The following is a 144,179-nucleotide window of genomic DNA, read 5'->3' as shown; positions in this document are numbered from 1 at the left end:
AGCATTCCTGTTAAAAATTATAATTATTTTTAAGATTACAGAAGTCATGTAACATTCGTACATTTGGTCTTTGTTTTTCCTTCTGAATCAGTCTTTATGTGGCTCTCGATGAAGTGACATTACTATTTAGATTTGGGGTTTGAAAACCTAACACGAGACCAGTGTGCTAGAACCAGTGCGGAAGTCGTGGCGGAACTTCTCATGCTTTGTACCATGTGTGGAGAGCTTGTTCATACATCCCAGTGTCAGAGGCCATTTCCTCCTTTTTACGGGAGTTTAGGGAGAAAGGCGGGTGGCAACAGTGTCTCATTGATGACTCATGCTCCTGTGTCTGTGAGCACCAGGGAATGGCAGATGCCTGGAACAGTGTCCTCAGGGTGAACAGCCCTACTTAGTGGTCTGATTACGTCTAGTTTTTATATGGATAGGTTTATATAGCACCATAGCCTTAGTGAGGAAATAGGAAATGAGATCAGGACTTAGGTATAGCAAACTGGGTGGGGATGTGGGGGAGGAGATCTGTTGAAGAAATGTAATTGGTGGGAAAGAAAGAAGGAAGGAAGGAAGGAAGGAAGAGGGAGAATGAAAGCGAGGAAAAGAAATAAGGCAAGGGAACAGAAGGTGAAGGTGATTGCAGGTAGAGAACTGAATGAGATGTATAGAAATAGCACTGGGACAAATGTGAAGCATGTGGATGACTGGCATTTACAAAGTCCCTTCTGTGATTATTCCTGCTTTTGTGCTGATGGAGAGGAAATGGGTTGGTGTTCATCTCCACTCTCCCTATGCACTGTGGGCTCACACTTGCTGTATAGAGGAGGTGTCAATCACCTGTTGACTGATCCTTGCATCTTGGCAGTTGTCTCATAGACCCTGTGCAGTGGGGTCGGTGATGGTTTGGAAGAGGAGGGGAAGGAAAGCAAGAAGGCTGGGGAGCCCAGAGAAGGCAGAGGAGCTCTGTGAGTCTTGCCTCTGGGGAAGCCAGCAGCCTGGTGAGTCAGCAGAGACCAGCTCAGGGTCTGGGTGTAGGAGGATGGTCCTGGGTAGCTGGAACAGGATACGGTGATAGAAGAGATCTCTGGAGTCATGGGAAAGAGATAGTTATATGGCTCAGTTTCCTGTGGGTTGTACTTTATTTAACCAGACATCCAGGTGAAAATGAGCAAATATTCCCATGCTGGTTTTTTCCCTGTGACATGATTAACATTGGGTATAATTATTGTGACTGGCTGTAAACTAACCACCTCTTCTTATAAGAAGATATTTGTTTTCTGCCCTTATCTAATATGAATATACTCTGTTAGAGTCAACTGTAACCTAACTTTAAGTATTTACCTTGGAAGCCAGTAAAGTCAGAGATCAAGACTGAAACTGGGTTCACATGTACTCCTGGTTTCACTATCTGCAAAAATATCAGAATGAATAGTGATGTTAATTCAGTCTTGCTCCAGATCACTTCCAGAAACTTCCATTTTTCTCAGCGTTTGTGCCCAGCACTTTGGTCAGTGCTAGAGATACCAATACTTCCTCCATGCTACAAGGCACTTCATGTCATGGTACTCATGTTTTACAAATGAACAATGGAGACCAGAAAGGTTAAAGCAGGCCAAGATTTCTCTTTCTCTCTCTCTGTCTCTCTTCCTCTCCCTCCCTCCCTCTTTCACTCTGTCTGTCTGTCTCTCTGTCTCTGTCTCTCTCTCTCTCTCTCACACATACAATTAAGTAGTAGAGTGAAGATACAAGGTTGGAGGAATACTGACTAGTAAGATTTAGTCCTTGCCTTGCCGTAGTGGATTTGCTCATATTTAGATACTGTGAAACTCTGTTGTGTTTAAACTAGAGGCAGAGAGATCTGATATGGGAAGAAACTCTTTAATAATGGGATTGAGAAGCTTTGGCTTCTTGGACTAAGGCAGTGGTGTTGAGAATGGAGAGAAAATGGTCATTAAGGCTAATGATGAGGCAGGGCTAACAGGTTTGATGATGATTCCAGTCAAGGGCTTGGGCCTGGATAACTGGGTTGGTAATGAGAGGGTCTGGTTAGCTCCTCACATGGTGGACATCACTACCCTTTCCCCTGTGGCCTTCTGTCCTGTGTTCATATGTGGAAATGTGGCAGAAGACAAGTGTGGCCAATGGAGATAGAAGACTGGTAAGCTTTTGTAATATACCTTGGAACCCAGGAGTTGCACCTGCACTGTGGGTGATGTGGGTGCCTAACCCACCCTCCTTTTATGGGGATACCTGTCCCCCAGCTGCTGGAGCACCTGAGTGGCATGCATCCATGGGGTCCTCTCTGAAAAATGCTCTTGATGCACAGGAGCTACCCAACTTGGACATATCTCGGGATATATCCTGATACCCCAGGATCTCCTATCCCCTGCCACATACTTACTGGGGTGACTGATGAATTAACAGACAAGGGATTAGAAAGGCTTCCTTCCAGGTGGTTTGATTGATGGTACAGAGGCCTCTTTATCCCTGCTGGGTGGACTAGCTAAGTTTGGCCTTTCCTAGAGACCACATCCTGCCTCCCTCCTTCCTTGCCCCCCTTCTCTTACTCCCTGCTATGGGTTGAACTGTTTCCTCTCCAATTTGTATGTTGAAGCCCTGATCTTTAGTGCCTTAAAATGTGACGTTGTTTAAAGAAGTGGTTAAGTTACAGGGAGGTGGTTAGGGGGACCTATTCCAATCTGACCAGAGTCTTTATAAGAAGAGAAGATTAGGACACACAGAGAGACACTAGGGGCATAGAGGAAAGATGAAGGGTCAATGCAAAATGAAGGTGTCCATCTGCCAGCCAAGGAAAGAGGCCTCAAGAGAAACCAACCCACTGATAGCCTGATCTCAGCTTTCCAGCCTCTATATCTGTAAGAAAATAGATTTCTGTTCTTTAAGCCCTGAGTGTGTGCAATTTTGTCCTGGAAACCCCAGCAGACAAACAGCCTCCCTCGATAACCCACATGCACTGCTGTCCTGGGCTCAGACTCTGCCTCCAGGAAAGTTGATCAGAGACCCAGAGGCACTAAGGAAGAAATATTTGGCCTGTATTCCAAACATGCCAGCCTTCTGCTGATGATCTCATTTAACTTGCTGGTCCAGAGTCAATACCCAAGCCAAGGGTTCCCAAGGATGGTTTGTCCTGCAGCCAACCCAGGCTTTAGGGAAGGGGGGTCCTCAAGTTTCACCTGAAAACAGAGCTTTCCTTTCTCCCAGTTGTTTATCTTTCTACATCATAACGAAGTCTAAATTAAAAGAAGCTCCAATGTACACATCAGCTAATTTGTTTCTGATTAAAATCAAAGAAATTCAGACATGATTAAAAAAACTAATTTCAGACTATTAGAACATAAATATTTTTTTTCCTCGATGCCAAATGCTTTGCATTTAATGCCACCCCATGGTTGTACATAGAAGGGATGGTGTCGGTAAGAAAACACACAGGACTGGGGAGTGAGAGACCCAGGATCAAGTTCTGGTTGAACCAGTTGTGATTTTTAGACCCTTTCCTACATTTGGCTTCAGGTTTCTTTTTTATTTCTTTTTCTTTCTTTTTTTTTTTTTTAAACAACCCCCCAACAAGAACAAAACAGAAAAAAGGATAAAGGAGTCCAAATGGTAGGCCTATCTTCTCTAAGGTTCTAGCAGACCTGCCTATTTCAGACAAAGGTATGTTTTCATTCAAAATCTCACCTCTTTCCAGTGTGCATGTGAATCACAATTCAACAGCTTTTGCTTGTGAACTTCCACTCCCTTTACCTTTCTGTCTTCAATTCCCCCAGCAGGCTCTGTGTGTCAAATAAACCTCTCCAAATAGACTTGGAGTCTGGCTCAGCAGCATTTATTGAAAACCCATTATAGCTTGTTTACTTATTCTGCAATCACAGCCAGTACACGGCTGATACCCTAATGGGGACGTGTTGGCCAAAGAGGACTCTATTGTTTTGACTGTTCTGTCCCATGGTCTCAAACATTCATCTGTGGAATGTGTCTGAAACCTTTTGTCCTCCAGTAGTCACAGTGCTTAACTCTGAGAAAGAGCCAGGGAGAGTGTGTGTCACTGTGTTTGTTGGGAGGGGCAGGTGTTAATTTTATTAGCTTGGAACATGTTAATCTGTGTTTTGGAAGAACTGTCAACCGACCTCCCCCCCTCCCTCCTTCCCTCCCTCCCTCCTTCCCTCCCTCCCTTTCTTCCTTCTTTCCTTCCTTTTTGTGCTGGGGATTGAGCTCAGGGACTTGAACATGCCAGGTAAGTGTGCTCTACCACTGACCTACATCTCCAACCTTGTAGCTTATTTTCTTAAGCCTCTGCTGAGAGTGAACTGACTGAGAGACCGTGACGTGCCTGAACTATTGCAGCGAAGAAAAATCTTCTTTCCTTTGCCTGGCAGAGCCGGTTCTTTTAGCTTTTTCTTAGGAACTGCCCAGTGACACCTATGCAAAGCATGGAAAGGCATGGAAGTGTGGATTAGATGGAAAAGATATACTGATTGTTTTCAACCCACGGTGGCACTGGAGAAGGCAGGGAGGAACTTTTGCCAGAGAGCAGTAACTAACTCCTAGAGGGGAGCTCTTTGAGGAGCACATCCATGAGTCATTTATTTTTGTATTGTCGCAGTATTGAGTTGTGCCTGGCATGGAGTAGGCTGTGAATAAATAATGGGGTGAGTAATGAAATGTGGCTCTGAGGCTCAAATTCTGGTCCATGCTTCAGCCAACAGAGCAAGGCTAATTTTGTCTCTTTCAACTGGCAGAGGATTGTCTCTTCAACAAAGAATATGAACCCCGGAGTCACAGCTCTGTGTATCTTCCTTATAACCAGGACCTAGACAGTCCGAGGCACATAGTCAGAGGATAATAAATTTTTATTGAGCAAATAATTAATGAGTTTATGTATTATATAAATGTAGAGGATATGAAAGTATCACCTAATTGTATAAATATTAACAGAGAAAGTAGTATATACACTCTGTGATTAGAGCCTACAAAGAAACCAGATGCTATTTGTGAGGAATTTGTAAGTTTCCTAGAGAGAAGAAACAAATCTGACATCCCATTGGTCCCTCATTCTGCCTTCTAGAGGACCTTGAACCCTGGACTCCAGAGTCAATGAAGAGATAATTTGCCATCTGTATCCTGGAAACATCTGTGTTCCTCTAGCTTTGAAAATAGATTTATAGATATTTCACATACATGGGTTTCTAGAACAGGCGAAATAAATGCATGTGACAGAAACCAGAACAGTAGTTGGCTCCCTGGATAGGGAGATAGGTAGAATTGACTGAAATGGGTCATGAAGAACTTTCTGGGGTGATGAAAAGTTTTTAAACTTGATTTGGGTGGTGGTAAACATAGGTGCAGATAGCCATCAAACCCCACCAAACCATAAAGATTGATGCATTTCATGATATTTAAATGAGGGCTCAATGAATATTCAGACTAACTCCCTCACTCCTCCTTATGTCTTAAACCAACTTTCTCTTCATCATAGTACATGGAGAAGAGAGAAGTCTTTCCTTGTACCCTTCCCTAGGTTCACCCATGGTCTAGCACATATTACCTGCATGAACTCAAACTACCGACTGTCTCCACGCCTCAATTTCATGTGTATAAAATGGTTCAGTGTGTACCTATGGTAGAAACTAAATGAAATAATATCTGTCAGCACTAAGTGCTTAATAACTGTCAGGGCCTCCTCTTTCCGGTCTTTTTTATTACTAATTCTTCATACTCCTCCCTATACTCTGGCTCTTTGCATGTTTATTCACAAGGTTATAATATAATGAATCAACTCTTTAAATAAATATTTCTCTTTGTGAGAATTAAGAACCCTAACTGTTTAAGTAGAGCTTTAAAAATTCCCTAAAGCTCTTTTTCCATCCTAGCAAACTTTTGATCCAATAAGAAAATAAATCTTATAAATATGACAAACTGCAGTGTCTTGCAACGAAACTAGACACTATTTTTTAAAGAAAATAGATAAACAGATAAAAATGATTCAAGAATTTCTATCATCTTTGGCAAATCCTTTCACTTTGTTGTGTCTACTTAAGAATTTCTTAAAATAAAAATGGCTGTGTCTTTTGCAAAGTTGTGAGTCCTGTGAAGAGAGTATTACTTTCTCTATGTATATAACTTTTAGAAAAATTTTGAGGTCCTAAGATAGAAGTCTGGTGTGGTCCCTCAGTTGCCCTTGAGGACACTGCAAAACTGAGAGTGTAATAGTTAAAAGGGTTACATGCAGGCCCCCCTGCTTGACCCAGCGGGGTATTTACTTTGGTGCCTCTTCCCATCAGAAGTCCTTTCTCATTTTCCTGCATGGTTATGTCCCTGCTTCCCAAGTCACTGGTTGCAGCCTAGGCAACAGTTTCTGAGAGGGTTGACCAGGCAACTATAGGCAAAATGACAAAGATAAAAGAAAAGAAAAGGAAAAAAAAATAGAAAGGCATGTAGACTTTTAGTAGAAAAAAGCAAACCTTCCAGAATAAGGTGATGGATATATCCAGTTCTTGCTTCCCATTGGACTGTGCCCAGTAAAGAAAGTCACACAGCGCAATCTCCAGCATCCTCCCTCTGTCCATGATGGCCATCAGTCCATCCTATAATGACCTAATTTCATGCATCAAATTGTAGCTCAGGGGGTGTCAGTATTCTTGCTGCAAGCATTTTAATGGCTGCCTTTTTATTCCATGGTAGAGCCAAGAGGCTCCACGAAACCAACACACTGTACACAGGAACACACAAAGCAAACACACTCATCAAATCCCCACTGAAGTCAGGCCAAGCTGAAAAACAAACTCCAACCTTTCTCACTTAGGCGGGACTGAACTTGACTGAAACACTTGAATGTTTCCTTGGAAATATCAAACACCAAAACTCCATTCTTTCTTGTTCCATCTCTCAAAACCATGTGCCTCCAGGGAAGACCTCCTGTATTCAAGCTAGTTATCCAATTATGCTAAAAAAAAAAAATCACTTCCTGTAGACTCTAGCTGGGGCTTTCAGTTTAGTCTTGAGCACAAACTATTCTTGTTAATCACATGGGAAGAGAATTTGGCTTAAGGGCTCTCATTGTTTTTTCCAGAAAAACCCAATAATTGTTGGGCTGTGCATAGCACAAACTGAGTTCTAGTATTAACTGAGATAATATGAAATATTTTAGATATTTGCTGCATTTCACATAGCAAAGAATGGTATTAGGCAAGGAGTTCAGGTCACAGAGGTAGACTGGAGCCTCAAAGCAGGAGCCCTTGTTTCCAGTGTGGTGTCTTTGCACAGGTCCTAGATACTGTGTTTTTAGCAGTTGTTCCTATTCATCTGACCATGCTTTCCCAAAGCATATCTTGGTCCTGTTTCCTAAACTTCCACTTGACTGCATTAACTCATGCATAAGGTGTGGGCAGTGTTGGGAGGCAGCAAACAACACCCCCACCCCCATCAGCAACTCCCTGCTCAGTCCATCCTCTCCTGATGTCTTCTCTGCCTTTCTGCTCTAGGGCAGGAAGCAGGGCAAGGCTAGGACGGGGAAGGCACATGCAAGTGCATTTGCTACAGTTTTCTTACAAAGGTGATTATGGGGCAAGGACAGCTAATCCTGGTCCCCTTCTAATGAAGATATAGGCCAACAACATCCACGGAGTTCTTTCTCAGTTGTGTTTTCTCAATTAGAAAAGAGAATTTGATGAGAACTTCTTTCCTTAGAGTTCATTGGAAAACTTTGGGATTAATGACCAGCAAAAAATAGGTTTGGTTTCATTTACATAAGCTTTGTAAAACTTTAGTAGAAGTTAGAGAGTCCTACAAATTGGGTGATGGATCAAAAAATAATGGCAGCTTCTGGCTTGCTATGGTATTGCTTTTAGTTCCACTAGCTATCATTTACAGTCAAATAATAGAGGAATGAGACCTACATTTGAGAGGCATGTGTAGAGCTAAGAGAACCCTAAGCAGATTGATGACCAAGAAGGCAAATCATGAAAAGAAGAGTATGTTCTAAAGTCTACGTGTCTTTTGAGTACTTCCTCTCCCAGCATTCCAGTCTTCTGACTTCTAAACTTTCTTCTCCTAAAACTTCAGGCTACATCCTAGGAAGAATATTAATCTCTCTCTCTAACAACTTGCTTTACAATCAAATGGACCAAAACCAATAACCAGGGGTTGGTGTGGTTAGGAAAATTCACTTTCTAGCAGGACAGAATTGTCTTCAATAATGAATAAGGAGCCATTGTCTATAGAGTCTTATTGAACAACAGCAAAACACTGAGCCATATGTGTTAATAACAAAACCAACAGAAATAAAGATGGTGATTGGCCCTGCTTCCTCCAACTGGGAAGTAATATCAGGAGCTTACTTTTTAAGGGGTGACTACTTTCCATCAGGAGGAATGCCAAACATAAAAATAGGAAATGAAATTTTGAAGTATATATCACAATAAATTTCACATTTTACAAACTTTACAGTTGGAGAATCTTGATGTTAGCAAGGGTGTTTGGTTTTCAGCTCATTTTCCCTTGTAAAATGTTGATAGATTCCAAATGAAAAACTACTGAGTTTTACTAGAGCAAATGAAAGAAGACCCCCTAGTGGCCAGTTCAAACAATGCAAACTTTATTTGGTCACTCCAAGTTTCAGGGTTTAGTGTTAACTAGGCTAACATTTTAAGCCTCAACACCAATTTCTACCAATGTTTTACCATTAGGAAAAGGATAGCACATAAAAGTAATATTTTAACATATACTTTGAAAGAATTCATTGTGTAAAAGAAACAGATTAATTATAAGTTATAATTTTAGTGAAGCCAATCAATAATCATATTGTATAGGTTTTCTAAACTGTCCAATTTCTGTGGGTTTTTGAAATTAGGAGTTGCACTGTCCTGTGATCAGTGTACAGCTTGGCTCATTAAGGCTATAAAGCATACTTTTGTGCATTTGGAAGGCAATAAAGTCTGTAGCTGGAGCAGAGGGGTCTGTGATTAGAACTGGTTTGGTTTGCACAAAGTCAATCATCTCTCCTCTTGTACCCCGTGTTTATTCTCAATTTATGAAATGGATGATGGGCTACCTCCCTTCTTCACTGGACGTCTGAGAAACTTGTTCTTGGTTTCTTATTGGAACTGCTTTTCATAAGCAGCTCTACTTTGCCTAAAGTTCCTTTTTTTTTTTGTGGATGTACTTTTTCTTACCTAAGTGAAATAATTATAGTTTTATAGGTTACAAAAAAAAGAGAAAAATATGGTCAGAGAGGTCCCAAGGACCCTTCAATGGTCACATCTTACATAATCATAGTTCATGATCAAAGTCAGGAGACTGATGGTACAACCATACAACTTTATGCAGCTTTTGCCAGTCTTACGAACATTCTTGTGTGTATATGTGTGACAGTCTGTGCACTTTCTTCACATGGATGTATTCATGTAACACAACCACAGTCAGGATACATAGTTGTGCCCCTACCACCAGACTTTCTTGTGCCACTGCTATCTATCATACCCAACTTCTCCACTGACCCAGCCACGTGGCAATCACTGATCTGTTCTTTAGCTCTACGATTTTGTCATTTTGAAAATGTCATATAAATGTAATCCTAACTTTTGAAATGGACTTCACTCACTCAGTATAATTCCCTGGAGACCTATCCAGGTTGTTGCATATCTCAATAACTCACCCTGTTTTACTGCTGAGTTAGAGTTCGTGGTAGGGATTCTCCATAGTTTGTTTAAGCAATCATCCACTGACGGACATTCCAGTGGTTGGTTGTTACGAATAAGAGCTGCTATGAACGTTCTTGTACAGATTTTTGCCAAATAGCAAAGTGACAGTAAAAGAAATAAAAGAATGCCTAAAACTTTCTTTTTTAAAAAAGGGAACCAATTCAGTTTCTTTAATGTGAGTCACATAGCTCAGTCTAATATTCAGCTTGCCACATGTGGCAGTGTACCTGTCACACAGTGTGTGCTGAAATGTAAAATATATACCCGACTTGAGGTCTTACTGTACAAAAAGAATGTAATGAAAGAAAAATGTAAACTATGCCAATATATTTTTATATTTATCACATGTTGAAATGATTATGCTGTGTATTTATTGTGTTAAATAAAGTATATTATTGAAATAAATTGTATACACTTCTTTTTACTTTTTTTAACGTAAAGAAAACACAAAATTAAGTATGTGGCTAATATTATTTGTCTTAGATGTGATAATGTCTAGTGAGGCACTAAAAGTCCAGGGCAGCTGAGTGACTTGCTCAAAGTCACACTTTAAACCTGTTCTTTGATGTGGACGGCTTATGCTTGCTTTCATTCCAATGATAATTGGCTATGCATCAATGTAATTGTCTTAGCCTGTTATAGGCTGCTATCACAGAATACTTGAGGATGAGTAATTTATTGGAAACAGAAATTTATTCTCACACAGTTGTGGAGGCTGGGAAGTTCCAAGATCAAGATGCCTTGCTAGGGCCTGGTTTCTCTGCTTCCAAGATGGCACCTTGAATACTGTATTCTCCAAAGGGGAGGGACATGATGTTCTCTCATGGCATGAGACCAAACCTGCCCCCACAAGCTCTTTTATATTATCATTAATCCATTATAAAGTGGATTATGAAATAATTCTACTCGCATACCTAACCACCTCCCATTAAGCCCTACATCCCAATACTGGTGCATTGGAGCTTAAGTTTCAACATGAGTTCCGGAAAGGACAAAGACATGCAAACCACTGCAGTAGTCATGATTTTGTGTTCCATGTGAAGGAAATCCTTGTGCTTTTCAGGATGGAGCAGTCAGGGACTGTGCAGTCACTTCAGGATGATGGGGTCCACTTCAGAGTGCCAGGGATGCTTTCCATTTGGGTCTTCTTAACGCCATTGCCATTGGCAACAAGGACAACTTGTGTTAGTTTTTTCTCTCTGTATATTCCACCTGGAAAAGATATTCTTAAACTACCCTCTATCCCCTACTTTTCTCCCATATTTTTTGTCTTCTTGAAAGCAGTACTGTCCTGAAAGCTGTGCTTTTAAACCCATTTCAGAATTTGTATTATGTCTTAAACATGTCCAGCTAATAATGGCTAATATTGACTCAGTATTATGCTAAATATGTCCCATGAGTAATAACATTCAATTTTCACAACAACCCAATGAGGTCCATATGAACATGGCTCCATTTCTCACACGAGGAAACAGGCTTAGAGGGGTTACATAAACTGCCCACGATGCCCAAGGAGAAAGGATGCAATCCAGTATTATAGTCCTTACCATCTGACTTGACCACAATTTTGTTCTTCTCTTTTGGTAAGTTATTGCTTATTGAGTACTCTGTTCACACTAGAAATTTTATTCAACGATTTAGTACCTATCTTCTAAAACATCAGAAAATCCACAGAGCAGAACATTTGCAAACTGTGTTAGAATCTTTGTTTGGAGACCATGGGTTTTCCTTCAATTCAATTCAAGGTGTATTCCCAAGGGCAAGATGTGTGTGCTCACATCTGCCCAGAAAAATAGCAAAGGGTTTTCTGAGGTTTCTTCAATCTTACATAATTTACATGCATACTGAAAACAATTGATATGTGTGGATGACTGAGGTTCATGATCCACCATTGGTCCCAAAGTCTTGAATATCTTAGCTATATCCTGGGATGATCAAATATTAAAGTTGAAGGAGACTGATTTTCTTCTTCAGTAAATATCTTTTGCAAAGCTCCACACACTAAATATTCAGACTTTTCAGATCGTACAGTCTTTTGCATCTGCTGGACTTAGTCATTACAGAATAAAAGCAGCCATAGACTCTCTGTGAATGAATGGGCATTTCCAATAAAACTTTATTCACAAAAACAGGGACATAGTTTGTGGACCCCTGTTCTTGCACAACCCTTTTTTTGTATAGCTGAAGAAAGAAGTCTTGATCAATAGTGTGCTCAATTTAAATCAAGACCTTGTTGTACAGCAAGGTTTAGAAAGCAGACTCCTTATGATTAGCATCCCCCCTGCTATATTATAGTAATTCATATTAATATCATTCCCTTACCTCTTCTTAAAACATTATTAGGTAAAGGATATAAGGATGTGTATTGAAAGCTGTTGAAAAACGGGGGATGGGTGGGAAGGAAAGGAGCAAGGGAAAGTAATAAAAAGGATTGAACGAATTAAACTAAAGCAAACCTACAGTGGCGATATATTGAGACACCCCTTTGAACATCAACTTAAGAACAAAAGACAGGACTGTAAAATAGGTGCAGTGTGTGGGGGAATATAGTGGGAAGGGGGGAGGGGGAATGAAGGAGATTAAGGTGAGAGAATATGGTAGACGGACTTCATATACCTATATGAAATAGAACAAAGAAACTTGCAATTGCTTTAAGTGGGGTGGGGAAGGGGTTGAGTGGGAAAGAGGATGAGGGCGATGTAACTAATGTACAATATAAGCCTAATCGGAATTGTCACTAAGAATCCCCCCCTTTATAGTGAATATATCTTAATAAAAAATTTCTTATGCCAGGCACCTGTGGCTCACACCTATAATCCTAGCTACTCAGGAGGCAGAGATCGAAGCCAGCCTGGGAAAATAGTTCTGCGAGACCCTATCTCGAAAAAAACCTTCCACAAGAAAAGGGCTGGTGGAGTGGCTCAAGGTGTAGGCCCTGACTTCAAACCCCAGTACTGCAAAAAAATTTTTTTTTGAATTAAAAATTATTAAAATTTCAAACATTCAAAAAATACAAAGAACAATATAAAATTTAGCTACATATAACCATCACCAAACCTATGGCGGGGGGGGGGGGACCTAAAAATAAGATTGACGCTTTCTATCTCTTCCCCATCATGGCCCCACACTTCCCCACATAGCCATTATCTTGGCTTTGATGGATGTGATGAATTTGTTCATGTTCATCTTTTCAACATGTGTTTCCTGAGACAATGGCTAACATTGTTTCATGCACATTAAAACATGCAAATGGTATCTTACTGTGTTCATCATTTTCTCACAATGAGAAGTTAGAGACCTAACTTGCTATTGTCAGAAAGAGGGATAAATAACATTAGGAATATGACCTGCTTTTTTCCCCCTAAAATCCCTGATTTGAAAGGGATCATTCATGTAAAAGAAAGTTGGCAACAAGATATGCCTAGAACATATTTTCAATCTAAGGCTACTCGTACACACGAGGGCCCCCACTTCCAACTGTATGACCTACTGGAATTTACACACCCTCTCGGAACTTCAATCTGTAACATTGAAAGGAACACTAGTACCCGCTGCTATGGCTGTAGAGAGAGGTAAAAGAATTAAGGTAGTGGACTGAAGGTGTGGTAGAGTGCCTGGTTAGCAACTGTAATGCCCTGAGTTCAAACCCTGGTACTGCCAAATAAATAAATAGGAGTTAAGGTACATAACATGCTCACATCAGTGTCTAGAATTCAGTATTGTTTGTTAACTTCCATAAGTTAAAATTCAAACTTTTAGGCTTCCTTATAAAGAATGAAGATAATGATAATATATTGACTGAAGTTGCAGGTGTTCCCTAATTGGATGGAGTTTCCTATTACATAGACTAAGAGCCAGTAAAAATTTGAAAATGACCTTGGTAAATTGGGAAAGCATTACTGAAGGAAGTATTTGCTGAGTAACCTAAATTCAGTAAAGAGATGAATTTACTGAATTCATCTGCCGTGTATTTTCTGCCTCATAATTCGTATGTTGAAATTTGACTCCCCATTGTGGTGGCTTCATTGGGAGGTACTGTAATTAGGGTTAGATGAAGTCATAAGGTGGAGCCTTCAAGATAAAATTAGTGTCTCTGTAAACGGAGGCAAAGAATTTGTTTCTTCTTTCTGTGCTCTTGGCCATGTGAGAATAGGGAGGGCAAGGCGATTGTCTATAAACCAGACAGAGCACCCTCATCAGATAGGGTATCTACTAGCACCTTGACCTTGAACTTAGCCTCCGGAACGTTTAAAAATAAATGTCTGCTTTTAAGCTACCTGTCCATGGTATTTTTGTTATAGTGGCCTGAACCAACTAATACAGAGGACGTTAATAACAATCCTTAGATAGATAAGGAGAAAGGATCCACCTGTGGATTACAACCTAGGATCCACCATTCCCACACAGGAACACATCAGGCAAGTTCTTGAACCTCTCCAAACCCACATTCTTCACTGTAAAATGCAGAAAATGATAGACAAACCATGTAGGGCAGTTGTTAGTTGTGGGCGCAGGGTAAGAAAGTTAGATCTGCATTACTGTGGCTGTTCTTTAGATTACAAGGTACAAGCTTAGGGACAAAATAGTTGCACAGAGTGGACTCTGTTTACGAAATGGATACTCCTCAGGGATATGGTTCTATGGGAAAAAGTCATCATGAACCTGAGGAGCAGGAACACTGTAGGGCTGTCTTCCTCTCTACATTTTTCCTGTAACTCCTCCTTAACCCAGGCTTCCTCACAAGCACATTTTTTGGTTTATTTGTTTCTGCTGTTAAGATGAAGAGAAGGAAGCAGAGAACATAAGTGTTTCAGGGGACCACAGCTGTGTGAAGAAAGGTCTCAGGCCTGGGAGGTTTAATGACCATCTTTAGGTAAATGAGAGGTTTAATGTGGTCAGTGTGTGCCAGTTTTTCCTTGGTTTTGTGAAGACCAAATTAGTGGACATGGACTTAAATTACAGAGGAACGAGAATTAATTCACTTTCATGAAGAATTCTCAAAAATCATTGCAACAAACTGGTACAGTAGGCTGCCAAGGGAGAAGGGAATTGGCATTGGGGGGGGTTGAAGAAAAACAAAACCAAAAATATGTCAGTAAGATCCTTTTTCTTAAATCTCTTCTGTAACAGCTCAGTTATTCTTTGGACTTAGGCATGAATGTAAAAGAATGGAAACTCAAGTGGGACAATTTTCTTATTTTCAGTGTACGTGAAACAAAATGGTCTTTCTCACTATCTCTGGGGTGTTAATCGGGCTTCTTTCTGCTGGGGGCTTCCCCTGGCCTGTGGCTTCCTAGAACCATGACAGGACTGGGCTTCCTAACTCTTCAGTCTGCCCTGGATGTTGATAACTGACAGTTTATTTTCCCCCAACTCCGCTCTGCCCTCCTGGGACTCACCTTCTTGTCTTCACTCAAAGTCACTTGCTTCCTTCCTTCCCTCTCTAAATTTTCTAAGTAGAACAATTTGTTTCTTCTTTTATTATTCCTATTTATAGGACTTAGAATCAAGTGATGCCTAGAAAGGGTCTGTGGTCACCTGCTGTCACATCCAACCTTGCTGCAACAAGGTTTGGAGCTTTCTGCATTTTGTAACCCTGATGCATCTTTGTGTGAGAATCACTTCCGAGGTCGATTTTCTACCAGTGAAAGTGTCTATACTCAGCCCTTGGGAGAAATGTAATTGAAATTCACTGTAAAATTAGAATAAATTTAAGTACAGCATAATATAGATATAGTATGGGATACTGTGGATTTGCATCTGTGTTTGTACATCTCATGAGCTGTACAAATGGTGTTCACATTTTAAATAATTGAAAAATCTTAGGCAGTGAGCAGCTCTTTCAGGTGATAACTTCAGTTCTCCTGTTCCTTTAAGCCATGGGATAACCAAATCCACACAAAAAAAGCTGAAAAAAGTATATAAAGATGTGCAAGGAGAAAACCCTGTCTTGATTCTGGCAAGACATTAATATGTCTAGAAGTGGAAATTCACATTCAGGAGAATTAAGCAGTCCTCATGCCAAGTTCACCAAATACTGCTGAGTACTTCCCCGAGACTCACATTCTGTGGGTATGCATTTGTGCATATGCATGTGTGTGTTGTGTAAGTAATATCATGATATGAGGTACCATATCATTTGGTTTTTTAAAAAGAATGTGGCTTAGAGAACTATACAAAGGACCAGGATCCAAGACACAAGGTCACGATCTCTGCTGTCATCCCACACATGGTGATGCACAGTAATCTATGCCCAGACCATAGTTCTATTGGACTCAACACACATTCCTTGACCACCCATTACCTGCCAGACATAGTGCTAGGAGCCAGGGATGCCAAGAAGGTTTCGTGGTCCCTCGCTATAGAACCATGCAGTTGAATGAGTTAGTTGGGTACCATACTCTCTAAGGCATGCTGTTCTGCTATCCAAACGGTAGGCATATGACCCACAATTCTATACTATGTGGAACTCCCTCAATTGAAATCATACACTCAAATACTCGTGCATAAGTGTTCATAGCAATACTATTTACATCAGCCAAAAATGGAAACAACTTTATCCATCAATGGATGTAATGATAAACAAAATGTGGCATACAAATACCACTTGAGGTTATTCAATCATAAAAAGGAATGAAATGTTAGACATCCTATGATGTGGATGTAGCTTGGAAATTTGTTTAGTAAAAGAAAGCAGACACCAAAAGTTACATATTATGTGATTCCATTTATATGAAATATCCAGAATAGATAAATCCATGGAGACTGAAAGAAAATTGGTGGTTGCCAAGGATTATGGGGAGGAGAAAAGCAGAGTGGCTGCTTAATTGGTACAGGGCTTTCTCTTGACATCATGATAACATTTTAGAGCTAGATAGAGGCACTGGCTACACAGTATCGTGAATGTACCAAATGTGCCTGTTGGAATTCACATCATGACCCATGTGATGCTGAGCTCTGGTTTTGTCTTGCTTTGGTTCCATGCTTCCGCTTCCATTTTGTGCCCTCATTCCCCCTTTTAGAATGGGACTGTTTTTCAGCAATGCCACTGTATCTTGGAAGTATATAAGCTTTTGATTTTACAGGGGTTCGCAGCCTCTGTTACAAGGACTCACAGAGTTTGCCTTGAGTCTCAAAGCAAACTTTGGACTTGTATTTGAACAATGTTGGAACTATTAAGAGTATGGGAATGTATGTAGATAAAATATATTTTGCTTTATGAGATAGATGTGAGCCTTTGCGGGCCTGGAGTATTGTGTTTACTTGTCAAGTTGGCAAGAGGTAGACTAGTGATAGTTAACCTTCATTGTGAACTTGACAGGTGCCTAGGAGATTAGTAAAGCACACCTCTGGGTGTATCTGGGTTGGCATTTTCAAAGACAATTAGATCATGAGGGCTCCGAAGTAATGAATGGACTAATCCCTTGATTAATTAATATAATGGTATTATTGGGAGGTGACGAAAGGTAGGAGGTGAGCCTAGTTAAGGGAAGTAGGTCACTGGGGTAGTGTCTTTGGAGGCTGTAGCTGTCCTGTCTTGTATTTTCGTCTGCTTCCTGCCTGCCATGATGTGAACTGCCTGACTGCCACTTCCTCCTCACCATGATGGACTCACCCTTTTGAAATCATGACTTAAAACAATTCCTTCCCTTAAGTTATTCTTGTCATGTATGTGGTCACAGAGATGCAGACATAGCTAACATATCCCCTTAGGAGCAGCAGTGCCTCTCTAGCCAGTGCCTTTGCTCTCATTTCCATCTGGATGAATCCTCCGTGCTCCGATGTCCCCTTGCATGCAAGAGACCTCCTTCTCTCATCTGCCATGGATATGCTCTATGGAGATGATTCTCCTTTTATCTGGTACTTATCAGTTTTCTCTCTACAAGCTGATAGCTACTGGCACATTTGCACCTCATTCACCTGACAAATTGTCTTCCGTTTTGTATTTTTTTATAGAAAAAATGATTGCCTTTCCTCTGTCTTTAATTCGTCTCCCTCTCTGCTTTCTAGCACATTCTCTATACTCAGGTCTTTGCCCCAGCCTCTCCCACAACTTTCATGGACCTCTGCTTTTCCTATCCTATGGCTTGTACTCAGTTTTTACTTCACTTCACCTTTCAATAGTGTTTGATTCCATGTCGTCCCCTTCTTCTTCATACTTTCTTCCTTTGGCTTCTAGAATGCCTACTTTCTTTGTTTTCCTCCTTTGCTAGTTTCACATGTTCTCTCTCACCTATCAGACTAGACATGCCCAGACCCACGACTTTGAACTTCTCTCTCTTTCTGCACCACTCTTGATGATTTTCTCTAGCCTCATGACCCCACATGGCTAATCTCCTCAACTCTGAATTTACATATTCAAGGATCTGACTGACAGCCTCGTGTTGCTCAGTTGATGAAGCTAATAGATATCTCTTTTAATAGAGATCTTAAATTCAAGTATTTGTACTAGTTATTCTTCTGTCTCTGTGACAAGATACTTGAGATAAATCAAACTAAATGGGGAAAAATTTATCTTGGCTTACAGTCTCAGAGGTGTCAGTCCATAGTCATTTGGCCCTGTTGCTTTTGGATCTGCAGTAGGAGGGTACATAATGGTGGAAGTGCAGGGTGGAAGAAACTTCTCACTTGTGGTGGGAAGTAAAAGGAGGAAAGGGAGAGAGAGAGAGAGAGAGAGAGAGAGAGATTCCGGTATCTCCTTCAAGGCACACTCCGCTCATGGTCCTTTGGGAGACATTCAAGAACCAAACCATAAAAGTATTTAAAGCTGAATTTCTAGATGTCCTTCATATGTTTACCCACTGTCCTCCCTCCCTGTCTCAGTTGATAACAATGTCAGCCTTCCTGTCATTTAGACTAAAAACCCTTAGAGTAATTCTAACTCCTCTCTTTCTCTTACTCCCATCCAATCTTTCAGGAAGGCAAATTTGCCTGTATCCAACAGAACAAGGGCATGGTTTTCTGCATGCTTTGTCTGCAGGCTTTGTCTGCTGAACTGCAGAGAGGAAGTTTGTCTGTGGAGAAGCCATGAAAGTAGGCAGCAAAACTACCTCTACTTAGGAAGAAGAATTACAGCAAAGATGTATTTGTTACCTCGCCTAAAATCAAGTGCAAATTAAGTTTCAAGCACAGCTTTTAAATATTTTAGGCCTTGTTGCTTCTTGATTTCAAAACAAGTATCATTACTTTGGTAGATTATAAAATGACCACAAATTCTGTCCCTTCTGCATCTATGCCCTTGCAATGCGTTAGTGAAGATCTTCCCACTGGATGGAGTTTATTTCTCCTTCCTTGAATCTAGGATTTGTGTCAGTACTGAGAGTGAGCCTCAAAAGATTTTGTGACTTTTCTCTCTTCCCCTCCCCTCCCCTCGTCTCCCCTCTCCCCTTTTCTCTCTTCTTCTCCTGCTCCTTTTGTTTCCTTCTTCTCTCTCTCATTCTCATTGTCACTTTTGCTCTCTCCTCCATCCTGGACTAGCCTCATGCAAAGTGAGATACTATTTAGAAGCTAAATGAGATACACCATCAATAGCCAGCCTCCTGCCAGTCATGTGACTGAGACTGATAGAAATCAGCAATCCCCAGAGTACTCACTACTGGCCACACAACTGGTAGCTGATTAAGTATGCTTGAGTGATTGTAGCAGAGAACAGCACAAGAATCACTCAGCTGAACCCAACCCAATTTACTGACCTGCACAATTAAACACTAAATAAGGAATTATGGTTTGACACCCTATATATTGAGATAATTTGATATGCAGCAAAAACTAATGAGAGATAACTGTCTTTGATCTACTTTATAATTTTTAATTTGCCTAATTAGAAAAATTAAAAATATTTCAATGCAATTGTGTGCATGCAAATGTGTTGTTTTATAATTTGAATCTTAAGTCATTTCACTTTTTAAATATTTTTAGTCACAGATGGGGCAGATTTTGTTGTTATTTTACTACATTTCTCTTAGGAACAATATCTAGCTACAAAAAAAGCCTTAGTTTTAAGAGCCCAAAGCAAAAGAACTACAAAAGCTAACCTGAAAATTTCAAACCCTTGAAGAGGCGTTATGACTGCTGGTTTCTTGGTATCTTTTAATCTAGATAGGTTTCAAATGCAGAGGAAAAAAATCAAAGTCACAAGAAAAAAGAAATATACTGTAGCCCACAGGGCCTTACCTACTACCTGTCTCAACATGTCACCTAAGAAATGCTTAAGTAGTTTAAAATAAAAGTAGCTCTCTCTCAATCATTTAAAGAGAAAATTTTCTAAACATTGCCAGTGCTATATGGGACGTTATCCTGTGCCAGCATAGGAAGGTTAGAGTCTTCTTTGTGTCAGGTAAGATGGGCATGAGAACCTCACTTAGATTATGAACTTTGTAATAAATGAATAATTTACCCATTTGTTCCAAGAAGTAATATTACAAGAAGTTAGAAGTACATTTTATAAACAAGATGTACAAAACCCATTATGAGTGCCAGGAAAAATTTTTTTAGGAACTACACACACACACACACACACACACACACACACACCCCAGCTGTTTTAAAATACCTCACGTACAGAAAAACTAATTCTGCTCTAATCACAGTTTTGCAAAGTGCCAACAGCTTTCCACAGGTTCTTTACAATGTAAAAATCTCCTCCTTATGAAATCACAGTATCTGCTTATAAAGTCTGCTTTTCATTCTCATTAAACCTGGAAGCAAAAGTGAAAAATATGTCATTCTTTTCTTTTGAACTTTAAAATAATATATTTTGGCCAATGTAGAGAATATTTTCACACAGTCAGTATTAATCTAATTATAGAACAGCATGAAATGAAATGCATTCTGAAATGCCAACTCAAAAAGCCAGTTTCACAAGAAATCCATGAGATGCCCATGCTTGATCCATTTGGTATTAATGTACGGGACAATAATAACTGTGTGTGTGCGTGCGTGTGCATGTGTGTGTGTTCATGTGTGTGCATGCACTCAGGCACACACATCACCTTGTAATAACTACACTCAAACCTTCCATTGGAGAAATTTATGCTCATGCTCAGGACATTTTCATGAGGAAGCTAAGCAAAATCTTACAGTGAATGAGGGATGAAGTCAGTGAAACCAACTGTCTGATTAGCAAACTTCATGCTTTTCCTTATTTTTGATCTTTGGGTGAATGTTCTACTAATCTCTATTTTCTCTTACTGTTTTGAATATGTGAGTTGTGACGAATGACTAATTAATAAACATGACATTGAGAGAATTCAATAGCTGTCTAAGTACCTCTTGAGAGTAACAGTGCTTTAACAAACAATGATAGAAAAAAAAAAACCCACAGGTTGAATTACATATCTGAGTAGAAATAAAAGAGAATTATTTCAGTTCATATGTGCTGTGTTCTTTTGGATAATGGTTGATTTCCAAATGCAAATGGTTAGTACACTTATTCAAAGTAGTAAGCTTCTCTTGTTGACCTAAATGCTAATTTCTCACTGCTTGAAGAAAGTAGCATAAGCAGAAGAAAGTAGGATTGTAACAGGATCTGTGTCATTCCCCATTGCACACTTTCCTTAATGTTCCCCCAAATTCATAATGCAGAATGATGCCTTCTCCATGTTAGGCCTCAGAAAGCAATCCTCCAGAGTGAAGGCCTCCAAGGCAAATCTCTTTCCAACCTACTCCTGCTCCCCTGGCTCTTACCTCTTATGCTCCCCCAAGGCAAGCCAGAGAAACTGGAATTCTTCCCCAAGGCAAGCCATAAGAACCAGAACCTTTTTCCCCAAAGCCAGCCATCAAAGCTAGAATTATTATTATAATTATCTCTGTCTCATCTTTTGTCTTGGAGCTGGTCATAAAGAAATTCTCTGACCGACTTGGTTTGATAGTGGATCATAAGACTTCCACTTCAGAAGGGGTCTTACACAAAACCAAGGAGGAAGGAGGAATCTGAACAAACAGGTCTTGCTGGATTTCCCCACTTGGGCCGTTACCCTTTGTGTCCAGTCACAGCTCTGCACTGCTGTATGCTTCATCAAATCTACACATAAAAACGGACATCTCACCTTGGGTCTTTGGTAGGAGGACCTGGTGTCATGTGAAACCATGATCTAATACATTTGTTGTGGTCTTCTCTTGCCAGCCTGTCTTTTGGTATGTGGGGGGTTGGCTGGGACCCTTTACAATGTGCAGGAAAGGGATCATCATCTTTTCTGCCCCTATATCCTCCTAGGGAAAAAGTTCCATGAAAAAGAGAGTAAAAGTCCTTCCCCCACTATGATTCACAGAGACTCAGATCTCTGTGGGAATAAGCTACGGGTAACAGAATCTTGTACATTTGAAGGCTTTGAGAAACAAGAAAATGACTTTAGGTGGTACACTTTTGAAAAAGTAGATTGTTGAGTTGGCAAGGGCTCAGTACTGCTGATATAATGATTCATGTGGGGACATTTTCACCAAGGCTTTCCTCTGGGCTCTTGGGACCTCCATGACCACAAGAGGATTTCCGTTTTGGCAGGAAGACAGGATTTGTCAACCCAACACTCCTTTTTGATCTGTCTGCATTTTCTCTGTTTTAATCTGTTTTTGGTTGCTTGCCATAAGATCATATGAAAATCTATGAAGTCATCCATTGCTGCAAGCCCATGAAGCAAGATGTAGTTGTGTTCATTTAGGAAAACTTTGGGTACCCACTGTGTGAAAGGCATCACCCTGGCTCCTGAATGTAAATGGTGGGTTTGCATTTTCTGCAGTGAGACCGTTCCCCTTGAGACTGGGTGTGCTTGCATGTACACACACACACACACACACACACACACACTACATGTAGGAAGCCTCTGCACTTTCAACTTGGCTCTAAATAAAAATGCCACAGGCCTTTGATTCACAACATTGCCACACTGAGTTAAAAATCCTCTACTTGAGGGTGCAAAATGCTAATTGAGGAACCGCAAATGTGCAGTCCTTTCTCTATATCCTCAGGGGATTGGTTCCAGGATCTCCCCCTATAGATACCCAAATTTGTGGATGCTCAAGTCCTTTTTATAAAATGTCACACAGTATGTACATGTAACCTACACACTCCTTCCTATATACTTTAAATCATATCTAGATTTTGTACCATCCCTACTGCATTGTAAATGTTATTAAGTAGTTGTTATGCTGCATGGTTTAGGGAAAAATGACAAGAAAAAAGTCTGTACCTGTTCGGTACGGAGGCAATTATTTTTTGCACATTCTCAGATGCACAGATTCAGTTGGTTGAATCTGTGGATGTGGAATACATAGAAAGGCACCCACTCTCTGATCACAGCCTGGCAAGTTGCTCCAAGTCACAGTTAGGCATTGCTAAAGAGAAGTAAGGGTTATCTGTGAGTCAGTTAAGAACAGCTATTACCTTCTTTGCTCTTTTACTCTGTTCCAGATGTGCTAACCATCATAGTAGCTATCAGTTAGCTACAGAAATAAATGAATTATACTGGGGTTCTTGTGATTTAACACTGACTTCTGACCCTAGCAATCTTCTTTCAGAGTTTTAGGTAGGTCAAAAGATTTATTAAGCCTCAGATTACCTGCAGGAAAAGCATGGATTTCCTTCTGATATGGACTCTAATGAGTATATAGTATAGTACTAATGTACTATAAAACAGAGCAGTAACAGGCCCACCACAACCAAGTCTACTTTAGGGGTGCTTAATCATATGTCCAGTGGCCAGTGGGGAGAGGGCAGCATGAGGGGGTGGAGAAGATTCTAGTCCCTCTTTGCCCATATGGGGCAAACATTTGTTTTTCAATTCTAAGTCTCCCTAATTACTGACTATATCAGTCAGACGTTTCATTGCTGTGACAATACCTGAGATAGCTTAAAATGAGGAAATACTTACTTTGGCTCACAGTTTCATAGGTTTTGGGCCACAGTCAACTAGTTCATTGCTGTGGGCTTGAGGTGAGGTTGAATATCCTGGCGAGGAGCATATGGTGCAGCAAAGCAGCTCACCTCATGGTAGACAGGAAGCAGAGAGGAAAAGAAGGGGCAGAAGACAAGATACATCTTTCCAGGGCTTGTCCCCAGTGTTTTACTTCTTCCAACTAGGCTCCATGTTTATTCTTTGTCACCTCCCAATAATGCCATCATGCTATGACTCCATCAAGGTATAGATCCATTGATTAGGTCAGAGCCCTCTGGATCCAATTATTCCCCCAAAGCCCATCAGCTGGCAACCAACTTTCCAATACATCAGACTTGGGGAACATTTCATAATCAAACCGTAACACTGACCTAGAGCAGCATTTCCACCTTAGGCTCAGGACTTCTTCAAGTAAGGAGACTCATTGTCTTGGTTTGCCCAGCATTTCCTGGTATTGTAGCATTGAAAGTCCCACATTCCAGGGACACCCTCAGTCCTGGGAAAATCAGGATGGTTTCCTGATCATATCTTCAAGAGAAACTCTGATCATAAAAATGCCTATAGTCAAAGAAGTTCAGAAACTGCTTCCTGCACTTGTCACCTTAAAAACCTGTGGTAAAGTCACATAACTTAGAATTTACCTTCTTCACTATTTTTAAGTGCTTTATTGAGTTTTTACCTTTCAGAGGTAAAAAAGGCAAAAGAGCATATTGAGGCATTTAATAAGTTCTTCCACAAAGAAAACTGTTAAAACTTACTGTTTTGCAACCTCATCTGACCGTGGAAACCTTGGGCAATACTGCTTAACACTGTTGAATGTACTTGGAAAATGGTCTTCCAGTTTTGTACTTTTTTGTCTTGTGTGGTGATAAATGCACTGGACACTGTTTTCTACAGAGCCAGTTTCTGCTTTCTAGAAGCACCTATATACCTTCCCCAATTCACTCAAGAGTTGGGAGAAGATGTGTTTCCTACATCCAAAGGTGTCAGGGGAAGTATGTTCCCTTTGTAGGAACAAGCACACAATACTTACACACAATACTTGGAAGTACTGGAGTCTTACATGGGTTGAAGATGCTTTTGTGCTTTGTCCCAGGAAGCTTTCCACGGTAAAAGGTTTAGCACTTGAGAAACAATATCTGGTACCCATGGGTCTGCCCAATGATGGCTACACAGTGGGCTTTCAATGAGTTTTTACTGACCAGAACTAAGAACTAACTTCTACTTCCACTCTTGCTTCCATTAAGATAGTGGATTTTTAGTTGTACATGCTTATGGTATACTTTGTTTAACATTGAAGACTACTTATATATCTACCTATTATCTATCATCTATCTATTTCTATCATCTACCTATCTATCTATGTATCTATCATCTCTCTATCTATTATCTATTTATCTATCTTGCAATGCTAGTGATCAAACACAGGGTCTTGTGTCACTGAGCTACCTCCCCAGCCCACCCCCCACTATTTATTTTTGAAGGTTGTTGTGATAAACAATTTTTAAAGTAGATTTTATCATTTAAAACATCTCATTAAATTCCTCAAATATCTCCATTTGAATGCTGGTTCAATCTTCAGAGAAAGAGCAAGAACAACCTCCTTGATGTTCAGGATGTCAGACATGGGTTAGGTGATCAGTTAGAAGTTACCTTGGAAACCATCTACCTAGATGAACAAGTTGAGGCCCATGAAGATAAAGTTGTTTATTCCAGCAAACATCGGGATAGAGTCCAAAACCCCTGTCACCTGGATTTAGTGCAATGAACTCTTATCATACTCTACCTCGGTATTCTTCAGAGTATTTCTTCCCCTGAGAAAATAGGAGGTGAGCATTGAATTCCAAGTCCAAATGAGTAAGCACAACCATTTTCCCACTCTCTTTTGATACCTAGCAAGTGGCATTTAGTCTGTTTTCTATAAACCAATGTGGCAGTATCAGATCAGGTTTCCTGAAGAGTCACTCACTCAGGAGCCATGTCATTTGCAGAACCTCACAACTCTGCAACGGAGATTAAATGTAAGGTATTTATCAGTGTCTTAGCCCATTTTCTGCTGTATAATAAAATATCTGAAAGCAAACGATGTATAAAGAGTAGAGGTTCACTTAGTTCATGGTTTGAGGCTGGGAGTCCAAGAGCCTGGTGTTGGTATTTGCTTGGCACTTGGCGAGAGCCTCCTTGCTGCCCTGTAACATGGTGGAAGAAATCTCATGACAACACAGAGAAAGCTTGAATCTCTCTGCTTTTTCTCAAAAGTCCCCTAATGCCATCATGGGAGTCTCACCCTCATGCCCCCATCTCATCCCAATCACCTCCCAGAGGACCCACCTCCAAATTCTATCAACATAATGAATTTGGAGAACAGATTTCCCACACATGAATTTGGGGCACACATTCACACCATAGCAAATAGGGAGTATTTGGGGGCTTGACATCTGTGAAAAGGATGAGAAGGAAGCAGGATTAAGTGGGGAGAAACTAAGCTGTGATGTAGCAGAAGCATTCTGAACTGCACCTTCAGCTCATCATGGCTCTTGTACTTCCGTGCAGAACAATCCCTGGGTGTGTGCATCCTGGGATGGGCTGTGACTTTGAGTGAAGAAGCTTCTTTTGACCCTCATGGGGACAGACACAGGAAAGTTTGGAACCTGCCCACTATTAGCAGGGAGCCTTTGTTCCTGAGAGGGATCCTGTGTAGAACTTCACAGGCCCATCTCACCAGGACACTCAGTTCCTTCGGAGTGATATTTGGATAAAATTCATTAACTTCTTAATGTCTCAGAGAACACAGACTGAACCCAACTTGGAAGCTGCTACATAGCAGATTCCTTTTCAAAATGACCCCTGGTCAGATACTAATCCTTCTAAATGCCATCCTGCTGGATGCTAATTCTGTTAACTGATAGAAACTGGAAGTTGGAAGTAAAAAAAAAGAGGCCTGAATTTGAAAATTTAAAAGCACTGATAGACTATCATTGTTTTGTTACGTTGTATGCTTCCACATGATCTTATGTTGTACATCAAACTTCTTTTAAGGTTTAAGTATTGTGTGACATAAATACAAACTTACCCCTGCCTTTGAGAAAGTTGCTAACCTCAGAGGCAGCACAGAGCCCTGGGTAACATTTCTCCCCCAGCTCATCCACTTCTTTATACCAATTGTTCTGATTTATCTGCAAACTCCTGTAAGGATTTCCCCTGTATCTTCAACCCTAGGTAGATTGATCTAACTTCAAAAAAGCACATTAAGCTTTCTTTCTTTTTTTTTTTTCTGGGTGGTACTGGTGTTTAAACTCAGGACATCACACTTCCTAGGCAGGCGCTCCACCATTGAGCCACTCAGCCAGTTTGTGTTATACTTTCTTGATTAGGTCCTTTCTGGTGGGGACTGCTCTTTCTGCTACACGTGCTGAATTTGGGGGTGGAGTGTCATAAACATTGTCCTTAATTTCCTTTCCCATGTCTAGAAACCACTCCATTCCCTTGTAAAAATCCTCTTGGTTTTGAGTCGTGCCATGTACCTACCCCACCCTACTTCGCAGGAATCACTGTCATCTGCTGATCTTCTGATCTCTCTCCCACATTATGGAAAACATTTGTACTTGGTTCATGGTTTCCTTCTCTAGGTCACCATCAAAAACATCCAGGATCAATTTGAGATCCATGTAAAAATCCCAAGCAAGGTGGCCTCTAAACCTTCTTCAGCTCAGAGTCAGTAGCCAATAGCGTCCATTTCCACTGTGCTTTATCTTCAGGACTCTTTATAGCCCTGAGTTAGTCAGCTTTGGGTCATTGGGACAAAACACCTGAGATAAACAGTTTAAAGGAGACAAGGCTGATTTCAGTCCATAGTCACACAGCCGGGCTGCTTTTAGGTTTGTGGTGAGATAGTATACTACGGTAGAGAGCCGCTTCCATCTCCTGTTGGCTAGGAAGCAGAGAGAGGGAGAGAGGGAGAGGAAGGGACAGGAAGAGAGCCCAACTTCTAAAGTTTTTCCCACCTTCCAATAGCCCATTTTGTTATGAATTACTAAATAAATTAATCTATTGGTGAGGTCAGAGCCACCATGATCCAATCACTTCCCGAAGATCCCACCTCTGAACACTGTTGCCGCAGAGACCAAGCCTTCAACACATGAGCTTTTGAGGGACATTTACGATCCAAGCCATGACAAGCCCCTCCCTCAACTTACCTTTGCAAACTTTAGCAGCAATAAGCTATATCCTGTGTGCGTCTCCCTCAAAAGCAGACCCTGTAAATACAGGTAGTTTGTGTGGGAGCAAATTCCCACGCAGCGGGGTAGAGAACTGAGACACAGAAGGGAAATAAGCTAGTAAGAGTAGAAGGTGACTCAAGTTCACACTGTGGGTGCTGGAATTTGCTCAGAGAGGCAGAGAACTGAGGAACTCTGGGAGGCACTGGAAAACATCCTACCTGCAGAGGGTGAGCCAGGGTAGGTATCTATTCACCAGCTCCAATAGGTGTTGGCTGCCCATGTGTCTGAGGGGCCTTAAGTGCCCAGTGCTCCTGGCCTGAAAGGGAGTTGAGACAAAAGCAGATGATAGTCTGACCTCAGGAGAGGGTGAAGAAACAGGGGCTGTGGTGGATACTGGGGCACGCTGAAGGCATTGGCTTCACTTACCATTCCTGCCTCTCAAACGCGCATTTCCTCAATCAAGCAGCTCATCTTTAGTGAGGAGGCCTCTGATCCCTTGACTCACCCATTTTTAGCCAACAACTGGCCTCTTGGGTGCCAAATTCCTTCCATATGGACCCTGGATCCTAAGTAAGATTAGAACTTTTTCTCTTAAGTGGCTCAATTTCATTGTCTTCTTCTTCTTTTTTTTTTTTTAATCCACAATTTAGAATTTCCCAACTAAGCTCAGACTGTCATGGCTAGAAAGAATTGCCCACCCAGGGAAACTGGTGCTACTACAAATTAGTAGAAGTCTGCCTCCTGTTTATTTACTTATTTTTCCTTTTTCTTTAATAGCTCTCCCTTTACTAGCTCTTAGCTACACATCTAAACATTCCTTCTCTCTCCTCAAGACAACTTGGCTTGCACTCCTTTTATTTACTGTTGTTGGAGAGAATTGACTACTCTCTCCTTTCTTTCCTGTCCTACTTACTCCTCAACCCATCCCTGTAAGACTTCTGGCTTCATTATCCTCCTGGACCTCCATGTCAACCTAGTGGGCCTTTCTACCCTCACCTTTCCTCTTAGCAATATCCTCGGATATCCTTCTTTTTCACCTCTATTTTCCATGCTACAAGGATCCATTAATTTTTTACCTTTCTGGCCACTTCTTCTCTTTTTTGTAGTTTTGTCATCCTCTATCTAGCCAATAAATCTTTGAGCTCCTCAAGAATCTGTCTTGGGTCTCCTCTCTTCTATATTTTGTCCCAGACAGTTTTATCCTTTCCACGCCTAACCTTTAAGTATATCTTGAACTTCCTTGAGATCCAGGCTCATACGGTTTGACACCTTTTTTTTTTTTTGGCAGTTCTGGTGTTTGAATTTAAAAGGGTCTTCCACGACCCCAATCCTTTTTAATTTAGTTTTTTTTTCAGATAGGATCTTGTGTTTCTGCTTTCATGTCAGCCTCAGACCAAGGTCCTCCTATCTTTGCCTCCCATGCAGATGGGATTATAGGCATGCACCACTACACCTGGCATTGACATTTACTCTTGCATGACTCAAAGACACTTTAAAATCAATATATTCTGAAGTAAATACATGATATTTTTCCCAAATCCAACCCACATCTAGTGTACTTCATCTTGGTAATTCTCTAACTTGGCACAGATCCAACATCACCTACTAAGTGTCTTTTGTTTCATTTTGTTTTGGTTTTGGTAGTACTGTGGTTTGAACTCATGGCCTCATGCTTGCAAGGCAGGCACTTTACCATTTGAGCCACAAACTCAGTTCTCCTAAGTGTCTTTCAAAATCATCTCTTTCAGATTTCACCACTGCCCCCTCCTCTAAGCCATGGTCATCTCTTCCCCAGGATCACAGAATTGGTCTCTCTGGGCTCCTCTAACCCACCTTCAAACTGCAGCTAAAATCAACTTTATGAAATTTATAAAATACGAAGGTGATCATGGAACTCAGCTACCTACTACCTTTAACACTCTCCACTGGCTTCCTGGTATTGTAAGGACTTGAGATGAGCTCTTCTGGGATGTCTTGCAAGGTCCTATCTGGCCTGATCTTACTTATGTCTCTAGGTTCATCTTTTGCCACATTCCACCTCACTTCTGCTCCAGCCTCACTGACTGTCTTTTGATCCTGGGATTTCCAATATTGCTCCTTTATAGGGTTTTTGCACTTATTGGGCCTTCCTCCTGACTTTCACCTTTGGTTGACCCTAACTTGTTGATGTGAGTTGTGTATGTCACTTTATCAAGTGACATGTTCTACTTTTGTTGACACAGCTTGACTTGGGTACAGTAGTGGTTTATCAGTATAAGGAATTAACCTGCTCAGCAAGGAAGGCTTTGCTGACACCTGCATGGGTAGATTGCTTGCCCTATAAGCTCTTATTGGACCATAGAGTTCTTTATAGCTACCATGACAGTTGCAGTTTTGCATATATTTGTGGATGCCTGCTCCCCTACCAGATTTTAAGCTCCAAGAAGAGGATGATGATGAAAATACTTATTGTGCTAGGGTACTTAGCAGGTGCTTGGAAAATAGTGATTGAAATAATGTCTTAATGACTGGGTGACTTATTTCCTAGGGAACATCAGGTTTCTAAGTGTGAAGTCTTCTTTTTCCAACCTAGACCTTACTAAGCATAAGTTCTGGGATCTCTGATCTAGATGAAGCCCTCAGCTGTACTCTTAGCCATATGCCCTTCCTAATCTCATCCTGATTATTCCATCTTTGTGATAGTTCAGTCATTTCTTCTTTTTTTTTTTTATTGTTTTATTATTCATATGTGCATACAAGGCTTGGGTCATTTCTCCCCCCTGCCCCCACCCCTTCCCTTACCACCCACTCCACCCCCTCCCGCTCCCCCCCACCCCCTTGATACCCGGCAGAAACTGTTTTGCCCTTATCTCTAATTTTGTTGAAGAGAGAGTATAAGCAATAATAGGAAGGAACAAGGGTTTTTGCTGGTTGAGATAAGGATAGCTATACAGGGAGTTGACTCACATTAATTTCCTGTGCGTGTGTGTTACCTTCTAGGTTAATTCTTCTTGATCTAACCTTTTCTCTTGTTCCTGGTCCCCTTTTCCTATTGGCCTCAGTTGCTTTTAAGGTATCTGCTTTAGTTTCTCTGCGTTAAGGGCAACAAATGCTAACTAATTTTTTAGGTGTCTTAGCTACCCTCATATCTCCCTTGTGTAGTCACTTCTTCTTGTCTTAGTCTTTCTTGCATCCATTAATGTTTCAGGTTCCATTATGACAACTATCCTCCTTGTGTCCTCTCTCTTTTCCTTTACAATCTCCCCCAAACAGCTTAATTCTTAATTCATTGTGCTGTAGTGGCTTTGATCTTAAGAGCAAATCTTTCTCTTAAGCTCCAGACCCAAGAGAACAACTGATTCCTATATATATTTATCTGTATTTCTCAAGGGCTCTTTGAATTCAACCTGTCCCCCTCAACCCTGCTTCTACTCCTTTAGAACTGGTAGAGTACTATCTATCTCTTACTCAGTTACAAAGCTAGGACTCTGAAAATTGTCCTAGTCTTCTTCAACTTCCTCCCCATCCTAATTAGTCATCTTGACTTGGCTACTAAAAAATTCTTCTCAAATCTCCACACTAGAGATGAGTATAAGACCTCATCTCTAGTTCTTAGAGTAAGCTTCTTAGTGACATCCCAGGTCAACCTGGACCTGGTGTAGTATTTGCACTGCTAAAAAAATCTTTCTTAAGCACAAATCTGATCATATATAGCCCATTCCCCTCAGGCTCCAGACTCGTCATAGGCTCCCACACTCTCCAATGCACTGATCTAGCGTGCATGCCTCCACATGGCTTTATCTTCACCTTCACCTCCGGCTTCTCCTTCCTATACTCCCTGGGATCTATACATTCTCCGCTGCTTGCTCTCCTTGCAGTGTCAGGATGCCACATGTGTCATGCTCCTATGTTTTTAACACACAGCTTTTTTCACCTGTAGCACTTTCCCCAGATCTTGGGAAGAATGCAGACCTTATTCAAGACCCAGGACAATGACTACTTGATTTGTACAGTTGTCCTTGATCTTCCCAAATAGAGTTGACAGCTCCCAGAGTATCAGGCACAGAGTTGTTCATGGGGTTGTTCAAATTGTGGACTGTATAACTATAAGAACTTTGCTGACCAAATGGTGCACAATCAATACCATCAAATGCCATGGTCCTGCTTTTTGTACTGTTTTGCTTTGCTTTGCTCTTAAGGGTCATGGCAATGGGGAAGAAGTCATGAGAAGATTAAGATTGTAGCATGTGAAGTGTATGCTAAGTAAGACCATGGTACATGTTGAGTCAGGGGCTTGACAGGTAAGCTTTGTTGTGCTTTGATGTTCCTTGCTTACGTGACAAACTGCACACTAGGTATGGCAAGAAGGGGTATCCCACGGCAGAGCAGGAAGAGAAGAGAGAACATAACCAGACTATTTAAACTATTTAAAACACACTTGTCCTTTGGAAATGGAGCCAGGGCCCCTCTATATCTTCATGGGCTGGAAGACATGTAATGACAGTTTGGATCTCTTCAGTGAATCGCCCAGGGCTGAGCTCCCTGACATGTGTGTATTGAGGTAATTTCCACTACTGTTTGCATGGATCATTCATTTAATGCTTGCCCAGTACCTACAGGATTGAGAGCTTCATTAGGCCAGGGACTGAGTCTTTTGCCTTAAATCATCAGTGTCTTACTTGGTATCTGACCCACATCCTTCCTAGCCAGTAACTGAAAAGAAAAGGGAAGTTTACAGACTTTGACAATGACAGTGATGGTAATAGTGAAGGTAAATGTGGTGCCTGCCATGTGCCTGGCACTTCCTATGGCTTTACATATGTCAGATAATCTTATCCTTGTATGTAGGTATATGAGAGAGTCCATTTCACAGACAAGGACACTGATGCCGGTGATGCTAAGTGACCTGCCCCAGATTACATGGTGCAGAAGGAGTTGGCTGCAGGTAGCCTGGCTACCTGAGCTGTCCTTTCTAAGGCTCTTCTGTCCCCCAACTATTGAGACAGGAATTTTAATCTGGAGAGAGATGGAGAATTTTAAACTAGTTTTATGTGCTCATGCCTTGAACCCACACAACCTCCGTGGCTTTTACCTTATTTATTTTTTCTTCTGAGAATGTCTGTTTATTTTCGTTCTGTGGAAAACCCTATTTACTCATCTCTGGGTTTTCACGCACATTCTTTTCCCTGAGTCAGTAGAGAGTTGGAGTAAAATTCTATTCCAGGGAGACATTCCATTTCATTTCCCCTGGGAAGCTTTCCTATCCTCTCTGGTATCTTCCCTTCAAACTGGGGAGAAATTAAGCAGATTTTCTCCTAATTTTTTTTTTAATCCACTCATTAGGGAGACTTTTTATCCACTCATCTTTTTGTTTTGGTATTGCTTCTGGGGAGACAATGTCAGGAACTACTTACCCATCTTTAAGAACCACTGGTTTTTCTGGATAACACTCTTAAAAAATTTGAAATTTGCTTAAGAACAGCTGATGTAATTTAGTTTTCTCTGGCTATGCTTATATTCTTCATTGCCTTTTGTGAATTAGGCAGTTTTATAATTTGGTTCCATTTTGTCCTTTTACCCCAGAGTTGAATACTTGTATTTCATCCAGAAACATTCAAAATTTAATTTTTCCTTTTTCCTTACTTGTAGTTCTTTGGCCTGTGGTGAGAATTGAAAGGCAGAGCTATAACATAAAGTCTATGGGTCTAAAGTTTTCAGGCAAAAGATAAAAAAATTCACACCTGATTTGCTTTTTATGAGGATTTTATGTTTTGACATTTTGTTTGGATCCCCAACAGACTTTAAAACATATATTAATATATATACATTAATATATATAGCATATATAAATATAATATATTTGTAGTATATTTTGATAAATCAGAGCTTTGATTTTTTTTTTTTTAATTCTAGATCTGAGGAAGAAAATAAACATTGTGTTAATATGTGCTGTGTCAACAGCCATGGCCAGGTTGCAATTCATTCTTTGATTTATATCTTAAAGAATTTACAATAATTCCTTTCCAGCCACCCCCGAATTTTTTCTAATTATATAGATGGTTGGCTTCAGAGTCTACGAAAGCTGGTCTTTCAGGATTTGTCTTTATGAAGGCATACAGGATTCTTAGATTTCCTCTCTTTTCTAAAAATAGAACAGTGTGCTCTTACAGTTGATTTAGCCTACGCTTATATGTGAAGGATGAAATGCCCGTGGATTTCTGCCCTTAATTCTCTCTAAATTATATTTGGTTTGGTTTTAAAATGGCCTCAAAAGGATGTGTGGTGGTGAAACTTCAGAACTGGAATTCGGTTTATTTCCAATGGTGGTAATTGAACCTCCTTTTCTAAGATTTTATAAAGAATTGAGTAAAAGGATTTTCCTAGGATAAAGTTTGAAATAAGGCTGTGGATTAGGGATGGCTGGGTGTCTAATCTAAACTATTTTAGTCTCTTGGGTCTATAAATCATTTGTGCTTGTCAGGCCACATGCCCTACTTTTTAGTTTGGAAAATATGGTTCCTGTATTAGATTGCCAGAGTTACAATAACAAAATGCCACAAACTAGAGGCTTAAAAAATGGAAATTTATTTTCTGAAAGTTCTAGAGGTTGAAAATTCAAGGTCAAAGTGTCATCAGGCTTGGTTTCTTCTAAGGTCTCTCTTTGATTTCTTCCCATGTCCACATATGGTCTTCTGAGCTGTACTCTAGCTCCTGGTATGTACTTGGGACTTGGACTTGAGGTCATCCTGACTGTGTTAGTTAGTTCTGGCTCTTGTCCTCGAGAAGTTCCTAGACTAGGATGTCAGCTAGGTTGAGATCCAGACATGGTGGCGTGGATGGCATGGAAGAGTGAGACAGGTGACAGCTGGGCTGCCCACTATCCCCTTCTGAGATCTACCTCAGATCTGCTCAAACTCCCTGGCCACCAGACAGCGGAAGTCAATGCTTTTGCCAAAATTTTTATACATTCCTGTTGCACCCTCAGTCACCTCTGCTTTCAGCATCCAGCTTCTGCTAATTTTTACTCTCCACTCTCTGCCTTGCAGCTAGCTGTTCCTCTACGTCTTGCTTGGAGTCAACATGAACTTCAGACACAGCCCTGATTATCTGTTGCTTCTTTTATTTTGTCTTTTCTTTTTTGGTGGGATTGAACCTAGGACCTTGTGCACGCTAGGCAAGCACTATTTGTTCCTTCTTGTTCTTCACATGTATGTTATTACATGTGAAGCAGCTGCACGTGGTGGATTTTTGCTGGCAATTTGATGACAAGGAAGATTACATTGGATAGCCATAGAACAATTAATCTAAAATTCTTCAAAATGTTCCTTGGCCTATTTTCATCTCCCCACTATTTTGGTGAGAACTCTTTCTGTCCTCTCTCTTCCTTCTCCTTTTATTCTCTCCTCTTCTTCCTCTTTTCTCTGTTTTTCCCTTCCTGCTCACTCCATGCATCCAGTTCTCCTTCATGAAATTAGCAGAGCCCTTTAACACCCATCCTCTACTCCTTACATGTGTAGTTCTATTCTCAAAGTGCAGTGCCAGACCTAACTGGGAATAGCGAGCTTCCTTAACTCCGTATTCATGCAAAGAGATGAAGTGTTGGCCTCTAAGCAGGACAGAGTTGCACAAATTCAGTGCGTGTTTGAGCCTTGTTACAGGAGGAAGTGACTAACAGGGTATCAAAGGACAAAAAGAGACAGAGTAGCATGAAGTAAAGCACTCCGGGGTTGGGAGGGGTGAGAAGGTAGTAAGGATCATGGCTTGTTACCCCTGTAACAATAGACAGATTGACAAGAGAAAAGCCTAACAAATTTATTTAACAAAGATTTGCATAACACGAGAGCCTAAAGACCCAAGGAAGACTGAGTATTTTTATGCTAAGTTTGATGAAAGAAGAGGATATTAGTGGAGGAAACAAGATTAAACCAAGATGGATGTGATGTAATGTAACAAACCGGGCGGGGACACGTCAGCAAAGATGAATTGTTCAGATTCTTTTTTGTGTCTCTGTATGACATTCCTTTCTCCCCGTTATGGGATCAAGAGACCTCACTCGTGAGCACTTTCAGGTGGTGGATGATGAAGTGATTTTTAGACAGTGGACTTGCTAGATTTTATGGCTTATTTTGGAAGAGATGAATTCTAGTTTCTATGACCAACTTAGGTGGAGAAGAAAGGAGGGCAAGAAAAGGTCAGCGAGTACTTCTTGCTTCTGAGGCTTTTGTAGTCTTCAGTTCAAAGCGTTCAACATGCCATATTTTGGGGTCTTGTGTTCTGAGTTCCAGAGGGCTGGATCACAGGTTCTACAGGCAGAAGGGGAGGAGAGAGGCTGAGTGCACATACCCAATGGTATGTTTCAAAGCTTCCAGTTTTCATTTGTTTCACCTTTAACAGAATTTTCTGCAAAGGATTCTAAAGATTGGAGAACAAAAGCCAGGGGCAATTGATTCTTTCAAAGGGAAGTTTAAATCCCTCCAGTGATGTGAGGATTTTTTTGCTACTTTATCTTATCTCCAATCAATTTGAGTTTTTATGGATTATAGTTCTCTGGATTTTAACACACATCTATAGATACTTGTATCTGTCACTATAACCAAAATATAGTGTAAGAAAAATGATCTTTTCTATCAAAGTATTTGTTACCCTCTTAGATTACTTAAAAATTCCTCAGTTTGCCATCTTAGGTGACATGCATGTTTAAAGAGTCCTTGCTTCTTCTTCTGGATTCCTGTACAACTCCATTGCCCACGAAACTGCATGCCCTAATCCATCCCCTAAGCCTTTTATCCAATCGGGAAAGTCTGTGAACCTTTGACCTGGACAAATCCCAGGTGAGGGGCAGGTACGACTGCATCAGGGATATACGGAGGAGCCACTGTCATCCATTTTGTGCTTGGCTTGCATGTTTGCTTAGCAGGAGTGAGCACATGCTTGCATTGTCTTGATCAAGAGAAATTGCCCTGTCAAGATTTTCTGTCTCTTGTGTGTCTGTTTTCCGCACTGGAGGGTTATCAATTCCAACAATAGGACAGTTGCTTTACCCCAAAATAATGAGAGGAGATAATTTCATATTTTTAAATTTATATTTTCAAGTGCATATTATTTTATATTTAAAACATATTAGTACAGTAATACATGTTCATAATTTTGGGAAAAAAAGCATATTTTAGAGGTCTGTGCTTAAAGTTTTTTTACTGATGAAGGCTTAAGACCAAAAATGCTTGGGCACGGCCTGAATAATAGTATATTGTGAAAGTTGGTAATTGGAAAAAATGAAGTAAGTTGAGCTTTTAAAATGATGGTGAGTGGGCAGCTGAGCCAAAACTATTATCAGTGAACACAGAGGCTGGTGGACCAAGGAGATAATTGTACTCAAGCAAGAAATGCTGTGGGTTAATTAGCAGCAGAGGAGGAGAGAAGGATTTAGGAAAGGTCTCTGAGTCAGAGTGGGGGAGGTGTTGTTAGGGATATGGGCATGGACGAGGGGGACAAACTGCACATCAATGGCAGCTGTCCTTCAGGGGAGGCAGGGCCAATGGTGGTTCCACAGATGGAAAATGAGAATACTGCAGGCAAGCAGGGCTGTAGGGTGAGGAGAAAGTGATGAAGTCATATAATGACATGAGATGGTATGGGTGTTGGGGTGCATAGTGGGATTTCCTTTGGGATTTATAGGAAATAGTTCCAACCACTGGGAGCCAGTTCCTGTCTATCATATAACAAGACTCACCCATAACTCCTGGAAGTGTGCTTTCAAAGCACACTTCATCTTAATCTTAAAATTAATTTCTTAATCTTCCTGAAAAATTATTGTTCAGAATTTTGGGTAATTAAAGAGCAGGGGTGCTCTCAAATGGAAAACAACTTAGCATCTGAAAGCCAATACTTGGTATTGTCTAACCTCTTTGTGTGAGAGCTAGTTTTTAGTTTCCACATAGAAGCGAACATATGTGGTATTTGTTCTGTGTCTGGTTTATTGCACCTGACATGATGTTTTCCAGTTCTATCCATCTTAATTCAAATAACAGATTTTCTTCTATTTTTTGTGGTACTGGGGTTTGAACTTAGGGCATCCCACTTGCTAGGCAGGTGCTCTACCACTTGACCCATACTTCTAGCCCGGTTATTATTCTTTTTATGGCGGAATAGTATTCCATTGTGCATATATAGCACATTTTTATTGATTATTCATCCTTTGTTGGACATCTTGGTTGGTCTATATCTTAGCTGTTATGAGCATGGCTGCAGTAAACACAGGAGTGCAGGGTCTCTTTGATATGATTTCCTTTCCTTTGGCTATATATCCAATAATGGAATTGACAAGACACCAAAATACAGATAGATCAGAGAACTTAGTTGTGGTATTCTGTAGACTAGTAGGTAACTACAGTTTATAATAATCAATAAAATATTTCAAAATAACTAGAAGAGTCAGAGTTTCCCCCTCACATGGAAATGATTGATGTTTGAGGAAATGAAAATGCTAATTATCCAGATTTGGTTATTTCACATTATAAGCATGTACTGAATTATTATACGGTAACCCTAAAAATGCAAAAATATTATATCAATAAAAAAGCTTATAAAAGAAAAGAATCACCATTTATACTCGGCACTTTTTCTGTCTTAACTCCTTTGCTGTCAAAAGTTCAGTAGGACTAAAGCAAAGGAGTGGGAGGAAGGGGACAAAGGATAAAGGTGAGGATGGGGACATGGGTGTTTTTGTCTGAGAAGATACCTGTTTATCTTTGCAGCCACGTCTGGGGTTGTAATGGACAAAAATGGAAATGGTGAAGGGCCTGGGGTTTATTTTAGAGTACGCGCTAGAGATCATTATCATTACAGGACATTTATACCGAGTCTTAGTTATAATCTGCTATTATTTCAGACATTTTACTGTGGTGACTGTTTTGAACAGGAATCTCCCATGTTGCAGGGGAGCCTGTACCCCAAAAGTATGTGAGAAGTTATTAGGGGAAAGTTGGATGCAAATTTATTCTTTCATCTGTAAAAAACCAGGAATGAGGTTAAGCTTTCCTGATTTTTGATACATCTTGAGAGTATGAGGTACAAGTGAGTCACTTAGAAACAAATGTCACATCGGAAATGCCTGCTCAGAAATATTTTGCTGATAGGAACACAAGGCCCCAAAAGCTTTGGACCTTATTTGTGCATGAGAAAGATGAGAAGCGGGAAGGTTAGGTAGAAGCACATGGGTTTTACAGTAAGGGGAGTGGAGAAGAGGGGGAGAGTGGGCAGTTCGGATGAAGAGGAAGAGGCTGGTGTGGATGGTGTTGAGGAGGCAGGCTCTCCATGATGTGATGATTGCTGGATTGGAAGGGAATCTTTGATAAGACCCTAACCCTCGGAGGAAAGCTGATCAGTGCCTGCCTAGTGCTTCCATGAAACTGCCATCATTTCTGTTGGCAATGTACTCTACCTAGATATTTATTGGCTTTTTTTTCCTCTCAGTCATCTGGAGGTATAACCCCAGTAATTCAGTGGGTACTAAATAAATGTTACAATGTGAACATTAACACTAAATATTTTAATGGCTCTAAAATGGAAGAGAGGCATGTATGTAATTAAGAGAATGTTACTAGAATTTTGCTTCAAGAATAAAATAATGCATTGTGATATGCTATGGAATCAGGGTTCTTAAGCATCACAGTTTTGAAATTACTGGTGTCATTTATTGATGACTTTTATTTGAAGCTTATATGATATTAAGGCCACAAATTTATAAAATAATTAAGGATACTCATATGTAGCAAACTCTAAGTATAAGAGTCAGAATTAAACATAAAAGCTATTTTTCTCCTTACAAAAAATGTGAATCAAAATTAGCCATAAAGGTTATTTTAAAAGCGTTTCCTTTCAGACACATAAGGAATGCTGACTATTCAACAGTAGCTGTATAAAGAAGGTTTTTGGTCCCATGATCTGGCTGAGCCTTTGCAGAAACAGCTGCTTATCTCACGAATGGAATTTCCTGTTAATATTCTTTCAGGCTAATTGTTCATCAAAAGTATAACAAATGTCAACAAATATCACAAACGTGTTGCCTCTTAAAATTTAAGAGACAGCAGAAATCGTTCAGATGTTTAACTTGGTTGTACTTAAAAGCAGCAGCATGGTCTCTAGCTTTTATCACAAACTACTCTTAATGAGATTCATGCTATTCAGTGCAACCCATTTGATTTCAATGACTTCTTTCCTTTTAATTTACAGCAGATGCCTTAAGATAGGCTAAGGGAAGAAACAAAACTGTAACTTCAAACAAGGTAAAGCACCTTTGTTTTGGAAGGATTTCTCAGCCTTTTCATCCCAACTACATATTCTAAGAAATAAATTTTCTTAGAATAAAAAATCCTTCAAACAGACTCGTAAATTTTTTGGCAGCAACCACAAAGACATCTCTTTTAATGTCAGATGTGAGATGCTTTGGATGGGAGGGTCCCAGTGGTAGGAAGTAACATCACCAGGACACCAGGTTGAGGTCAGAGGTGGAAATGAGTGTCAGTAGAAACTTTCTGGAACACAGACAGCAGATTTTTTTTCTAAATTTTATTAAGACTATAGCTCTTTAAATTAAGGAAATTTGGTGAACACCCAAAAGAACAAACACAGCAAAACCATACAAAACCAGTCACTATATTGTTTAGGAATAGATAAATACATGATAAACACAAATAGCAATGTCCAGATTTACCCAAATTCACACTATGTCTGGGGAGTAGGAGGACAAGCTTCCAATGTATTAGTAAATTCTTTTCTTCAAGTGACCTAAAGAGTAAATAAGTATGTATTATTCTTTAAGTTGTGCACATATGGTAGATATCACAATAGACAGAATATTAATGAAATCCATCTTTTTTGTGTGTGGTTCTGGGGAAGGAACCCAGAGCCTTGCACATGCTTGGCAAGTGCTCTCCCACTGAGCTGCATCTCCAGCCCCTCATTCTTCTTCTGTTACTTATAAGAAGAGAAGCCATTTCTAATTACACTTACTCTTTGTTTAAAAAAATCTTGGGCTGGCAGAGTGGCTTAAACAGTAAGAGCACCTGCCCAGCAAGCATAAGGCCTTGAGTTCAAATCCCAGTGCCACCAAAAAAAAAAAAATCTGTGTTTCAAGTTAAGAAGTACTGACATTAAAATTCAGACAACAGATTTTTAAAAAAGCATTTCCAGTTTTTTTAAATCCCAGTAAAATTAGCATTTTGCCCTAAGGTGTAAACTGAGGAGCTGTTTTAGGAAGGTGTTCAGGGAAGAAATTGTAGCACAACACTCTGTCCTTCGCAGTATTCATTACACCCTACTTTTTTTTGCTAACAGATTCAGGTGCCTAAGCACCTGCCCTCTTTTCCAGGTGGTGTCCATCTTGTTCCTCTTTTAGACATGGATGAAAATGGAGTCAGGCTTCTAGAAACCAAAGCTCCGTTCTCCTCATGTCATCACCTTTCCCTAAAGAGGGAGGAATACAGGATGAGCATCATTAATCCAAAAATCCAAAATCTGAAATGTTCCAAAGCCAAAGCTCTTTGAATCCACAAGTGGAAAATTCACCTACGACCTTATGTGATGGGTCACAGTAAAAAGGCAGGCACACTGAAAGTATTGCATAAAGTTACCATTAGTCATATGTATAAGGTGTATATGAAACATAAACAAATTTTATGTTTAGAATTGGGTCCCATTCCTAAGCTACCTCATTGTGCATATGCAAATATTCCAAAATCTGAATAAAAAATTCAAACTCTGAAATATTTCCCATCCTACACATTTTGGAGAAATGTTATTCTACCTGTATCTTCATGGATACTGGAAGCCACTTTTTGGGTTACAAGGAAGGAATTTCTCTTACTTCTAGTTCTGCTGCTTTATCTGTTCCTATACATTTTTAGCCATGAACTTCCTCTCTCTTGGATGCTTATATTTAGTCCCCAAAACACTCCCAAGTCTGTGGTCAGCTTCCACACATCACTGCCACCTTCTTCATCCCCTGCACAAAACTCACTCTGCTGAGCAAAAGGGCTGGTATTACGTACAGGTCACTGTCTGTAACTTACTCTCTGTGTTTATGCACAGTGCTGTTAGAGTTTTGTACAGTTCAATTTTCTGGAATAAAAACAAAGTGTTGTAAGTATGCTGTACAAGATAACAGTACATATTCATGAGTTCATTAAACACTTAGTGAGCACCCTTTCCCATGTGTAAACATCTGTAAATAGGCTCCCTGGGATTAAAAAGAGATTTTTCCTGTACCAATATACTTGAATTAGATGACATAGGGAAGGCACTGACAAACTATGACCCAGGGATGATATCTCAGGATATCACCTGTTTTTGTAGGCCTGGCTATCGAAGAATATAAAGGATTGTCCAAAAAGGAAGAGTATATAGCAGAGATGTGTGTGACCTGTAAGCCTAAAGTATTTACCATCTGGCTCTTTAGAGCAACAGTTTACCAGTAGGACTGTAATGGAAGGAAGAATATTTCAAGATTCCTATTAGGAAGAGGGCTAGTGGAGTTCAGAGAAGGGAATTGCTACTCTTGGTGCATGGCATCAAAGAAAGGTGTATTGATGGAGGAGGTGAGCTACAAAGAAGAGAGAAACAGAAGATAGGGAAAGGGAGAGAACAGAGAACCACCTTCTGCTCACCCCTAACTACACACTGTAATCTCTACAGTCATGCCAAACCCTAAAGTTGAAAATATATGGAAACAAACATACCTACTGTCTACCAAGTTGCAAACATAATCACACAGAGAAAGAATTATTTCAGTAACTTTTGAACTTAGCACTTCAACTAGAACTTCCTGATGGGAAACTGTGTAAGAGTGAAAAGGACAGGAAGTACCTTAGCAGGACTGGCAGTACAATTGTGAAATTAATTTACTGTATCAGGACACAAAGCAAATCAGTCAATATGTTAACTGTATTTAGAATAAAAATTTCTGGCGTAAAGGAAAAGTGATAGAAACAAAACTCAAAGGTGTTTTTAAAACTCTGAAGGTTAGATTTAATTGGAAATATTGTTCTGAATCATGATTTAAATGCATGTCTACATCCTAGTTTTTTTATTTCAATTGTGTGTGTTTGTGTGTGTGTATGTGTGTATTCTACTGAAAGAATCTAGAAATGATGAAGCCTCAGTAGCCATGAGACCCCTGCAACCCAGACTTGTTTCTAAGCACTGTAAAAGGAGCCAGGCGTCTGGGAGAAACGGCTGACTCTGGGCTGGGTTCAGAGAAAGTTCAAGGTGTGATTGGGAATCTTACTGTTCCAGAAATCAAAAAGTGTCCAAGACTGGTGAAACCACGTCAAAAGCTCACAGAACTAAATACAATCTTTCCAAAAGGCAAATTTAGGATAGTTTGAGCATTAAAGAGAATGCTATTATTGATTATAAAATATGGAATAAAAAATTCTAAATCCATAAGTTTGAAAAAATAAGTTAAAAGGAAGTTGTTGCCACTCCTGGAGGTAACTACTGTGAAACTCATTTCTCTAGAAGTTAGTAGTAAGGTAGAAAGAACTAGCATTCACTCTGCCTTTACAAACAGAACCATGGTGTACCTCTGCTTGATGAGAACATGCTTTCTTTCATGAGAGAATGGCAGCTACGAAATAGAAAAGATGATACCATTTAAAAAACAACAGAACTATTCCATTGCAGGTAAGAATACAGACAGTATAACCACTGACACTAATCCTGTTTCCAAGTAATTTCCCAAAGGAGATGAAAACATACATTTACACAAAGATCTGGATGAGAATGTTTTTTATGACTTTATTCAGACTTACCCCAAACCATAAACAACTCAAATGTCCCTCAGTAAATAAACAAATGAATGTACCCATATAATGGGATACCATTCATTAAGGCAAAGGAATTACTGACACAAGCAACAATGTAGATGGATCTTAATGAAGCACAATCTGAGAAGTGTAAAAAGCCAGACTAAAAAGTTTTTCTTTAAAATTTTTTTCAAACATAGTGTTTAATTCCAGCTATATGTCATCTGGAAAATACAAAGCTAAAGGGACAGAGAACAGATTAGTGGCTGCCAGGGGCTGGGGTTAGAGGAGGGGTTGACAGTAATGGGACATGGGAGAATTTTGGGGTAGGGGGTGGGACTAAACTATATCTTAATGGTTGTGGTGCGTACACAAACATACATGTTAAGACTTGCAAAATTGTACAGAAAAAAGTTGGATTTTTACTGCATGTAAATAATAGAGAAAAAAATCAGGAAAACAATCTCCTTTACAATGGCCTCTAAAAAATATAGTACCTATGAATAAATTTAAGTAAGGAGGTGAAAGACCTCTACAGGGAAAACTATAATACAATGAAGAAAGGAATCACTAGAAAATGGAAACACCTCCTGTATTCATGGATCAGCAGAACCAGTGTTATGAAAATGCCTGTATCACTAAAAGCAATCCGTATAGTCAATGCAAACTCTACCACAGTTCCACTTGATTTATCTTCACAGAGGGAGAGAAATCAATCCTAATATTTATATGGAAGCACAAAAGACTTTGAATAGCTAAAGCAACCTTAAGCAAAAAGAACAATTCTGGAGGCATCACAATACCTGATTTCAAACAATACTACAGAGCCATGGTAACAAAGACAGCATGGTACAGGCATAAAACCGTCAGGTCAAGCAATAGAATAGAAGATCCAAAAATAAGCCCACAATGTAACAGGCAGTTGATTTTTGACAAAGGTGCTAAAACATACATTAGAGAATAGGTAGCCTCTTTAACAAACGTGTTGGGAAAACTGGATTTCCACAGGCAGAAAGCTGAACCTAGATCCTTATCTCTCGCTTTTTACTAAAATCTATTTAAAATGGGTCAAAGAGCTTAATGAAAGATCTAAAACTTTGAAACTACTACAGGAAAACATAGGGAAAACACTGGAAGATATAGACCAGGCAACGACTTCCTGAATAGGACTCCAATAGCTCAGCAAATAAGAGCACGAATTGACAAATGGGACTGCATCAAACTCAAAAGCCTTTGCGTAGCAAATCCAGTCACTAGGATGAGGAGATAGCCTACAGAATGGGAGAAAATCTTTGCCAGCTATACATCTGACAAATCTGACAAATAACTAGAATACACAAGGTGCTCAAATCTAAACTACTGAAGAACCAACAATCCAAATAGTAAATGGGCAAATTCATTTAAGAGATAATTCTTGAAATAGCCAATGAATACATGAAGAAATGCTCAACATCTCAGTCATAAGGGAAATGTGAATGAAAGCAACATTAAGATTTCCTCTCACCCCAGGCAAAATGGCTGTCATGAAGAACACAAGCAACAACAATGCTGGTGGAGATGTAGGATGGGGTTGAGGGAAGGAACCCTTATCCATTGTTGGTGGGAATATAAATTAGTGGAGCCACTATAGAAATCGGTGTGAAGGTTCTCTAAAAAACTAAAAGTGGAATTACAATATGATCTGGGGGTTACCATGCTTGGACATATATCCAGAGTAATGTAAGTCTTTGCATACAATAGAGACACCTGCACACTCATGTTTATTGCAGCACTACTCATGATAGCCAAGCTATTGGAATCAATTGATGAATGAACAAAGAAAATGTGGTATATATGCACAATGGATCATTACTCAGTCATAAAGAAAATTGAAATTATGTCATTTGCAAGAAAATGGATGGAACTGGATATCATCATAGGAAGTGAAATAAGCCAGGTTCAAAAGGACAAAGGCCATGTTTTCTCTCATATGCAGAGGAATCTAGACCTAAAATGTATGTATATATAAATAAATAAATATATAACATGATTACAATTGTGGGAAGGTTTGGAGGGACAAGGGGGAGAGAGAAGAAGGAAAGAGATGATGGGGTGAATGATATTGAAGTACATTGTATCTAAATATGAAGATGGCGTAAGGAAACCTATTGAAATCAAGGAGGAGATAGGGAAGAGAGAGCAATAGAGAGGATTAATCTAGTCAAAGTACCACACATACCTATGCGAAATACCATGGTGAAACCCCTTTGTACAATGAATATATACTAATTTAAAACAATGACTTAATAAAAAAATAAAACTAATATACATTTTGCAACAATTCTTTTAGGTATGTGTTATCAATGGAGGCTAAAAATACTAGGTGAAATTTTGTTGAGGAAACAGTACATTCATGGATCTCACATATTGCCTCACAGATTCTTTGCTAATTGCAAATAGTTAAGAAAATACATTTTAATGGAGAGGTAGAATGGCCATCCCATTAATCAAGGGATCAAATTCACTCAGCATGACCACTTGACATTATATGCCACCTAGCCTGATGCGAAGTACGTATTTCCTGTGAATTATACTTTCCCCAAATGCTTGATCTCTTTATTGTTTCCTTCCCTTCCCTCCCCTCTCCTCCTCTCCTGTCCTTTCCCCTCCTCTTCTTTAGTTTCCTTCATTTCCTCTCTCCCTCCCTCTTTTTCTCCCTCCCCCCCTCTCTTTCTGTCTCTCTTTCTTGTGTGGTACTGTAGTTTGAACTCAGGGCCTTGAGTTTGTTGGCTACTGCTCTACTATTTGGGCCACATCCCTATCCCCCAATTTCTCTTTGGATTCAAGTTTAATTTATAGGACCTACCGGGAAATGATGTACAACTTAAATGACACCGTAAAGAGACAATCTGACCAATATAAATCATAGACTATTCTATGTGGCCTGGTTGCTTTAAAAAGTCAGTGTAGTACAAGTAAGGGGTGAGGATAGGTAAGACACCTAAAAAACTAGCTAGCATTTGTTGCCCTTAACACAGAGAAACTAAAGCAGATACCTTAAAAGCAACTGAGGCCAATAGGAAAAGGGGACCAGGAACTAGAGAAAAGATTAGATCAAAAAGAATTAACCTAGAAGGTAACACCCACGCACAGGAAATTAATGAGTCAACTCCCTGTATAGCTATCCTTATCTCAACCAGCAAAAACCCTTGTTCCTTCTTATTATTGCTTATACTCTCTCTACAACAAAATTAGAGATAAGGGCAAAATAGTTTCTGCTGGGTATTGGGGGGGAGAGGGAGGGGGCGGAGTGGGTGGTAAGGGAGGGGGTGGGGGCAGGGGGGAGAAATGAACCAAGCCTTGTATGCACATATGAATAATAAAAGAAAAATGAAAAAAAAAAGTCAGTGTAGTAGAAAAAAATAGACAAAAGGGAGGGCAACAGACTGAATGACCTCAACAAACAAACGCAATATGTTAAATTTGATTCAATCCTGGTTGTGGAAATATGGCATGGACCAGACATTAAGAAGGAATGAGACTCAAGTTATAACAGAGGAACCTGCACACCCATGTTTACTGCAGCACTATTCACAATAGCCAAGCTACGGAAACAGTCAAGATGTCCCACTACTGATAAATGGCTCACGAAAACGTGGTATTTATACACAATGGAATTTTACTCAGCCACAAAGAAGAATGAAATATTATCATTTGCAAGTAAATGGATGGAACTGGAGAACATCATCTTAAGTGAAGTTAGCCAGGCTCAGAAGGCCAAAAATCTCATGTTCTCCTTCATATGCAGATTATAGACCTAAAACAAATGCAGTAATATTATTGGACATGGGTCACACGCTAAGGGGAGACTGCACACAGGAGGGATAAGGAAAGGGAAGGAAACCTAAAACTTGAATGTGGTTGATGTGCTCCCTGTTGAGGAGCAAATAAAGTAATCTTAAATTAGGAGAGGCCACTATGGGAAAGGGACCAAGAAGTAGCGAAGAGGTCTGGTAGAGATGAACCAATGTGGGTTGTAATACACATGTGCACGGAAGCAATGCTAGGAATCTCTCTGTATGGCTATCTTCATCCCAAACTAGCAAAACAATATGTCTTTCTTATTATCTCTTAAGTTTTCTCTTCAATAAAATCAGAGAAGAGGGTGGCACAGGTTCTGGCTGGAAGTGAGGGTAAGGGGGGGGCTAGGTGGCACAATGTATACACAGATAAGTAAATGTAAAAATGATAAAATAAAAGGAGAAAAAAGAAATCATTGATAGTATTTTCTTACATGTGATACTCGGGTTGTGGTTATTTAGGACAGCACTATTATTTTTGGATTAGTTATCTGCTGAAGTATTGGGAATCAAATGTTATATCAGTAAATTACTATCAGATAATTCATCTCTGCCTATCTGTCTATTACATTGCAAATATTCACAATTATGATGGGTCTCTAGATTTTCACATATTATTCTCTCAATTTTTCTTGATGTTTAAAGTTTTTATAACAGAAAAGGAGGGAAAAAAATTAATACCAGATTCTACTCTAGACTTAATAAGTCAGGATGTCTTGGGGATAAGACCTAAGCTACAGCATTTTAAAAACGATTCCCAGGTGCTTTTGTAATAATACATAAAACAACCATGCCATTGAGCTCCTGGATTCTGTTGGTAAGGAATTCAGGAAGGGCAAAGAGGATGATTCGTCTCAGCTCCATGATGTCCAGGACCTCAGCTGGGTTGCCTTGGTGAGCAGGGTTTGGGGTCGTCTGGAAGCATTTTCACACATGTTTAGCAGTCAAGCTTGGCTGTTTGCCAAAACCTTGGATGGGCAGTCAGCCAGAACACTTCCGTGTGGCTTCTCCATGTGATCTCTGTGCATGGCCTCCAGGTGATTTTAATGTGAAGACAGCATTTTCCCAAATATGAACAATCATAAGTAAGCATTTATTAAAATTCAGAGTCCTTGGCCCCTTTCTTGGGTCTGGGGTGAGTTTGTTAATGTTACAGTTAAAAGTCACTCAAGTGATTCTAATGAAAAGGCAAATTTGGAAAGCTTTGACCCAGGGCATCAACTCTATTTTTTTGTAGATTAACTCATTTTATTTTTTTTATTATTGTGCTGGGTGGGGGGGTACATTGTGGCATTTATGAAAGTTCTTACAATATATCAAATACATCACACTTGAATTCACCCCCTCCACCACTCTTCTTTCTCTCTCCCTCCTCCCATTCCTGGAACAGTTTTAACAGGTATCGTTTTTTCCATATACATACATATGTCTGTTGTTCTTTTAAGTTCCAGAGTCATTCGGATGTCAGACACCACAGAGGAAGAGAAATGCTGTGCTCTATTGCCCTACTTATTAAGCTTTGTCACACTGTTCCTTTGATTTCTAGACTATCTTGTTGCCTATGGCTTTGTTTTGCCTTGGCTATGAATTCCCCTAGTATAGCAGTATGGTTTTTGCTGCTTCAGTGAAAACACCTGTTTCCTTTGAATAAACTGTTGGAACTTCCTTTCTGAAGACACGAGAGAAATAAAGATAGGTATAATCATCACTTGAATGCCAGGCTGGAGAGTTTGGCATGAAAGGACTGATCATGAGTTCGAAAGGATCAGGGATGTGCGTTTGGAAAATTAAACAGGAGCAGTGAGAGTCTGGAGGCAGAGAGAACAGGAAAGGGCCTGGGAGAAAAGTTGTGAGGTGTTTACCAAGATGGTGGCAACCTTGAGGGAGGAGATGGTCTGAGACACACTGGTTTTGAATGCCTTACAGTGCATCATCGCACCCTTGGACATCATGTTGGTTTATAAAATGTAACGAACAAATATTTTATCTTTTAAGAAGATGACAGTGATGATTTTAAATCCATACTTTAGATTGTTTCTAGACTAGTCAATATATATTTCAGGTGATCCAATGAAATCATAATTTCCTGTCTATCTCATTCCATTCTTGGACAAAGCTAGGCTAAGCTTTGGATTTATGAACCTTTACCTTAGTAGCATGATTCCATAGCCAACTGGGTCTACTATTTGTAAACAAAATCCAAGAAAGAACTTCTATACCCAAATTAGGACCAGAGAAATCAATTCTCTTCTGAGGATGTTCCCATTGGTATCTGTTAAGTGATTATCCTGGTATACTGGTGTTTTGGTTTATTTTGTAAAGTTCTGTTGTATAGTGTATGTAAGTTATTTAGGAATAAAGAGTAACTTCTAGATGAATCCAGGACAGACCATCAGATTATAGCCTACAACTAAATAGGGCCCAATGTCTATTTTTGTAAACAAAGTTTTACGGAGACATAGACTGTTCTCATTCTCACATATAGCCCATGGCTGTTTGCAGCCTACCAACACAGAGCTGAAAGTTGCAACAGAGACTGTAGGGCCTGCAAAGTCTAAATGTTCACTGTTGCCTTTACAGATAAATTTTGCTGCCTCCAGATCTAGGGAAATATGTCTTCATTGATTGGTGATGTGGTCTTCTGCACATTCATGTTGTTGGAAGAAGGACAATAAAAGGAATGAAAACTTCTCTATTCATTTTCCTGGAAGGCATGGAAGTCAAAGTCTTTTTTGGGTATTTTTTGACTTCTTTTTAAAGAATTGTTGCTAGACTTACATTTAGCAGAACTGAAGTTGTGTCTCATCTGTGATTTGCCATATGGAAGTTTAACTCATGGGCTCTCGACCTAGCATGCCCATGTTCACATCTTTCTGTACAAACTTGGGCTGGTCCCTTGGCTGCTCTGAGATGCTGCTTCAATAATATCTGGTAATAGAACCCACAACCTAGGCTGTGTGGGAAGAATAAACAAGTTAATGCACAGAATGACAGTAGCCAGCCTGTGGTCAATGCTCTATAATTATCTCCTAGTAATATCAATTTGATATAAGATGTTACTTAGCCAGCATTCTTTGATGATACCACCAGCATTCTTCTTGTCAATGATGATCTACAATTTACTCAAATCTACTGCTTGAATCAAGGTGCTCTAACAAATCTTCCAAGCAAGTTTCCAAGTGTGTTACCTAAACAGGCAAAGTTAGCATCACCCGGGAACTTGGTAGAACTGAACATCTCAGGCACCATCCAAGGTGTACCGAATCAGAGACTCTGAAGATGGGGGACTAGCCCATGATATTCTGATAAAAACTGAACAACCAGTGTGGGAAGAGATGTTTGCTTTACAGTGCCAATTCCTGTGACTTAAATTCTCTTGCTGGACTGATTTTGAGCTGTCAGCATGATGCTGAATGTAGAGTTGGGAAGGGGTGGGCACAAACAGCTCTCTTGATTGGTAGGAAGAGACTATATGGATACAAATAATAGCACTGGTCATCCCTCCTATTCCTCTTTCGTTGTTGATTCTCAGCCCCAAAACAATGTCCACTTCTTCTCTGTGAACAGTCCTCATTTTGTTAAAGCACCATAAAAAAGTGTGCGAAGGGATATTCACTACTCACCCAGTCCCAGGGTGAATACTGACTCTAGCCTTGACCAATAGAACTTTCTCTGATGGTGGGAGTGGTCTGTATTTCCACTGTCCATTATAAAAACTGCCATCCTTCTATGGCTATTGGGACTTTAAAATGTAAATTTTGTGACTGGATTTTTAACTTTATAGAATTTTAATTTAAATCTGAATTGTTTCATGTTATTAGTGGCTACCTTGTTGAATAGCATGAGACTCTAAACCATGGTATTTCCATTCCCCTTGGCCAAAGATTGGCTTGGATATCACCACGTGGTCCAGTCTTGACCTATGGAATTCAAAAGAAAGGAATGCAGATCTGGGAAAGATTTTTCCTGCTAAAGGACAGGGATGCGTAGAAGCTAGTGCTATTCTCATCTCTTGCCCTATCCCCTTCTGCACTTCCAAAATCAATCCTGCAAGAGAATTTAAGCCACAGCAATCAGCACGGTAGAGTACCTCCTCATGGATGTGGCCATTTTGTGTTGCAACACTGGAGTCCTGTATAGCATGAAAATGTACAGCGTAAAAGTTTGTTACCTTGGAAACAATCTTGTGACCATGAACAGATGGTATAAATAAATAAATACAATAAGAACTAGCACATAATGCTTATTATGAGCTGGGCCCTGGCTAAGCAGTTTACAGGTGTTAGCTAATTTATTGCTAACAATGACCTTGGGAGAGAGATACTATTATTCTCTCTAATTTATAGAGGAGGGAACTGAGGCTGCAGAGGTTAGACAACTTGTGGGAAGCCCTACAACTAAGAAGCACCAAATCTGGAACTTGAACTCAGGGAGTCATAGCAGAGACTGTTCCTTGTTGACTCATTACTTCCTCTCTAGAACAGAAAGAATTGCAGAGAAGCTGCATGACCCCAGAGTCTCCTGTCTTGTGATGTCAGATAAGTACATGCTGTTGTTTTAAAGCCAGTTTAGATCAGGCCTCCTGTACTTGCAGCCTCAGACATCCTCAGTGGCAGCAATATTTCTGAATGTGTCTCCTTCATCCTGAGTAAATGAGTATCTCACTCCTCTAGCAAGGACTGTCTTGCTGCAGACATGGATCAGGAAACCATCTCAAAATCACAGAAGCACAAGCTATCTAAGCCCTTGGGCTCCAGTGTCACACACCCACGAAGGACCCCACTGGTGACCCCAGAGGGCACCCTCAGCACCTTCCCATTTTCTCTGATTCTGAAAAACAAAGTATGTCCAAAGGTGTTGTAGAAATGAGAATCTCAAAGGTACATGGAAACTTTACAAACATTTCAAAAAGATGGCTGTTCAGTCTTACAGTTTCCTCTCTTGTTATTCATTATGTTCTCATAATGTGAGTCAGTGTCTGGATTTCTCCAGTGTCCTGAATCCTCTTTCGTGACTAAGAATTTAGGATGACTTAGTCGTATTTCACTGTTAAGTTGGATGTTTGATTCATCCAGTTGGAGGCAAACATGAAATTGAGGGAATAATGGTGAGAACACTTGTCCAAGAAAGCATGGGCACATTGAGACAGCACAGCAAGACTCCCATTTGATGCAGTGGCAGGGAATCTTCTTCCATCCTCATTGCTGTCCTTTCTTCTTTGCTGCAGGGTAGCTCTTTCTCTTTCCTTCCCTTCCTCATTGCCCTGCTCTCTCCCTGACCTTAGTAGTTCCTTGTTACTGAATCCCAGGATCAAGTAGAGCCAGGGCTGCAAGGTTACCATGAACCGGGTGATTCAAGAGAAGGGAAGAGCAAATATAAGTGGCAGAGAGTCCTTGGCCCAACCTTTACCACAGTCTTCATTTTCCCCTTCACTTATTCTGCAAAGAATTATGGAGTTCCTACAGCACACTAAGCATTGGAGATACAACAGTAGGAAAACTCTTCCTGGGAGAAAAAGCAAGCTTTCAGAGGATCCTTCTTGAGTTTTGTTTCTTAATCTTATTTCTAGCATTACCTTTTTATCAAAGCAATGTGATTGATAGGTAAGGTATTACTGTCCCATTTCTCATGGGAGAACATGAAGACTGAGGTTAGGAGACTTTCTTGAGGGATCTGAGTAACAGCAGAATTAACCCCCAAACCCACATCTTCTGACTCATTTATTTTCCTGAGACTCTTCATACCAGAGTCTGGCCTGGGCAGGCCAACCATGGCAGGCATTCACTCTTCTCTTAAATAGGCTCTCTGACATCCTCACCCTCCTTTTACCAGGAGCCCCCTCGTTGTCAGGAAAGGAGGGATCTCCCAGCAGTCGCCTGCACGATCCTGCTGGCTCCTCTTTGAAGTACAGAACCTTGAGATCAAAGGAAGTGTTTCGTTGAACTCAGCTATTTGTCCTTGATTTGCTAGAAATCTTCACTTTCCCAACTTGATTTAACTGATGCTATTTCCTTTATTTTTAAGCAACTTGGAACAGATAAGGAAAAAAAAGATATCTAAAACATCTCATATAAAACGTAGACTATGCAATACTCTATTTTAGGATTATTTTTTGGTGGTACTGATCCAAATTTGTATGCTTGTCATGCTCCAATGAGTAATAAGTTATGGTGGGAAATATTTGGGACTAAATGATCTAGTTGTGTTTCAGAAAGGCAAACTTCCCAGATTCTTTGATGTTTGAGATCATAGCATTTTTGTAAAGAGTATTTGAGCATTGTGACACAGGCCTTACGTCAGTGCTTTACACATACTTAAAGAATCCAATCCTTACAAGAATCTGTGACATAGGTAGTCCTCTCTCTAGTTCAGAGGAGGTATCAAGTGGACTTCCATGCTCACACACAGCCTATGATTTAACTCATGAGGACAGATACAAAGCCCTACTGTGCCTGCAGCTCACTAGGCCTGCAGCTGCCTTCAGACCTTCAGAAATCACCTGAGCTCCTTCTTCTCCTTATTTGAGAACTGTAGAAAAGATACCATGGAACTTAAAAGTACCTGCCTATCCCTGATGAATCTCAGAAAAAACCAAAGCCATTATCTCTTGGGAGGGTGGTCTTTTCCCTGGCACTTTTGCAGATGTCAAGAAAGGAAAGTTTTGTTCCAGGTGATGCAGGCCACCTGTGGAGTCCTTGAAGAAACTCTTCCTTCCCAAGATGTCTGACTTGCCTGGGAGGGTCAGGTGATGAAGCACTTGCTGGTGAGGTACCTGCCAGGGGATTGATCTCCAAGAGACCGGCTTACCTCACTTCCATTTGTGCATGGTGTGTGTGTGTGTGTGTGTGTGTGTGTGTGTGTGTGTGAGAGAGAGAGAGAGAGAGAGAGAGAGAGAGAGAGAGAGAGAGAGAGAGTTATGTGGTTATGTATACACCCTCTTTGTTGGACTTGAATTCATTGCAGATATATCTGCTGAAAGCATTTGATTTGGGGATGATTCCACGTAGAAGTGGAGATGTGCTGGCCAAGATCTAAGGCCCTGACCAATGTCTTGCCAAACCTACGTTCGCTATCATGCAGACGTGGGCAGTATTTTTAGGTGGTCATTTGAGTTCACCAAATCCCACAATGGGAGGTTTCAAATGACTCTGATAAAATTGGTGTCCACTGCTCAGATTTTTCCCTTTCACCTGCTAACAGAAAAGAAGACTTTTGCAAGGGACTGTTAACATTAATGATATATATTCATTTTTCCTCAATCAGAGAGAGAGAAGAGAGAGAGAGAGAAATGGAGACAGAGAGAGAGAGAGAGAGAGAACAGGAGGGGAGGAAGGAGAGGGAGGGGAGGGGAGAAACCACACGTTGCATCTAACAGGCAGTATCTCCTCTCTACCCAATGGTGGCCAGTTCTGACTCCCTGCAGAATCATCTCTATTGGCTCACTCTAAAATGATCTTTCATAGGGCCTTTTTCTTTAAACATTCTGCAATGTAAAATTCCATGACATAGCTTGAGTTTTCCAAAATCAAATGTTATTTGTACCTCCCTTCCCTCTGCTGCCTATCACTCCCACCACTACCAGCATTTCTTTAGCTGGGAAAATTTTAAGCTTCTTACTGGAATTTGCTGCATGAGGTTAAAACCCCAACAAATAAAATGTGAACTTGGCATAAACCATCAGTTTTGTATTAGAGTCACATTGAAAATAGTAAGTTACAATGGATAGATTCCTTTTTAACAATGTTCCTAATGATTTCTCTGAAATCTTAATTGAAATTCAGAATCTAGGAAAGTTTTGCCAAACCAATTGTATGCAGTTTGAACTAAGAACTACTTCAATGTGAGTTAACAAATGAGAGAAATATGGAAGGATTTGGGAACATGCTCAAAATTTTGTGCAATCCATTTTAATTTCTTCTTTTTCCCCTCCCTTCCTCCCCCTCTCTGTCCTTCCCTCCCTTCCTTCTTCCCATCATGTACCGAATATTGTGGCCACAATGAGTTGGTAATTGCTGAATATTGAAGTTGGGTGATGGGTAGGTACATAGATTGTCTTTCCTCCATACTGTTGTGCTTGTTTCAAACTTTCCATAATAAAAAGAAAAAGGAAACAGTGGCCAAGAGAAATGATCATAGCTCTAGCACTGGGCTGTTCTCAGTCTCAATGAACCACCATGGAGAGCTAAACAGAAGCAGGCATTATATCTAATTCAAGCTCATTTTCCTGGGAGGATTTTTTAAAAAGTGTTTTCCTGGAACTTTAAAAACATCTTCACAAACTGTTTTAACATGATCCAGCCCAGCAGGGGCCAGAGAAGGAGGGAGAATTAAGCAAGTTTATGACATACAGTTAGTGGCTGGTTAAGACAGTTCCCAAATAGAAAATCTGACCAAAGAGATAGTCATGAGATTAGAAAAGAGGACTGAAAGCAGTGATCCTGACATTACTCACAGGCTGCCATATATTTCTTACTTACCCAGGGGCCATGAGTATAGTCAGGGGTTTTTAAACCTTGTAATTACTACAACTCTTGCTCTTTGGGGAACTTCTTGCCCCATCTCTTCCAAACAAGCATAATGTACACTCATGCTTCCAGCAAATTGTTCTGTTTCAGATTTTCCAGGGGAAAACAGGAATGTACATTAGGCAGATTACTTACCTCCCCTTGTCGTGCCAGGATAAGCTTCCTAGACAAACTAATTCTCTTGCAAGGTCTGGGAGCTCCCAACCACCAACAGTGTGGGGCTGTGGCCTTCCCCTCTACCACATTTGTGGTCTCCAAGTTTCCTCTTCCACCTGAGGCACAGACCGAGTGCTCCAGGGCCCTGGCAACTCAGGGGACAGGGAAACAACAGTTACTTGAGGGCTCCTGTTGCTTGGTGAGTTCCATCTGGCTTGTCATGCTATCTTCTGCAAGGGTCACCCAAACTCTGGTGATCTGTGCCTCGGCAGTTGCCTGTACCACTGCTGCTCCATGGGTCTCCTGACACTGGCTCCTGTGCCTTCCTTTCCTTCTCTGTCCTCACCTCACTGAAATCCTGCTCTTTCTGGACTCTCCGGGTTTTCCCTTCTTTGTATTTCATCCACTGGTTTGTGGCCTTGGCATTAGACCAACAGTCCATGATCACCTGAGGTCACTACTCTTTGATCTTTGAGTCCTTGAAATTTATGATGCCCCCCACTTCCCCTTCATACTTGTCCTCTATGTGATTTTCTCGTGACTGTTCCATTCCACTATGCGGTTCAATTAAGATGTGTGTGTGTGTACAAAGTATTAAGTACTCTGGATGCCGTACTGATGAGTTGGGTTCTAATTTTGGTTTTGCACTTGCTAGTCTGGGCACCTGTGGTGAAGTCATTTAACATTTTCAGGCTTGTTAGCTCGTCTCTGAAATGTGGTTAACAGTCCTTCCTTCCTGTTGCCCAGTGTTATTTTGAGGATTACTTGAGTAGAGCAATGTAAGGTGGTTAGCACATTTCTGGCTTGACTCAATCAAGTTTAACTATTATCATATTTGGCTGCTTGCTTCCCTTCCCTAATTCACCATCATCTGGGGAAACTTCCATGATCTTTGGAATGTCAAAACCCGTTTCCAGCAAGACTTCCTGTCTTCCTAGGCAGGCACTCTACCACTGAATCAACCCTCCAGGTCTTTTTACTTTAATTAGTTTTGAAATAGGGTCTTGCGTTTATGCCAGGCTAGCCTGGACCTTGGAGCCTTCTATTTATGCTTTCCACGTAGCTGGGATGACAGGCTCAGGTTTTACTGGTTGAGATGGGGTCTCTTAAACTTTTTGCTGGGGTTGACTTTGAACCTCAGTCCTCCCCATCTCTGCTTCCTGAGTAGCTAGGATTACAGAAGTGAGCCACTGCACCCGGCTGCTTATCTCACATTCTAACGGTCATCTCCTGATCCTCATGCCCGTCCTCCCTGCCAATGTCACTTTCCTTCCTGCCCACATATCCTTGTCTTTCTGTAGCCTTATCCTGGAACCCTCAGCCTTGGCCAGGTGGTTTCCCTTTACTGAGATCAACCCAGCTGTGATGTTAGGTGTGGCTGATTCATCTTTCCTGAGTGTCATGTCTATTCTGTGGTTATATTTGCTACAATTCTGCCATTAAAAGGATATGTATGTGACTAAACCACTCCCTAGGGCCTGCAGTGAGGCTGACGGCATTGAGGAATGTGGTCATAGGCTGGTAGTGCCCTTGATCCCTGGGAATGAGTTGTCTTGGCCAGCGTCAGGGGAAGGGTGATGGCACCTTCCACTACGTGGCAAGGACTCAGTGGCTGGAAAATAAGGAAGCTACAAGGTGGCCTTTGACATCTGGATTGAGTGTTGAGCCTAGATGAGTCATGGCAGAGGACCTAGGAACTATGGGACAAACTCAGCATGTTTTTGTACTTCCATGATTTTCTTTGGTTTCTCTTTAATTTTGTGTGTGTGTGTGTGTGTGTGTGTGTTTTAGAAATTTTGGTCTGTTTGAACTCTGCAAGGATAGGGATTTTGTTATCCAAGGAAATTGCTGTTATGGATGCTGCCCTAGAATGGGTCTGATCTCTAAGATGGCAGGTGTCTTTGGGAAGCAAGTGGCAGAGGGAGTCAGACTGAGGGGCCGCTCAAGGAATTCTGAATGACAGTGGTGCCCTGAGAATGCCAGGCAAGCAAGCTAGTGACTTTCCCATTTCAGGGACACATGGAACCAGGAAATTAGGAGAGAAGAGTTAGCTCTGCTTATACCTAATTTTTTCTTTAATTCTGAAAGGTGGAGTGGTTCTTTCACAGAATGAAGTAGGAGGAAGGGAAAAATTCTTGTAGGTTCTGGAAAATGTGCCTGCACCATTTTGTTTGAAGTTTTATGAATTCTTAGAACAGCAGGCACATTCTCTACCAAAATATGTATCAAAGTATGTTTTGAGAAATACTTTGTTAGGTAGATGAATTTGTCCTTGTGTGAACATTATAGAGTCATAATCACAAGCCTACTGCACTTTGGGCTATACGGTGTAGCTTGTTGCCTCTAGCTACACATTTGTGGAGCATTTACTGTGCTGAATACCATGGGCAATTGTAATACAATGGCATTTGTGTATCTAAACATACAAAAGGTATGTACTAAAAATACTAGGCCATAGGAATTTTTCATCCACTATAGTCTCATGAGACCACCATCATACAATACAAGCCATCTGTCATTGACCTAAGTGCATTATGGTACCCAAAATGTCCCCAAAAGGCAACTACTGACTGTCTATCACTTTGGAGCACTTACTCGTTCTCTTATAGGTGGGTAATAGAATTGTGTGATACTTAATATGAGATATAAGGAGATTAGAAAAATCTGTCTCTGAAGCACTTGTTCACACACCAGAAGGCTGGGTGACTTTGCAAAGGAGGCTTAACTCTGCTCTGTATTCCCCAAAGTTTAAAAACTTTCTTATCTTTTCCTTTAAGTTGTCATAAAGAGTTTGAGAACATTTACATCAAATACTTTGAGTGACTCGAGGGAGTACAGGGCTTTAAGAATGCTCAATAGACTGTGAAGTTTTTAGGTATTTGAGGAGACATACAAGATGGCCTGGAAAAACAATAGATATGATTCCAGAAGTCACCAGAAGCTATACATTTAGAGAGAAAGAAAAATAATGAATATATTAAAAAAAGGAATATTGGAATTGAGTAGGCAGGAGAAAAGGGGGGAAAACAGAGAAAGACTTCTTGAAACCTTGGCACTTTGTCAGTTATCATTGGCGCATTGTCATCTTCAAATTCTTTTCCCTTTTCTGAATTTGGCCATAAATGTCCTAGGGTTGCCTTATTTGTGGATTTATTACGTACAGTTTTGACCAAGCATGGCCAGAAAATAAAAATAAATCAAAAGAAGTTTCAACAACAAACCCCCAAAATTTAAATTCTCACACGTGGATCACCCAGGTCAGTTGATGTAGAGAAGTTCTCAGTCTCCCTCGTGATCATCAGCTGTGTTTATATTGTTGTGTGATCTGCTGAGTGGTTCCCTGTCCTTAATTTTGTGAAAATCTGCCTCCCCAAAAGCAAATGTTGCCCCCAAGGCAAGGTAAAAGTTAGTGTGCTCTACTGAAGTCATAAAGTGAAAATCTGCGATTTGTTGAAAGGCATGATGGAAAAAAATGAACCAAGCATCTGCAGTACAGACCTGAATCTGTGCAGCCTGAGCATGCCGGGCTCTTCCTCCAAGGAGGTCTCTTTGGAACCAGTGATGTACCGATATCAAGGGTCTACTGGCCACACACCAGGGTGGCTTCATATAAGAGAAATTAATTTTTCTGCAATTCTAGAGGCTAGGAGTCTGAAATCAAGCAGTAAGCAGGTCTGGTTCCTCCTGGAGCTTCCATTGAATGTTCAGTCCATGCTTCTCTCCTGCCTGCTGGTGAGTGTGCAAAGGCCTTGGTGTTTCCTGGCTTGTAGACGCATCATCCCAGTCTCTGGTTCTGTCTTTCCCCAGCATCTCTTCCTGCATCTTTCTGTCACATTTCCTCTCCTCACAGACAAGTCACATTGGATTAAGGTCCACCCTAGTGACCTCCTTTTAACTGGATTTCATCTGTAAAAACCCTCTTTCCAAATATGATTTCAACATATTTTGGAATGTTGGCCAAGCTACAGCACTAATCAAGTGGAAAGAAACCTTTTCTTGGTCTGCTGCCCCAAGCACTGTCCAATTTTCTGTGTGGATAAGACCTCCAGTGGCCTGCCAGGAAGCTCCTGCCAGGAGGCTCAGGTCAGGGGCAAGGCTGCAGGGGCCTTGGTTGTGTGGTGAGCACCTTGACCTGATTGTAACTTTGCTGGGGTTTCTTTCTCTAGTCCGTGGGTATTCTTCAGCACTCAGTCCAAGAAGTTTACTTTTAGTTTACTAAATAAGTGAAATGCTTTAAAAAATGGGTAGTTTAGTTGGGGGAGGCAGGCTGTTTTTTAACGGTTCAGGGCAAGTTCCTGCCTCTCCCACACCCCTTCATTTTTCCTCCCCTTGGTCTGCTAGGACACAAGGAGAGTGCTCACCTGGACTTCTCAGCACAAGGACCCATTCCAGGAGTCGCACCCACCTCCGCCGGAGTCAGCTGGTGACACCGGAGGCATCGTGAAATAAAACAACTAAATCTTACTTTAAAACTTCTATCCTTTGTGAATATCAGCAGGGATGGGGGAGGGCGGCTAAGAGAGTAGGGTGTTTGCAGCTGCAAGCCAGAGGTTTGACATTCGCAAGCCGCTTGTTATCTCTGGCCTGACTAATGCTCACATTCTCTTTCGGGTTCAGGTTTCCTGAGCACACAAACCTTGACCTTAGTTCAGGCCAGTTCTGGATGCTTGGGTCAGCTACTTTTTAGCTACTGCAGCCAGAATTTTGAGCAAAAATTGCCTTGTGCAATTTTTTGTCGTATGATATATGAAAAACAGTGGCCTTTCATTTTGCAAAAACAATTCGCTTTTTGACAATATTAATAAAGTGACCCGCTTAAGCAAATTAAGGGTTTTGTGTCCGTTCTGGTGCTCTTTGATTACAGTGCCCCCTAGTGGACACTTCATGATATACGCGGTTCTTATGGCTCGTCAATTTCCATGGAAACGTTTAAGAGTGCATTCTAATAAAATTAACTTTTCTTTTTTTTTGATAGGTACCTTTTTATTTCTACCAATTGAAAAAATACATGATGACACAAAGTTAACTTTAAAATTTTTTAAAAATTGTCATTTTTTTTTTGGTAAAAAATAGTGCTGTACTGGGAATACATTGTGACATTTACCAAAATTCTTACAATATTTATACTTGAATTCACCCCTTCCATCAGTCTCCTTTATCTCCCCTCTTCCCACTCCTGGAATAGTTTCAGCAGGTCTCATTTTTCCATTTTCATAAGTGAGTACACAGTATTTCCACCATATTCACCCTCTTACAACCTACCTTTCCCTATCCCCTCTTCTACTGGTGCCAACCACCCAGACAGGACCTGATTTACCTTCTTTTTCTCTGACAGTTTTTCTATTGTGGGTCCCTATTTTGTTTCTTGGGTTTTTTCATTTCAACACAGGACGAAACTGGATAAACATATAATCCTTTAATTTTTCCCAGGAATTTTTTTTTTTACATATTTCCTTTTCCTCAACTCAGGAAAAAAAAGGAAAAATAATAAAATGATCACAGGAGGGGATCACCATAAGGACGTTTGAATTGTGGCTCGTAACATGATACAAACATCACACTATACACACACACATATCTCCAGAAAATTAAAATGCTTAAAATACACTATGGTGAAGCTTTAAAACTAAGATTATTATAATTAAAAAATTTAAAGGCAGGGACATGAATTCATTCAATGTGAGTTTGGCATCTACTTTGTGCTTTAGGGCTTTGACCAGTGGGTGGCCAGGTGAAGGCCACTTCCTTTTGGCTTGGCATAAAGGTGCTAAGCCTGTGACTTCATCCCCTGTGGGGTCAGCCAGGAATGGGCTCTCCATCTCCCTGGGCTGGGTTGGGTGGAGGTGAAGGTCCTGGTCATTGCCCTGCAATGCAGATTTCAGGCAAGCACAGGACAGCATAAATTACTCCAGACACGGTGGGATGTGCCCAGCGTTCAAGACCTCAGAGAAAGGGATTTTACCCACACCCTCCCTGGATGCTGCATTCTCACAGAGAAAATGCACAGACCCTTAAATTTAGTGACTTAAAGCTGGAAGGGGCCTAAAAACACTTGGTCAAATTTTCCCATATTATGCAGTTTCCATTGGCCTCAAAGAGGCAAAGGACATGTAGGAATTCAGGAAGACTGTGTCCACAGTATTTTGTATGAGCCACAGAGCCCAACGCTGTGACCTTGAACAAGGACACACATCTCAGACGGTGCTGGGATTGGCTGAGGCTCCTGATGCATGTCACACCTAATTCTTAAGATACAGCAATGCATAATGTTATGACGTCCCCTCACGCCCCCCCAAACTGACTGTATTAGCACCTTACTTCTGCCTTGAGCTGAACAGAACTCAACACTTCCTTTATTGAGGGACTCATTATTTTATATTCCAGGCTTTCTCTTATTCATGCTCAAAGTCTTCACCTTTTAATTGTTTTTTTATTTTTGGCAGCACCAGCATTTGAACTCAGGGCCTCATACTTGCTGGGCAGGCACTTTACCATTTGAGCCACTCCACCAGCCATTTTTTTGTGTTGGGTATTTTTGAGACAGGGTCTTGAGAACTATTTGCCCAGGCTGGCTTTAAACTACGATCCTCCTGATCTCTGCCTCCAAAGTAGCTAGGATTACAGGTGTGAGTCAATAGTGTCAAACTTTAAAGTTTTATTTTACAAATATTTAATTGTTTCCAAAATTTACTCCCTTTCATATGTTATTCCAAACAGGCCATAATATTCCAATACCTAACAGACAGTGAACACGGGATTTATGCTTTCTTCTCTTCTGTGCATTTGAAGAGCCTAAACATTGAGTCCTCTTACTGGTATATTTATTTGCTAGCTATGTTTCAATTTGCTGGGTTTTATCTTCCTAGCCTTTGAATTAGCAGTACATTTTGAATAGTTCAGTTTGTGTGTTTTGGATAATGGCTCTGTAGTGGGTTGAATGAAGCCCCCTCCCCTCAAAGATATGTTTAGAGCCTAATACCCAGAAGATGTGAACATTACCTTATTTGCAGATATGATTAATTAAGGATCTTGAGATGGGTCCTAAATCCAATGACAAGTGTGCTCACAAAGTACACACATGGAACAGACACACCAAAAAGAGGGTGATATGATGATGGGGCAGGTATGGGGTGGATGTGGCCACAAGCCAAGGAATGCTGACAGCTATCAGGAGGTAGTAAGTGACAAGGAAAGATTCTCCCCTAAAACCTCTAGGGGTGGTGCTACCCTACTCAAATTAATTTTTGACTTCTGGACCCCAGACTTGGGAGAGAGTTGTTTTAAGCCATTACCAAATTCCTAAGTTTGTGGTCATTTGGTATGCCAGCCAAAGAAAGCTACTTTAGTCTTCAATATTCTGAGCTCATGCTCAACACACTTCCTGTTAGGGGTAGTCAGTCGTTATTGTATCATACGGTGTTAGTTCCCATCTGCCAACTTTTTACTCCATCTCTGGGTTAATGAGCTCATTTTGTATATTCCATGCACTACATTTTATTTATCAATTTGTGGCCCACATCTAGAGCTGCAGACTTGTGTGTTTTTACCAATCAACAGAAAAAAACATTGGTTCTTTGCTGCTTCACAAATTTTGGAGTAAAAGCCCAGAAAATGTATAGAATGGAAAAGTTTGACATCTTAAAAGGAAATATGAGTCATGTGAAGGTGTTTTGAGCAGCTACCTAATTATGCTCTTGCAACAGAGTGTGGTTTGGGGCTAGAATTTCTGGGTTAGCCCAGCTTTACCAGTGGGTAGTGGGCAAGTTATTTATCTTCTCTTGGGCTCACTTTCAGCACCTATGAAATGGGTATAATAATTGTATCAACTAATGAAGTTTTTTAATGAGGATTAAGGGAGATAGTATTTATAAAGTTCTTAGAATGACACCTGGGGTCGGGGGAGCATGATAGAAGTGTCAATTATTACTGATGTGTTTATGCCTTAAACATCTAATTAGTGCAATATCTTCTTAAAAATGAGATTGATCAAACTTTTATAACCTTACATTATTTCCTTGGGTTAAGAACATCAAGACTGTAGGTACACACTACACCCTATGCAACCCTAAAAATAGGGTTTTAAGCAGAATTCTATACATTCATCTAGGAATGCGGCAGGACTGAAAGACTCAGAGGTCTGGTATAAATTATTATGCTTGATGCTTTGATTGTTTTATTTAGCAGGCTATAGTGACACATTGCCCTTCCTAATCAAACCAGCCACCATGACTCAGTCTTTGATCCCTTATAGTATTTCTCATATTTATTACATCATTTCAGTTCAGATGCTAATTGACCCACCTCATTTAGCTCATTATTGCTTCATGCTTCACTATTGTAATATTCGAGAACTCATGCTTATAACTAAGTCTTTTCTCCCCACCTGAATTTTGAACACAGCATTCTGCCATCCCCCAAACTTGTGAGCCTCCCAAGACCTCTTTTGATTCTGCATATGGTCATTGAAACAAAAACAGCATATTCTATAAAAGTACCTAAAACTATTACACTAATAAAACCCATCAAAGAAAGTTGTTTAAAAAATTATTTTAAGTTGAAGTAGGAAGCATTTGCAAATGTCTTGTTAACAATGATACTTGGCCCTGTCATTGGTTACAATCTAAAGGGACATTACAGTCAGGGGAAGATGGTTCTCTTCCTCCTCTTGGTCCCCCTCCTCCTCTTCCTGATCTTCCTCCTCCTCCTTCTCCCTTCCCCTCCCTTTTCTCCCCTTCTCCTCCTCCTTTTGTGGTCCTGGGGATTTGAACTCAGTGCCTCATGTTTGCTACTTGAGACATACCCCCCAATCCTTTTGCTTTTAGCTTGTTTTTCAGATGGATCTTATGCTAAGTTTCCCCAGGATGCCTCAGACTATGATCCTCCTACTTCTGAGGCATCCCTAGCAGCTGGAATTACAGTCATGTGCCTCTACGCCTGGCTCAAGGTTCTTCATTAGTAATAGTGGATGCAAACCCTTCTTAGAATGCATCTTCCTGGAATTTAAATGCTTTACTCCAGTTTATAGTTTTACTTCATGCTGAGGTAGTGAAGGTGGCTGGGTCTGCTCTGCCTCTCTTATTGCTTATCAGTTCTTGCTTTGTTAGTACTGTGTTGAATCTACCATTTCTTCCAGGACTTTTTCTAAGATACTTGTCCATTTTTTTTTGAGTGTTAAGTGATAAAAGAAGACATTACATGGAAAGTGAAGAGCTAAGGAGAGGCCACCACTTTGGGGGCCAATTCCCATGGTCCTTCACCGTGGAACAAGGTTGGGTATGGACTTAGCGTCAATCTCTGTATGTAATGCTGGGATCACATTCCTGTTGCTGCCCACTTTGTGCATCTTCAGAGTGGATGTGCATTTCTTTGGAGACCACTGTCTGCAAATAAATTTCCAGCTTTTCAGCCTGGCTTCTAAGACCTTCCAGAGCTTGGACTCTTGGCCCTTTGAGGGTCGGGTGGTCTGACAGCTCCTATACCACAATGTAGACATTAGCAGCTGGACTTCTGTCTAAATGGATCGCCCACTGTACTCCCACATCCAGCATGTCTTATTTTGCTTCTTCTAAATTCCTTAGCTTTCCTCTCCCTGTTCAAATAGACAAGCCCCTCTTTCCAAGGAAAGCCAGGCCAGATGTCAACTCTTCCTTGGTCTTCCTTTTCAACCTCAAGGCAGTTGTGAGCGCTTCTCTCTCTGACTCTGCAAATGTTCTTTTTGGCAATTAGTCAATGTTCCTGGTGCGTTTTCACCTATGATTGTCTTTAACTGTTATTTAAACTTCTACCATTCCCATTCTATTTTTACATGCTGTCCTACCTTTCCAGTTGGATTGGTATTTCCTTACTGTTGAGCTTGGGTTTTATCATTTTTTAAAAGAATTAACTTTAAAAAATCAAGGTACTATGTACACACAATTTAAAGTGCTATCAACTCACACAAAAAAACTTCTAATTAAAAAAAAGTTTTGAATAAAAAAATACCACTTCCATTACTCGTTCCTTCCTTTTCTCTTTCTTTTTCACCTCCCTTAGAGGCACTTTCTTTTCATTTCTTAGCTGGTTCCCCTGACTGGTTCCTTTATATTGTGTGGCTCTTTCTGTAGTTATTAAATTGTCACTGGGAGATATTTTCTATGGAGTTTCTGTTAGGGGATATAAGAACAGGGTTCTGATAGCTACTCCTTCTGTCTTCCAATAGCTCCTCCTTCTGCCCCTTCTGTTTTCATCCTTGTGTTTTCCTAATATGTCTGTTTTAAAATTATCAGTCAGTATTTACATTGGTATGATTATACAAAAAGAGTATCACTGAGCCAGGTAGGGCATATGAGCTCATCTTCATTTTTCTTGAAGTTGCTACATTTTCTCATTTGTTGTATTGTCTCTGAAGCTGTTATTACTTCTTATTTCCAAGTGTGTTAGTATTATTTTCTAGTTGCATTATATAATCCTTTGGTATTACTGGTCTCCCAAAGGCCCATGTGTTGAAGGCTTGGTCTCCAGCCTGTGGTACTATTGGGAGGTGATAGAACTTTTAAGAGGTGGGATCTAGTGGAAGTTAGGTCACTGGGGGAGTGCCCTTGGAGGGACACAAGCCCTCCATTCTCATTCTCTATCTCTCTCTCTCTCTCTCCCCAGCTGAGATGGGTAGCTCTCTTCATCACATGCTCCTGCCATGATGTTCTGTGCCACCACAGGCCCAAAGCACCAGGGCCAAATGAATATGGACTGAAACCTCTGAAACCCTGAGCCCAACTAAATCTTCCTTTTATGGTGATTGTCTCAGGTATTTTGTCACAGCAATGGAAAGGTGACTAACACACTGGAAGACCTTCCTGTCACAAACTACACTGGCTTATCTGTTCCGGACTATTGTTACCTGGGCTGGCTGTGCTGATGGCCTCTTTTCTACTCCTATGGAGTGGACCTTTTTGGATTCTATGCCTCCTTCCTGTTGAGTTTGAATGCCATGATAGTCCTTTAAAAAAGTCTGAAAATGTCTATTCTATTCTTCCTTTTGATTAATAGATTGGATACGAAATACTAGATTGAAAACAATTTTTCTTCAGACTTTTAAAATATTTTCTTCTTGCATCTATGTTTGCTATTATGATTCCTAATTTCAGGTGTGTTTCCTCTCTGAAAGTCTCTGGCATCTTCTCTTTATCTCTGAGGTTCTGAAATTTCCAGATAGCCTGCTGTTATGATCTTATCATTAGTTGCATTTGATCATTTGATGCTTGAAGAGTTTTTTTTTTAAATTTATATACTTGTGATTCTCAATTCTGGGAAATATTTTCTATAATCTGACAGTGTCTACTGTCTGGACTCATCTAGAATTTCAGTACCATTGGATTTCTTGTTTTGGACCTTTTCCCTTTTTACTCTGGTTTTTTATGTCTTAATATTTTTGTTCTACTTGCTATGATTTCCTTCACATTTGTTCTTTAATCTTCTATTAAAATGTTGTTTTTCACATTTTTAATTCCCAAGGGCTCTCTCTTGCTCTTTGAAGCTTGGTTCACATCTTCCTTCTCTTAGTTTATGGATATACTCTCTTCTCCAGTAGCTCTGAGAGCATTGTCATTGTTCCTCCAACCTTTTTGTGTATTTCCTACCTCTCTCCTCTAGCTCAATTTGCAAGTGTTCTTAAATACCTGGTCTCTTCAGTTGTTCTTTTATAGCTGAGGCTAAGGTGCTTAAGAGCGATTTGCAAACCCCTTGTGTGCTTCACAGGTTAAGTGTGCTTCATATAGATGCCAAAAAAAAATTTGGCTAGGGGCAAATAGGCGTTTTATTAGGGACTCATGTCTGCAGAGAAGCCTCCGGTCTCCTGTTCTGTGTATTTTGCTGGTTGAGCCTTTAGGGATCAGGTGATAGGTAATGGAAGGGGCACTCTATCATCAGCAGGCCATTTTTAGTTGCGTCTTCCATCTTTGGGCCTGTGTTTCCTCCTCTCCCCTCTGTGCTTAGCAGTAACAATTAGACTAGCGCTCCTTGGACTGAGTTCCACTGGTCAAGGGTGCAAGCCAGGGAGCTTGAGGTGTTTGCTTTAATCGAGAGAACCCCTACCACTGTTGGACATTTCCTGCTTCTGAGTCCTGGCCTTGCAAGGGTTTTGTAGGCCAACTGGCCCTCACACCCTTCTGTGAAAGAATGACAGAGTGAAACCATTTTTTTTTTTCAATGAAGAGGCCAACTGAAGAGTATTGCTGTGAATCGTCAGACCTGGTAGAGTTTGTGATACTTCATCTGGGTTAACAGAATCCATGGGAACTGCTGGTCAGAGTTTGCATCGCTCAGGAAGTTTCTGATTAACATGCAAATATTCAAAACAGAACTAACAACACGAAGTTAGTCATCAATTTGAAAGTGAATTTGCATTCTTTGAGCCATTAGAATATATCTTCTCTCAGAGATGTCAAGGAGATTTAAAAATAGTTCTAATTTGGCACCAAACAGCCTTGCTTTGTTACTCTGCACAGCATGGGTGATGCTGAGAACTCACTATCATAACTGGAAGAGGAAAATTATGCAATGGAATTAAACTAAGGAAATTGGAATATCCTAGGTTAAGTAATTTCTTCTTATTGATTGTCTTTAGCACTCAAAGAAATATGCTTTCTTGATGTGGCATCAAGGAAATTAATACTAATTGCCCAATAAATATTCTTGAGAAAGGCCTCCCCTGGTTGCACCTAATCATATGTGTTTTTCATTGCTTTCCACATAGAGGATATCTTAGATTCTTTATTAGAGCCTAAGTCTTGATCCAACACCTTGTAAGGAAGGTTAAGTAATACTAAAATGTGTTTTTATCATGACTATGGCAGGTAAAATGAATGAATGAATAATGATCAAGTATATTGACAACTAAACATGTCTACCACACACGGGGGCTAAGAATTTTACAGGTATTTGCTCACTTCTTCTCGTACCACCATAAAAGATACTGTATCAGTCAGTAAGTTTTGTTATCATATTTATCATAAAGAAATAGCCCCAGATCTCAAAAGATGTATAACAATTCACATTTATTTCTCACCCATTCCACCTGCCCATCGTGGGACTGTATTACTGTGGACCCAGTTGAGGCCCACCTGAGTGGATGCAACTGGTTCTTAAACTTCTACCCAGAAGTGGCATGTGTGATGTCTCCTAGATTCAATGGCTAAAGCAAGTCACAAAGTCATGCCTGACCCCCAATGAACAGGGAGGTTTTATTCTATGTCATGGAGGGGTGTCTTAACTGACATGGCTATGTCTGAAATCAATGGGTGGGGAAGTACAACCCTCCATTTGGGGGGGCAGTGACACAGTGTGGATAAATGTCTCCCAAATGCCCATGTGTTAAAGGCTTAGTCCCTAGCCCATGGTGGTATTGGGAGGTAGTGGAACCTTTAAGAGGTCTTTATGTCATGGGAGGCATGTCCTCAAGGGGAATTTTGGGATCTTTGATCTCTTTTGTTCTCAGCCAGAAGGTGAGTAGTTTTACTTTACCATGTACTCCTGCCATGGTGTGCTGCCTCACCACAGACCCAATACAGTGGGGTTAGTTCATCATGGACTGAAACCTGTAAAACTATGAGCCAAAAGAAACCTTTTCTCTTTTTAAGTTAATTATCTTTTTTTAAGTGACAGGAAGCTAACTAACACTGGCAGCAAATATTTTAAATAGTATAATTACCCACAGATAGCAATTATTATTTCCATTATAATGATGGGGAAAATAAACAAGATAAGGATGCTCTGCAATTCTCAAATTCTATAAAGAAGCATTTGATTTGAATCTTAAAACATTACACATAACATTATCTAGTTAAAATGCAAGCAGTCTGGGCACATCCAGAACTTGGGGGGCTAGTCAGGAGGATTGTGAGTTTGAGGTCAACCTGGGCTACATAGTGAGACCTTTCTCACTAAATTAATTAAATTAAAATAGACAATAAAAATAAATGCAAACAAAAGAAAACTGAGCAAAACTGCAGTGTGGAGGACTTAACACAGAAGTCTTAGAGTCAAAACCAGTATGTCACTTTAAATAGAGAGAGAAAAATTTTTTTACCTGTATGTTATTATTCCAGGATTCCACTGGGAAAGAACAATAAAACATTAATATTAATATTATCTCTGAGAAAAAACACAGAAATTCCTTCACAAAGGGTCAATAAAATCTTTTTGGTTTTATTTTGTTTTGAGCAGTGATGGGGATCAAACCCAGAGCCTGGTGTATGCTAGGCACATACTCTACCAGAGTTTCCAGTCCTAATCGCTTTTACACAAGTGAAATTCAGGTTTAAAATTCTGGATTTCAGATACCTTTGCTGGTCTCTGAATCCCGTTCACTCTGGAGAATTTCTAGTAGCTTATGTTCATCATGTGATTTTGAAATTTGCAAAATGTGAGACATGGCTGAGAACCAGTAAGCATTGTTATCTTAAGGGAAGATAATTCTTAAGAGGAAATGATTTCACATCACCAGAAGTGTATCTTTAGCTCTTGAGTTCCTTGCCAATTTTTGCATTTTATTTCCTTTCTTCCAGTTGCATAAAGTCTTGTCTGTCACAGACAAACACATGCATGTATCCTATGCTAGAATTTGTTTTCCAGTTTATCACAATGGTCATGAAAAAGACAACACTTCTCTGGGCTTGATATTTATTGCTCTATGGACAACAACCAAGCAAGTGGCAACTCTAATTTTTTGAATGAGCCTGCCACCTTGTGGTTCTTTGGAGAACCAAACTAGTGCTGTGCAAATACCTTTCCTTCAAATAAATATTCATGGAGTACCTAATGTCAGCACTGGGCTTACAATAGTGATGAAATGGACAAAAGCTTATGCGTATAAGTTGATATTTGGTAATGTCCACTTTCATTAGCCTGTTAGCCTATTTTACCTGCCTGTGTGCCTGTCCTGACCACCATTCTTCCAGTATGGGTAGCAGAAGTGACCCTGCTCCTAAGGGAAGGCCAGCCCTTCCTTTTTCTAGCCTCTGACCTTGTCCAGGACTTTGTTTCTGTAATCTTTCCTTCTTTGTCATTATATTGGCTCTTTTTCACTTGCCCTTTAACGTGTGAACATGCCCTAAAAGCCTTCATTAAGAGCAACAACAACAAGAAGCAGAACAACAAAAGAAATGGGTGATTGCCTGGCCCAAATGGCAGCTTGCCTAGGATTCAGTAGGCTCTGGGTTCAATCCCTAGTACCACAGAGTAAAAGCCCCCCCTACCAACTTTCCTTAGTCCACATTCTTTGTAATAATGCTGTACTTCTCTGCTTCCTGTCACAGTAAAACTTCTCAAAGGTTTTGTCTATATTCACCATCTCCATTTTTACTGTAATCATTTTATTCCACTGTCTCTGCTACCTCCACTTCCTTGGATCCTGTCCTGCTGGGGTCACACAGCACCTCCAGACCCAAAGGGTCCTTGTCCAACTCTACCTGCCATCACTGAGGACGGTGGAAGCTGTCACTGCCTGCTCCCAGCAAGCCTGGGGGCCATGAACTGTGGTGCCTTATAGGGCTTGCTCTCATCCCTCGGGTCTCAGCTCTAAGAGGCCTTCCCTGACCAACCATTCATCACAACTCAGCTTCTTAGCCCATCACGCCTCACCTGGAAGCGACTTACTGCCCACAAGCACCTCATCAACCTGTTGGCTGCTGAATTTCCAGCATTCTGTAGAAGCTCCATAAATACATTTAGTTTTAGAATCTAGTTGAGTTTTTAGAATTCATATGGCAGTAATGGGCATCTCCACCCTGCTCTGGTCGACGGGTAAAATGGTATTTGGAAAAGGGCAGTAGAATGGACACTGGACTGACAGCACAATCTTGTTTAGCACTTGGGAAGATTCTTGAACCTTGGGGTACTGAGATTCCCAATTTGTAAAATGAGGGAATTGGGCTACGATGGAGATGACAATCTCCTATCAAATTGGGGACATATTGAATTGACAGTGGTCTCTGTGATACAGTATTACAAAGAGCTTTTTAGCCACAGAAAGCATGATGTGATTGATTGACTATCAATGTCTACCCTAGATGTCAGAGGTGGTGGGGCTGTGCATTTTGGGACATCATGTTCCTTTCAGTTCTAGATTTTGAACAGTGATTTAAAAAGCCTCTCAAAACACTGTTGTTGCAATTGTATTTCAGATGTGAACTGGATTTAGACATTTGAAGGGTTCTCAACATTTAATGAGAGAATATGAATTATACCCAGACTCAAAATTATCAGCTGCCAGCAGGAATTAATGTAAAGTGAATGGAAGAGGCTCTGAATATATTTACTCAACCAGGATTCACCTGATTCCCTGTATTACAAGGGAATGTATTCTATCGCATAATATTTAAAAATATGCCTTTCAGAACAATTTCCTGCATGATGTCTGGAATTTATTATGCATTTTATCTCTCTTAAGTGTGCTATCTTTCTCTTCTGGGTGGTGGATTTACCTGCTCTCTTTTCTGCCACTTTGCTTCTCCACAAGCAGATAATTCCAGATTAGATTGACACACGGTCCAAGATAGATTTCAATTACCAGAAGAATGTGAAATTTATGAGATTAAAATAAGCTTTGGAAGGGAATGTAAACCCCTCTTAATGGAAATTGGGATTAGAGTTCAAAATTTTCATCACCTTCCGTGTCAGGCAGTCAAAAATGTTTTGGGTAGACCAAAAAAAAAAAAAAAAAAAAAAAGCACTGAATGTGTTTAGCTTATGTTAGTAAAAAGAAAATTACTTGAAAATATTGAAATAGTCATGTGAAACTGTGTATGCAGCATTTAAAAACCTTTAGTGAACTCTTTTTCCATATTTATTTGTAGCCTCCAAATAATTTCTTAAGGTGAATAAGATAAAGCCTATTAAAGGAATTTGAGTTTTCTAAAAGGAAGGTTCAAACTCACTTTAATTGTAGTTTAGGGGTGATTTTAGCAGGAAGAAATTATTAATGATCTAAATTAAGGATGGGCAAACTCAGCCCTGTGTCAAAGCTTATCTGATACGCACTTTCATAAATAAAAGTTTTATTGGAACACGGCCATATGCATTTGTTAACACCTTGTCGACTGTTGCTTTTCTGTTACAGTGGCAGAGTTTGATGGTGGAGACAGAAACTTCTTGGCCTTCAAAGCCTAAAATCTTCACCATTTGACCCTTTATGAAAAATTTTGTTGACTCATGCTCTACATCATAAATTCTCCATTACATGGTATATTTTTGAAGCAGGGATTCTATGCTGAACTTTAGTTTTTAAATTGCTCTTGAATAACTACACCAGTACCTTTGAGTTTTTGGTTAATAACTTTTAAGAAAAATAGTATCCACACAGCTTTATGCAGGGACAGTTTTAAAACTTTCATGTCTGTTGTTACATGTGTCTTTTAGGCTTTATTTTTCTCAGCTTTTGGGGAAATATTTGTGTCCTCTGATTCTCTGCCCTCGTAGGGATCTTCAGCATTCCTCACTTAGAAGGGAACACCCTAGGGACATCAGGCCTATCATCTTACAGTCTGGGTCTCCTCCCAAGATTCCTGGGACCATTCAGGACACATTTGAGTCCATCTAGCTGGTGGATAGAAGCAATGTCCCTAAAAAAATTCTTCTGGCCTAGGTTGCCTCTTCCATCTTCAGTGCTTCTGGACTCTGGGGCTTCCACTCAGAAATTTACAGGCACTTGAACAGATTTTAAACAAAGATGTGGGGTGTTTATTGTTAAACCCTCCAGGCAGAAATAGGAGAACCCTCTTCCACAGGGTCAAAATATAAGCTATGGTCTCAAATGAAGAAGAAGGTAAAGAGGAAAAGAAGCAGATGGAGAAGGAGGGGAGAGCAGCCTTTAAAATAAAATTTATTTTTAACAGTATTACTATTTTTTTCATACTACACTTGAGAAGCCAATTCTTGATCTGCAGTGTTGTTGAAAGTTCACACCAAAATGTGGCATTTAATAAGATGTAGCTCAGTGATAGAGTGCTTTCTTGGCATGCTCCTGGCCTTAGGTTTGATCTCCAGCACTGAAAAAAACAACAAAATCAGGAAGGGTACCAAGAAGTCCCTGACATCCCTCCCTAAATCCGCCTGGAGTCTGGGGTCCCTGGGTTGTAAAACTCCACTTGAGACTCAGGGGAGAGACAGCATTAGGGGAGTGCACATTTGGAGAGAATTTGCTCTTCCCATGGAAATTCTGACAGTATCCAGGACAGGCTCCTACTTCTCCCCTTCATCTCCCACTGCTTGGAGAATCCCGCTGTGGACCCAGCACAGAACTGCCTGTCTGGACAGCACTATTTTCACCTTCTCAGAAAAAAGGGGTTAGTGGAATTATAATGGTTTGTGCAGTTTGGTGACTGAAATAATAAATAATCTCCTGAGAAAATTTCTGTCCTCAGTAAAATTTTTTTAAATGATCCTTTAAAGAAAATTCATTATCATTTCATAAAGGGATGTATGAATAGAGCCTGCTCAGAGTTGAGTGTTGGAAGATTTGTCCCTTGTAACACACTGGTGATACTTCACTATTAAATAATGGAAGTTAAATAGGCTATGCTATTTTTTTCTTGGATGCCAGGAAGTTGAGAACTAAATTCCTTGTACAAACATAGCAGTGTAGTTTAGGTTTCCCTTATAGCTACCCATGACCTCTGCCCTCCCTGGTTCAGGGTTTACCTTTTGCCTTATCCTTTCCTTAGTGGTCCTATTGGTGCTGCTGCAAAAACTTCTTCAGAAAACATTGTCTGAGTATGTTTTATGAATTGATTAAAAGCTTTCCATATTTTAAAATGAATATAACCCTCAGAACAACCCAAGGAAGTTAGTAATATTCCTATTCTCCAGGATGAAAAGGATGAAGGCTAAGAGAGATGAAGGAATTTGTTTAAATTTACAAGGTAAAGCTAGTATTTTAACCCATTTTATCTACCAGCTAAGCCTGTCTGCTCAGCCACAAAGGTGTACCATGTCTCTGGTATGTCTCACTGTTGTGTACAGGTGTTGGAGAGAATTGGTCTGTATGAACAGAATCAATTTTCCCATTGAAAAAATGATTGAAAGAGTGGGTAATTAGAAAACTTATTGGTAGAATTCATAATGAACTCTTTCATAGGGAACTAAGAACTAGACAAAACCCAAATAGTGAACCAATGTTAGAAAAATAAAGGCTTTTCATATCGTTAATTAAATATCTGCAACTTGAAACTATTTCATACCTATGAAAAGTTGTTAGGTGTCTTAGTGTTGGAGCTCTGGGGAAACCTCCGGTTTTTTTTGGTTGCAATGAATTTGTTTGATCTTAGTAGAGGGCAAAATCCATAAAAATTATTATAGAGCTGATTGATGAATCCCATATCTAGAAATGTAATCAAAATATTTCAGGAGGTGAAAACTCATGTTTCAAGCTGTCATAGTGGCATAATTGGCCCCCAATAGAATATAAAGTGCTTAGTTGACTTGACTTAACATTAATGTGGTGTATTAGGTCATTCAGACAAACCAAGGAAGACACAAAAATGTTATGTAAAACTTTGTGTATTCTGGGCCCATCGACACAAAAATCAAATTAATGTATGGATGGAAGACGGAAGGGCTAACTATAGGCTACGTCTTATTGCTCCTGCAATCCTACTCACTGACCAATCACCTCAAAATGAAGAATGTGGCGGGGTCTAGCCAGTGATTCTTAGCCCTGAATGGTCTCCCGAGCAACTGCCCACACTATATATATTCTGATTATGAAAGCAATAAATAGTGAGTGCAAAAAACTTGAATTCAACAAAAAATGTTATAATGGTGGCATTAGAAAACTAAGCTACCTTCCACCCCATTTCAGAAATGACACCAATTCTGGTGAGGTCCTATATCAATGGGGTCTAATGCTGCAAACATTTCCCAATGCATTTATTTATAAATTAAATGGGACAACACTACACACATTGTTCAGCAACCTGCTTGAGGCATCAGAGAAATTATGGACATCTTTCTTTGTGTTTGATTGTGATAAATTAATATCTTCATTACAATGAAATTGATTTTCTTGTTTCTTCCAAGTCTTCCAGAAACACCGATACTTCAGGATGCCAACTATGATTTTCTTTTTGTGTCAAGTACCCTGGAGCATCATGGGATCATCTACCTCTTTCTCACACATGGTATTTGCTTCTTGAAACTCCCAACACAATAGCTGGTCATTTGATTTTTGGATATCCTCAACTGTCTAAGCCAGCTAGCTCTCTTCTCAATGCATTCTCAGTTTGGCTCTCTCATTTCTTAACATCTCACTACTCATTCTGACACTGAGTAGAGCTTATTTGAGTAGAAGATTCATGGGTTTGAGATGCAAGAGAGTTATGGTGACTGGGAGTCTTAAGAAATCTATCAAAGAGCAGAGTTAGACAGATGGTGGAACCTAAACAACATTCAGACTTGGACGAGAAGGCAAAGCAGCACCCCTTAATTATTTATAACAAATCATGCATCCTCTGCATTCTGTTTAGCAACTTGCCTATGCACTTAGCAACTTATTTTTGGCACCGTTCCTTGTGTTGGTTGAATTATTCCAATCTGGTAGTGGCTAACCTGAGAGAAGAAGCTGATGGTACCACGAAGGGGGAGCTGGGCTTAATGCTCACACTATGTAACACAGAAACCTCTATCTTCCACTTACTCAAAAGTGAAGCACCTCACCCCTCCGCCTCCCATAGTGACAACCAAATACACCTTCATGAAAAATTGTACGGCAAACGTTTTATGCCATTGTAAAGTCACTTGTTCTCTGAAGGGTTTAACAGGCAGCTATTCAGGGAGTGTAGTCAGAGCATTGGGGACTGTTTCCCCAGACTGTGGCCCTTGCACTTTAATCTCTTGGCTGATATCTGTGGGAACAGGCAGGGCCTCCCTGGAAAAGTTCATGCAGGTTGGCTAGCAAACACTGATTTGTGTGTTTTCTTTATGGGGAGTAGAGAAGTACTTTGGAACTGAAGGGACAGGTAGGGAATTCTGGATGATGGAAGGGAGAAGAGACCTGGGGATGACAGTTATTCAGGTGGACTCATTGTTTTCATCCTCCTTTTCTCTTGGGCAAATTCTCCTAGTGTAGTGCCAAGTCCTGCCTGTCTCTTCCATTTCAAGTCCAGTGCTTTGTAGTAATAAACAAATGTTTGCTCAGGTTTCCCAGCTATCCCTTTATAAGAAGGAAGGCGAAATAGGGAACCCTATGCCTTTTTCTTTCAGTGGCTTTACTCAGCATGTAGTGGCAGGGAAGGAATTCAAAATCCCTGCTGGTAATCTCTGGTCTTGCTCTTGACTGGCCTGGATTCCTGTTACAGTGGAGGGAGGAGGTCAGTAAGGGCCAGGGAATACCAGTGCCCCGTGAGCTCCCATTAAATGATCTAGCTTCCAGTCTGCTGCTGTCTGCTGAAGAACCACCCCCCCCAAAAGAGGCAGCTTCCTTCCTGCACTGAGTGCTTTCATGATAAATAGAAATGACTGAATGAATAAATAAACAAATAAAAAGGAGGCCCTTCTCAAGTGAGTGGTGACTTCATATTCATTTAAACCAGAGTTTTCCAACCTCATCATTATCCTCTGTGCTGACAGCTTGGACTGAATGATGTCTGTTTAGTGTTGGATTGTTCCAGAGTCACTGGCCTGTACCCACTGAATACCAGTGCCTTTCCACCCTCCTCTTCTCTCCTCCCACGTGACAATCAAAAATGCTTCCCTCTGATATTGCTAAATATTCTTTGGTGGCAGATGCACCCCTGGTCGGGAGCCACTGCTTTAAACAAAAGAAGTCCTTTCACTTGGCTGTGTAAAGAACGAGGTTGTAATAATGGGGGAGGGAAAGGAGAATGATGAAGTAATCACATAAATTCTGGCATTCTCCTTTGATGAAAAATAGTAAATGTATGTAAGGGAAGAAAGCAGTATACTTTCGTCTATGTGTAAGACTGACTGGCCTTTTGCTTGCATCTGGAGATGAGATTTGTTAAACAAATTACAACAAAGTGGTCCTCAACCCAAAACTTACCAGTTAAACTGAATATACTTTCAAATTCTCTAAGTGGGTTTTGGAGGGGTTGGGTTAACTTGGTGGCATGAATAAGAATAATCCAAAAGTTATCAAGCTGAGGTGGCTGGTGTAACACTACCACTATCCCCATGCTTTGTTTCATTCGTGTTGTTTTACAGCTTTTATTTGAGATCTTTACCTTCTTTTCACTACTTAGAGAGAAAGGATTAGGTTTTGCAGGGTGATGTGGGAGGTAGGGAAAGGAAACGGTAGATGATGTAGACAGCTGAGGTGGGGTCTATATAAATAATCCACTGCAGGTGTCTCAATTAATACTGTAGACATGATTTAAAAAGCTGAACACACATTGACATTATCAAAAACTGACTAATTTGAGTGCTGGGTCCCTTATATAGCAAGTGATTCTGTGGCAAATCTGTTAGCAAAAATCAGTAATCATGGAATAATTTTTGGTAAATATCTTCATCATGTCAGTTGTGCTTCACTGGAGCAAGTCATGCAGGAATTCAGTTAAGTGGAATTCAGTTGATGAGCCAAGAAGTCCAGCCTTTGTTTATTGAAAATATATTCATTTCATTTGGAGAGTAGTCTTTTTTCGTGAATATAATGGCAAAAAATGATTAAAGTCACCATAAATTTTATCCTTAATATAAGCTCCCAAATTCATTAGTCTATAATATAAACAACTCATGACATCCACAACATGTCACGCTAATGCTTTTCTAAAATCCAGAGCTTTAGGTTTTTGCTCACTGATTTTCTGAGTGTATGCTTTATAAAAATTTTCAAGATTATATGCCCAGATTGGAGGTGTAGCTTAAGTGGTAGAGCACCTGCTTTACTAGTGCCAAAGTGTTGAATCCAAATCCTGGTCCCACCAAAGGAAAAAAAAAAAGCGTACATTCTAAAAGGTAAGTCATTGGAGCAACAACTAAAAACATCCCCAAGCTGTATTGTATATAGAGATATAGTTGCATTATAATGAAACATTTTGGCAGAATTCCTTTCTATGTCTTTGTCCCTCATTTTTGTGGTATTAGGAATTGAACCAAGTGGCCTCCAGCTAGGCAAGTGCTCTATTGCTGAGCTGTAACCCAGCACCTCTTCATTCTTTCTTTTTAATAAACATTTGAAGAAAACAACTAAATCCAATGGGAGAGAAAATTGAGGAGATCTGCAGTTCTCTTCATTGGTATAAGATTTTTGCCTCCAGTTTCCATAGTAACCTGTGATCTGTATTCCAACCACACCTTTGAAAGACTTGTTTTCTCTCTGCATCATGAAAATTTAGCCAGAAGCACTGAAGGTACTGAACATTGATTTTTATCATGTCTGATTTTTTTTAAATGGAAAAAGAAAACGTAGAACACTCAAAGCTTATCATGCAAATACAATGGGAACATATTTTCTAATTCTAAGATGACCACTGGGATAAAAAAATACCTGAATGTAAATAAATAACTACTCAGCTCCTCTAACAAAGTCAGAAAATATCTTGAGCATAAAATTGTAACTATTCATCTATAAGAGACTTGTTTATAAAAGTTAACAATTTTATAGCCCAATTTTTTTTCCAGGCTGGAGTGGTTTTGCCTCCCAAGGACATTTGGCAATATCTGGAGCCATTTTTGATTGTCACCACTGGTAGTGGTGTGGGAAATATCCCGCCTCAGATAGGAGGCTGTGAAACCCCTCATGTAGCTTCATAGGTGGTATACTGCCATAAATGCTCAAATGAATAAAATGCATTGGCAGCAATAACACTCACAATTTGCTTTTGGTCCTTGTACTATGTTTAGTTCTCATTTCATTTAAATAGCAGGAGAGAAGACAGTCTAGAGAAAAGAGAGAAGAGAGGAGAGAGAAAAGAGTAAAGAGGATAGAGGAGAAGAGAAAAACAAGCCATCCTCACCCTTTTTTCTATCACCAATGGGTTAAAATGCAACATTTCCAGCTTGCATGTGTTGATGTAATTTGGCGCAGCCTCATAAAACTGTAACTACAAGTATTTGCACTGCAAACCCACCACTTTAGAATTCGGTGGAGATTGCACTTTAATTAACTTAAAGTTCTAATGAGTTTATTTTCCTGTTAAAGAAAAACCACTTACCTTTCTCCCATGGGGTACGGATGTACTTACCTTTATTATGTGTCCCCCTAAATATGGTTACATTTTGTTATCGCAATTCTGGAGGCTAGGCTTGTTCTGAATACAAGCCCAGGTCAGGAGGGTACTGGGTGGGTTTTTCTTTGCTGGGATGCAGAGAATATGCAAGCACTCCAATCGCGGCCAGAGGGCGCCAAAATGCAGCAAAAGAAAGTTCCAAAGGTCCAGTTGGGTTTTGCGGGAAGGTAAAATTGGCTTTTGTCTAAAGAATCTACGGTTATAAACGGTGCCACAATGTGTTATTTTTTGTATTTCCCTCTTGTCAACAGGTAAGCACGGTGAACATATCTCCCAAATTTGGTGGCTATCTTGTGTTCAGACGTTACACAAAGTGGTCGCCCCCCTAGAACAAGCACCTGGACACAACACGGTTGGCCACAGCCAGTACCGGTGCGTTCCCAGCAGCACTGTGCTGGTTGCTATGGCCAGCCTGTCTTCGCAGAGCTGGTGGCCTCCATAAAAGCAGACATCAAAAGTCGACGGTGCCTTTACTAGGGCGCTTTTCTTCCCTCCTTCTTCTCCCAAGTCCCGAGAGCATCCTCCGAGGGGCGATGCGGCCCGTCCTTCCCGCTGGACTTCGGCGGCGTAGCTTCTCAAAGCTGCTGCCTCCCGGCTCAGCCCGCGGGTGCAGGAGCCGCCCGAGGTGCGCGTGTGGGACGCAGAGGCAGCGCAGCCCAGACGTGCCTGCTCTTGGGCCACCCTAAAACCCGCCGGCCTCTGTCCTGATGGGCTGAGGGGAGCCAGTTGGTTACCCCAAACCCCTCTGCCTGCTGGGATAGCGGAATCTCAGCCGGACGTCTGGAGCCGGGAGGATTAGGGTGCTAAGAAGGGTAGCTTGTGGCAGGAGTGTCATTCATCAGTCCCCTGAATCTGAGCAAGAGCCCGAAAGAACACTTCTTATTCAACCGTTCCAAATAAATGAGACAGAGAGAGAGAGAGAAAAAGAGAGAGAGAGAGAGAGAGAGAGAGGACTGACACCGGCGCGGCGGGGGGGAATGGAGGGGAGTGGAAAGGAGGGAAGGCAAGTGTGGGAAAGATGGATAGAGGGCAGTTGGGGGAGGCGCTGGGTTGGAGAGGAGGAGAGGATGGGGTGACTGTGCAGGAGTGGAGGGGGTGGGGGCACTTGGATAGTGGGGAGTTGGGGGAAGCGGGAGCGGCGCGGGGTTGGAGGGGAGGGGAGGGGAGGGGAGGGAAGGGGAGGGAAGGGGAGGGTGGGGCTGCAGGAGGGGAGAGAGGTAGGGGCGCAGAGAGTTGGGGGGCGGGCGGGGCGCCGGCTGGAGGGGAGGGGAGGAGAGGGAGGGGAGGGGCGAGAGGCGGGCGGGGTCGGCGGGCGGAGGGAGCTGGGCGGGCGGCCGCGCCGGGGGAGGGCGCTGGGCAGGAAGGGGAGGGGGAGCGCGAGCGCGAGAAATGCAGAGGCTGCAGCGGCGGCGGCGGCGGCAGTAGCGGCAGCGGCGACGGCGGCGGCGGCAGCGCTCCAACTCGCTCCTCGCTCCGGGCTCCGCCGTCGAGCCGGGAGAGCGCCTCCGCCAGCATCCAGGCTCCGGGCCTGAGGACGCCAGCGACCCGGGCCCCTCGGCGGCACCGCGCTCACCCAGGGGCGGCACAGGCACCCAGAGCCGGTAAGGAAGCGCCCGCCGCCACCGCGGTCTTGGGGACCGAGGTCCCCTCCGACTCCCCGCCCCACCCCGAAGCCCCTGGAGCCCTCTCCGTGCCGCAGGCAGCCCGGGCGCGGCCGGGATTAGACGGCAGCGGGGCGTGGGTTCCCTTCCTGAGGGCTCCGTCGCGCTTTGGGGATCCCGGGTGATGGGGGGGCCCGAGGTGGGCGGCTTCGGTCACTCCCGGGGTGGGGAGGATGGTGGGGGTGGTGGCTAGGCTGATAAGTGGAGTTTGGGAGGAAGGGGGCTAGCGGGAGGGAAGCGGCTGGTGAATGAGGAAATGCTAAATGCGAAACCCTTCAAGCGCATCGAGTCCCAAAGACAAGGGTTTGCGGACTGAACCGAGCGTTTCTGTCATCTACACCATTCACAGCCGCGAAGAAAGCGCTCGGTGTGAGGGGCGCAGCAGCAAAAGATGGAGGTGGGGGTAGGGTGGGGTGGGAGTAAGGGGAGAAAGAAGACGGAGAATCTGGTCTGATCCAAAGGCAGAGGGTGGGTTTTTGGTGTGGCAGATGGGTCTCCTTGGCCCATAGGACTCCTAGATCTTGGTCTGGGGTGGCCAAGGAACACGAGGTTCACACGACAGCGAGCATCCAGAAGCACATCTAGGCAGATCAAAGCCCCAGCCTCGATCGTGGCTGTATAGCCTTCCCCCTAACCCGTGCTCCACCTCCGAGCATTTTATTTTTTTGAGCCTTCGGCTCAGGGAATTCTCCGCGCTCCTCCACCGCCGCCCCGGCCTGGGGGTGTGAACTTGAGCCTCACAGCGCGCGGCCCAAACCCGGGCAGCCCAGTTGCGAGCCAAGGATTGGGATTTAGCAGTTTTTGCAGAGCGCTAACGCTGAAACCCGACGCCCGGGTCCTGCTCCCCCTCACCAGAAAAAATAATCAAAATTTCGGACTCTCTGGATCCGATCACATATACAAGTCGTGGCCGAGAACCACATTCTTTTCATGAATATTCATCGAACGCTTGGCTCGGTTCCTTATCTCCTTGCCCAGAGACATTTCTACTTTGAAACGAACTCGGTGGACAGCCTTCACCCGTGTCGTTTTCGCCGTGTTGAAATTAGCACAGCGCACATGGGTGCATTTTTGTATCTTCTGCAGGGCTGACACACCTCTGTCTTTGCCAAGGCCACTAGCACTTGCTTGGCGGATTAAAATCAAACACTAGCATCGAAGTGGTCTTACGCTATAGGGGTGTGGGTTAACCCCCACCCCCCAGGAATACAGCTGAGGCTAACAGACCTCCTGTACTGCGGGCAAAATGAATGAATCGGGACTGTAATTACCTATTCCTTTGTCTTGGCCTCGCGCATGCGCCGGAGAGCAGGGTGTGGAGGACCAGGCAGCCCCATCTGATCTCCCCATCATCTACCCACCCACTCCCCTCCGAAGCCTAGGAACAAAGGCGTTTGCCCTAAATGTTTCGTTAAACCCTTGGACACAAATGACAGCCATCCCCCTCCTCCTCACTCCATTCCGCGTGTCTGTTTCTTCTTTCCCAAGCACCACTCGTCTTTTGCATTCTTACCGAGTTCAGTTGGCCAAAAATAGGATTAGCCTTTTTGGCGAGGGCAAATTGTGGGTTAAATATTTTTGAACACACGCTGCGGTTTTTTCTTTCTAGAACTGTCCATTGTTCTTTTTCCTGTAACATATTGCATTGCAGGGATGGTCAGTTTGCTTTCCTAATTTGCATCAATTAACCGTTTTCCTGATAGGATCTTTGTTGCCAGTCATTTGACCAAGGGGACTTTGGTCTCCAACCAGCGATGGGTGTTGCCACTAGTGACACCACCTGGGAAAAATTAAGACATCTTGGCATTTATACCAACAAGATGGCCTACAGAAGCCAGCGCGAGAAAATGGTTACCTTGTCAGCATCCTAACACTTAACTGGGGTCTCTGGCTTCCTACCTTTATTGTTTCATTAAGAATTCCAAAAGGCAAAGTCCATGAAGATGGAGAGGAACGAGGCAGCTAGAGCTGTTGGGGTGAAGATGGTTAAGTTTTAAACCCATACTCTTCCTTAAAAAAAAATTTTTTTTAAAGCAATATCAAACAGAAGCCATGATATTCCTTTGATGGCTGATTTTCTATCAATGATGTATTTTCCAGATAGTGATTCTTTTGGTTTCTTTTGGGGTTAATTTGCTTCTACCATCCCAAAGGGGATTTACTGCATATAACAAGTAGGAGCTAAATATTATATTTCTTTTTTAGATGGTAGGTTATATTTAAAAGGACTTTGTGCTAAAGGATTCTCAGTAGTCCTGGTGGAATAACACGTGGCAGCAAGTGAGTGGAAATTATTTCTTTTGTCCCTTTTAATAAAAGCTTAATATTGACCATGTTTAATATGTAAGAGCCTATAATTGCTAGAATGGCTGCCTGGCTACCTTCCAGGTGGTAAGTACCACACCCTCTCTGTTCCTTAGAATTCTGAGGTTTATTATGATTTAGAGGGTTATATGCACTTAAAATCTTTTAGGTAGTGTTTTGGGAGAGGGGTGCATTGGAATATAGGCTTAAATCAATAGTCTGTATTGCTCCGAATTCAATGAATTTTAGGCTTTTAAATAAGATAATTTCAAAATCAAAATTTTAAATTATTAACAGTTATCTTATTCCTTTAGCCAGGGTTTTTTTTTTTTTTTTTCTTTTTTTTTTTTTGCTAGCAGGTAGAGAAAGGGAACTAAATGAATCATAATAAAATGGCACCAAAAGTGAGTATATGAACCTTGACATTTCTGTTCTTTAACTGATTCTCAAGCTGCCATTGTGTCAGAGAGGAAACTTTTCTCCTCCACCCCACAACCCCCTACCAATCCTAGTTTAAGTACTTAATAGAAGAACCCTAAGCATTTAGGTTTCCTATCCTTGGAGGCCTCTTTATAATCCTCTTGGATTTACCAGAACAAATCATAGTATGTTTAAGAGGCAGTAAATTTGTTTCTCTAGGTTTTTCCCCCCCTTAATTTCACATTAAGAGCAATTTTAGCCATTTTCATTCTGTGGTTATAGTAAGTGGAATGTGATACCAGAGAAAAAAATATCTTTGGGGGAGATTTGATAACTGCAAAACAAATGTGTATGCTAATCATGGTAGTTCTTCAAAAAATTGCAACACCCAGAACCATTTTAAAAAGCAATTTAAGTGGCATATGTACACACTATATACATACATGTATACATATATGTATAGATATGTTGTTTATGTATACCTACAACAAAGTAAATCTTGTTAATGATGTGATTCTAAACTAGTTGGTATAGAATATTATTTGATAGTGATTTCATATTGGTCTTTGGAAAACAATTGGTTTTGGTCTTTCTAAATACACATTTTAAAGGGAAAGCCTGTCTAGTCTCGGATATATTCATCTCCCCATGTAGTCCTAAAGTAAGTGGGTTGTATTGACCTTCATGTCCATGGTTCAGAACTCACAGTCAGCACTATTAAACTTCAAATGCTGGAATAAACACTGCTTATTAAATAAAGAATTTATTTTAAAAATTGTCTTATTTTGTGATTGCTGGTAAAATTTTAGTTTCAGAAAATTTTGCCAAAAGACCTGTAAGCTATACAAAAGCAAGTGCCTCTGGTGTTTGATTTCTGTTGAAAGAAATGCTTTGATTTGCCTCTGCCTTTGTCTTTCTCAAGTAGTTTTCCCCATTCATTCGTGCCTTTGTTATCTTCCTAATGATTATTTCAGCTGGTAAACTGGAAACCAGGTAACTGTTGAGGAAGAACACTGAGTGCATGGACAAGTTTCCCAGGACAGGTGCAGAATCTTTATCATTTTATCTAGTTTTCTCAACTCACTTAACCTTTTCCAGTTTATCCTAAGACTTTAGATAATACAATGAACTGACCTTTGCTTTTTGAAATGACTATGAGGTTGAAGAGAGTCAGAATTTTTAAAAAGATAAGTTATACTCTTTGTGTTTGGAGTAGATGTGTTTTGGGGGAGGTTTCCCTGGGGCATTTGGGAAGAAACTTATTGTAAACAGCCTCTAGGCATTAGCTATTAAGTTTTGGTCAAATTACCTCAACCCTTGCTGAATTTCACTTTCTTCATTTGTGAGGTTGGGATAGTAATTTTTGTTACTAAGAAGGACCATACATGCCTACTGATGAATAAGCACAATGGCTGGCTCTTAAGGGCTGCTTAACCTCTCAGTCTGTGTGTTCAACACATTCAATGTAATTGGCATCACTAACTAATTTCTGTGTATGCAGCTGTGTTTTTGTTTCAGATTGATTAATGAAGACCTGAGACCTCAGAGGTATTCTGTCAGAAATAGGCTATCTCAATCTGAAAGGTGCCCAGATATCATACTTACCAATTTCTGTTCTTGGTGTGTGTGTAAATTTGAAATTCTGTGAGGCACTGTAGAGATTATCCCAAAAGCGTATTGCCTGGTATCAGACTAGCCACCCTTTGTGAGTTTCCCAGGGCTGCTTATGTAACTCAAGAGGTGGCTTTAAGTTCTTTTGAGAAAATGTAGGGGTAGTCTTAAAACCACAGCAGTTCCCAGCCTGCCAGAGGAGGCTATTGTTACATGTCATCCCCTCCACAGCTAATAAGACAGACGTGTAGGTAACTGTTGTGAGAAAATTGCTGAGTCTCCTCTAGAGTAAAGGAGCATCACACAGAGTCAAATTCTCACCACGATGCAGTTCAGTTTTAATTCTGTGGAAACGCCAGCCTAGGAAACAGCATGATTAAAACAGCATTCTCTTTTCCCTTCTGGATGTTGAAATAGGATGAAATGGGAGCAGAGCGAGTCCACATAGCATGTTTTCCTGTTTCTGTACCCAAGGAAAAGAGGCTTTTTTTTTTTGACCAGTCAAGGCCGTCAGTGTGATTGAGCAGCAAAGTCCAGGAATACATTCCTGATAACTTGGAAATGGAAACCATCTGCAAGCCCCACAGGGGTCCAAGGCATGGGGAACACTTCAAGATAATGTGGTATTCGGGAAAGGCAAAGCCCTTATGCTATGTTTTCTTCTTATCACTTAAAACATTTTTTGAACTTTTGGCTTTTAAAAAATTTGTTTTGGATAAGGGAGGAAGGCCTGGGCTTCATTGGCTTGTTTGTTTTTTGGGAACTCTCTCTGAAATATTAATATATATATATGTTATGTACAATTGTGCATTGTCTAGGGAGTCTGATATTTAGATTTGTAGTTTAGGTGTGGTTGGGGTTGGCCTTTGGAGTGAGACTCCCCAGGTTTGTATCCTGCCTCAGCCGCTTGTTGCTGTTGACCTTTAGCTGATTATTTAGCTCCTCTGTTCCACAATTCTCCCCTTTAAAGTGAGGATTGTGATATAGGGTTATTGTAAGGATTATCATTTAGGACAATGCCTCAGATGTACTCAGTACATCTCACTAGCCCACAATCACCATAAAGTGGTGAGAATACCCATTTTGCTCACTTTATATCTACAGTTGAGTCATGTGTTTGTTTCAAAGGGATCATTATTATAAGATAGGACCATGCTGGTGCCTTGGACAGAAGTTGGTAGAACATGGAAGTCGATAGTTTAGGAATATTCTCCAGATACACCAAGGATACCTTGAGCATATTGGAGGATACCTGTAATAGTTTCAGAAGTCCATAGTGGATAAGAGGTTAATATAACACTGAAAGCTCCATAGGGAATTTGTTGAAATGAAAATAATAATATGAAAGCTCTTGGAACTTCAAAGTCCTTCGGAGGTAAAGGAAGACTGATTTGATATGTTGAGACACTGAAATCCCTTGACTAGCCCTGTGACCTTGAGTAGAGACATAATCCATTCAAGCTTTCCAAAATACTTACCTTTGGTTGGTTCCCGAATCAAGATATACTAATTAGCACTTAAAGAAGTCTCTTAGTCATTATCAGTAAGATTGATAAACCAACTCAGATACTTAAAATTCTATGTTACATGTTATTTAGTGATAATCCACCTTAGATCCCTCTTCCCTCTCTCACATTCCCCCACATCCTCTCCACCTCCATGCCGTATGTAAAGGCACAGGACTATAAAGGTGGTGTCACCTTTTGAGAAATCTGTGGAGGCAGTTATCCCCTTGAAGACCTTAGAGGCTAGGGCCTCTTAAAAACAAAAAACGAAGTTCTTTGGAATTTCAGGTATGTGTGGTGACTCAGTACTGGAATTGGTTTTAACATTTCAGGTATTCAATTCAGGGGTAATCCCAAAGGACTTGTTCTTTGACACGTGTCTTTGCTGTGGAGCAAAGGTGAAATCATTATAGTTTTAGGCAAGTTAGTTTTTTAAAGCAGGTTTTTGAATCTTATAGGTTTAGAAGGGAAGTTATATTTTATCTACCCATGTTCACTGTAAAGAAAGAGGCTTTAGATATAGTAGTATCTAGATAAAACATATAAGATATAGTGGTATCTTTATAAAAACTTCTTTGATTTTTTTTTAATTTGGGGAAGTTAAGGAATGAAAATGGACATTTCTTGACTATTTGATATATGACGACAAGTGCTGATTGAATTTTAATCCCTTCAAATTGTAAGATTCATTTTACCTGTAAATAAATGGTAAATAGGGAGTTAAATAATGTACATTATTTATATCCCAGAGCTAATAGAAATTGGTGGATCTTAAATCATAGCCATGGCTTTCAGCCCTACTCACTCACCAGTGGTATACTATACTTTCCATAAACCTTGGCTATTTTATCTTATGTAACATGGGCTCACAGAGATAAAATAACTAACTTTTAAACATATTTAACATTTATTTAGAGAGCTTGACAGTAAGTCTTCAGTGAAAAATTACTTATTGTGGATGAGACTTAGGAGACAAAAACATTCAACAGTAAATCCATACAGCTTTGAGGTGCTTTTTGTGATAGCAAACCCTGTCTAATATCAAGTCACATCTTCTCTAGGATGACAATAACTATGACCCCAATGATGATGACGGTTGCTATTATGAAGGTGTGTCAATGAATGTGACTTGGTTGGCCCCTTTTCTTCCCTCCTTAACACTTCCCAGGTGGCAGTATTTGCCCTAATGCCTTAACTCTGATTCTCTTCTGGAGATAGAAATCGCACACTAGGACCCCTGTTTCCAGCTGTATAATTAGGGTTGCCTGGCTAGAAAGAAGCCCGGCCCTAGGCTTGTCAGTCCATTTTCCTTCTGCCTCTATGAAGGATCCATTCACAGCAAGTCAGTGGCTGTATTTAACCACTATCCTGACCCCACACCTTTGTAAATTCTCTCATCATTACAGCAGAATGTTTGAAAACTCAGGACTAAAACATTTATTTTATATGAAAATATAAAATATGTGTTGTGTATTTTTTTATATCAAAAGGATCTTAGAGAAGTCAGTGGCTTACAAAAGTCCCATGAGCTGGTAGTGGTGGAGGGGAAACCCAGCTCATTTTCCAATAAAATGTCATTCCTGCAGACAGAAGGGTGGGCAGAAATAGAGAAACATAGAATGTCAAATTCAATCAAACTCTTACTCACTGCCTGCACCTGAAAAAAATAAAAAATTCCTATCATTTTTTTTAAAATCCTGCTACCATTTTTTTGAAATCCAGTCCTGATCCCGTATCTTTTTCTTGGGGCCCTCTTCTGCCTTTTAATATCCCACACATGCCCCCATGGGGAACTTTCTAGTTACTACCCACCTCTGCTTATTCCTGTGTCATCTGCCTCTCTCAATTTACCCACCTCTGCTTCTTATATTATTTGCATATAATTTTCTTCTTATTCCAAAGAATAAATGGCATGCATTAAAATAACTTTCCTTATGAAAATAAATCTTAGTATTACGTCTTTATTGCCATCCTAAAAAGAACTATGGTACAGGATTGGGGAGCTGAGATGGAAGGTACATGTTTGGAAAGAAAGCCAGTTGGTTTAGACTAAGTTGGGTGTTGTAGAATGAGCGCGCAGTCACATGCCCTGCTCTAGGAATGCTCAGAGACCTCTTGGGAAACCCATTGTGTGCACTGTGTGGACGAGTGATGGATGGGGAGTGATTTCTGCCCATTACTAGTGTGTTCTGGCTTATGGGTTTAGGAGCTACATAAAACAAGAGGTTTAACCTTTTTTTTAAAGAATTGCCAATTACAACATTTGAGATGATTTAGACATTTAAAAGAGCTTTAGAATTCTTGAAAATATGGAACTTCCCATGAGCTTCATATTAGAATGTTTGAAACTGATTTCAGCAACGTAAACTGTTTATATGCATTCATATTTGGGTAAACTGAGGTAAGTTTAGTTTTAGATGGGACCCTTAATTTTGCATTTAAATTGGTCTATTTAGAACTTTCAATAAGTGGGCATTTGAGGAATTTATATTTTTCCAAGAAACCTGCAGAAAGTAAGTTACCTCACAGTTTTCATAATGCTTTTAATCACTAGTTACGCAGATTCAGAGGAGGGTATATGCCTAAGAAAAACCCAAATTAAAACTTCTTCTTTTAAGTTGCTAAAGAAATAGTTGTAGAAGAAAGTTTTCTCCTGGCTGAACTTTGTGAATTGTAAGTTTCCCAGATTGCATGGCAGAGTGACTTTGAAAAGACCCACATCATTTTCCCATTGATGGTACCAAGTAAAACACAGACTAACACAAGAGAAAAGTTAATAGTAATCAGAAGAAAGATGGATTCAGAGGAAACAGTGTATCACAAAGGAAAACAACAGTAATCACCTCCTCACAGTGCCAGTGTGTATCTTAAGGGTACAAAGAGGAAAGTTCTCTGAATGGTTGTCTTGGCAGAGGACTGGCCTAGGCTGATCTGAGCTTGCCTCAGCCACTGTAGGGGCTGTAGGAATGCTTGCAGTCTTTGACCTTTACAGATGTTTGCAGCTATTTCAATAGGTAAAAATAGTGTCTGTGTCCTGTATTTGCTTTAGGCTTTTTAAGGTTGGTTGGAAAAATGGAAACTAAGCCAGTGATTTACAGGGAGGCAGGTCTAAGATGGCTCCTCCACTCAGCCTTTGTCCTGTAATTCATAGACAAGAAAGGGCAAGGTTAGGTAGCCACTTGGATATTTATTAAAGGCATTACCATGATCAAATAAGGTATCCTGAAGTCTCCACATGACTCATTTTCCTAAGAAAAAAGCAAAGAATCTCAATTACCAATGGATGAGAGTAGCCCCTTGGGCTTCTTGTGATCACACCTCAGGTAAATACGGTGAATGGCTCTCTGTTGACAGGAGGCTTAATGTGGCACAAGAGTTTTCTCGGTAGCCGTGGTGATCTTTTGTTGAGACCTCAAGCTCTGATTTCCCAGGGCTCACCCAACTGGACTTTAGAAATTTCGATGTTTGGTTTTCATACAAAGTTACATGTGTTTGCACTAATGTTCACCAGAAGGTTAAGACAAGATTGATCATTGTTTCTCAGGTATGTGTTTCTTCTGACTCACAACTGAATGTTAACTAGTTTTCCTTTACCCAAATGCAATGATTGACCAGTGAAAAGAATTATGGGAGGATTGGTTATCTATTCATTGGTAGAAGAGACAAAAGCAGGAGAACAAAATATTAACAGTTAATTCCATTCACTTCTGCCTTTTCTATTCTAACTGGTTTTAGTTCTGCCATCCTGAGAGCTTGGCTTTAATTTCATTTGCACTATAGTCCTGGGTGGGTGGGGTGGGGGAGAGGGGAGCAGGGAGCGTCTTAGGAGAACTCAACTGACCACAATGCAGAGAAGTAAGTACACCACGGAAGGCTAGCAAATGTTTTCACAAGGTAAGAGTTTTAGTTTTAATTGGGATGCACTCTTAATGGGAAAGGAGTTCTATTAATTTCTCAAAAATATGCTTGATTCACTACAACTCTGAAAGCAGAGAGTTTTAACAGAAAAGTGAATGTAGAAGTCAACAAGCTTCACATTTCCCCAGGTCACCCAAAAACCTTGTTAATTAGCCATTGCTTAAAAAAATGCCTTGAAACTCTAATGCTGTCAACAGCAGCACAGCCTTTAATTTTATCCTTGTCTTCAGCAATAAATGCTGTCTTATTAATGGGAGGAGGAGGCGTTGGATAGAGGATGCAGTTGGCAGATTGGGACAAATATACTCATGCCACCCCTTTAACTGGTGTTCTGTAGGCCAGGAGCAGCAACTTGGTAGATTTCATTCTAGTGTTGAGCTTCCTTGGCTAGGCACACTATCAAAGGAGGGTCCTTTGTCATTTCTGGAGTGATCTCAGCTCCCCAAGAATCTCAGATAAAGGCCAAAGAAGTTCAGAAAGATGCACTACTGCAAAAAGCGCTAACTGCTGTTTCTAAGGGGAGCGAAAGAAACCAAAGCCAGTCTGGAGTTGGGTGTGATTCCTGTTGGAAGACGGTGAGAACTGGAGGAGGTTTATCTTCAATGAATTGAGGGTATTGAGACAGTTGTTAATATTAGCTGCACACATGTGGTAAACTAGCAAGTCCTGACATGTTAGCAACTGTTTGCATAGTTTACCTGGTAGAGGAAATAGCCAACAAGAGAACAAATATTTTAGCATACTAATGTGTGCTGTGGTTAGTGTGAGGTTTAGTTGGCTGGAATGCATTTTCATTTAAATCTGAGTCTGATAATACCTTTGATTTCCTCCCCAGCTAATTACACAGTTCCAACCTGGAGAGAGGAAGGCATTTCTGAGCACTAGTATCTCTGTTAAATACTGATGTTGGTAAAGCCCTTCTGAAAAGGAGGAACTGGTCACACTTAAGGGAAACTTGAGCAGGGTAACTTGGCAGCAGTGTTTCTGGATGGAGAGTGGGGAAGTTATTCCTTTTTTGCTCACAGTCTGGGTTTCCCGGTGGGGCAGGATTTCTGGTAAGTGCGTGTAAGAAGCAAAACTATTGTAGGTCAGCAGTCAATATCCCCTGGTTTCTATGCACCATCATTCATTCCTCTTTGTGTCTGCAGGAGGAAGATGAACAGAGTAAGAGGTGGGAGAGCTGGGGAAGGAGGTAGAGATGCACATACAGTAGTAGAAATGATGGAGGTAGCACTTCCTTATTCTCAGCTTAGTCTACTCAAATTGCAATAAAAAATGTCTCATGCTTCAACAGAAGTTTATTTTCTACTGGAAGTCTAAGGTCAAGGTGCCAGCAGGGTTAGTTTCTCCCGAGGCTTTTCTCCTTGACTTGCAGATGACCTCACATGGCCTTCGTCCTGTGTGTCAATGTTCCTTTTGTCTCCGTGGGTCCTAATATTGCCTTTGAAGGACACCAGTCTGATTGGGTTAGTGTCCAACCTAACAGCCTCAGTATTAATTCAGTCACTTCTTTAAAGGCCCTTTCTCCAAATATAGTCACAACTGGGCCTATAACAATTAGTCACAACTGGGCCTATAACAATTCCTGTTTCATATTAGGAAGGAGGGTTTGTTGGGATGAACACTTGAAGCTGTCATCTCAAGAAGGGAGTGGGGAGGGGGAGTCAATAACCTGAGTCCTGGTTGAATCCTCATAAATCCGTGTGAAGCAAGCACAAGGTTCCCATTGACACACGAGAGAAAGTTTGGCTAATGCTCCCCCAGATTCACACCACTAGAAAAAGTAGAACCCCATGTGGGAGTCAGGTGTCTGCAACTCCACTATACCAAGGACAACAAAGCATGTGTGCAGTGTCCATCCCCTGTGCTGAACCCAGAAGGCCTCAGTGAAGGCAGGAGGCCTCAGAATCCTCCTCAATCCAGTGCTCTAGGTAGCTGCCGCTCACCAATAGGCATTAACACATGGTGAAACCTGCTTTTCCTTCTGACACTCTATTATGTCCTTTCCTGCTGCCTGAAGACTTTCCCATATATTACAAGAGACTGAAAGAAGGAAAAGAGGAGGAATTGCTTAGTGCATTTAGTGTAAGATGGAAAGTCTCAAGTTTTCTGAATTAGAAGGGAATTTTCCTGGGGAAACTCCTTTTAAGATCTCCAACCAATAGTGGCAATGATAGGGAGCCCTTGTCATAGTAGATAGAAGAGTTGACCAGATAGGTAGGTCAGTGATTTCACCAGACAGACTTGTTCTAAGGGACAAATTTTATTGTTTGAAGATGTGGAGTTGAAGACATTAGAAGACAGGGGCCCTAACAAAAGCAGGTGTAGGAAGAGTGGTTGGGATTTTGATGGAAAGCTTATGATACAGTGGGACACTAAGGTGGGGAAAGTAAATGTTAAGAATCATGTGAAACCACTGATGACTACAAAAGTCAAAGCTAAGGAATTTTGGGGCCTTTCCAAGCAATGAAACATGTAGTGATACGTAAAGGGGTTCTTTTGAGGGACATTCTCAATAAATGTGGATCTGGTCATATCTACACTTGATCTTTTCTCAAGAGCAGTTTGCAACTTTTGGGGGAGTTGCTTACTCAAGTAATTTGATCGCTGCTTTCTTGTTCCCAATTTCAGGTCACGACATGTTGTGTTAACCATGATAATACAAATACTGACCCATTAATCCATAGTGAAGTTGAATACAACAATTTAATTTCACTTTTCCAGATACATAAATGACAGCCCCTAAAATAACTGAAAGTTGAAGCTCTTGAGGATTTTTTTACAAAATTTCCACTGGTGTGTTATCTTCTGTGTAAGACGTGGTGTGAATTGTTTCAGAATTTAAAAAATTTAACTCTCTATGCAGCATCTGTTTCCCATCCATTGTTAGTGGTCCTCTTTAAGTGCATGCTTTCTTGGGTACAACTTCTTCCATTTAGTTCAGAAACCTGGCATATCTGTGTAATGTCCATCCTGGATACCAAAGTGCCATCACTGTTCACATTTGCCCAATTTGCTGTACTCTAAGCTGTAAGTCCAATTTGAAGTGTCCAACCTTCTCCTGGGTCACTACACTAATAGTCTTCTGCATCCTAGCATGGCAGCCCCACCTCCACTCAGACTTCCCATCATAACTCTCTGTTATACGTGGAATAAAACTCAGAACCCTTGGCTGACCTTCACGGTCCTGTGTGTTCATCTCTTTTCATCTCCTGCCCACTTTTGTACTCACTCTCACCTACCCTCTGTTGTCTTAGGGCTATACTGACTGCTGAAGTTGTCCACGAGCTCAAAGCTTGCCTCTACTGTTCTTCTGCAGGGAACATTTTTTTCTCCGTCTGTTAAAGTTACTCCTAGTAAAAGGCTCAGCTTAAATACCACTTTCACAAAGATGCCCTATACCTCATAGCTCTGGGCATTTTTGCCCCTCCTTTCTCCAAAACTGATACAAGTATTTAATGTATCCATTCTTCTAGATTAAAGCACTTCTGAGTGAGTCAGGGGTGTGCAGTTTTATTGACTCAAACAGTGCCCTATAACAATTTCTGATATGTGTTAAGCACTCTGTGTTTGTGTTCTTGGAGGGCACATGACTTCTATAAGTTGCTTTTGGCAGCTGAGATGGCATCCACATAGGGACACTAAATTTCACCTCATCAGTTGTGCTTACTATGAAGATGAATAGCTGATGAGCTCCAATTAGAGTAATTATTCTGTTTCCAGGTAGTAACCTCAGAGTAATTGTCCTAAAGCCCTGAGACATTACAAGTAATTAGTGCTGATGGCTCATGCATCTGAGTTTCTCCCAAGGTAGGGTCTGAAATGAAGAATACAATTCTGGGTTATTATGGGGAACAAATAATACTACATTATAGGAACTTTTCAAAAAAAAAAACACAATGAGAGAAAGCTTGGGCAGATTATAGTTAACATCTCTTGTCTGTTTTTTTTTTTTTTTTGTCCATTTTTCCAAATCCTTGAATGTCATTGGTTTGCTTTGGAGGATTCATTATTAAAGAACTTCCCCAGTGCATTTTAGTGATAGCCTTTGTGCAGTGGGGAGTTATAGGCCCCGGGAAATCTCCACACAGTAGCCCATTAAACCTACAAAAGCAACTACGAGCTGAGCTGAGCACCGATTCTGTGCCCTGGGACTTATTCTGAATAGTGAGTTGCTTCAATCAACTTTGGATGTCAATTTCTAGCAGAAAGTTTGTGGTCTGGAAAAGGGTTGAATGCATGGAAGGACATGTTTCATGGCCACATGACAGACATGCTATACAAATAAGGCCTGTGTCATGATGTGTTGTTTTTGGCCTTTCTTTCACATCCAAGATCCAGCTTGTCTTTAGCAAGCATCAAGAATATTTGTGCTTTACTCCTGGTCCTCTCTGGTTTTGATGTAATCCTTGATGGTCAACATTCATTTTCCAGTGTCTTATTTCTCACTGTCATTGGCCTTAGCTTTATGTCTATCCTGATAGCTCTCATCAAGTCAGTGTCCAGTTTTCTTAAGCTTACTCTTATTGACTGAATCTCTTAAATAAAAATGCTTGTAGTTTCTTTTACTCCGATATGAAATTGATATCTGTAGTAACCTGCAGTTAAGAAATAATAATGCATGGTTCCAATAGGTATTTCAATTCTAGTGGTATAATTTACTCATTGTAAAACATTTCTAGATTTTGATACTTTATTTGCAAAAGTTTTATTTTAATAGGTTCCTTGCACATGTTAAAACTATAGCTGTTTTTGCTGGGTGACTGTGTCTCATGTCTGTAATCCTAGCTACTTAGGAGGCAGAGATCAGGCTAGTTCAAAGCCAGCCCTGGGCAAATATTTCATGAGACCCTATCTCCACAAAACCCATCACAAAAAGGGCTGGTGGAATGGCTCAAGGTGTAGGCCCTGAGTTCATACCCAGTACTGCCAAAACAAAATAAAAAAATACCCCTAAACTATAGTTGTAGTTGAGGCAGTTGTAGAGTCTTCATGGTCTACATGTGAGCTGAGTTAGGTTATATGATATTCTGGTACCATCTACATCATTTATCAACATTTGCAACTTACTAGTAAATCAGCACTTTGGCATAAAATGGTCTCATTTTAAGTAAATGAAGCCTAGTGGCATCCACTTCCCTTGAGATCTTTTGTCTCCTTCCAGTGCCCCTCCCCCAGCACACCTCAGGACATTTCCTGGGTAGATCAGAAGATGCTGGCCATAGGAAAAGTGATCACACAGCTATTGATCATCTAATCCATAGGGTCAAGTCAGTTTGATTTAAATTGGGTAATAGAATAGAAAGATAGATAGAATAGAGGTAATAGAACAGATAGCTCTTCATAATTAATTCTTTTTATCCTAAGCACTGTTCACATACCATGTGTTGTTTGGAAGCCTTGGCTCATAGTGTAGATTATGTACTGGGAAAATATATAATTAGCTGGGATGACATGGTATTAGTGGCTGAGCAGCAATTTATGACACAAATGAGTATCTGGGTGACTGATAGGTTTTTTGGTGTTTATTTCCTAGCAGATGATACTTTCCTTTATTCCTATCCCCCCTGCTTTTTTTTTTTTTTTTAACTTCTAATGTGACTTACTAGTGGTGATGATACATGATTTTGGTTTTAAAATTGGAGAATACCATCAGAAAGCTGCTGTGGCTGCAATAAGGAAGCAGAAGGCATAATTGGTATAGATGTTTAGATTACTGTCTCCCACCTCCAGAGAGCATTTCACACAGGCTCAATCTTCTGCCATTGTATCTGTGCACTCCTCCTCCACCCCCAAATGTGGGAAGATTCTTCTAATTTCTGCTCTTCAGTGTTACTGGGTTGGGTGAACATGATGGAGCTTCCTGTAAGCATTTGAAGCCATTAATAAATACACGTTTTATATAATGAAAAGCTTTGAATATTAATTTTATGATGAATTATTTATTGAAATATCAGAGGCATTTGTAAGTATATTTCTAAGTTAAGCTTTTAAAAGAGGTTCACTTGCCTCCAGCATCCTTTCTGTAAGTGTATGTTGACAACTTGTTTTTTGGCATATGAATGAGCAATGGACGTGAGATTTTTCTCCTGTATTAAATGTAACCTGAGAAGATCCAGACCACATTTAAATATGGCAGAATTAATATTTATTTGTTGATGGAGCTGGGAGACACAGAAACTATCCTCTTTTAAGGATCTTAAAGTTGGTGAAGACAATCAAGTAAACCAGTAATTACAGCGAGTTAAACAGTGGTCTGTGGGTATATGGGAGAGAGATACTAACTTGCAGATAGTCATTAAGTTTGCATATTGTGCCAGTCATTATCTTTGCCTTATCCTTTTTCAGTGTCTCTCTGATAGACCTTTTTCACTTTTACTTGACTAAGCCTGTGAGAGATCCTAAATTCAGTAATCTGTTATTTAAATGTAAATATCACTTTAGGGAATATGGGAAAAGTCAGGATCCATTACATTTTTCAAAGGTCTTAATCACTAGATAGAAGAGATATCAAAACCCAAGTACTTTGAGATTAGAAATGAAGGGAGAATCTTCCAAGAACAGCTGGTTGTTAGCACACAGTAAAAATATGCATATATCTGGGCAGTGTCCTCATTTGGCTGTTGGACCTCTTGGGGAAGTATCCCTAGGCAATAATCTCACAGAATAATCTAACTGGCTACTCAACATGAGAAACAGGAAGAATTGCTGTGGCTCCCATTTTTAAAATTCTAAGACAAGCTTGCAATACTTTACAATACCCTTCAAATTTTTACTGAACCCAAGGAAGGAATGAATGGTATTTGTCCTTTGTTGTAGAGAAAGACGTAATCTCCAGGAAGACAAATTGAGGGCACATGGAAATGACTCTGAAATTGCATGTGGCATACAATAAAGGGGGGAGAGAGGGTGTCTGTACAAAGCACTTTATCTTGATAAAAAGTATTTCAAAAATGTTAATTACAGAGGTTCTTTCTGAGCTCAGTAGGTTTGCAGTGCTGCCATTAATATCAGATCATTTTTCCATTAATGTTTTTCACAGGAATTATATTTCTCTGCGTATTTACACAGATGTGGATGTCACTTTTGACCTGAAGTGTGGCTTTTCTTGAATCCTGAATTGCAAATAGTAGAGGAGGGGACACTTAACTGTGATTTTTTTTTTTTTTTCATCTCAACAAAAGTTGGTAATCCATCTCTTATCATTGCTCTAGTCTGGCTTTGCCTTCTAGTCTGATTTGCATTCCCTGTTATCTGTAATGGATGACTCATTCTTTCTTCACATGGAGACTCCTGGGTTTTTGAAACCTGTCTGCTTGATTTTTTTTAATGAGTACTGGGGTTTGAACTAAGGACCTCGTGCTTGCTAGGCAGGTGCTCTACCACTTGATCCACAGTGCCATGCTCTGTCTGTCTGATTTTTGTCTTCCTAAAATTTCACACAGTACTTGTCCCAGACTAATTGCTTAATGTGACCATCTCAAAAGAAGAAAAGCAAAAGTGCTTAATTATCACATGTATTTAAATCAGTGCTTATTTTACATTTGTGGAGACCTTGGGCAAATCATCCAGAGTTAGTTTCCTGCTGATTCTGGGAAATATTGTTCACTCTGTTGTTTTTCTCCTGTGTAGTTAGTAGCTATTGAATATATCCTGAGAACATGTCCTAAAAGTTGTGTTTTCATGTCATTGTTGAAAAAAACAAACATTTTAATAATAGTAAAAGATTCATATCAAGACCTGATATCTGAAAGTTGAATAGTTCAAATATGATGAGTAATACCTTCTTTTAATTATCTTAAAAATTCTTAATAGGCCATCTTGATGCTAATAAACCACAACTCTGTATACCAAAAAAAATCAGCTAATTCCCCTGGAATTTTCCCCCCGGGACATTTCTTTTTATCTTGAAAGCTTTCTAATGGAATCTTCCAGCCACCCCTGCAGTAAACAATGGAGAATTCTTCATGGAGGTGTAGCCCCCGTCCCAAAGGACTGTCCTTGAGCTCATATGGAATGTTTTTCTGAATTAAGGCACAGACAGAGGGTTGGTGACTTGAGTGGTTTTCATTTAGAGAAGGAAAACTGCCTACGTCTCCGGTTGAACTCACAGGTGTGACAGCTGTAGACACTTGGTATGAGATTCTGTAACCTGGCCCTTCCTAGGTGACTATCCCCCAGACACGGCATTTGCAAGACACTATGCTTATAGCTCTGTGTCAGCAAGCCCATAGGAGACTGTGTGTGTGTGTATGTGTGAGTGTGTATGTGTGAGTGTGTGTGTGTGTGTGTGTGTGTGTGTGTGTGTGTGTGTGTGTGTGTGTGTGAAGAGACAGTTTCATTATATAAATGCTTATTTGATGAATTCTTGTCCTTTTCCTGTTTTGGGTTACATTCTTTCTGTGGATGTATCTAGTCACTTGGCACTCCTGCTGACACTATGTGCTTTGTGGCTAATGATGTCTAATCTGTTGTCTAGGGCCTTCCTTCTTTTTCTCTGTTCTAGCTGTTCTCCTTTTTCAGCACAGCAGTGGACTTTGTCCTTAAACTCTCTCAAGATTCCTTTGGTTTTCCTTATCATCTCAGGCATCTCCCACAGGCAGATCTGGTCACTGTTTTTAGCCAACTCAATCTACATAGTTGGCTATCTTTAAGTTGTTATTTAACCAAAATAAAACTTCAAAGAAGCAGAAGAAGCTTGAGCCTCCTTTTTCTCCCTTTCAAGTAACACCTACCAATGTTTGTCTTGGAAATAATTTGATGTTTATTTGATGAAACATGTAGTTAAGTGTTAATGGAGCCTCATGTCTCACTTTAGAATAATGGGGAGAAACTATTAAACTCTGTGTTGGACATTTGGTTCAAGTGCTCAGTGGCATCCATGAAAGCTAGGTTAAAAATGCTTGCCTGGTCCCTATATCGTCTTAGCTGAATGCACTGAAGTGTAGCTATAGTAGGTCCAATCTGAACCAGTCAGTTCCAACTTTTCCTCTTCTAATTTGATATCTGCTTTTCTACCGTGAGCTGTTCATAATTTCTGATAAATATCTAATGAGTAACCTAAATTATATAACTATTTAAACATGGCTCATTGTGAATTGTATTTAAGTATTGATATGACTGTGAATTTTCAAAGCATTTGTGCATATTTCTTTTTGAGTGTCAACAATTCAGCACCTATAAGACCTTGGTTATCCTCAGCAAACTCTCAGTATCTCTCCACTCAGTGAGATCTGCTCAGCTTTGTGATAAATGGGTAGGAAATGAGAACTGGTTTACTGCCTGCTCATTATAGCCAGTTTAGCTTGGTTTACCTGACAGAATGTATAAATGAGCTGGGGAAAAAGGATTCAGAACTCTTTACCTGAATAATCAACCCACACTTGACTAAATATTATACACTGCCTTTAGCTCTTTCTGAAAGAAGGAATGCCGTATGTGAAAAGTCCTCTCATTCACTATGGTAAGTTGTATTTGAAGTCACTAAACTCAGGGGCCAAATAAAGTTGATCAATGTTAATACAAATAACAGAAGGTCATATATTTGGTGATAGCTATGGATCCCACACTCCCCATGGGATCTAGGTGACAGAGTCTTATTAAAAGGTGTGTTCAGATGGCCTAGGTCACCCATCTTGTAATCTAACTCTGTTTCTCTTTCTTCCAGAGCCTTGCAACATGGGGCTGATCTTATTTAGGACCCAGTTATGAATTCTAATATGTATGGCATATTTGCATCTGATAATGTCTTTTCATATTCGAAAACACAAGCATAAATTAATAAAGTAAAACTCTTCTAGTTTGGATTGCCCCCCTCTCCCGCCCCCAGTCTGTGAAGTAATAATAATTCATAACCTCCTCACTGGTAGCCCCTGCTGTGGAAATGTCCCAATGGTGTGATGGTGTTTGCTTTTGCTTTTTCCCTTCATTAGTTAGTAGTTCTGTAGTGGGAACTGTTTATAGCGACGTAATTTAAAAAATGACCCTCTGCTATGCTTGGAATGTGCGTGTATATTTTTTCAAAATTTATATGTTGCAATTTAATACCCAGTGTGATAGTGTGAAGGGGAGGCCTTTGGGGGAAGTACTCAAGTCATGAGTGTTTCCTCCCTCATTAATGAGATTAGGGTTCTCATGTAAGAGGTTGACTGGAGAATCCTAGTCCCCTTTTGTCTTGATCTTAGACTTCCCAACTTCCTGAGTGGTAAGAAATAAATTCTTTATAAATTACTGTCTAAAATATTTTGTTACCAGCAAGAATGGACTAAGACATCCTACTAAACAAATAGACTAGATCATTATGATTTTAATTCTACGTTGATAAAGCCACCATTATCAAGAAGCTAAAAGCAGACAAAAATTTATTTTTTAAGAATAACCAAAACATTTTATAATGTCTTTTAATTATAATATTACAAAATAATATCTTTCAGTCTATGGAACACAGGCTTGCCTGGTAGTTATCATGTGGCAAGTTGGCAGTGTTCCAAGCTTTACAAAGATTGACATTTTAAAATACACCAACTGGATGAGATGGGTATTACACTTCTCCCATTGTACAGACAAGGGAACTGTGGCACAGGAGATTAATAGGTTATAGTCAGTGTGACTATACATCTTAGTTCACATTTGTGTTAATGTGCTGGAAACAAACAACTTAGTTTGTTATCTGTAGTTTGAGAAACTTTTCTTTGACAACGACAAAACAAGTGTTGTATGTTAGCTGCATTGTTGGAATGAAGAGGCCTTAACACTCCATGGGTCTATGTGGGAACTGGAGTGAAACCTGTGCACCACCGTGGCTTGCACCATGTCCTCTTCTCTACTCCTTTGATAGCTTGAGTGAGAGGCCTAGGGGACAAGTCACAAAAACACAGGGGAGGTTCCAGCCAAAAGCTGGAGAATTTGAAGACAACTTCAAAACTAGTACATGGAGCTAGTATGGCAGCTCAGGTTTTCTGAGACTTGTTTATTTATTTATTTATTTTTAATTAAATCAGAGGGGCTCTTAGTAGAGATATTAAGCCCCTGTGTCTCTGCAAAACGCAAAGTGTGCTACATTTTAAGAATAAGTATCTTCAAGAGAAAACACCTCTCTCATTCACTTCTATTCTGAAGGCTTTCTGGATTAAGAAAGGCATAAAATTTTATTGTGCTGTACCTTAGAATAAGAAGGCATTTTTAGTGCACTACTAATAGTTTTAGTAATTACCATGAAGTACGAAAATGTGTAGCTCTTTTATTCTTTCACATTTTATCAGTGAATCAGTTTATAAAAAGGCAAGAAATGATAAAAGTTTTTGCATGTATTCAAATCTGCAATGAGTGGAGATGACAGTGAGCCTGTGGCACTCTCTCTCTCTCTCTCTCTTTGTCTTCATGTCTCTCTCTTTCTCTCTCTCTCTCTCTCTCTCTTTCTCTCTCTCTCACACACACACACACACAGATTTCCCAAATGCTCCCTGCCTCTATACATGTGTAGCCTTCCGCATTATCAGCACCCCCTACCAGAGTGGCACTTTCATTACAGTTGATGAACCCACAGTGACACATGCCTTTCTTCCACCTCCTTCGCTTCCATTACCTGTATCTAGTTGATAATAGAGCTCATTCTTGGGTTTATACACTGTATGGGTTTGTGCAAACTTACCATGACATTTATCTACCATTACAGAATCATAACTTTGTCTCTTGCTAAGTGCTCAAGTCAAGAGATCTTATTTAACTTAAAAGGAATTAAATGATTAGTTATATTTTTTATGTTGTTTTGCCTCTTAGTTTAAAGACACTGTAATGCTTTGCATTATAACTTTAATAAATATGTTTAACAGTATTTGTAACAGTGTGTACCTTGCTCAGCTTGCTGAAGTCTTATGCTGTGGAAGTAAGTCTAGAAACAAAAATCAACTCAGCTTAAAAAAAGGTAGTAATTTTTTTTTTCAAAGCTGATTTTTTTGGGGGGGAGGAGGGCGTAGCTTTAAATTAGTAGCCATGTGCTTATATAATGGTGTTTCACATAAATTGTCCCCATCCCCATAAATCTGTACCTTTCTAACAATCTGGGTGTCCGAGCAGCTTATGTGCATGGAGTGAAGGGGAGTATTCAGGCGCACTCACGGTACACAGCAGGCCTTTGTGATAAGCTCACCTGACCACATCCTTGTTTCATTCTTTATTTATATCTGCGTTGGCTTGGGCCAGCTCCTCCCACCTCCTTTGCTTCAACTACCTATATCTAACTCAGCACTAATGATGTGTGCCAGTCAGGCACAGAAACTCCTCATAAGAGGGGCTCGTTTCTGCCTTTCCCCTTTGCTCCAGTCTGAATATTTGTTTTCTTTTAAGCACTTGCAATATGTTGTATTTATTTCGTTTGTGAATTTGTTTTATATTTATATTTATATTTATATTTATATGTGTCTTATCATACAGGGCCATGGTTGGTGAACCTGTCTCATTGGTGTGTGACTTAATCACCTCCCTAAGTGCTATGCTCTGGGCCCTGTGTCTGTCTCAGTCACAGCTGTATCTCTACCACACCCTGCACCTTGGTGCTCAATGACTGTTTGTCCACTGCCAGACAAACACAGAGCCCTGGAACTCTTGTCAAAATGTTCATCAGGCACAATTTTTTTTTTAAAGTGCAACAAGTTCTAGGTACTGTGTGCAATTGGGTAAAGTTAATTCTTTGCCCAAATATATCTTTGCACTATAAACTCTATAAAAGGGTTGAAGGTTCTTAACTGATATTTTATATTGAACCTAACTTTCACTTTGGTGAGAATCAAAAATATTCCCAATGCATAGCTTTGCGAAAAGAGTATATTCATTATACAGTTCCAAAGTCTGGAGGATAGAATGAAATGAAAGGATAGTCCAAGTTCTTCTCTTTTTCTTTTTCAAACACGTAGTTTAGCCCATGTCAGTATAATTGAGTTTGTGTTTATGAGTGGTCTGCTTTAACTTCAGACAGGATTTTGTATGGTGTCACTTTGTTCTGAATGTCAGGTAAAAATTGTACTCAACCTCAGGTAAATCAAACATAGTAGTGTTTACTATAAGAAAAACACGTTCTAGCTTAAGGATACGTTATCTGTGAGTGGCCAGGGCCTGGATTCTGGTTAGTTACTCCACTGAGTTGGGGTTGACATTGGACAAGCCCAGAGGAATCCTAGGGGTCCTTGCTTTTAACTGCCCATTTTAGGGATTGACAGAAGGGTCACTGAGTTACCCTACAAGCACACTGCTATTATATATGTTCATATGTTCTGTCTTGTTTTAATCTTATACTTAAATGGGACTTGGTGGATGCAGGCATTGACTGTATGTTTATACTCATGTACATCGAAGACTATCTAATTATAGTTTTTTAAAGTTACCTAAATGTCACTGTAGAAATGGGACTTCCCCCCTTTTAGTGGCTATCAAATAAATAATAATAGATTTTATTTTTGGCCTCTTCCAGTTTGATGATGGAGTTTATGGTATCAGTATTGACACCGTTTTTTTCTTAGTAGAGCTAGTCTATTAATGTTTGGTTCAGTACTGTATTCTAATGTTTGCAGTATTTTATAAATGCTAAAGCTAAAATGCCAAATACGTATGTTTATATCCAGGAGACCAAATCTATAAATACCTCTTGGTTTCCATTACTCTATTTGTATAAAACTCTCACCTCAGCAATTCAATATATGAGAGTCTGAAATTAATGATAAATAAAGTTTGTAATTTTACAGGCTTTAAAACTTATTAGTTATAGTTCTTTCCTCCTTTCGGCAGAAAACATTTTGGTCTTATTGTTTCACTCTAAAAAAAACCCATAAAAATAGTTGGAGTAGGGGAAGAAAAAATGGAGAAAGGGATGTGGGAGGGGAGTAGAAAAGGGAAAGATGAAAGAAGAAATTGAGGCCAGAGTGAATAAATACATTTTTTAGGAAAACTCAAGTGTGAAACTGAAGTGTTAGAATTTAAAAACCATGTCTCTGGAAGGCCTAAGCCTATTGCTAGCTTTCATGGAGACAGAAGGTAAACTGGTGGATGGTTGTGAATTACTGTTAAGTTGAGTCATATCAATGATGTCAACTTATCATTGATAAGATAGAGGGGTCCAGAAAAGGAAACAGATGTTTTCTAGAATAACTGGAGAATGCCTTATGATAGAGACCTGTCAAGCTTCAAAGTACTTGGAGGAGGCCTTTCTTTGGGAAACAAGAACCACAACTTGTGGGGATGGACTTGATTTCTTGGAAGACAAGTGAGACTGTCCTACTAAAAATGAAAAGTACCTTGAAAAGACCTTTGGAAGGGGAGAGATTGGAATGGTGGGATTGGAAGTTCATGAAAGCATGAGCACCAACTGATAGAGCAGAGCCAAGGTCCCCATGCCTGTAAGAAGCTGTCCCATTCCTACCTTTACCAGTGGAAGGGGAGGTTGGGGCTGACCTGCATACCTACATACAAGATAGTCAGCCTAGAGAAGGGTATTTTAGACTTAATGTGTGATCCTGGCTATTATTTTCATTAATATTACTTAATTTGAACTTTGTTAAATATAGCTCAGCTATGCTTTGGGTTGTCTCTTTGACTAGAAGCAGGCTTATATGTAACTTGGAAGAATCTGCCATGGCCTCATTCTCTAGTCAATTTTCCCAGTTTGTTTCTCAAACCTTTTTTTAAAAAAAATTATTTTTGCTCCCTGTTAACCTTTGGGGATCTGAACTCTTTTTGACCATTGAGAAATCACCCAATCTTTGAACAGTCATCTTGTATCAACTTATAAAAGTCATTTGAAGCCAGGTGTGAGTGGTCCATGCTTGTAATCCTAGTTACTCAAAAGGCAGAGACCAGGAGATTTGTGGTTCAAAGCCAATCCTGGACAAATTGTTCAAGAGACCGTATCTTGAAAAAAAACCCATCACAAGAAAGGGCTGGTGGAGTGGCTCAAGGTGTAGACCCTGAGTTTAAAACCCAGTACCAGAACACACAAATATACAACAACAATGTCAACAAAAATTTTGGATTGTTAAATAAAATTCTGAATCTGCATGTCGGGATTTTGGATCCAGGTGACCAGATGGTGAGAAAGCGCCCTGCAGGTTCTGTGAGGGATATGGATCCTGACTTAACACATGTCAGCAGTTCCATTACTGTTACATTTTTATTTGGTTTAGAGCATTAAAACTATAAATGTTACTGTGTCTTCATTCAACTAAGAAGACTTAGGTTGGATACCAGACTGCCCAATGAACATATTTTCTGTGTACTCTCAGGCTTTGAGACTGATCCAAAGTTGTAAATCGCCAGGAATGCTGCTTCTTCGCAAGGTTTTAGTGGTTGGGAAACAACTTTGAAGTGGCCTAGAAAGTTCCTGGGTCAGCACTTAAGCCAACCTTCCATGGCATAACTGCTCAGACGGATTTCCTAAACTGTATCTCTTTCAATGTAAAACGTGGCAGGAATGAAGCAAGGCAGATCAGTGCCCTGGCACTTCATGTTTCAGCGCACGTCCTCCTTTAACTTAAAATTCAGTAGCCTTCATGTTACGTGAATGGGATAGCTGTATTGCAGAGGGTTGGGAAATACTTAGCGTTTCTGTGGTCTCTCTAGTTGTGCTCCTCTTCCTGAAAGGGCATCAGAGAAACTGTGAATCTGCATCCAAGACCACCATGAAATTGTTTTAGGTATAGCCTCAGGGTCTGCAGACTTCCTCTGTCCTGCTTGAAGTTCGTGATGATTAGTTTAGTCCAGACACTCTGTAGTCTGTGTCTGGGTTAGGGGACTGATGGTTTCATGTAGTCAGTAATTCTGGTAATGCATTTTGGATGGTTGTCTGTTGTCCTATTGTCATATCTCACTTCCACTATAAATGCATCAATCCCTTTGGCTCACACTTGAGTTTAGCCCAGTGCCTATAAACTGTTTTAGTTAGAGCTCTGAGTTCACAGTCACTGTCTGCTATTGAAAGCAGGCTTTGTTCTGAGTGCAGTCTATTCATTTGATGTGAAAACCATGATGCCATACTTAAAAAAAAGATGGCTTTTCCCGTTATATGTTGATGTTGTGTGTGCTGGATGAGGCTTTTACAATGGTAATTTTTCTGGAATATAGTACATACATGGCATTAATTCTATAATGGACTATAATTCTATAAAATATCCATATGATTCTATTCTATAAAATACTCATTTCAGCTTGAGTTGCACATTACTTTGGGAAATGAAGATGTTTAATAATCATCACTATAAGATTATCCATCTAGTCTGTGATCAAAATTCTCATTTTATAAACGTGGGTATTAATGGAACCAAGTTCAAACACCACAGTGCTATTTCAAGCTCAGAAAGATGGAGCATATGTGTTTCTATGTAAATGACTTCCAGCCCACCATAGATGAGGGCCCAAGATGATGCCTCTGTGATCTTTTTGAGGCAGCCATGGGTAGTCAGCCGAGGGTGGGCTTGAGGATGGGGAAGAGAGGCCCAGGGAGAACTGATGGTAAACTCATGGTAAGAAGCAGCTGCCTTTTCTTTGTCTTCACCTTTTATCATTGTACTGCCGTATGATATGGAAACCTCGCAGAGAGAAATATTTAACTTGGAGAGGTCCAGGCATGATATAATCAGAAAGGTACCACAAGACCGCATTCTCTGCTCAAGAGAGGCATTTAAGCTGGGTGCCAGTGGCTCATGCCTGTAACCAGCTGCTTGAGAGGCTGAGATCAGTAGAATCTTGGCTTAAGGCTAGTTGGCAAGAAGCTTGAGAAGCCCCAATTCAACCAGTAGCTGGGTGTGGTAGAACATGCCTGTCATCCCAAGCTCTGAGGAAGGTTGAGATCTGGAGGTTGTGATTCTAGGCCAACTCAAGCATAAAAGCTAGTGAAACCCCTTCTCAATAGGAAAGAGGTACTGTGTGTCTGCTATCCCATCTCTGGCGGGAAGTATAATCGTGGTCTTAGGAGATGCAAAGTGTGAAGTCACATTCTCCATTGTGTTGTATGTTTTCTCCTGTGGGGTCTTGATTGAATTCTGAGGACTCAAGATGGTTTCAATCTCCACTAAGTCATGGAGGCCCGTGACTTCCAAACTGAGAAGTTTCAGTTGCTTTGATCACCATATCTGTGTAGCCCAACACCTGTGTGGTTACAGACTGAAATCTGAGGTCAAGAGGAAGCCTGGCTACTTAAATTATTAGTGAATTTGCATGCCTCTTATCCATCAGTGGTGAGAAGACCACTAATACATACACTCAGGAGGCTTTTGAACATAAAACTCCTTCAACATTAATTACTATGTCTAGTGTTTTCTGTTTGTATTAAAAAACAGATGAGGATAGCTATTTTGGAAAAGCATCCTAAGTGGAATTTGCATTTTGATAATTTAACAATGTATTCTAAGTGGAAGTCTTTATTCTGTACTGGAAAGTTTTTGATTATTTGAACTGGACTGGATCTTGAGGGAAGATTTTTTGTTTCTCATAAAAGAGAACAAACTAGGATGACTGTAACATCTTGTCTGCAAATGAGTGCTGATTATGACAAATGAGTCTAATTAATTTTTAAAAGAATTATAAGAAGGTTCTCTTCTTCTTAGCAGTTAGTTCACATTTGTCTGTGCTTACAAAAGCAAATTTTTGTTGGAGTAGAATAATTGTGCTGCATCCTTTGGGTTTTCACCCTGCTCAGGCAGCCAGGCTGTGGAATAGCAGTGCTGGTGGCTCTGCATTTAACAGATGTGCTTTGTGCTGTTGTGGAGCACTGTTTATGTGCTTGACCTTTGACTTTCCTCCTAGCTACAGGGAATGAAATATTTCTCCTGGAACAAAACATCTCTGCATGTGAGAATGATTGGGGAGCTGGGAGACTTGATGGGATTTGAGGAATCTTACTAATCTGTTATAATGAATGGTGACAATCAAGTTTCACCAAGACCAAGTGAAGTGAGACAGTTTTGCCCAAGAGGGTGGTTCAGATACTTATAGATGTTTTTAGAAGCCTACTTTTGACATTTCCAAGCAGTGTTTCAAGGAATTACCTTGTAAACTAGTCTGTATGAATAAGTAAATCGAACTAAGTTGATAAAAACATTCAGTGTGCCATATGTAGTATGTAATGCAGTACTCAAAATTTCTTTATTTTTATGGTACTGAGGGGTTGACCTCTCTGGGTGTTATACTTGGTAGGCAGCTCTGCCACTTGAGCTGCTCTCCCAGCCCTTTTGCATTGGTTATGTTTGAGATAACATCTTACTTGATGCAGGGCCAGCCTGGATGGTGATGCTTCCCTGTGAAGCTGGGGTGACAGGTGTGTGCTCTTGCATACAGCCATTGGTTGAGTTGGGATCTCATGAACCTCTCGCCCAGGCTGGCCTCAAACCACTATTTCTGCTTCCCCAGGATTATATATGTGAGTTGCCATACCTGGCTGTTCAAAAAAAAAAATTTTTTTTTTTTTGGTGGTACTGGGGTTTGAACTCATGGCCCCATGCTTGCTAAGTAGGCACTCTACCATGTGAGCCACTCTGCCAGGAGGTCTTGAGAACTATTTCCCCTGGCTGGCTTCGAACTGCAATCCTCCTGATCTCTGCCTCCTGAGTAGCTAGGATTACAGAAGTGAGCCACCGGCACCCAACTCAATCAATTTTTTTTTAAATAAAAGCCATTTATTTCTCAGATTTTAATTCACCAAAATTTGTACATTTCATGTTTGAGTTGTCACAATGTGAATCACATGATCTAGAATACTGAAATTGCATTTTACTCTATGCTTGATCCTGATCCTATGACATTTTAGATTTTGATGGGAAAAAGAGATCCATTATAAAATTGGATGGAGTAAATCTTAAAGCACCGTCTATGTTATGTATCTTTATTTCAGTAGTTATTGTGTAGGACAGACTATGTCAGTTGGCAGCAAAGGAAGTAGCAACAATCTTTGTGATGTTCCTATTTTATGGGTAGTCTTAGGTAACTTCATTTTGCCCTCTTCTTCTGCTGTTCAACTGACTGAAGGTATAGCTTTGATTTTTTTCTTTGTGTAGAACAATTTCTTCTAATTAACAATGTTTTATTTATTTAAGGAACCCATTGTTCTAAACATGTAGACTCTCGGACCTGCAAAATTTTCTATATTTGTATTTATCATATTAGTGTTTTTGATACATGAAATTTTAGAGCTGAATTGCTCACTCCCTTTATTTTATAGAGGAGGTCTTGTGGGTGTTGAGAACTCAGGGGCAGGTACAGGGTCATGAGAGATAGGGATGCTGTTCGAACACATTCTCCTTTCCTTTGGTTCAGTTTAACCTATTTTAGGTCTTCCTGTCTCATGTTAATAGCATAGTAAAATAATCTACCCACTTAATACTATAATAACTTCACTGGGATTTTCCCCATTAAAACAGATGCATGAGTCAGACCTTATTGTTATGCTTTTCTTAACAGCTGAGAGTCATATGTAGTCTGTGGTACCTGTGCCAGTCTGAGACTGTTGTGTGTTTTGGATCCCCAGTGACAATCAGGAAATGTAATTTGTAACCCACCACATGTGACTATGTTGCAGGGCAGGAAGTTGTGGAGGTGTGGTTATGGATGTGAATGGCAGAACGCACAGAATCTTCTGTGATTGAGTTTTGCCAGACTCTATGAGTCAGGTAAATACTCTCATTTAAAATATATCTCTAACACTTCTGTCGTCCATTTTAATTTGACAGTCTGTTTGTCTTTGACTTTTTGTTCATACAGTATGCCTTTCTTCAAACACATTTTTCACAATTTCAAGATTGCTTAAGACTCATGCTGTCACCGGTGAATTCTATTTAGCAGTGTCCTGTGGAGCAGAGTAGATTTAGAAACTGAGCTCCAGACAGCCACATCTAGGAGACATGCTCTAGTGTAAGCCAGTAAGAAATGTGTTCTTGATTGAATCTGGAGGTGGCCTGTCACTGATACTTGTTCCTTCTCGGCTGGTATCTGCAGCTCGCCTCCTGGCCTTCTAGCACCCTGCTTCTTAGCAGCTCCCACCTTGCCCCATACTTTAGGCAGTTCACTACAAATTTGATGGGAGACACCAGAAAGCTTAATTAAGACAGGTTTGGGACAATGTGTATGTTTCTGTCCTAACTCTTGCAAAATAGATTGACTTTCTATTGTAGTTGACTCATTAAAGTTTAAGCTGCACTGTCAGAATTTAGCCAACAGGGTAGCATTTGCTCTGTTACTCTTGGTCCTGTTAAGAGACATAGTTATAATATAGCCTGGAAAAATCTATTGAGGGTCAGAGTTGGTTTTATTTTCTGCTGGGTACGCCTGGAAATTTTTGTTGTTTCTGAAATAAATGAGTAAGTGGATTTGAGTGCTTAATACAATGCAATTAAACATATACATTCTTATTGCACATTGGTATAAAAAGACTATAATTTGTAGACCTGAGGGATGCAATTCTAGTCATTCATATTACAACTGAAATAGCCAACCCTGGGGATTTAAAGGTGACCTGTTTAACATAAACAGCTAATTTAGTGATGAGAATTGAACAGATAGTTAAAGATTCATGTTAAAAAAAGCCCATGTACAGTGGATGCATCAGTAACTTCGGTGTTGTTGAGTGATTTGCATACCTAGGGACTCCATGGAGGCACTGACTTGGTGCCATTTTTAAGTTCTACAAGTTCAGGTGGTATTTAAGTGGTAGACTAACTACCAGCATGATAATATGTGAGTTGAAATGCAGTGCCACTTTCCCTAGTGGCTTTCCAATTCTCAGCCAGCAGCTCCTGGTTTCAGGCAACTTGTTTTCTTGCCTTGGTTTCCCTCAGCCTATAAGAGAAAGAAGTAATGTTTGACTTCTGGCTTGAATTTTAAGGTTGATGAAGGATGTCTGTTAATTCTTTACTTTGTGTGTGTTAAGTTTTTACTTTGCTATGGATGGAAAATAAAATATTCCTATGGAAGAGATAGTTCAATTAAAAAAACTATTCCTGAGTCTCAAACAGGTGAATTGGGCAAAAGGGAATATGGTGTTTGGCCATATGTTCTTTGCCACAACCTTTTTTTTTTTTTCATTTTTCTTTTATTATTCATATGTGCATACAAGGCTTGGTTCATTTCTCCCCCCTGCCCCCACCCCCTCCCTTACCACCCACTCCGCCCCCTCCCTCTCCCCCCCCAATACCCAGCAGAAACTATTTTGCCCTTATTTCTAATTTTGTTGTAGAGAGAGTATAAGCAATAATAGGAAGGAACAAGGGTTTTTGCTGGTTGAGATAAGGATAGCTATACAGGGCATTGACTCACATTGATTTCCTGTGTGTGGGGGTTACCTTCTAGGTTAATTCTTTTTGATCTAACCTTTTCTCTAGTACCTGTTCCCCTTTTCCTATTGGCCTCAGTTGCTTTAAGGTATCTGCTTTAGTTTCTCTGCGTTAAGGGCAACAAATGCTAGCTAGTTTTTTAGGTGTCTTACCTATCCTCACCCCTCCCTTGTGTGCTCTCGCTTTTATCATGTGCTCATAGTCCAATCCCCTTGTTGTGTTTGCCCTTGATCTAATGTCCACATATGAGGGAGAACATACGATTTTTGGTCTTTTGGGCCAGGCTAACCTCACTCAGAATGATGTTCTCCAATTCCATCCATTTACCAGCGAATGATAACATTTCGTTCTTCTTCATGGCTGCATAAAATTCCATTGTGTATAGATACCACGTTTTCTTAATCCATTCGTCAGTGGTGGGGCATCTTGGCTGTTTCCATAACTTGGCTATTGTGAATAGTGCCTCAGTAAACATGGATGTGCCACAACCTTTTAATCTAACCTAAAGGAAGTAAGGAAGAAATATAGTTTGGAAAAGACTGTCTCCTGAGAGTGTGTTAAATGGAGTCTCTCTTGGGATGTAAGACATTTTAAAATGCATTCTTGCTTTTCATTGTCCCTAGAAGCATCTTCTTATGTCTGCTGGACACAGTCATTTGTTATTTCTTGTTTTTTTTTTCATCTTTTACCAGTGCAAGCCATCTGTTTTTATTATTGAAAGATTTATTAACATTTACTTGCTCCTAGAATCATAGATTATGTAATGCATATTTCAGAGTCTAACCTAGGATTTTAATTAAGGAGGATGATTATTTTTGTTGGAATTGGATCTCTACCCATTTGTTTTCCAGTTGGAGATGTAGTAATTTGTCCCACCTCTACTTTGTTTTTGAATTTAAGGGTTACTTGAAATTCATGGTTACTCTCTATTATATGTGTCCCAGTTGAAATGTGATTTGAAGTAAAGGAACATAAAAAATTACTGAAGACCTACTGTTTGTGTTATGAGCTCAACTATGCGCTTTGCTGTAGATATTCCATGTAATGCTATTAATGGCCTCCTGGCCCTCTTTTTCTCCTTCTATAGCTGAGGTTGTTTTTGCTGAGGCTGACTTCCCTGATCCAGATCATGTAGCTCAATGTGGTCTGCTGACCCCATACCCCATATTCCTTTTCTCACAGTCTGTTGGGTCAGGGCTGAAAACTTACTGGCAAGTCATCAAAGTTCTAGTTGAACTAAAAGAGAGAAACCTGTTTTCTGAAATGTGAATCCTAATTACATAAAATGGATGCTTCTGAAAACATAACATAACATTGTTGTTATGCTATGTTCTTTGAACTCAGCTTTGCAGTAGACTCCCAAAGATGAATATAGCACATAGTATTTGTCTGTGGATTTAACACACTCTTCAGTTCAGGAGTGCTTGACTAGCATGCATAGGGCCCTGGGTTCAATGTCTAGCACCACTAAGATATATTTTTAAAACATCATATATGGCCATTTATAGGTGACTGGAAAAAAAAGTACTAACCTGCCCTTTAAGTTTAGAGATAGAAATTGCTGTAATAAATTGCAGCTTTTAGCTGGGCATGGTGGCACACACTTGTAATCTCATCACTCAGAAGGCTAAGGCAGGAGATCATGAATTTAAGGCCAGCCTGGGCTACATGGGGAGATACTGTCTCAAAAAAATTCAAAATAAAATAAACATAACAAATAGAAGTTATTCTGGGGTAGATGGAGCTCCCATTTCCCGCACAGCCACTAGCCTGGAGCAAGACTGTCATGGCTTGAAGCCCATCATGTTCTGTCTAGTCCATTAATAAGCAGCAAAAATATCTCAGCTGCTATTAGTTTTTCCTCATTTTTTATTCTGAGGTCTGTTTTGAGAGTTCTAAATTAGTTGTGATGATAAGATATATCAGTTTCTCTTTGGAAGAGAAAAATGGTTTAGGAATGATCTTAGCATCTTGCATTTCCTGGGCTGGTTGTGGTTCACTTACTCACTTTATTGACTAAAAGAGCAGGTGATTCATATAAAGTCATGTTAGGATGCTCCAGCCAGGGCTTTTGAAAGGACCACCCATTAAGTGCAAATAAATAACGATGTGACTGCACAGTGGACTCTAAAAGCGTATCAGACTATTGATGAGAATGAATAATAGATGGTTTCTGAGAGCACATGCTGCATGTGGCAGGATATATTAAGGGGGGCTCTGCAGAATGTCTACATTCAGTCAACCTTTGCATTTGTAGAGCAGTCTGTCAACCCCCCACTTCTATAGCACATCACCATCATCAATTCAGGATTTTAGTGTTAAAACTTGTAGACTCAATTAGGAGATACAGTTAGAAATTTGGTCTCTACAATATGCACAGTCACTTAAAAGATAGTATTGTTGCAATGATGTCTGCCTTGTTGTACTTAATTACATGATGGGTCACAGTGGCCGTTTGCTGCCATGGATGTGGCCTGGAATTTAGCCATGTCTCATTTAATGGGATGGAAATTTCAGTTATAGTTTAGCATACTTATTTTTCTACTGCTAAGTGAAAGATGACTTTACCTGACTCAATTTATAGTCAGTTGTATTGATTCTTTCATCTTACAAGTTTATAACTTCAAAGTTGCATGTTTCAATGTGCAGTGAGTTTATGTTTATCAAGTTCCTGTTGCATGCTAACAACCATGAAACAACATCTTTGTTCTAGAACCATCAGATATATTTGAATAAATATCGAAGAAAAGCTTTAGGTCAATTTTACTGCTAAAACTTCCAACACAGGGCAACAGAGTATAAAAGGATTAAGCAATGAAACACTGATAAATATCAAAAGATAGGTGGTTTATCTAAAGACCAAGAACAGATTGCACGATAAAGGAGAATAGGAGTTCTTAAGAATTAAGGTCCTTTTCTGTATTTATGTTGAGTCTATATCTGGATGCTCACTGTGTTCTCTCATCTGAAAGCTCATAAAACCAGTTTTTAAAAAAACTTTTTTATTAGGATATATTCGTTGTACAGGGGGGTTCATTGTGACAATTCCAAATAGGCTTACATTTTACACTGGTTAGATCACTCCAGCACCCTCTCCCCCTCAGCCCTCTCCCGCCCCACTTAAAGCAATTGCAAGAGGTTTCATTGTTCTCTTTTATATAGGTATATGAAGCCCATCAACTATATTCCCTCACCGTAATCTCCTTTGTTCCCCCTCCCCCCTCCCCAAAATTACCCCCCTTACACACTGTACCAGTTTGTAATGTAAAGACTATTTACTTTACTTCTACACATGGAATCCTTTTACAATGAGACCTCTCCAGGTTCAGTGGCCACTATGTCAATTCTAAAGCCTTTTAGTTGGTGAAATGTCTGCCCTGTTGCTTCTAGTACTTAAGAAAGCCTAAGTGTTGTACTATGAAAGAACAGAGAAGAGAAGTGACTAGACAAATAAAGACCTTAACAGAAAAGCTAGATGACTACTTCAAAGACTGATGATTCCAACATTTACTATTCAGAGACAGTAGTAAGTATTTGGTTTAGAATAATTCATATTTGACCATACGCAAAGAGAATGGTGTTGGGTCAGAGAACAACCACTGGAGTTGGAACTTGCCGCTCTCCTTTCTCTCCCTCCCCTCTCTGAAGAGCACATATCCTCTTTAGCAAGCCTTATTTTGACGTATGTTTCGAGTCTTCTGGAAACTTGTCCTATAGATGTATTTGTTTTTAGTCTTTCCATTTTAGTTTCTCTCTTACTTTTTGTTCGTGTGGTGGTCTAGATACTCATCAACAAATAAAACTCCGTCTTGCAGTCTCCTGCCTTTTCTTTACTAATATTCTTTGGTGTCGATCATGAGGAGGTCCCTTCAGGCTGCCATGATAGTCTTTGGGCCCTTCTCAAAGGGCAAGTGTCTTCGCATCTGTAACTAAAGTCACTCAGAGGCAGTACTTGACAGCTCATGAGTAGGTGAATTGTTCCTTTATTTCTTAACCTTTCTATAGCAGCATATGACTTCCCAAATCTTCCTAAAACTCTCTCATTTTGGTGAATATGGTGGACATACTATGTCCTTGTGTACGCAAATGGAAAAATGAGATGTGTTAAAACTATCCAGGAATGGAGGAGAGGAGAGATAAAGGAGAATGATGAAGGGTTGAATTCGACTATGATACATTGTAAGAACTTTGGTAAATGTCACAATGTACCCCCAGTATAACAATAATTTAAAAAAAAAAAAGGAAACAAGTCTCTTTTCTTGATACTCCAAGACATAATTTATTTCCTTTCTAAGTCTTTCACGAGCTGCTTCTCTGAGTTTTGCCATCTAAATCTGGATATTTTCCCTATTAGGGAACCTTTTAGAGTTCTACTCCATTGTCTCTCACCCTAGGGAAATGAGAATCAGTACCTAACCTCCCAAAGGGAATAGGTTTTCTGATAATCTTGAGCAGACACTTCCTATTTCTTTCCTCCGGCATAACTACTTCCCACTTCCCAGTTTTCTTTTTTTTTTTTTTTCATTTTTCTTTTATTATTCATATGTGCATACAAGGCTTGGTTCATTTCTCCCCCCTGCCCCCACCCCCTCCCTTACCACCCACTCCACCCCCTCCTGCTCCCCCCCTCAATACCCAGCAGAAACTATATTGCCCTTATCTCTAATTTTGTTGTAGAGAGAGTATAAGCAATAATAGGAAGGAACAAGGGTTTTTGCTGGTTGAGATAAGGATAGCTATACAGGGCATTGACTCACATTGATTTCCTGTGCGTGGGTGTTACCTTCTAGGTTAATTCTTTTTCATCTCACCTTTTCTCTAGTACTTTTCGTATTGGCCTCAGTTGCTTTAAGGTATCTGCTTTAGTTTCTCTGTGTTAAGGGCAACAAATGCTAGCTAGTTTTTTAGGTGTCTTACCTATGCTCACCCCTCCCTTGTGTGCTCTCGCTTTTATCATGTGCTCAAAGTCCAATGCCCTTGTTGTGTTTGCCCTTGATCTAATGTCCACATATGAGGGAGAACATACGATTTTTGGTTTTTTGAGCCAGGCTAACCTCACTCAGAATGATGTTCTCCAATTCCATCCATTTACCAGTGAATGATGACATTTCGTTCTTCTTCTTGGGTGCATAAAATTCCATTGTGTATAGATACCACATTTTCTTAATCCATTCGTCAGTGGTGGGGCATCTTGGCTGTTTCCATAACTTGGCTATTGTGAATAGTGCCGCAATAAACATGGATGTGCAGGTGCCTTTGGAGTAACAGTCTTTTGGGTATATCCCCAAGAGTGGTATTGCTGGATCAAATGGTAGATCGATGTGCAGCTTTTTAAGTAGCCTCCAAATTTTTTTCCAGAGTGGTTGTACTAGTCTACATTCCCACCAACAGTGTAAGAGGGTTCCTTTTTCCCCGCATCCTCGCCAACACCTGTTGTTGGTGGTGTTGCTGATGATGGCTATTCTAACAGGGGTGAGGTGGAATCTTAGCGTGGTTTTAATTTGCATTTCCTTTATTGCTAGAGATGGTGAGCATTTTTTCATGTGTTTTCTGGCCATTTGAATTTCTTCTTTTGAGAAAGTTCTGTTTAGTTCACGTGCCCATTTCTTTATTGGTTCATTAGTTTTGGGAGAATTTAGTTTTTTAAGTTCCCTGTATATTCTGGTTATCAGTCCTTTGTCTGATGTATAGTTGGCAAATATTTTCTCCCACTCTGTGGGTGTTCTCTTCAGTTTAGAGACCATTTCTTTTGATGAACAGAAGCTTTTTAGTTTTATGAGGTCCCATTTATCTATGCTATCTCTTAGTTGCTGTGCTGCTGGGGTTTCATTGAGAAAGTTCTTACCTATACCTACTAACTCCAGAGTATTTCCTACTCTTTCTTGTATCAACTTAAGAGTTTGGGGTCTGATATTAAGATCCTTGATCCATTTTGAGTTAATCTTGGTATAGGGTGATATACATGGATCTAGTTTCAGTTTTTTGCAGACTGCTAACCAGTTTTCCCAGCAGTTTTTGTTGAAGAGGCTGCTATTTCTCCATCGTATATTTTTAGCTCCTTTGTCAAAGATAAGTTGCTTATAGTTGTGTGGCTTCATATCTGGATCCTCTATTCTGTTCCACTGGTCTTCATGTCTGTTTTTGCGCCAGTACCATGCTGTTTTTATTGTTATTGCTTTGTAATATAGTTTAAGTCAGGTATTGTGATACCTCCTGCATTGTTCTTTTGACTGAGTATTGCCTTGGCTATTCGTGGCCTCTTGTGTTTCCATATAAATTTAACAGTAGATTTTTCAATCTCTTTAATGAATGTCATTGGAATTTTGATGGGAATTGCATTAAACATGTAGATTACTTTGGGGATTATCGACATTTTTACTATGTTGATTCTACCAATCCATGAGCATGGGAGATCTCTCCACTTTCTATAGTCTTCCTCAATCTCTTTCTTCAGAAGTGTATAGTTTTCCTTGTAGAGGTCATTCACATCTTTTGTTAGGTTTACACCTAGGTATTTGATTTTGTTTGAGGCTATTGTAAATGGAATTGTTTTCATACATTCTTTTTCCGTTTGCTCATTGTTAGTGTATAGAAATGTTAATGATTTTTCTATGTTGATTTTATATCCTGCTACCTTGCTATAGCTATTGATGATGTCTAGAAGCTTCTGAGTAGAGTTTTTTGGGTCTTTAAGGTATAGGATCATGTCGTCTGCAAATAGGGATATTTTGACAGTTTCTTTACCTATTTGTATTCCTTTTATTCCTTCTTCTTGCCTAATTGCTGTGGCTAGGAATTCCAGTACGATGTTGAATAGGAGCGGAGATAGTGGGCATCCTTGTCTGGTTCCTGATTTTAGAGGGAATGGTTTTAATTTTTCTCTGTTAAGTATAATGCTGGCTGTAGGTTTGTCATATATAGCTTTTATAATGTTGAGGAACTTTCCTTCTATTCCTAGTTTTCTTAGAGCTTTTATCATGAAATGATGTTGGATCTTATCAAAGGCTTTTTCTGCATCTATTGAGATGATCAAGTGGTTTTTGTCTTTGCTTCTGTTAATGTGGTTTATTACGTTTATTGATTTTCATATGTTGAACCACCCCTGCATCCCTGGGATGAAGCCTACTTGGTCGTGGTGAATAATCTTTTTGATGTGTTGCTGAATTCGGTTTGCCATTATTTTGTTGAGGATTTTTGCGTCAATGTTCATTAAGGAGATTGGCCTATAGTTCTCCTTTTTGGAGGTGTCTTTGCCTGGTTTTGGGATAAGTGTAATACTGGCTTCATAAAATGTGTTTGGCAGTTTTCCTTCCCTTTCTATTTCGTGGAACAGTTTAAGGAGGGTTGGTATCAGTTCTTCTTTAAAGGTCTGATAGAATTCAGCAGAGAATCCATCAGGTCCTGGACTTTTCTTTTTGCCACTTCCCAGTTTTCATGTTGAAAACCAGTCAGTCCTTCAAGGCAACTTACTAGGATTGTTTCAGTACCTTACTGCAGAGTTAGAGTGCCTGGGTTTGCATCACATCTCCACAAAATGCTCGTTGTTTGATATTGGGGAAGTTGATTACCTCCTCTGAGTCTTAGTTTCCTTTTGATAGTGTGGGAATAGTAGTAATTCCTTCCTTACAGGACAGTTAATGGGTCATCATGTGTAAAGATGGGACATTAAAAGTCTTAGGCAGAGTTAATTCTTAGATGTATTAGCACTTTTGGTATTTCTACTATCTCAAAACACTTTTTCAGTAAACCTCCCCTGATTCCATGATGCTCAACCTGTCATCTCTTCCGACAAAACTGTATTGTTTTATCGGACATTTATCTTATGACATTTTTTAATATTTCAGTTGTCTATGTATGTTTTATCCCTTCTGCTAGACTAGACTAGATTTTTCCCTCTTGTATGTCCCCTGACATGTCTTACACTTAGTTCATACTTTAAGAAAGATCTTTCTCCAGTAAGATTTCCTCTGTTTGTTTTTACAATGAGTTTTCAACATTTGACTTTCTTAAGATCACTTGATATGTTGGATTTTTATGAGAGATTCTAGTGACACTCAGAGGATGCTTCTGTAGGGCTAGCCTGGGCTCTGTGAAGACTGGAGAGGTCACTTGCGATTAATCTGCTTTTGGGTTAGAGGGTTTTCTGACTTTGTAGATTTCATTGTGTAGCCCAGGTTGGACTTGAATGTACTGTGGAGACCAAGCTGGCCTCAACTTTCAATCCTCACATGTACTAGGATTATAGATATGTCCCCCCCCACTTGGCTGATAAAACTAATCTTAATCCCCTCTTTGGGAAAATTGGTTGTAGAAGCATGAGTGTGTACATCTTTGTGTGTGTGTACTTTATAATAATAACATCTTCAATATGTTTTACAATGCTGAACATTTTTATTGTGTCAGGGGAATGAAATTGTCTTGAAAATGTCTCCTAAATTTTTACTTATGATATTTAAAAGGTTTGCCATGGAAACTTCAACTCAGGCTGTCAATTACTATAGTTCTTTCTCCTCAAATAACATTCCTATCCCCTAAATGTTGGTGATGTTAGAATAACTGAAAGAAGCTTTGACTGAACCGGACACTGACAACAATAAGTCTAACAATGGAAACTCTCACCAGGCACTGAAGAAACCTGTGCAAATCACTGTGACAGCACATACTGGCAGGAATACCAAAAATACACATAGGCTACATTATCATTATTTCATTTTCCTCTTTTAGAATAAAAGTTTTGACCATTTAGAACTTTATGCTACTTACAAAACATTGGGAGTAGATGGCCTGATGCATAAACCTGTTTATCTTTTGCAGCCTTGTGTTTATGGAGTGACAACTGCTTGTTCAAGGATACAGTTACTACGCTATAGTCACTTTTTCAAGACAGGTTGATTTATTCCCAGCATCCTTGTAAGATATACTTTCTTCTGATTATAAGATGGAAACAGAATCAAAAGAAGATTACTTCTTGTCTTGATTTCATGATGAAGTTGCAATCAAATCAGAAATAACACTTCACTCTCTTGCACATACTGTTGTGTATTCATGTTGGGTTTTGCTATAGACTTGGGAGTTATCTTCTTCTTTGTAATGTGTGTGTGATCATCCTTAAGAACTCTTATTGTGCTGATTCTAGGTGATATGTTAATTAATCCAAATTTACATTTTAAAAAATAAGAACTTTGAAGTGGATGGGAACTTTTTATGTAAGAAGTGCCTAGATAGTATTAGTGCAGAAGAAGAAGACAGAAATAGTGTTGGCCTGCAAAGTAATGAATATACTAACTTCTGAATCATATGGAGAACTTTGATATCATTTTCTTGATTTGTTTTATTTTGAAGTTAATGTTCATCAGTGATTTTTCTTGAGGTTGCAGAACTGTGTTGTTCATTAATACAGCAAAATTAATGTAAAAATAGGCTAGTGAGAAATGGAGTTTTAGGTACCACGGGAGGAATGAAGTGATCATAGGAGCACAGCAGTGCTTGTGACTGCTGCCATGGTTTGGGGGATAGTTAATGCCTTAAAATTGTGTCATTTTTCAAGGGTGCATCTTCTGAAAAGGGGCACTGCTACAGTCAGGGATTCTCTTCTTCACCCTCAGACTTGGGTAACAACCAAACAATAGATAGAACCAACAAAGTGCAACTGAAATGAAAATTCAGCAATTACAAATGGGGACCATCTGCATATCAAGCTTCTGAATTTTAGTATGTGGGCTGGGATAAGCATTAACATTTAAGTAACACAATTTTGCTTGCCGTCAAGATGCAGAAGGGCCCTTGAGAGCTATTTAGACAAAGCAGGTCTCTGAAGGGGCTCTGTTGGCACATCATGACATGGTGGCAATACTCTTGTTTCTTCTACTTAGTGCTCTTGTGGCTCCAACATGACCCCCTTTTCTCTTCACCTATACCCAACTGGACTATTTAATATGCATTTTAGTATTTTAAGTTTGTGTGGATGAAGGAGTCTGTGAGAATTTTAGCGTGTATTGGGGCAGAAGTGAATCTAGTCTACTTTTGGGATGATACAACTTGCCGCCAGCACGTGGGTGAGAGCAATTTGTGGCAGACAAAAATGTGTCCATATGTGGCTGAGCTTTCAGTATTAGTGTAGTGGGAGACAGTAGAACCTTGCTTTAGAAAAAAGAGAAGGCTTCGATTTGCTTTGAGCATGTGTTCCTGAAGGCCCAAAGGCCGTCTGCAGTATCAACTAATTCTCAAAGAGTTGGCAGAGATAGTGGTGGAAGGAAAGTATTTCCTCATTCACACAAGTTTATGTTTTATTAGTGATTTTATACACAGAAAATAGATTACTTATTTCATGTTAGTTAACTGAATTTTTGTATTTTCATGGTTATCATAGAATGGGAAAAAGAAATTGGTTTAATTTAGCTTCTCAGGTTTGATAATTGTTTTATGTTTGTTTCCATTTTAAGGTAGAAGTCATTTCTTTTTGAAAGAGTGGTTTTATATTGTTCTAGAAATTTTGGCCTAAGAACTCCACCTACTTATTTTATCCTCAACATTTCTTTCTTTCTTTCTTTTTTGAAATGTGGCAAGCACTTTTAAAAGATGTTTTAATTAGTTATCTCACTTCAGTATTATGACAAATTATTTTATTAATTAATTTATCATCAATATTGTATAGGCATTTAATAAACAGTGGTGAACAAAATAGAACTATAGCATTTCAAGAAGGGAAAATAACAAAAAGAAACAATGAGCCCATCAAGAATGTTCAGAGTAAAAACATGAAGCTAAGGTTCCTTTAAAGAACTAACATATTAACCTATGCTGATGGATGAAACAAAACCAGCTGTAGAACAAACAGGAAGGAAAATGGCCCTAGTAGAGAGAAGAGTGTGACAAAGATTCTGAGTCAGCCATGAACTGAGTGTGCTACAGTGCCTGAACCAATCAGAAGGAAGTACTCCCACTTCCATTTCAGATGAGGTCACTGAGGAACATGGTTCCACACAACACTAAACTGAATGTCACGCCAACTTGTGAGAATTGAGATTAGCCTTCCTTTGGCTAGACTGTATTTGAACTGATAATTTAAAATATCTCTAGGCTAGTGCTGCTTAGCATGGCATAAAAGGAAAGATGGTTTGGTTGTTTTAGAAAGTACCTTTTCTCAAAGAAATTGGACCTAGCAAATCCTGCCAGGCAGGATCGTGGATGGTCGGCAGATAACACACCAAAAAGTGAAAGGAGAATGTAACAGTGTGTCTTTTACAAATAACCATAACACTGTCCAATAGTTCTGCATCAGAGAAGCTAATGAAACTTGATTTTCCTAACAGTTATGACCTCATCTGGGATATATTCAGTGTGCATTTCCATCCTGACTCATTTCTTATAAGCTGACATATTCTAAAAACATCTCTAAATGTAATTGGAACCGTTAAAATAAATCTCTTCTTTGGTAAATATTTTGATGTTTTAAAATTTGTATTTCTAAATTTTTTTAATGAAATTAATTTTTATTTTGAATTCTTAAATTTCACATACATTAAAGTCATGTACAAAGAAAGCCAGCCATGGCAATAAGCTGGCTAGTTGTCATTTTAATCTTTAGGGTACAGATGGTATAAGATTTTATAATAAGAACTAACAGACACATAGAACACATTTTTTCTTATGCTTGGCATTTCATTTAATGCTGTAAGCATTCATACATTTTTTTCCCCCAGAAAGAGAATGAATTTTAAGTATCTTCATTTCACTGATTAGGAAATTTGAGAGCCAGAACGAAGATGACTTGCTCAGACTCTTGGCAGATTTTTTGGCAGTGGAGTCCAGCTTCCAGCATACTGGCCATGCTTAGCAAGCTTTATATTTAGCTAGCTAAATGGCTAGCTTATGGCTAAAAGACTGGGACACAAGTCTTAAAGAAAAGATTTATAATTTGTTTAATTTTTTTCCTAAGTGTCATTTTGTCATCATCTCTTCCGCCCCCAATGGAAACATTAAAATTCAATTCAGTTGGCTATATTGATAGATTGGTTTATTTTAAGGTAATAAAAAAACTGTGTGTATCAAGAATATTCTGGATGATTTGATTTTTACCAGCAGCCAAATCTTGCTGGAGTTTGCAATAACTGTGGTTCTTTTACGAAGTTCTGTGATCGGTAAACTCATGCAGAGGTTATTTTGGCCTGGTTTGTCCTAGGGATTGGGTGTACAAAATAAACATAACTTGGATGATTTGAATGGCTGAGGAACACCTTCCATGTTCCTTGTTAGGCTTCCTGGAGAGAAAGGAACAAACGATTAGAAAAACATTGTAGACCATCTCTGTTAGAGTGCCTTAATTACTATGTAACATTTCAAATTGCTTCTCACCTTTATTCTTAGAGAGTTTCATATACATATAAAATACAAATACTCATACAAATATACATATTTAAATTTAATGTAGCTATAAAAAGTTTTCTTATTGAAACACTCATAGCAAAAACATTTTATTTATTTATTTATTTTTGCATTTGCTATAGTGGTAATTTGTAAGATCACATTTTCCTCCTACAAAGTTGAACAGTAGATTATAAATAAGATTTTTTTTTCTGTAAGCAAATCCACCTGTCAAATCCAAGACTCAACAGAGTCCTTCTAATACTTGATTTGAAGGAAAAGTTCAAACCTAATTTTTAGTCATTTATTACCTTATGCAGTTGCTTCTGAGGACAAAAAACATTATTACTTTACCTGATCTGTCTACTAGGAAGTTGCTCTTTCATGTGTCTTCCTAAGCACAAAGAAGTTAGGGCAACACGCCTTTAGAAGTTTCAGGAAAGTTCTTAAATGCACACTCATTTATTAGGGAAAGTGACTGCTAGTGAGTAAGGGAAAATTTGTGTCAACAGGAGTTGTGCAGATTACGCTGACAACTCTTTTATGAAACTGGTCTCCTACAGGTTGGAGTGTGTTACACTGATACCTAGGTCCTTGACTGGTGTAAGCTGGTATGGTCAAAATCCACCATTGACTCTCACCCCAGCGCCCCCAGTCCTCCTCCTGTTTTCCTGCTTTCAGTCCCAGGTTGCTTTGAACAACTAACACTGCTAGAGTGACACTCTCTCCTCTCTTTGAAAAGCAGAACTTTCACACATTTCTTCCAGAATATTGATTTATAGTCAAGTGGGATTAATTAAACAGGGAGAGGTTGGGTTCTTTAAAGTGGAAGTAAGAGGGTAGAATTATTCAGAAGACACTTGTGGAAGATTCAAAATGCTATCTGTATACGAGTACTATAAAACTATTCAGTTTTTTGATACTTCAAAAAGGAAAAAAATCATCTAGAAACGGCATTTGACAATATTACCTTCCCTCATAAACATTTTTTAACCTTTCACGCGGAAAAAAAATCTCTAAGGCAGTTAATGAGTTTCACCTGAAGAATTTGGGGACTTTTTCCATCCTGGTGACCAAAGTGGACTTTGTTGTGTCGGTGAATGAAGTCATGTAGCCATGTGAGAACACAGGAGGATGAGAGAGTAGTTCTTCTGTCAGGGCTAGTTCACATTGGGAGGAATGATCGGCAACTCACCTATGGTTTTTAATCTCTGTCTAGGTACTGGTTTCTTGGTATGATGGACAGTTAATGTGTTTAAAATGATTTTTATAACCTCTTGAGAATGTTCAGTGCCTAAAGTACTGAGATTGAAGATAACCAACATTAGCAACACGGAGACAGTGGATAACCTTATATCTTTGGCACATGACTGAGACAGCAGGAGCTTGCTTGGAACACACATACCAAACATCTTTCTGATAGCATTTTAATGATAACATTTTTTTAAAAGTGTCTTTTTGAATTTTTTTTTACTTTATAAAAATTAGGATATATTCATTGTGACAGTTTCAAATAGGCTTACATTGTACATTCGTTAAATTGCTCCCCCCATTCCCTCCACTCCCCTTCCCTGCCCCACTTAAAGCACTTGCAAGAGGTTTCATATAAGTATATGCAGCCCATCAACTATATTCCCTCACCTTCATCTCTTCCATTCACCTTCTCCCCTCCCATAAGTACCCCCCACACAAATGCACTGTACCTACTTTACAGTCCTTTTTTGTGTTGTTATTAATTCTAAAGTCAATTGAAATACTTTTAATTATAGTGCTTTTCATGGCTAGTTCTAGAGCTTGTGTATATAGACCCCATGGAATTTATAAGTGCAGAATTATCTGAGAATTGTAAAATTAAGTGGTAAGGAAAGGAGCTGGCATTTATTGCAAACCCATGAAATGTCAAACATTGTACTGATGCCTCACATTCAACTCCCATAAAATCCAGCATTGTTATTTTACAGGAAATGGAGGATAGTCAGGTTAAATAGCTCTCTCAAGGATCGTAGGCAGGCATGCAGTGGAGGTGAGAGTCATGGCAACATCTTATGAGCCAACTATGACCCAATGTCCACAGTCTCCTTGAAAGAATTCTTGTCTGACATTTACCAGATTAGACACAGTGGCATTCCTTTCTGTGCTGCTATTCATTGCCAATTATTTTATATATCAGTTTCAGCCATAAGTCAATAGTTTTGGCTCTTGTGACAAAAGAATTTTCTTGCGCTTTTAAAGGATAGATCCCAAATTTGCTCTCTTTGAGATGTCACATCTGGAATCAGTTTTAGTGTATGTTTTTGTGTGTATAGGCACATGTATAAGTCTATGCATTCAGCTGCTTTCTTGCTGTGCCACTCAACAGCTCATGGATATCCTCAAGTGAGAAATGCAAAGGCAGCCGTAGCTCATTGACAGAGCCATTAAATGTGGTGCCCCTCCCTCTCTCTTATCTTTACGATGTGATACAAAGCTTCTCTGGCAAATAATCAGAGGAAAAGTTTAGGGGCAGAGAGTACCTGAAGTACTAAATTTCTCCTGCATCCTCTCAACATCTTGAGTTCTGAGCCATCTTGAGAGGTACTCCTTATAAAAACAGGAAAAGTAACTTTCCTGGGCTGAGACCTCTGCCCCATTGCCAGCTTCTTAGGGAGTCCTCTTTGACCCCTCCATGGTGCCTTGTTGCCTTAACACATTTTGTTGGACTTACTTCTTGTACAGCTCCATGAACTTGGCTAGTTAGAGTTTTCTTCTGGGTAAAAGGAGTGTGTTAATGGCACCATGGCGGGATGCTGTTGAAAAGATGAAATAACTAATGTAATATGGTCAGGGTTAGGCTTATGCCTGACACTGAGGAAACATTAAGTTTAAATTTGTAATTTTAGTTTACCCCTAAAGACTAGGGAAGGTCTTCACTCATATCATCTTGGGAAATAACCAGATAACACTGCTTTCTAGGGTTCTAGTGCATCTGTAAGTCTTCTGATACTTCACAATAGCTCATACAGGTAACATAGCTAACAGCGGGAGATGTTTACTTGACTTTATGTTTGAAAAACAAATAAAGTTGAGACACATTGTCTTACAATTCAATTATGCAGGTTCACTTTTTACCCAAAAAAGAATTACAGCTGGGCTTAAAACAAAGAATGGACTGTGGCTTTAGAAAACCAATTTTAGTAACCAAGATTTTAGGTTTGTAAACCAACAGGACTTTACACCTCTGAGGATTGCTGTTTTATTGCTGTATAGAAACCCATGCTGAGGGTGTCAGAACACAGCACCTGCTGTTATGTCCACAGTGTACACTACATTTATACTTCGCCTCATAGCCTATAATTTCTAGGTCGGCATATCGGTTTCTGTTACAGAATTGGGAGAAGATTCTAAAGGCAGACCTAGCAGGCTTCACATTTCTTAACTGAACCTAATGTAGCAACATGTATTATGAAACATCAAAGCTGAAATTTGAAATAAGCCATTCATGCATACTGTCTAATTAGGAATTCGAAAGTGCTGTAAGTTACAATTTAAAATACTGGTCAGATGTATTTCTTTATATTTTCATTTCTTGCTTTGTGTTAAAAATATACTTAGTTGTATTTTTGTGATGCTTGCTCCTACCAAAAATTTAGTAGAACTCTGTGTCTGTAGTGAGTTATGACCATGAGCCACCGCCACCCGCCCCCTGTGTTTTTTTAAAGACATGTACTTAGAAACAGTATTTTGAAAATAGGAACAGTATTTTCGTTACTGTTTAGAAGGAAAAAAAAATTTATTGCATTTTTTCTTCTCCCAACTATTAAAGTCATTCCAGACAGGAAATTATCATAGAGTGGTGAGGCAAATTTTGACTGAAGGGTAATACTTTCTACCTAACACCTTTAAGATAAGTGTGGGTTATTTCACTATCATGAATCATGATCCCAAGGAGTGTAATGAATCAACAGCACATTTTCTGTTCTATGAATGGATGGGTTTTTTTGGTTTTGTTTTTTTTTTTTTTTTTTTTAATGATTGGTTGAGGTTACTGCTGTAATTCTGCCAGAAGTAGGCAGACCTAGGCTACAACCAGGTGACCTTGCCTCGACTTTTCAGTCTTAATTGGGACCTTACAAGGTGCCCTCCCTCTGTTGGACTTTCCTTATTTGTGGGAACTGAGGCATTGGATGTGATTTTTGTCAAGTTTCATCAAGGAAGAATAATTTTTTTTTTCTCAAAAGAGCAACATTTTAGTGAGTTCTCACTGGTACATGATGCCATAAAAAGGCACTTGAAAAGCAGCAGCATAGCTCTGAATTGCGTTTATCTTACTAAACTTACTTATCTGAATTAATGACGTGGTACCAGAGGAGAAAAAAGAAATCAGGATTCAAATACAGTTTGGTTTTTCTGCCAGAATGAAAGTAGTAAACCTCAAGACAGAGACTTAGCTTTGAGTGGAAAAGGCTGTTCATGGGCCCGGATCCAGCATATATCATCAGGAAACAATTTCACATTACTATGGAACTATTTTTTAAGCCAAATATACCTTGAAAAGCAATGAATACAAATGAGACACATAAGCTGATAATATGGCTGAAGGAACTGTGTTTCCCATACTAGCTCCTGCTTAAGAACGAGAGACTCTTCCTGCCCCTAGCTCTTTGAGGATGTGTTTGCTCATATAAACATGGGGGAATGGAGTTTGAGAAGAGTTCACAGTTGGACATCATTTTCTAGAAGCGTGCGATTTGTGCTGTGCAGTTTCAACAAGTAGTTTTAAATCATGAATTTTTTTTTCCTAGCTGCACTGTAGACCTAAAATGGCTGTTCCTGGAACCATTTTGTGCTTCAGTGTTCAATACTTGGGGTTTGAGTCAGACCTGGGGAGGCAGATAAGACGCAAACACCCCTCCACCTGACTTTGCCATTGCCAAGCCTGTCTCTAATCGCTGATCCATTGATCCCAACTTACTCTTTCCCCCAACTTGCTGCCTTTAAACACCCCACCGCCGAGCTCTTCACTTTTAACTCGTTGCTTTATTTTAAGTTGGGGTGGCATAAAGCCCGCCCTCTGGCCCACTTCTCGGTGTGCAGTTCTGGGGTGTCTGGACTTGCGCTGTGACCCTAACTCCTGTCCCGCCTTGCTTTGTGTTTGGTTGCAGAACTCCAAGATGGGAGGCAAGCTGAGCAAGAAGAAGAAGGGCTACAATGTGAACGACGAGAAAGCCAAGGACAAGGACAAGAAGGCTGAAGGCGCGGGCACCGAGGAGGAGGGGACCCCGAAGGAGAGCGAGCCCCAGGCGGCGGCCGACGCGGCGGAGGCCAAGGCGCCGGCGGAGAAGGCGGACAAGGACGCGCCGGACGCGGCCGACGGCCAGGCCAAGGTGGAGGAGAAGGAGGGCGAGCCGGCGGCCAAGGAGGAGGCGCCCAAGGCCGAGGCCGAGAAGAGCGAGGGCGCCGCGGAGGAGCAGCCCGAGCCCGCGCAGGCGCCCGCGCAGGAGGCGGCCGGCCCCGGCCCCGGCCCCGCTGCGGGCGGCGAGGCCCCCAAAGCCGGCGAGGGCGGCGCGGAGAGCACGGCGCCCGGCGCGGGGGATGGCCCGAGCAAGGAGGAAGGGGACCCCAAAAAGACTGAGGCTCCCGCAGCAGCTCCTGCCGCCCAGGAAACGAAAAGTGAGGGGGCCCCAGCTTCAGACTCAAAACCTAGCAGCGCCGAGGCCGCCGCCTCCTCCAAGGAGCCCCCCGCAGCCTCGGAAGCGCCCAGTTCCACAGCCAAGGCCCAGGCGCCCGCGGCCCCCGCAGAGGAGCTCAAACCGGCCGACGCCCCGGCAGCCACCTCCGAGCAAACCGTGGCCCTCAAAGAGTGACAGGGACAGCCTAGGGAAGCGACACCACTTGCAAACAATCTCTCTCTTCTCTCTCTGTCTCTCACGCTCGCTCTCTGTCTCTCACTGTCTTCTCTGTCTCTATCCTATACTAACTTGTTTCAAATTGGAAGTGAGGATATGTATTGCCCAAGGGGGTTAAGAGGATGTGTCCCATCTAGGGAGGGCGGGGGTGGGGAAAATCCAAATAGTATTTTTGTGCGGAAATATCTAATATACCTTCAGTCAACTTCACCACTCAGTCCTGGGTTTGAGATCAGTGTCTGGAAGTGCCGTCTGCACCTGAACTGCTGGTACTCGCGCCCCGCCACCAGACCCCAGCAGCTCCTCTCCTGCCGTGGGAGTCCGGAGAGATCGTGCCCACAGAGCTTGTGCCAAGGCAATCGGATCTTTCTGAGAGCAGTATTTCTGTGTTTTCCTGTTAATTTACAGCCTTTCTTATTTTGATATTTTTTTAATGTTGTGGATGAATGCCAACTTTCAGACGGAAGCCCACTTAACCTTGTCCACATGTATCTCCAAGCCAATCCTCCATTCTTCCTCTCCAGATATTTTTGGGAGTAACAAACATTCTCTCATCGTACTTAGCCTACCTAGATTTCTCCTGACAAGTTAATGCATGTCCGTGGTTGGGTGCACCTGTAGTTCTGTTTATTGGTCAGTGGAAATGAAAAAAAAAAAAAAAAAAGTCTGCGTTCATTGCAGTTCCAGTTTCTCTTCCATTCTGTGTCACAGACACCAACACACCACTCATTGGAAAATGGAAAAAAAATAAAAAACAAAAAAATGTACAATGGATGCATTGAAATTATATGTAATTGTATAAATGGTGCAACAGTAATAAAGTTAAACAATTAAAAAGTAATAAAGACTGCTGGCTTTCTTTTACCTCCTTCCCTGTCCCCTTCTCTCACCACCCCCCCCCCACCTCATTAGAGAACAGGGCACTGTGTTGGGCATTTTTCTTTGCAGAATATATTGAGATGGAAGTACAAATCAGGATGCTCAAATTTTGGGGAGCATGATCTTTTTAAAGAAGTAACCTGGTCAATATCAGTGAATTGTCTCATAGAGGATAACTTGAAAACTGACTCTGTCTGTGGGCATGAAGCCTGTGAAAGTGTGGGGGCAATTTACTTAAAAAGAGCAACTATTCTTAATAAAACACATTAAAGGACTGTAAATAGATTTAATCTTGTAGGGGTTTATAGAAAACATTTGTGTATAAGTTGTGAGCATTGTGTCTACCCCTTCCCTTTCATTTTTTACCATAGTCATGAGAGAGCTGGGAAACAGAAGCCAGATGTGTGGTAGGCAATGGGTTGGTAGCTGAGAGAAAGCAGGCATGGAACTGGCCTGTGGTGACCAGATTGCTGTCCTGGTTTTGCTACTAGTGATTTGAGTGGCTTTTAAGTCACTTTCAACCTCTCCATACCTCCCTTGCTTTACCTACAAGAGGGCACAAACTTGGTGATCCCCCAGGGCCAGGCCACTTTGATTTCCAAAACATTTAGAAGTGGCAGATATGCTAGGTAGCAGCATATACCACAGGCAGGTGTGTCACTGCCTCCATCTCTTGATATCTCCAGTGTTTGAATAGTGGTTCCATCTGTGCCTCAGATGGAGAAGGGCTGGAGAATTGTGACTTTAACACAATGACATAAACATGTGCATATGCACATCAATTCTTGAATGTAAGAAAAGAAGCACTTGCCTCTTGGCTCTCTTGGTTTTAATTTGGGTATTTTCCAATTCAATACCAGAAATAAAATCTCAAATATAAAACACTTTTAAACAAGAACCCTAGCCAATGCAGAGGTTTCTTGTGCTGGAATCAGAGAAATGTCAGGTTTCTGGGGGAAGTGGTTGGGAAGTAATTGCCCAAGTGTAGAAAGTAACAATTTCACATTTCAGAGAACTAACTCAGGAAATGTTCTGTAGAATTTGTGAAGGCCAGTGTAATGGAATTAATGTCCAGAGGGACATTAGTGATACTATGGACATGAAAGGGTCTGCTTTCTATTTCACGGTTGCTTTACGTATACTTGGTAAAATAAAAGAAGAAAAAGTTGTCCTCTCAAAGTGTTTCCTGAGTACAGTGGTCTGTGGTGAGTACCACACCTAAGATGGTGCCAGTGGGGAGCCACTTAGAAAGTGAGTGTTAGCAAATATTACACCTGTTGGGTTCAGTTTATGTCCACGGTCACCTTTGGACACTTTGGGTGCTTGTTTCTATAGTGAAATAAATTTGAACTCTTAATGCTTGAAGGCACAGCACACACAGGAACTATGTAAACACATTTACGACCAATCAACTGCTTTAGGTAAGAAAAATCACCCGGGAATGTCCAGATTATTACCAAAGTGTCCTAAAATGTATAAGGTGAGTTAGGGTGGGGTGTCACCAGATTCAATAAACCATGTAAGAGATAACAGAGCCAATAAATCATGTAAGACATTTATAGAGCTCCACATGTTTTTTATTTAAAATGTTTTTTATTTTAAAAAATTAAAATTATTTTTAAAATTTAAACATTTCAATTGCAAAATTGTTACAAATAGTTCTTGTAGAAAAAAGTGCTTCATGAAAGTAATGTGACAAACTCACTTTTCTCTCTCCCTCTCCCCAAGTAAAACCTTCACTAGTTATTTTGGTCATTACAACAATCAATTCAGCCTCCAGGCTTAATGTTTGTTATTCTAAGTCACCCCATGAGGAATAAGGGAAATAAGGAGACATTTTATCCAAGTTGATTTAGACAGAGTTGTTGGTTAGGGCACAGCAAATTAAAATCTGAGCTACATATATTTATTTTTCTATATTAGAGCTATTAGATGTTCAAGAAACAAGAGTATCGGAAATGTGAACACCAAAAATATTTAAAGTATAATTTTAATCTAACTGTAGCTCATGACACTTCATTTTATCATACTGAAAAAAGAACTTAACAAGGTGGTATGAAACTGAATATTCAGGTAGAAATGTAGCTTACACGGAAATGATTGGATCCCAGATTAATTTTGGGATAGTCGTAAGTTCCCTCCTTACGAATGAATGAAGGGAGGGTAATACACAGGTTGTGCTAAACAGCTGGGTCAGAACTATTCGGGAACTTATCACTTCTTTGCTTTTTGAACTTGGGCATGTCCATCCCTATGAAGAATGAAGGGCTCCTAGTCTAGTGTTTGTTGGTGGCTGGGTGCACCCTGTAAGGAAGAGACTAACCAGAATCAAAATGAGTGTGTCCAAAATTACAGCTTAGTCCCTCTGCTTTGGAAGTCCTGTTCTGTAGCTGAAGCTGCCTCTGTATGATGGGGATGAGCCCCAATGTCATGTATCCTGAGTGACTCTACAGCAGACCATCCTTAGCCTGTTCCCAGCCATTAAGGCAGAGCCATATGGGCACAAACCAGGAACGTCATTTGCTGTTCTTGAAGCATCTTCTTCCCATCAGCAGAATCAAGACCCAGGGCTAGCAGACAGTAAAGATACTGTTCTCAATTATCCAATACTGACAAGACCTACACATTCTTCATTCGCTAACTGGATAAATTACTAGGGACCAGCAGGTCCAGCTCTGCCAGCCACACAAAGTCTGTTTTCATAAAGTATCCTGGCACTTTAATTTTCAATAAATGAAACAACATGGTATATTGAAACAGAATCTTTATTTCAACAACTAAAGTGCGCTGTCAGAGCTGGCCCTTGGGACACCAGTCTTATGTTGTTCCTTTACAAATACAAGACTTTTTGACATACAGCAAATTTCAAGTAGCTTTATTCATGAGGGAAAAAAAATCTATAAAATGTACAAAACTTATCCAGGCACTATGGCTTGCATCTGTAAACCTAACTACTTAAGGAGGTGGAAATCAGGAGGAACAAGGCTTGAGACCAGCCTGGGCAAAAAATTACCAAGACTTCCCCACCTTAACAAAAGATACTGGGTGTGATGGTACAAAGCTGAAATCCTAGGTATGTGGGAGGAGAAGCATGATCCAGGCTGGCTGGCTTGGACAAAAAATGAGGGACCCTATCCTAAAAATAACTAAAGCAAAAATGGCTGGGAGGTGTGTCTCAATTGGTAGAGCACCTTCCTAACAAGCCTATAGGCCCTGAGTTCAAGCCCCAGTACCACTGAATTTTTTTTTTTTTTTTTACGAAACATGCAATTTCTTGTCTCAGGACTGGTGAGATTGATCTCCATCCTTTTGGTTTTTATTTTGCTCTTTTGATAACAGTGTAAATATTTTGAACTTTATTTTAAGTAATTTGGACAGTATTGAAGGTTAGATGCACAAGGGATAATCTTTAAAAAAAAAATACCTCAAACAGAAGCACCATTAAAAGTGTAGGCTTCATCAGGTGCTTTTTTTTTTGGTTGTACAGGGGTTTAAACTCAGGGCCTCCCATTTGCTAGGCAGACACTGTATTGCTTCAGCCCTACCACCAGCCCCATCAGACACCTTTTATGGATACTTATAGAACGAGGTACATCTTGCTTTATTCCTAACTGACATTATTTTGTTCTATCAAGCAGGTAATAGTCTAAATATTTAGCTCAGCAATGGCTCTTTGGCTAGTGTGTCTTTTTTTTTTTTTTAACTCTATCTGCTAATGGAAAAGTGAGAAGGATAAGGCAGGATTTTTCATGAAGGTGTGAATATGTCTTTGATATTTTAAACAAGCTATTCATTATCGTGAGTCTAAACTTTCTGGCTTTTTTTATGACAGAATTTTTACTGGTGTATAAAATCTTAGTGACCAGGGACTTCTGGCTTAGCACACGTCCCCATGTTTTTCTCAATCTCCATTTTATTAAGAGCAATTTTTGTTCTGAAGCCGTATGCCCGTATTCCACATGTATATTTAAAGAAATTCCTCGAGGGAATATCATTTTGAAAAAGAACTAGGAATTTCAAAAAAAGATCCTAGTGCAGTTCTACACATTCAAATAGAATAATCAAATCAAAATATACTTTAAACCTCAGATACACTTGACTTTCACATTTTCCTAAGGTGCAAGTATCACATTTGTTTCTGATTTTGTATTCTTTGAAGGTAGTTTTATATTTCCTCTGGGTCCAGGAAAATTCACTTTCAGTGTTCATGTGTAAGTTAATTGGCTTTATTTACCTCTCTAGTGTCAATGTGTTAAAATATCAAGTAACAAGGAATAGGTTAATAGGTACAAGTTCAGAGTCATTTAGAGAAAATTTATATTTGTCTTCTTTCATGCTTTTGGCTTCTGTTGTCTGGGATTTGAGAGATTAAAGGGTTCTCAATGAGAATTCTGTTTAGGAGAATTCTCATTTTAAATATAATTCTTACATGAACGTCACTAATCCTCAAGTACACTTTCAGACAATCAACACAAGACATGCTTAATCTACAGGCTTTCCTAAAACCCTGACTATAGAAACTTATACTAAAGCTTAAAAAGAAATTTATTTCCTGAAATTACATAGATATTCTGATAGATTAAAAAGTCTTGAAGACTGAGTTGCAGTCACTAGAAAGAAAGGCCTATGACTGGCAATCTCACTGTCTGTTGGCTTTTGAAGCTATGAATTCATTCAAGTAGAAAATATGTTTGAATAGGCACCAAAGACTCTTGGCTTTTAACCAAATGATAAATCCTTAACGTAGATTAGATTGCATTTAAAAGTCACATAACCAGAAAGTCCGTCACATCATACTATTATTCAAAAACAAAACAAAATAAAACAAAACAGTATTTGTTTTACCTTGAGGAAAATATGTTCATTTTTAACACACCTTTGTTACCAAAAGCAGTAGGAAAGAGAAATTTAAAAAGAATGAAAGAAGAAAAGAATGAAGGAAAGAAAGAAAAAAGATATTCCTCTGCCTTCCCTCTGAAAAGAAAGTAATTCTCTTAATGGAAGACTATGTTTCAGTATTTTACTGACAGAGACAGCCCAGTTACGAGTTTTGCCAAGAAAAGAGGATGACATGTCTAATTACAAGAGCCTTTTGTACAGGTTGGGAAATGTGACTTGATGGGTGAACCCCACTAGAAGAAATGACTATAAGGTCCTGTAGCAGCAGTGAGCAATTTCTGTCCTACTCTGCCTCAGCACAGACATCCCAGAATAGCACTCACCCGAAGCTGGACCCACCCACTGCAGCACCAAAGTCTGACTGATATGCAAATTCCCTAGAGGGTATTTAAAAAAAATTTTTTTTTAGCTGTGAATAGTAGAGACTGTATTTTGCTTGCTATCTATTCAACTGCCTTCACTTTCAGGAGCTAAAATTGCCTGGCATTCAGAGTGAATTCTACCTTTCTAAATAACACACACACACACACACACACACACACACACACACACACACACACACACACACTAAGGAGACAAACTACCAGGGTACATCAAAAAAGAGTTGTTTACATTTTTGATGCTAGTCAGACTTCACTACACTTTTTGTCTTTTATCTATTTCCTCTCTTGCTTATTCTGCTTTCACTGCATTTTATTCTTCCTATCAAGCTCCCTACTTCTACTTTTTGGTGCTTAAGCATTTTCCATTCTTTCCTGCCTGCCTTCCACGACTCTACAGTAAAGGAGAAAATGCTTACCTTGGTGCAGAACAAGATATATGTATATTTTAAAGGTATCCCTCTTAAGTACATTTTAACTATTCAGTCCTGTCTGACTTTGCATAGTCCTCAATTTTCATGGTTCAGGAAGAACAAATATAACTTCCTTGGCCCTTACCTGTGCTTTATGGATCTTGCTTTTCCTACCACCATTATGTGTAAGAATAACAAAGATTAAGAGAGGGCGTAAGGTAATTTGAAATAGTCCTTGGTATAGAGTACCTTTCAAAGAGAATCTAGAGGGTTCTACCACAGCTATTTCAGAAGGCAGAGAAGTGATTCCTACATACCATAAAAACCTGGCTACATAAGAATTTCTTGCATATTTAAATGAAGGGATTTCAGCCCCCAAAGTGCAGGCCTGGTTCAGTAGTTCTCATGGAAAGCAGTGGATTGGACAAGGGTTTCATAGGCTCCTCTCTGGGAAGCCACTGGGATAGGGTAACATTCACAGATTTTGGAATCAGAGACTTGGGTCAGAACCTAGGTTTAGGGGACTGTTCTATGAATTTAATTAAATGACTTAGTATCTCTGAGGTTCACTTACCTTGGGGGAAAAAAGGGGTTAATATCAAAAACAGAGTTGCTGGGAATATTTTCAGTGACACACAGTGGCCCCAGCATATCCATGAATTCCACAACTCCAGATTCAACTGAACGCAGATTGAAACTATCTGAAAAAAAAATCCATCAGTACTGAACACGCAGACATTTTGTCACTTATCCCTAGACAAGGCAGTACTACAACTATTCACATGGCATTTATATTTTATTAGATTTTATAAGTAATCTACAGATGACTTAAAGTATGCAGGAAGATGTAGGCAAGTGACATGCAAATACTATACCATTTTATGTAAGGGACTTGAGAAGCCATGGATTTTGGCTTCTGTGGGGTGCCCTCCACCCAGTCCCCTATGGCTACTGAACCAGAACTCTACACTCAATGAGCCACAGCTATTTGAATGGAGGCTTTGGTACTTTTAAAAAAGTCAAGACCAGAACTCTGACCTATATACTTCAATTTTAAAGAAATGTGTAGTCATTTCTTGATTTTTCCTTGAAAATACAGTGACAAAGACCATAATTATCATACAAAGGACAGCCTACTTTGTAGAAAAACAAATAAAATGTACACAATGTTTGGGAATGAGTTTTCTAAAACATTGATGAGGTTGTGTCAGTCTTCTGCTCAAAGGCTTCAAGTGGCTCTGAATCACTCAGAGAAAGAGCCAGGATCTTACTAGACCAGACCTGGCAGAGGGAAGATGGCTCCAATACTGTCTGACAGGCAGGACTAGCTAAAAGGTTTGCAGGGACTGACTCAAAAACTTATGAGAATTTCAAGATGGTGAGATCAGTGCATTAAACTAGTATTGGGGCTCTTCTGAGTGTGAGGTCTTATAAGAATTCCCAGGTCACATTGCCAGAAAACTGACCCTGCCTCCTTCATACCCTTCTCTCCACTTTATGATGTCATTTTTCTTTTCCTCTGCCCACCCCAGCCAGCTGCTGGCTTCTCCTCCATGAACTCCCCAGGCACCTGCCTGCCTTCAGGCCTTTACGGTTGCTAGTCATCTGCTTGGAGAGTTTCTAAACTTCCTTACTTCCCTCATGACTTGGCTCACATGTGACAATCACATGAGATCATCATCCCTGACCACCCTATTTGAAATTGCCACCCACGATCCAATCCCTCTCACGTAATACCTTGCCCATCTCCTCCACATTCCCTGATTATTTCTTCCCTAGTGCTAACCATCAAGGTAGGATGTGTTTTTGAGACTATAAGCTCTACAGAACAGACTCTTGTCCTTTTATAGATGCTATACCTCTGTTCCTAGAACAGTGGAAAGTAAGTCTTATTTGAAGGAGTGAGTAAGTTAATGATAGACAATGAAAAATTAAACAGTCATACAACAATATATGTGATTAAACCTAAGCTATGTACTTTGAAAGAAAATAACCCAGGTCCATGAAAGACTGTAACTCTGGCCAGGATCGATTGAGGAAGAGAAAAGTGTTCTAAGCTGACGGAACAGCATGAACCAAGGGCCTATGTGCTGAGGGAATGAGGAAGGCTGGAGAAGATGATAGAAGGCCACAGCAGCAGGGACTTTTAGAGAAAAAGTGAAGTAGGGAAAGATAATACGGGAGCAGAACTGAGGTTCCTTCTGAACACAATAGAAAGGAAGGCAGAAGAATGAGTGGGCAGTGTTGCAGGTTGGGATAGGGAAATTGAGGCAGTATTTCATTGATGCTTTAATTTTCTGAGTGAAAAAAATGAAGCAAGATTATTCCGCATCACTGAGGGGACAGTGGGGGTTCTGAGTGGGTGACTGGCAGGAGATTTGAGGATGGAAAAAAAATAAAACGTGAAAGTTGTCCCCAGTTGGATATTAATGCTGCATGACTTTGACTTGCACATAGGGAGAATTCAGAATGCTGAGGTGTGCAAAAGTCTTCATCTCTGAGTGACCACCTCGAAGAGAATAGATTGTCATGTAATTCCTGCCTTTGAAGGTGAAGTACTGGGTCACAGAATAGCCCATTAGTTTTAGAAGAATGGATCCTTGGGTCTCAGAAGGATTGTTCCATGAAAGAATGGAAGGGCTATACTGTCACTGTCCCTTGCATGACCATCCTCTGAATCCCACCCTTCCTGCCTCTGGAAACTTCATTCTCATATGAAGATTTATCTTTGTCCCCAGGATAAAGGACCACTCCTGATCTCAGAGAGTTTGAGGACTTAGGGGGCCTCAGCTTGACATTGAAGTTAATAATGACACTGTGACTTTGGCCTTAGACACAGTCCATCCCACTACCCCACTTAGGACAAGAAGATCAAAAACCAGAACCTATGCCCTTTTTAAGCTATGCTCCTCCAGAATTAAGGCCACACCTAGATATTGTCCTATGTTATTGTGCATTCCCTGACATTGAGACCACTTGCTTAGACTGGTTAACATTTGTCAAATTCTCTAAATATTGGGTTTTACTGCCAGACTTAACCTTGTCCCTGATGGGGCAAGAGTCAAGAGTGCTGGCATGCCCTGCCGCATGGGCCAGGCCTATTTCTGGGCCCACCTCCTCCATTATTCCTCTGAATTGCTGCAAGGGGGAAGCAAAGAAGAGCACTGGGCATAAATATGCTAGGTGTATGTCCTGTAAGCAGCTGGCTAAGTAAATACAGTGGTAGGCATGCTTTCTGGATTTTTTCCATATTAATGCCTAACTTATTTCTAACTTAGTCGCAAATATTCCTATTTATTTATGTTCAAGATGGGTAGATTTTTTTCTAAAAACATGACTTCTAGAATAAAAGAGATGCTACCAAATTACTGCCGAGAGGCATTAGGCTTTTAGTCTTCATGAATCGTATCTACCTTTTTCAAGGCAAAATTCATAGTTTAAAACAAAGGACTATTACTCATGTTGCAAATATGGTTGGAGTTCCATGCCATATTTGTCTAGTTAATCAGACCTCTGAAAGGGCAACATTCCCAGAGAAGTGCTAACATGGTTTGGGAGGGGCTGTTATTTACAGATAATGGCTTCAGATAAGGGTGTGGTTAATATGTCCATGTTTCTTTTTGTGAGTAAAGCAGGAGAGTTTATTGAGATAGAAAACTGTAAAGTGGGAGAGTAGAGGCCCCAGAGTTGGGGGAGGGGTCCCAATATGTCCATATTTATCGAAGACAGAAAGAGGAAAGAGAAATTGGACATGTATTTCAAAACATTTTCAAGTTTGTATTTGGACAAACAAATGAAAATTGGTGAGGACCATTGTCTATATATTTTGTATGTATGTGCATTTAAGTAGGTGGGGCAAATGAACTCATGGAAGGAGTGGACAATTAACATGAAATGCAGCCATTAAATTAAAATGTTTACTGATAATCAGTGCAATACAGGAAGTGTGACAGTGCTACCTGTCATTGTCTTTCCTGCCCCCCTTAGACCTCAGCAGGGTCTAAGATGTATTAGAGTTACATGTTGATGTAAGTCATTGAAGAACCAGTTCATGTTTTTCCCATACAACCAGAGTAGAACTAAGAATGAAACAGGATTCAATCATCCAAAATTATTTTTATTATAAATTTGTCTAGCCATTAAGGAAAATATATTTATCTTGGATCACTTACAAGCTAGGAACGCATCCATCATATGTAGATATTTTGTGTTAAAGTCATAAGCAGTTAGTGTAACATTTTGGTAGCCACACTCATGCACATTTTTAACAACAAAGTTAGCTTTCTGTTTTATAGAAATACATTTTTGCCACTAATGAAATATAGGAAGTATGTTTTGTGAAGACCAACATAATACCCTAGTATTATGACATCCCTTTTCTCTGCTGATAAGGGGTATAGATGGGGATCAGCTTATGGAATCTCCTAAGGTGTGACCTACAAATAAGACTAAGAAAACTGTGAGCAGATACCCAAGGCAATTCTTGTCACAAAGCCTAGGTGTTGCTCTCTAGGAGTTCTTGGTCCCTTAGAGAATTGTCTGTAGATAATTGAGACAATTATATGTAGACAATTGTTTGTAGATAAGAGAGTGGGTGAGAAGGATAGGGAACAGATTATGCTGTATAATAATGTCTTCATCCATGGGTGATATGTTCCAAGACCCTCAGTGGTTGCCTGAAACCAAAAATAGTACCGAACCCTCTACATACTAGATTTTCCCCCATAAATACACATCTATGATAAAGTGTTTTCAAAGACTAGACACAATAAGAGATTGACAATAACTAATAGTAAAATTGAACAATTATAACAATATACTGTAAGAAAATGGCCAGCATCACTACTCTGGTGCTTTGAAGCCATTATGAAGTAAAACAAGGGTTACTTGAAGAAAAGCACTGAGGTGTCATAGCAGTCAATCTAGTAACCAAGATAACCACTACATGACTAACAGGAGGGTAGAATATACAGGGTAAATACACCAGACAAGTAGATCAATCCTATGCCAGACAAAGTAGCAGGGGATTTTGTCACACTATTCAGAACAACATGCAACTTAAAGCATATGAATTGTTTATTTCTCGAATTTTTCTTTAGCAATTTTTAGGCTGCAGTTGACCTTGACTAACTGAAACCATGGAAAGCAAAACTACAGGTAAAAGGGTGCTACAATAATGATTGGCTGTCGAGGTAGGAGACAGACAGCTATAAATAGTGTGCAGAACCTGAGACCATCAAGTGGGGCAAGTGGGGCCACCTGTCTCAGGAACTTTGAAAGCATCCTTGTGGTACAGTACAATAGAATGTTGTGCACAAAGTAGACTGAATCACAAAGAAAAGCTTAAATCATGCTCAATGTCATTCACGGATCAGTTTCCTTTCATTCACCCACCAGATACCCATTGTTCTCCATGGATATGCTGTTGTGAGGATGGACTTCCCCTCCTCCTTTGATCTTCCTCATGTCTGCAGGTACCAGGACAAAGCCTGGAGCAGTCTTTGACATTAAGCAGAACATTCTGGTGCCACATTAAATTGCAACCTCCTTGTGGTTTACACAGGGCGTACAAACACAAAACCATCACCCGTGACTTTGCCTTCATCTCCACTCACCTCCAATCACTAGTTCTTCCTGTCCTCACCCTTCCTTGATTGCTAGCACTGCCTCAGCCTGTAGTGAAGGGTTTGCAAACTCAGGTGCCTATAGGAGCCAAGTAGGGCTACAAGGGGACCAGGGAAATCACTGTGTGAGCTCTTGCTCAGTCCTGCAGATGGCTGCAGGAATGGAGTATACACAGGATGCAGGCCTGGAATTGCTGGACCTTTGCATCAAAAGAAGCCCTTGGTTTGGATTTTTACGTGCAATTTATGAATTTTTACATGCCAGCTAATGTAATACTTAAAAATGAGTGCCAAACATAGCACTTTGTGGGAAAAAATGTGGCCCATAGATTTGAATGTTACCTCAGCCTTACCTGTCTTTGAAATTCACTTCATCTCTGAATGGCCTCCATCTTTGACCTGTTTCTTATTTACACAGATGTCTATTAAGACACAAGTCCAAGATAGATTACAATAGTAATCTTGTATGATCATATATCAGATATGTAAATAGTCATATATTGTGACAATATAACTATGGAAACCATGTATTTGTCAAAAGGAATATATATACTCTTTACTTATAAATGGCATATTGAGGGGAAAGAAAGCTTATACATATTTTATTCTTATAAAATTTTGAATTCATGGACTGGGAATGGAACTCAGTGGTAGAGTTCCAGCATGCATG

The 144,179-nt window shown here is 40.1% G+C and overlaps 1 protein-coding gene and 1 long non-coding RNA gene across 3 annotated transcripts; one reads left to right on the top strand and one right to left on the bottom strand.

Annotated features, from left to right (window-relative positions):
- Positions 1-33,726: 33,726 nt before the first annotated feature.
- On the bottom strand, positions 33,727-81,407 carry LOC141424229 (uncharacterized). 2 transcript variants are annotated; one of them, XR_012449214.1, is made up of 4 exons: positions 80,298-81,407; positions 70,187-70,212; positions 40,524-40,587; positions 33,727-36,104 (listed from the first exon to the last, which is right to left on the bottom strand). It is a non-coding gene; the product is annotated as an uncharacterized lncRNA (long non-coding RNA). The 2 variants fall into 2 exon arrangements; XR_012449213.1 differs by lacking the exon at positions 33,727-36,104 and having other exon boundaries at positions 39,751-40,587.
- Positions 81,408-81,729: 322 nt separating this feature from the next.
- On the top strand, positions 81,730-132,159 carry Basp1 (brain abundant membrane attached signal protein 1). Its single transcript, XM_020179607.2, has 2 exons — positions 81,730-81,943; positions 130,571-132,159. Exon 2 carries the CDS (start codon positions 130,580-130,582, stop codon positions 131,270-131,272), a length of 693 nt encoding a protein of 230 aa, XP_020035196.2. The 5' UTR covers positions 81,730-81,943; positions 130,571-130,579; the 3' UTR covers positions 131,273-132,159.
- Positions 132,160-144,179: the final 12,020 nt, after the last annotated feature.

This window comes from Castor canadensis, chromosome 6 (genome assembly GCF_047511655.1).
Source record: "Castor canadensis chromosome 6, mCasCan1.hap1v2, whole genome shotgun sequence".
Lineage (NCBI taxonomy): Eukaryota > Metazoa > Chordata > Mammalia > Rodentia > Castoridae > Castor > Castor canadensis.
The sequence above is the reverse complement of the archived record's forward strand: the minus strand, read 5'-3'. Positions and strand labels throughout refer to the sequence as shown.

Bases quoted from the DNA above. Each gene is read 5' to 3' on its own strand.
- Basp1 (XM_020179607.2), top strand. From the start codon at position 130,580: ATGGGAGGCAAGCTGAGCAAGAAGAAGAAGGGCTACAATGTGAACGAC.